General features: G+C 38.1%; 1 long non-coding RNA gene and 1 pseudogene across 1 annotated transcript; one reads left to right on the forward strand and one right to left on the reverse strand.

Annotated features, from left to right (window-relative positions):
- Positions 1-4,689: 4,689 nt before the first annotated feature.
- LOC129637738 (uncharacterized) lies at positions 4,690-106,631 on the reverse strand. The gene is made up of 4 exons (XR_008707562.1): positions 106,528-106,631; positions 19,723-19,778; positions 18,825-18,900; positions 4,690-5,501 (listed from the first exon to the last, which is right to left on the reverse strand). It is a non-coding gene; the product is annotated as an uncharacterized LOC129637738 (long non-coding RNA).
- LOC129637732 (E3 ubiquitin-protein ligase makorin-1-like) lies at positions 11,992-13,568 on the forward strand (annotated as a pseudogene).
- Positions 106,632-144,179: the final 37,548 nt, after the last annotated feature.

The following is a 144,179-nucleotide window of genomic DNA, read 5'->3' on the forward strand; positions in this document are numbered from 1 at the left end:
TTACTAAGAGAAAATCATCTTTGGTTCAACTGTCACCCAAAGTGACAGAAGTGAGAGTATTTTGAAGTGAAACTGGCTCAAAGAAACATAAAAGTGAAAGGAAGAAGAGGAGTTTAACTTTATATTCCATGTCCTAGATACATTCCAGAACATAAAGAGACAAGGAATAATAACAAGAGTCATATGTATTGAGCATTTGCTATAAGCATGAGTCTGTCCTTCATGTGCCTAAATGAAACAAAAGCAAGGCAGATATTAAAATGTTAAGGGAAAGAAAAGAATAAACACAGAGATGTAAGAATCCAATAATAAGAATCCAATAATAAAAATCATTAGAGACAAAGTGCACTGTTTAACTCTATAATATTCCAAACTGAGACTTCACTTCATGGGATACTTAACCAAACTGCCATCCTATGAAGGAATCAGAATTTCTCTCTCTCTCTCTCTCTCTCTATATATATATATATATATATATATATACACAAACACATACACATACACATATATAATGTATGTTTTGTGTTAAATAAGTTTATATAGAAAGATACATAGATATATAAGATATAAAAGAAATCAGTTCAGTTCAGTTCAGTCGCTCAGTCATGTCCGACTCTTTGCAACCCCATGGACTGCAGCACGCCAGGCCTCCCTGTCCATCACCAACTCCCAAAGTTTACTCAAACTCATATCCATTGAGTCAGTGATGCCATCCAACCATCTCATCCTCTGTCGTCCCTTTCTCCTCCCACCTTCAATCTTTTCCAGCATCAGGGTCTTTTCAAATGAATCAGCTCTCCACATCAGGTGGCCAAAGTATTGGAGTGTCAGCTTCAACATCAGTCCTTCCAATGAACATCTAGGACGGATCTCCTTTAGGATGGACTGGTTGGATCTCCTTGCAGTCCAAGGGACTCTCAAGGGTCTTCTCCAACACCACAGTTCAAAAGCATCAATTCTTCAGCATTCAGCTTTCTTTATAGTCCAACTCTCACATCCATACATGACTACTATACATACAAATAAATATGTGCATATTGATATAGCAACAAAGAGATAACCATAGATACCATTCACGTATATATTGCATAGAGACAGATAGACAGAGACAGAAGAGACAAAGAGAAGAAAATAGAATAGTTAAGATTTTGTAAATCTTAAACTCATCCCACAGCTCCATGGCCTGAGTCAGGGGAAAAGAAACTGGGCCACAGTTCCTTTTCATTAAAATTGCATTTGAACTATCATATTTGGCCTAACTGTGATTACCCTCTTTTCTCAAATGAATTTGGTCCTTGTGAAAAAAAATGTGGATTGTCAGTACTGGATCACAAGCTTAAGCCCACCCTGAGCACAATTTTAAAGATATAACATGCTTTCACAAATATAAAAATAAAACAAACAGAGGGGCGGCAAGGCCGGGAATGTGGTGATGTCTCTGTAACATCTAACACTGGGGTTCATCATTAATGAATGTACATAGATTAAAAATGGGGCTATAGGGAACAAGACTGACCAGAGGCATCATGTTTAAGCAAACAAAACCAGGCCCAAGTTACAACAAAATTGCAGAAGCAAAGTTGTATTTTTACTTCCAAATATCTGCATTATATTTTATGATACATTTTAAATCATAGAAACACGTGCATACTCTAAATGCTATGTTAAGGTGCTTTGATTCTAATATTTTTTGTATATTTATAGTTTTATATCTATCAGGAGTGTGTGAGTATGTGTTAGTCGCCCAGTCGTGTCCAGCTCTTCTGCGATCCCATGGACTGTAGCCTGCCAGCCTTCTCTGGTGGGATTCTCCAAGCAAGAATACTGGAGTAGGTGCCAGTTCTTTCTCCAGAGGATCTTCCTGACACAGGGCTCAAACCTGAGTCTCCTGCATTGCAGGCAGATTCTTTATCACTGAGCCACCAGGGAAGCCTGATGTACAATGAAGTAAATCAGCTGTATGTATACATATATCCCCTCTTCATTGGACCTCCCTTCCTCCACCTGATTTTACTCATCTAGGTCATCACAGAGAACCAAGCTGAACTTACTGTACTGAGAACTGATACAGTATGAAGGAAGAACATTCACAATTATTTGAAAGGACTATTAAAATACCTCTCTATATTTCAACTATTAAAAACAAAATATAAACTCATATCAGTCTGACAGAAAACAAGTATAAATGAACTGGAACTCGTTTAATTGTCTGAGTCTTGTAAAAATTAGAAAGTCCTTGAAATAAGAAGAAAAGACATCTCTGACAGATGTTTAAACTAAAGTAGAAGGACCATGAAGACCCACTCAACTCTCATATCCACTAAACCTCTCACTATTACATTGCACCCATAACCGCAGTGAGTCTAATATAATTATTCTGCTCTTCCTGGTTGGTAAAGTAGATATGTAAATCCCCAGCTTGCATGGAATAATTTTAAGCTAAAAATAACTACAGGTATAAAAGTAATTATATGTGTGGTGGTCTAGTGTTCCATTGTAAGTACTTGTGGGGAGATTTTTTTGTTCTATTTTAATATATGTTCAAATTCATCAGAAAATTATAATACTTAAAAAGTTATATTTAAAATCAAATGTATTTACATCCAATAATGTTAATATTTGAGATCAAGAAAAGGTTTAAGGGGAAAACGCACATATCAAAATATAAAAAACCTTACAGGACCACATCCCAAGTAATTTTTCATTTTCATTTGAAATGAGGTAAAAGGAGTCTTTTTTTTAAAGTCTTGCCTCATCATTTGATAGCAAAATCCAGAGATACAAATACACCATGATCAAACAAAGCATAAGGAATTTAGTCCAGGTTTATAGGATGAGGCATAGTTGATAGAGTGCTGTGATATTAATGGTTTAGACAAATAACATTGCACATAAGAGCAAACTCAGGTTGAAGAAATCTTTTTAAATAGTAAAACATTGGAAATGTAGAGAAGTAAAGCTCAATACAAAGAATGACCTTGCCTCCCACTTGAGATAATACTGTTATAATAAACATTTTTAACACTCATTATCAACCAAGACCAATTATTTTAACACCTTAAAATTGTTGAATTCATTTGGGAAGATAAGTTATACTTCAAACAAAAATTATTTGTAAAAACAGAAGAAATATTGATCCAAAATAATGGATTTTGAAAAGTTTAGACAATCTTTTAGTGTCAAATTGTGGGCTATTAGAGATGTTTTCTAAAAGCTAAATTCAGTGACTTATTTTTATAATTTTGCTCTTGTGCCTATCAATAGACTGAAGAAACCATATGTGTAACTCAGTAAACTAATTTGTATCCACTTTACATTACATTATATTAGTACCAACTGTGTCAGGTATTTGAGGTTTCCCTCTGGGATTAAATAATACATGCTGCTGCTGCTAAGTCGCTTCAGTTGTGTCCGACTCTGTGGGACCCCATAGATGGCAGCCCACCAGGCTCCGCCATCCCTGGGATTCTCCAGGCAAGAACACTGGAGTGGGTTGCCATTTCCTTCTCCAAGGTGTGGAAGTGAAAAGTGAAAGTGAAGTCGCTCAGCCTTGTCTGACTAGTAGCGACCCCATGGACGGCAGCCCACCAAGCCCCTCCATCCATGAGATTGTCCAGGCAACAGCACTGGAGTGGCTTGCCATTGCCTCCTCTGAAATAATACATGATACATGTCTAAATATGCAGGAGTTACTATATTGTTTTAAAAGTTGAAATAATAGTTAATATTATGCATCAAGTAGAGCATATCCTTATACGAGTGAAGAGTACAACATACAGTGGAGATGTAACTGTGGTTTATCTATGGGCAGATGACAATAGCAACAAAATACTTCGGGTCAAAATCTCTGGGTATCAAAAGTGACATAGAGAGCTGAATAAAAGAAAATTAATAAGAACCAAAACTAAACACAGTACTCTGGGTAGGGGGAAGCATATTTTCTTTTCAAATATTCATGAAACATTAATCAAATTTTGATCATATATTTGGCCACAAGGAAAAAATTAACTTTTTAAAACGAAAAGCATACAAATGACATTCAATGACTATAAGTCTGATTTTAAAAAGCAATAGAAACTAATTTACAAAACAGACTCAGGTACTGAAAACAAATTTATGGTTACCAAAGAGGAAAGGGTGGAGGGAGACATAAATTAAGAGCTTTGGATTAACAGATATTTTATATATATACATATATATATATATATGTATATATATTACATAAATAATAAGGACCTCCTGATATATGTAACTGTAACACTTTACTGTATACCTGAAAACTAAAACAATAGTATAAATCAACTGCAGTTTAAAAGATCAATAGAAATCAAGGGTAAAAACTGTATCTAGCCCCTCAGATATTTAAAAACACTCTGCTCTACTTCTTTTGAAGCAAGAAGTAAATAAAAATCTCAATTGCTGAAAAAAAAATCACCATGAAAAACCCTTTGTTCCACAATTCATGAAGTGAAATGAAAGTTGCTCCGTCATGTCCAACTTTCTGCGACACCATGGACTATATAGTCCATGGCATTCTCCAGGCCAGAATACTGGAGTGGGAAGCCTTTCCCACTTCTCCAGGGGATCTTCCCAACCCAGGGATCGAACCCAGGTCTCCCACATTGCAGGTGGATTCTTTACCAGCTGAGCCACAAGGGAAGCCCAAGAATATTGGAGTGGTTAGCCTATCCCTTCTCCAAGAGATATTCCTGACCCAGGAATTGAACTGGGGTCTTCTGCATGGCAGGTGGATTCTTTACCAACTGAGCTATCAGGGAAGCAATTCATGGGATGTGATCAAAGAACACTAACTTTAAAGGATAAAATAGAATGAGGGCAACCACTGTTTTGTTTTGTTGTTATCATCATCATTATTTAGGAGAGGTCTTCATGTGCTCAGTCATATCTGACTCTGCTACCCCATGAACTGTAGCCCACCAGGCTCCTCAGTCCATGGGATTTCCTAGGCAAGAATACTGGAGTGGGTTGCCATTTCCTTCTCCAGGGGATCTTCCCAACCCAGGAATTGAATCTGCATCTCCTGTGGCTCCTGCATTGTAAGGAAATATTTTTACCTGCTGAGCCATTGGGGAAGCCCCTTAAGGAGAGCTGTATGTGTGCTTAGTCTGACTCCTTGTGACCTGAAGGACTGTAGCCCACCAGGCCCCTCTGTCCATGGGGATTCTCCAGGCAAGAATACTGGAGTGGGGTTGCCATTTCCTCCTCTAGGAGATCTTCCCAAACCAGGGACTGATCCCAGGTCTCCCACATTGCAGGCAGATTCTTTACCATCTGAATCACCAGGGAAGCTGGGGCAGATGGTCAAGCAGAACCAGTAAGCCAAGCTGACGAAAGACACAGAGAAGTGGTCTAAGAAGACTGGTCATTATGTTGTCACCATTTTAACAGTGATGAGAAGGTGTGCTCTGGACTCAGTGCCTGGAGTCAGATTCTTTCTCTCCGATGTTCTAATTGAGAGACCATGGTCAAATTTCCCCATCCTGCAAAGGGGAAGAATAAATATTTTCATGAGGTTTTCACAAAGAGTAAATAAGTATTCAAGGCTATACTAGTGCCCAGCAAAAAGTGAATTCCCAATAAACATTTGCAAAATTCTAGTGGCAAGAATCCAAAAATAAGAGGGAAAAAACTATCAAATAATATAATACAAAAAGTCAAAGGGCCTAAGAGTTGAGAGGATATCATTAGATTTGACTAGCTAACTGATTGCCATTTGAAATTATAAGAATGCAATTAGAAAAGAGCAAGGAAGTTAAAGGTGATAGACTGCAGGAGCTTATTTTGTGCCCCTGTAACATTTTGGGGAAAAAAATCACCCAGGATGTCCAATATGCATTTCTTAAAGATTTAGTATAGGTGAGTCACTTTGCAAAGATGTTTCAGTATGGAAAGAAACAGATCATCCCATCGGCTTTCTCTCTTGTATCCTCTGCGCGAAACCTAAAACCCCATGGGCGTGACTTAGGCAATGGCAATCACTCCGCATTCTTTGCTTAGGATAATCATTCCTTAATGTGTTTAACTATCTATTGAGCACCCATGACAGTGTCACCATTTATCTTAAAATTGGGAAATCAACACATATCAGTCTTGGAAGGTAAAACTGATTTTTAAAGATGAACCAAAAATTCAAATATTCATATAAAATATTCTTAAGTGTTGGCGTAAAAATACTGAGCAATACAAATCAACAAAACAACAGGTTAATTAGGTTTCATGCTTGATCACTATGACAGTTTAGTTCTTTATTTTCATTTTTTGACAATTTAGTTCTTGATATCCAATCTCTTCATCTATTCTCATTTTTAATCTCTTTCAATGTTTCCTGTAAAATTCATGTCTTTTTTCCTTCCTTTTTGGGGAAAAAAAAGAAGTCTCTGAAGTACAAGAGATTCAGAAATAAAGGAAGTCAGGGAAGAGAACTGCATGCCCCTAGGGAATTTATTTCCTGTCCTTGGGTCATCCCATTTTATTTTCTTCTAGTTCTGAAAACACCATGCTGACCGGATTTTTGATTAAAAGTGGATTTGGGCTGAGCAGAAAGTTAGAGAACTATATATCAACTGACCAAAATCCTTTTCAGAAAAGAAACTAAAGAAATTACACTTTCCTTTTACCTACAATTCTCAGAAAAGTGAAAGTATTTCCTCAGTATTTAGCAATTCCCCAATCTCTTAACTCCAAGAAATCTATCAAAGGCTCTTTTATAATTATGTAATTGAGTAATTATTATATGCCAGGCATTAGGCTAAAGTGAATAACAGCATGAAAAAAGAACTATTATCCGTCTTATTTTCAATTTCGAAATCAGAAACTCAAATATTTACAATAGGTCACATAGTAGCTATAACCAGAGGGGCTGAGATTCAAACCCATAATTATGTGATGTTATGTGATAACATATTCTGTGATATTATAATTATATGATATTATATTCTGTAAGGACCAAAGAAGATAGCTAGATTGCAAACAATAAAAATAAATGTGGAGTAAAGGACAAAAGAGGAAAAGTAGCACATAGAAAGGGAGGCAGTGGGCAATAATAGATATAAAATCCCAAACCTAGTCTGCTTTTACAGAACGCCACTTAGCATTTCACCCTGCACAGGAAACAGGAGAACTTTCAGAAGGTGGCTCTTAATAAGAATGATCTCTCATCCACCAAGCTGACAATAGAATCTAGAGATACTGAAAAACGCCTGACTGCTCCTGTATTTTTTGGTTTTTTTCCCCCCACTCATTGAATAGGAAAAAAAAATGCAGCAGGAAGAAAATGAGAATATGTGTGCCATCTTTTCATCTTTGCTGCAAAACGGGGGAGGGGGGGTGGGGGTGGGGACAGGAGGGAGGGAACATTCATATGTCCATTGCTAACATCCTCATACCTACAAAACAGTTCTGGAATTCTCTTTTTTTGAAGGAATTATAGCATTGTTATTTTTTAATGAAATTCATATTAGAAATCTGTCAGAGAAAAATTTAGACAAAAAGCCGTGTGCCACAGTGAAGGCTGGATGATTAGATAAGGAAATAAGCTACACTATCATTTATGAAAAAGGAATGAAGAGAGATGCTGACTATTTTTGTAATTCTATTTCTTCATATTTGGAAGTAAAGGTATAATCTTTGGATCTTAAAATATAAAAATCAATTAATCAGATTATTTCTTTGGAAATAAATGACATGCTGTGTAAATCAATACCGGAGTTATATGAAAGTCAGGAAATAAAAAGGCCAGAATGGTTCTCTATGGTTTTATTAGGCCACAGCTAGAATATCAATCCATGACTTGCCAAGGTAGTCTAGAATTCATATGAAAATGTTCATAATAATGGAATCAGCTGTGGAAAGAAGAAGTATCTGATATCCACAGTATACCCTGTCAGGTGATTCTGCAAAGGGCAAAATGACTGAGGCAAAGATTTCCTGTTCTGCTGGAAAAAAATGCATCTCCAATCATCACAGGTAAAATAGCAATTCTTATCTTTGGGCTGTAGAATTCATCTACCGCTGAGAAACGACTTTGCCATGTGTTTCTCTATCTTTTGACATTTAGCAATATTATGAAGATTGCCAAATTTACAATATATACTGAATTTCAAAATAAGATTTATTTTAAGTCATGTCTTTGGTGCACAAATGCTATACAGAAAATAATTATGTACCTGACAGCAATAATAGGAGTAAAGGAAATGGCTAACCAATTTTGTTATTTATTTACTTCAATATGGGTAATTTAAGAAAGATTTGTAGTCTAATGCCTTCAAATATAATTTCTAATACATACTGCAGTCACATAGGTATACCAGAATCTGACCAAGTACTGTCAACACAAATGACTTTCAGGGACCAGACAGGTATAGTCAAGAAGTAAAGTGGAGAAAAATTACATGGCCATCTTGGCCTATGTGTTTTTTTTTTATTAATCTTTTGATAGAGATAGAGAGAAGATAAAAATGTATATAAGTGTGATCATGAATAGCAAATGTTCAGTAGTGTCAGAAACGAGAGGAAAGCATTTGGACTGAGGCAAAATGAAGACCCCATATCTCACCAAAGGTGTTCCCAGTCCTATCTTACCATTCCCTTTGAGAATTTAGGTCTAGAGCTGCTCAATATTTTGATTTTTTTATATTTTTGAAATTGTTTCTAAAATATCACATTACCCTGTAGCTCAGATGGTAAATAAATCTGCCTGCAATGCAGGAGACCCACATTTGATCCCTGGCTTAGGAAAATCCTCTGGCGAAGAGAATGGCAATCCACTCCAGTATTCTTGTCTGGAGAATTCAATGGACAAAGGAGCCTGGTGGGCTACAATCCATGGGGCTGCAAAGAGTCGGACACAACTGAGTGACTAACACTTCTATTACTAACACAAACAGAATGCCTCTGTGAACTATGTAAAAGTCTTGAGCCTGGTCTAAGTCTGAGGACGAATAAAGTACAGGTAAGACAAAATCATGTAGTTGTATGTGACTTGGTCGAGTTTGGGCAACACTCCCACTCTGGCTCTATCTTGATGTCTACTTCCTTCCCGAGTCCTTCTAGGTTGTATGCTCAAGGGGGAGGGGGCAGGAAAGAAGAGGCTGCAAGAAGGTATGCAGAACAGGAACACTGCAAGCAACCCTGTACCCTTGGGTACTGGAGTCATTGCTTTTAACTGGCTTTATGACACTTGTCTGACTCATTTAACATCTCTGTACCAGCTTTTCCTCCTTTGAACTGAAGAGAATTAGATTAGATAATGTCTAAAATCTCTTCTACCCAGAAAAATCTAGAAGTAGGCAAACTATTTCACAGCCTCTCTGTGGCAAAGGAAGTTGTTAGTCATATTGTATCAAGCCTATAATTTATCTTTAAATCTTTTTTAATAATACTTTTCACTGAGGTAATTTTCTTTTTCAATGGTTACCTTTATTTTTGTACTTTTACACAGTAAAAAAAAAAAATTCTTTCTATGTGTGTGCTTTAGGAATAGGCTAACAGATTTCATCTTATGTACAAAGTCTAATACCGGAGTAGCTTCCCAGAGGACTGTGTTCAAAAGGATTATGGGAGATCTAGAGGTGGTACATAGCATCATAATTGATTAGCAATGTCTGCATAGGTGAGGGAGAATGATTTCTACTTTTTATCAGAATTAGGTTTAGAAGCATTGATTCTGAATCCTAAGATTTCAAAATCACCTGAACCTTACATTAAACATCCAAGATGCATGGCTACTTATATATATATATATGTCTTGTAGAACTTAAATAAAAATTTTTAGCCAAAGTATCAACCTCCCTTTTATTTTTTTAGGGGAGTGGGGAGGGTAGAGGCTGGCACTTTTTTTCAAATTATAAAATACATTATCAAAAATATCAGTACTTTAAGTTTTATTTCAAAATCTTGGAAATTCATTGGCAAAATATATAAAGTATACCTTGAACTGAAATTTAAATTAATTCTGCATATCTCACCTATATTCTCAGTTGCTTTTTTTTTTACAAATCAGAAGCATAGTTTATCTTATTCTTCACAACTTAGCTAATTTCAAACAGAGGAGTGGTACAAAGTATATTTCTTTTGCAAACTCATGGGACTGTAGGCCACCAGTCCATGGGATTCTCCAAGCAAAAATACTGGAGTGGGTTGCCATTTCCTTATCCAGGGGATCTGCCCAACCCAAGGATGAAATCTGAGTCTCCTATTTGGCAGGCAGATTGTTTACCAGTGGGTTGCCTGGGAAGGAACCTTCCCTGGTGGCTCAGACGGTAAAGCATCTGCCTGCAATGCGGGAGACCCAGGTTCGATTCCTGGGTCGGGAAGATCCCCTGGAGAAGGAAATGGCAATCCACTCCAGCACTCTTGCCTGGAAAATCCCATGGACGGAGGAGCCTGATAGACTACAGTCCATGGGGAAACCCCATGAAGCATATACTAAGCCTGTCGGATTTTAGATTCTCATCAGGTCTTTTATTCAGGCACATGCAACATGGAATCCAATATCACCATCAAGCAAAAAAAGTTGAATGTTTCAGAAATAACAGAATTTTACATGAAAGTAAAATCTTGAAATACTTAAAGAAGGACAGAGACTTATTGCCCAGCAGTTTTAACAGGGACTCACAGCTAAATATTTATTCAAGAAATAATCAAGAAAAGATAATTCTTCCAAATGCTAGGAATTCTAGAAAAACTGAATAAAGTTGCTAAATTTGCTTCATAAAAAATATATATTTCTATGAATAGTATGATGAAATTCTATTTCTCAAGTAGTTTTTTAAAGTTCTGATTTTTAAATACCCATATGTAGAATATTTTAAAATAATTACAGTTTTATTATTTGTGCTTACTCCAAAGTAGGATAGACAAGAACTCCCTAATAGAGATCTTATCACTTCCTAGGTGAAGAAATATTAAAAATATTAAATTTATTCTATTAATTTTAAGTAGGTAAATGTGTGCCAATATAGTTTTAAGATCCTGAACAAAATTATTCTCTAAGATGAAACATTATCCCCACAGTAATCTTCATAAGATAGCATTTTCTAAATTGAAGTAAATTCAAATTACCACTGGCTCTGAATTTCTGAATGAGTAAAGGGTAAATTATCATGCAGTCATCTTACTGCTCAAGATCTTATTACTGACAAATACATTTAAAAGAAATGCAACAATCTGGGGGGAAAGAGACAACCACACTGAAAATCCAGATTCTTAAAAAACTTCCCTCACAAAGTTTGCTCAGATAAACATTACAGATCTCAATTAAATTTCTACCTGATATTCAAACCTGTGTCCTGGGTTTGTTTTTCTCCCAAGAGCCAGGGGCAATGGCTTTTCCAATTACAGCCATATTTGAAAATCCCTAACTCTTTAAATAAAGGTTTCTTTGGATCCCATGGGAAGAATGTCTGTGTGGATTACACAACATTAACTCTGACACAACAGTCAGGTTAAGAGAATTATAATTCAGAGACAAAGACATCCATTTATTTTTCATGTCTGCTCAAGAAAATCGTATTGTTCATGGGGTTCTCAAGGCAAGAATTCTGAAGTGGTTTGCCAGGCCCTTCTCCAGTGGACCACGTTTTGTCAGGCTGTATATTGTCACCCTGCTTATATAACATATATACAGAGTACATCATGCGAAATGCAGGGCCGGATGAAGCACAAGCTGGAATCAAGATTGCCAGGAGAACTGTCAATAACCTCAGATATGTAGATAACAACACCCTTATGGCAGAAAGTAAAGAGGAACTAAAGAGCCTCTTGATGAAAGTGAAAGATGAGAGTGAAAAAGCTGACTTTAAACTCAACATTAGAGGATGATGTTTCAGACACCTAGCCTGCTATTACCTAGGTCCACTGGTGATACTTTCCTATTCCTGGCCTCTAAACCTCATCTCTCAGTTTATCGGCCTGTCATCAGCAAGCAGATAGAGTTTGGACTCTATGGAAAGGAAGGACACTAAGAGGTATTTCATGCATGGGCTTTGGAAGGAGATAACTCACTATTCACACGGCCTCTCTGACAGTCCATATGGTGTAGTGTGCAAGTATTTTCAGTGAGGGTACTCTATTTACAGAGACCGCCACAGATATGAACATAGCAAGCCACTGAAACAGGAAGAAGCAACTGCTACAGACCTAACTGCAAAGTCAGCCCTTGCTGCTTCCACAAGTCATCAGTTGGAATGACTGCTGAAATGAACATGGGTGAGGCTGAGTAAAGAAATTCAACGTTTGCAACTGTAGGCGCCAGTTCAGAAGACCAGGTACATACCATCGAGTGTGTTCTGGGGCAGCCCTACTGTGGCCAGACTGCCCCTTCCTCCGCTGAAGCCCCCTGAAGGGCTCAATGACCCAGGAAGATGCAGAGAAGGAGCCAAGTGCAGTGGAGACCAAGCAGCAGCTCTGCCCCTATGCCGCGGTGGGGGAGTGCCACTATGGGGAGAACTGTGCATGCCTGCACGGAGACACCTGTGCAAAGTGCCAGCTGCAGGTCCTCCATCCCCTGGATGCTGCCCAGAGGTCACAGCATATAAAATCCTGCATCGAGGCCCATGAGAAGGACATGGAGCTCTCGTTCGTGGTGTAGCACAGCAAGGACATGATGTGCGGCATCTGCATGGAGGTGGTCTACAAGAGAGCCAACCCCAGTGAGCGCCATTTCGGGATCCTCTCCAACTGCTGTCTCAAGTGTATTCGCAAGTGGAGGAGTGCTAACCAACTTGAGAGCAAGATCATAAAGTCCTGTCCAGAATGCCTGATCACATCTAACTTTGTCATTCAAAGTGAGTACTGGGTGGAGGAGAAAGAAGAGAAGCAGAAACTCATTCAGAAATACAAGGAGGCAATGAGCAACAAGGTGTGCAGGTATTTTGATGAAGGCCGTGGGAGCCGCCCATTTGGAGGGAACTGTTTTTACAAGCATACGTATCCTGATGGCCGTAGAAGAGCCACAGAACAGAAAGTGGGAACATCAAGCAGATATCTGGCCCAACGAAGGAACCACTTCAGGAAGCTCATTGAGGAACCAGAGAACAGCAACCCTTTTGACGACAAAGAGGAAGTTGTCACCTTTGAGCTGGCCAAGATGTCGCTTATGCTTTTGGCTGCAGGTGGGGACAACGACCTGACAGACTCTGAAGATGAGTGGGACTCCTTTCACGATGAGCTGGAAGATTTTTATGACTTGGATGTATAGCAACTTGGCGGGGCACGTGAACTGTGGTCTGCCAAACCTCAGACGGCAGCAGGCCTCGGGGACGGCAGCCGTACCCCGCAGCTCTCCTAGGCGGGCCTGCAACTCCAGGTGCTGTCCTAATCATTTTTACCCAGGGCCTGTCTTCTCAATCCCTCACCTTTCCCCAAGGAGTATGTTGTTTTCTCTGTTTAAAAAAGTTACCAAAATAAATCTGAAAGTCAGTTTTTCTGTAAAATGAATTTAACTATCAGATAGTTCATGTAGGTTTGTTGCAGTCATGTTTTCCACCAGATCCACACAGTTCGAGGGGAGCGTATCTGGATTTCCAGGCTTCATTTCTGAGGACCCCGGGTTCAGAAGTTACAGCATTGGTCCCTGCTTCGGGGGTGCAGGAATCGGGGTGATGGGAAAAGAATCTGAACTGTAACAAGTAGCAGCCTTCTGCTCTAGACTTGAGCAGTGGGTACTTGGTTTCTGGTAAAATCTGCTTTACACCTCTGTGTTCCATCTGGTCCCTGGCCTGTCATCCCTGCCCTGTGCACTCATCCTGTAGTTTTGGTCTCTCGTTTTACTGTACACAAGTAATACTACTGGGTAACCAGAACCAGGTGTGAATGTATTTGAGATTTTTACCATCTTTAGTGTGATAGGAAAATTGTGAGGGAACACATATAAAAAGATGAGAGTGGAAGAAAATAATGCAGAGTTGGAAGCTGACTCCCCAAGGCTGATGGACTTGGGACGTGTGAGTGTGAGTGTGTGACAAGCTTCCCATCCTTGCATAGACGCAGTGTTAGTAGCCTTAGTGCAAAAACTCCATTTAGTGGTTTCAGCCTCCTGTGGCAAATAGATCTTAAAGGACAAAGCAGTTTATTGGTAGCTGTTAACAGAGCAGTGCTAGCTCTGTCTGTATAAACAGAGAAATGGGCTTAGCCATAGAAGTGCAAACTATCTGGTTATCCCATGTATTAACACAACCTAACTTGGGTCCAGAGTTGCGTTTAACGTTTGATCTCCTGGACTTCTCAGCCCAGGCACTTTCTGACCAACCTTTGTCCTCATTTCAGGCATTTCTTGTCAGGTTTTTGCTTCCTTTTTTGTAGGTATTTGCCTCATTCCATCCCCAAGTTTGCAGTTAGATAGTGTGATTCAAAACTATGTTCTAAGGTGTTTCCTGTAGTGGAGTCATTTTTTGGCAGTATAGTAAGTCAGGCTTTTCCACTAAAGGGGGAAACAGAGGGTGGTAATCCAGAAGATAAGCAAAAAGCTAATGTTAAATTGTTAGAAGAATTCTTCGATCGGAAATTTTAGCGTTGTGTTTTGTTGCTCTATTTCCCGAAAATAACTTGGAGGTGCCCCGAGCGTGTCCATCGACTGCTGTGATGCCGCAGATATCACTCACTTTCAGAAAAAAAAAACAAAAAAAACAAACAGTAATTGTTGCATAGATCTCTGCATTTTTCAGCTGCCCTTTTGTAGGATGCACTTTTCCAAAATAAAACAATTTTTAAACACCCCCCACCGCCCCCCAGCAAAAAAAAAAACACAACAAAACTCAACATTCAAAAAACAAAGATCATGGCATCTGGTCTCATAACTTCATGGCAAATCGATGGGAAAACAATGGAAACAGTGACAGACTATTTCTTGGGCTCCAAAATCACTGTGAATGGTGACTACAGTCATGAAATTAAAAGACGCTTGCTCCCTGGAAGAAAAGCTATGACCAACCTAGACAGCATATTAAAAAGCCGAGACATTACTTTGCTGACAAAGGTCTGTCTAGTCAAAGTTATAGTTTTTCCAGTAGTCAGGTATGGATGTGAGAGTTGGACCATAAAGAAAGCTAAGAGCCAAAGAATTGATGCTTTTCAACTGTGGTGTTAGAGAAGAGTCCCTTGGACCACAAGGAAATCAAACTAGTCAATCCTAAAGGAAATCAGTCCTGAATATACATTGGAAGGACTGATGCTGAAGCTGAAGTTCAAATACTTTGGCCACCTGATGTAAAGAAACGACTCACTGGAAAAGACCTTGTTGCTGGGAAAGATTGAAGGCAGGAGGAGAAGGGGACGACAGAGGATGAGATGGCTGGATGGCATCACTGACTTGATAGACATGAGTTTGAGCAAACTCTGGAAGCTGGTGAAGAACAGGGAAGCCTGGTGTGCTACAGTCCATGTAGCAAAGAGTCACAAAGCGTCAGACAGGACTGAGCAACTGAACTGAACTAAAAGAAAGTCATTCCAGCTATTCTGGGGTGTGGTGGGGAATCATGTTTCATTTCTCATTCTGAGCAATTCCCCATTGAAAATAACAGGTCTTCTACCTTTGAGAATCTTCTCACTAAAATTTCAAATATTTTTCCAATTCCCCAGATTTCTCTAAATTGTCATATGGCCTGAAAAAAAATGCAACCTCTAAAACTTCTCTATGCTAGGAAGTATCAGTATGTTATGCAGGTTTTTTATCACCACAAGGTAATTATTACATTGATGATGGAGAAACACCAAGAACAATACCACAGGACTATAGGATTAGTCTTAGCATTAAAAAAACCGGCATGCCCTGAAGCATGTCCTTAATTATTCAGAAGACCGAGTAATCATCTACATTGAATTTATCAATAATTAATTATGCCTACCTTAATGCACTTTAACTGAACTTCGTTTTTTATAGTGAATCATCCACATTCAACATCATGAAAGTTTAAAGTTTTTAATAAACTTAAACATGATATCAACAGTGAGAGCTCAGGCTCATGCCCTTTTCTATTCTACACTCTCCTTCTGGGTCGGCTAATCCAGTCCTAAATCTCTGAATACCAATTGTGTGCTGCTGTTGTCTCTCAAGTTTATTTCTCAAGGTTGGTGCTCTCCACTGGACTCCATATCCACTCATTCAACTGCTAATTTCATCTTTACACTTGGACAGATATCTAATGAACAGTTTAAACTTCATATTTCCAAAAGTCAATTAATACCTCCAAAAGTCAAATAAACTTCTCTAATAATTTTCCCCCTCAATGGAGTGAAAAAGGGCTACCATCTACTCTATGGCATACATGTAAGAATCCACAAATTGTCCCAGACCCGTTGCCTTCCCTCATTCTCTCCATGCAATCCTTGTACGTCTTACCTATAGAACGTAATTCCAAGGTACATACTTCTCTCCACCCACACTGCTACCATGCTAGTCCAAACCACCATCGTCTCTTGTCCAGCACACTGCAGCAGTCTCTGCAGTAGATCACTGCTTTTATTCTTGCCCCTTCTCCAAACCATTTTCCAAGTAGTTGCCAGAGTAATCTTTTTGAAACAGAGTATCAATTCATGCCACTATGCTGAACAAAACCCTACAGTGACTTCACACTGTATTGAGACTAAAGACCAAACTCTACCTATACTACACTTATCATCTAATCCCTGCCTTATTCTTTGATCTTTTTTTTTTTTTTTTTTTTTTTTGTCAGTCTCTCCTTTGAATACAAATTCCCAAAGAGAAGACTTTTCTGGCCAGTGTACCTTCAACCCATCCCTTAGAATAATGTGCGGTATAGCAGATTCTGAATATATGTTTCTAAAAAGAATGACTCAGGTTTCCCAAATATAAATACAAATGTATACATGCAATATGGGGGAGGGAGAAGCATTGGTCATCATTGTGCTATTTAAATAAGATCATATAAAACATATTTATGTACCTTTTTTCCTCATGCAACAATGATGTGAGGGATTCTTTCTATTCAAATGATAAAGGTTAAAAAATGATAAAGCTCTATTTTCTTTTTGTCAATTGTGTACGATATTGCTCTGAACAACTCAAATATATTTTCAGTCATACCCTTATTAATGGAATTTTTTTTTCACTTTTTGCCACTTTGAGTAATGTTGCTATATTCTTGTATAATATATGTCTGTACCTAAAGATTTATTTATATTTCTATGAGATTGACTCCAACAGTTAGAATAATAGGGTCAAAATTATACATTTTTAATTTAAATAAATATTACCAAGAACAAAAGCTGTAGCTCTTTACATTTCAACAGCAAAACAAGAGTGTATCCTTTTTCCACATCCATTCCCCTACTAAGATTTTAGGAAGTTGTTCTTGTATTTTCTAATTTTTAAAATTTAAGTTTTATTGTTATTTACAATAATATATTTATATATTTTTACAATGAAAATATTTCTATTTTATACATTTAAATACTTTTACCTTTTTTCCTGTTTTTCTTTTCTTTAACATTTTTGCCCTTGATTCAGAAAGTTTTTATACCCTGAGACTGTAGATACAGATATTATCTCCTATCATTCCTGTAAAATTTTTTTTGTTCTATTGTTTAAATTTAAAGTTTTAACCCATATAGAAGCTAGACTTCAACAGTACATGAACGGAGAACTTCCACATGTTCAAGCTGGATTCAGAAAAGACAGAGGAACCAGTGATAAAATTGCCAACATCCGCTGGATCATAGAAAAAGCAAGGGAATTACAGAAAAACATCTACTTCTGCTTCATTGACCACACTAAAGCCTCTCACTTTGTGGATCTCAACAAACCGTGGTAAATTTTTAAAGAGATGGGAATACCAGACCACCTTACTTGCCTCCTGAGAAATCTGTATGCAGTTCAAGAAGCAACAGTTAGAACTGGATGTGGAACAGCAGACAGGTTCAAAATTGGGAAAGGAGTACGTCAAGGTTGTATAGTGTTACCCTGCTTATTTAAATTAAATGCAGATTACATCATGTGAAATTCACAAGCTGGAATCAAGATTGCCGGAAGAAATATCAATAACCTCGAATATGCAGCTGACACCAACCTTACAGCAGAAAGCAAAGAGGAACAAAAGAGCCTCTTGATGAAAGTGAAAGATGAGAGTGAAAAGCTGGCTTAAAACTCAACTTTCAAAAAACAAAGATCATGGCATCCAGTCCCATCACTTCATGGCAAATAGATGTGGAAACAATGGAAACAGTGACAGACTTTATTTTCTTGGACTCCAAAATCACTGCAGATGGTGACTGCAGCAATGAAATTGAAAGACGCTTACTCCCTGGAAGAAAAGCTATAACAAGCCTATACAGCATATTAAAAAACAGAGATGTTACTTTGCCAACAAAGGTCCATCTAGTCAAAGCTATGGTTTTTCCAGTAGTCATGTATGGATGTGAGAGTTGAACTATAAAGAAGGCTGAGCACCAAAGAATTGATGCTTTTCAACTGTGGTTCTGGAGAAGACTCTTAAGAGTCCTCTGGACTGCAAGGAGATCAAACCAATCAATCCTAAAGGAAATTAACCTTGAACATTCATTGGAAGGACTGACGCCAGAGCTGAAACTCCAATAATTTGGCAATCTGATGCAAAGAGATAACTCACTGGAAAAGACCCTGATGCTGGGAAATATTGAAGGCAGGAGGGGAAAGGGAAGACAGAGGATGAGATGGTTGGATTGCATTACTGAACCAATGGACACGAGTTTGAGCAAGCTCTGGGAGATGGTGAAAGACAGGGAAGTCTGGCGTGCTACAGTCCATGGGGTTGCAAAGACTCAAACACAACTTAGTGAACAAACAACAGTAAATATCACTACACACTTACTAAATTGGCTGAAGTTTAAAAGACTGACAGCATCAAATACTGGCAAGGATGTGGAAAAACTGGAACTCATTTACCACTGGAGGAAATATAAAATGGAACAATTGAGTCAGAATAATTTGATAGTTTTTGGAAAAGTGAAACATATGTCTACCCTACAGTCCAGATATTCCAATTCAATCCAAGAGAACTGAAAACATATTCGTGCAAAGTTCAGTTCAGTCACTCAGTCGTGTCCAACTCTGCGACCCCATGGACTGCAGCACGCCAGGCCTCCCCATCTATCACCAACTCCTGGAGTTTATTCAAACTCATGTCTATTTAGTCAGTGATGCCATCCAACCATCTCATCCTCTGCTGTCCCCTTCTCCGTGCAAAGATAGGTATGCCAATGATCACAGCAGTTTTAATTGTTATAGTCAAAAGTGGAAACAAACAATTGTCCATCACAAGATGAAAGTATAAACAAACTATAATACAGGCATACAATGGAATACTACTTAGCAAAATAAAGGAATTAATTCTTGATACATGCAAAAGCATGAAGAAACTGAAAATAATTATGTAGATTTAGAAGAACAGATGAAATGATAAATACTGTATTATTCCACTTATATAATACAGTATTATTCCACTTATATGGGCTCCCCTTGTGGCTCAGCTGGTAAAGAATCTGCCTGCAGTGCGGGAGACCTGGGTTGATCCATGGGTTGGGAAAATCCCCTGGAGAAGGGAAAGGCTACCCACTCCAGTATTCTGGCCTGGAGAATTCCATGGACTATACAGTCCATGGGGTTGAAAAGAGTTGGACATGACTGAGCAACTTTCACTTTCACTTCCCACTTATATAAAATCATAGAAAAAATGAATCTATAAATAAGGAAAGAGGATTAGTGGTTACCTGAATTAAGAGGAGCAGAAGGTAACCTCTTGGAAACCTCTTGTTTCAGTGATTACCTGAAACAAGAGGAGATATATATGTGTGTGTGTGTACATAACAGTCTCAAATTGTGCTCTATAAATAAGTATAGTTTATCATATGTCAATTACACCTCAACAAAGCAGTTTAAAAATTCCTAAAGTTTCTGGTGGTCTGGAAAGTTGTAAAGGATGAGTAAGTTGTAGAAACCAAGACTCAGAGTTTTGTATTCTCAAGTGAGGCTGTCTGTTTGAATCTAGTCTCATCTTTATATCCATGGGACTGTCACACAGATGTCTGCCACAGTTGACAAAATTTTACTGACACATTATGAAACAAGAGAAATAAAAAATATTAGAGCATATATAATACATAAAAATGTGAATTAACTGGCACATATCATTTAATGACAGTAATTCTAAAATACTTGTGCATATGTATCTTTAAATAAATTCAATTAATAAATAGCATTCATCAACACTCATTTCAAACAACCATGTTTAATGATACCCTTAAGAATTAAAAACCTAAATCCTGTCATTAATTTTTAAAGCAGTGTCTATGAATTTGATTAATAAACTCTAGGCACTGATTATGCTATCTACTTGTATATGCATTTGTATAAAAAAATCATTGTAATTCAGAAACATCATTAACTCTGATGGTCATTGCTGAAAATGAGTGTTGTTCATATCATGGCCATTGGCATTAGCACATTAAAGACACTTTTCTTCCTCTCTGCGGAGGAGCCTGGTGGGCTGCAGTCCATGGGGTCACTAAGAGTCGGACACGACTGAGCGACTTCACTTTGACTTTTCACTTTCATGCAGTGGAGAAGGAAATGGCAACCCACTCCAGTGTTCTTGCCTGGAGAATCCCAGGGACGGGGGAGCCTGGTGGGCTGCCGTCTAAGGGGTCGCACAGAGTTGAACACGAGGTGACTTAGCAGCAGCAGCCCAGCTTAAGTGACTTGATTTTGTTTTGACAAAAATGGAAAAGTATTTAAGATGATCTTTGTATGATCATCTTAAAGTGCTGTAAAGCAACAACACTTAAAATAGAAAAGGAAAACCCTTTATTCTCCAAGAGAGGAATATATGAACAAGCCCCAAAATTGTAGAACATAATACAGTTATGAAAAAAATTATGTATATAAGTATGAAAACTTTCCAAGTTACACTGGTAAGTGAGAAAGAAAATTAGAAAATAATCCTATTTTAAGAGATGAACAAAATCACTCTCTAATAAATGTACAGCATTTTTTAATACTAGAAAAGTATGAAAAAGTATTTATAAAACTGTCAACCTTAAACTAGACTGCAAAGGCATGGGCAATTTTTTCTTATTATAAAGCATGTATTTTACTTTTTAATTTTTATAACATCAGTAAAGACATGTTATCTCTAAAAAACAGTTAAAATTTCAAAAGTCCCAGAAAAAGACCTCCCATGAAAGGTAAAAATACTTATATGACATCAGTCATTCAAATTAATAGTTAGTTCAAGGAATTATCATATATTGAGAAGAGACGGGTATGCTCTCTATTTCTTACAATAACACTGCAAGATAAGCATCATAACCCTCAATTTACAGGTGAGGAAATTGAGGTCCAGAGAGGCTAAGATTTATTCCCAAAGCTGTGTAGCTACCATGTAGCATTAGCTAATTTGTACTCAAGTCTGGCTCTAAACCTTGAACTTTTGACTCTATAGTATTACTTTCAGATACTTATAGCCTATTTTAAAACACAGTGCATTCTAACATTGAAAATATTATAAAGGACTAATATAGAGCAAACTCGCTGCCTTTAAAAAACATAATATTTATCTTGAGAAAGAAAAGGAGAAGAAACAACATATGAGTAACAGAGAACTCCACAGTCAATAATGACAAAAGAAGCCACATCTACTTCATTCATCTCTGCTTATAGCAATGCCTTTCATTCAATGGGTATTTAACACACACTTGTTGAATACACGATGTGTTTCATTGTGGAATATAAATGTATTTTAAAAAATCTCTAAATATTCAAATGCATTATATCCAAAGGATATGCAGACTCTGTGTAAATCCAACACTCACGAACAAAGCACAATCCATGAAACATTTCTCTTCACTTAGAGCACTGATACCACTCCAACAACACAATCTTACTTGCTTTCTCTTGCCAAAAAGAGAAAACAACGGCAGGCTGGTTGGGGCGGGGTGGGAGGACACGCTGTCCATGGTCCTGAAACTAGAGCTCTCTGGGTAAATATTTTTAACTGTTTCACATTTCAGACTCCCAGAAGCCATTGCCAATTTAACAAAGCTAAGTGGAGTTTAAAACAGCTCTAAACACAAGTTATTGGACCCTAAAACATACACAAATGAAAAAAATAAATAACTAAATTCAAATGCCTCTCAAGAAATCTTTCATTATCCTTAAAGTAACTGTTACTGTTTTCCAAACAGTAAGAAATGATGTGAGAGTACTCTCACAAGTCAGGTTACTTTCCATATGCCATACTCAGACTCTTACACCAGAATCTACGTGGTTGATAGTTCCATGTTCCTAAGAAAATTATTTTAAAACTTCTTGTTTTCCCAAGCAAGAGGCTCTGCTAAGATTGCATCCAATAAACTATCTCAAACAGGGATGCAAAAAGACAATGTAAAATGAGTTACCAATTACTTCACTCAGTAGGAATGATCCTGTACTTTTCATTTGGTTATTTTATGTGTCTAGTGTTTATATACATATATATATATATACGTACACACATACATTTGCAGCTAAGAAGCAGCAAATTTGGATATACCACAGATCAATTGTCTCTAATTATCTGCTATCAGAATAATCAATATTCATAATTTTTAAATCTATTTTATTTGAATCTACTCTCTCAACCTATGAATTTTAATAAGAATTATGTATAATGTATATAACTCATTCATGTACAAGTAGGAAAGACTACATTCATTCACTCACTCATTCATTCAAACAAGTATTAAAAACCTATGATGTACAAAGCAATGTGCCAGGCAGTGAATTTTTAAAACATTCCAACACCCAGCAATTGTTTAAATATAATTATTTGAAATATAAACTGAAGTAACTACGAATAGTATTTCGATTACTGCACAACAATCTGAAAAATCCATGTTTATAGAAGACTTCAGTATCTTATTCAATATCTATTAAATACTGGATTTACTGTTTTACTGGTCGAATGTACCACTAAATGTTTTTACTTTTCAAAATCATAAATAAATTTTGACAAATGTAAAAGGTCATTAACTGCACTGAAATTCTTAAGACTTGCTATGAAATGTGCTCTCGATGGGATATTAATTTCAAAGACATCCATTTCAGCTGATTACCCTTGAGCAAGACATAAATGTTACAGGACCACTGCTGCTAAAGAGATATCTGGCTTTGAAAATAATGAGGGCTGGAATGACCTCACTTTTCTTTTTCTTGTTTTTTTTTGCCAAAAAAAAAAAAAAGCTATAAGGATACTTTACTTCCAATTTTACTTAAAAATAAAAACAAGATTCGTAAATAATTATGACTCTCTCTGTCTTACAAATTCTTCACCAATTTTTCTTAAGCAATAATTAAGAACTTGCACATAGATGTATAGAAGTGTGTTAGAAACATTGTTTATAATAGTAAAACAACTAGAAAAAAAATCAGAAAATAGATTTAAATATAGTGCATATATGTGTGTCTCTCTATATATTAAATATATACTCTTAACATATATATAATACATTATTATAATATTAATACATATTATGGGCTTCTCCAGTGGCTCAGCAGATAAACTATTCCCCTACAATGCAGGAGCCACAGGAGATGTGGGTTCAATCCCTGGGTTGGGAAGATCTCCTGGAGAAAGAAATGGCAATCCACTCCAGTATTCTGTCCTAGGAAATCCCATGGATAGAGAAGTCAGCTGAGTTACAGTCCATGAGGTTGCAAAGAGTCAGATATGACTGATCGCTGCTTATTTAACTTATATACAGAGTACATCATGCAAAATGTCAAGCTGGATGAAGCACAAGCTGGAATTAAGATTGTCAGGAGAAATATCAATAATCTCAGATGTGGAGATGATATCACCCTTATGATATAAAGTGAAGAGGAACTAAAGAGCTTCTTGATGAAGGGGAAAGAGGAGAGTGGCTGGCTTTTTAAAAGCTGGCTTAAAACTCAACACTCAAAAAACAAAGATCGTGGCATCCAGTCCCATCACTTTATGGCAAATAGATGGGGAAACAATGGAAACAGTGACAGACTATTTTCTTAGACTCCAAAATCACTGCAGATGGTGTGACTGCAGCCACAAAATTCAAAGACACTTGCTCCTTGGAAGAAAAGCTGTGACAAACCTAGACAGTACATTAATAAGCAGAAACGTTACTTTGCCAACAAAGGTCTGTCCAGTCAAAGCTATGCTTTTTCCTGTAGTCATGTGTGGATGTGAGAGTTGCACCATAAAGCATTGAAGAATTGATGCTTTTGAACTGTGGTGTTGGAGAAGACTCTTGAGAGTCTCTTGGACTGCAAAGAGATCAAAGCAGTCAATCTTAAAGGAAATCAGTCCTGAATTTTCAGGACTGATGCTGAAGCTCCAATACTTTGGCCACCTGATGTGAAGAACTGACTCATTTGAAAAGACCCTGATGCTGGAAAAGATTGAAGGAAGGAGAAGAAGGGGATGACAGAGGATGAGATGGCTGGATGGCATCACCAACTTGATGGATATGAGTCTGAGCAAGCCCTGAGAGATGGTGAAGGACAGGGAAGCCTGGCATGCTGCAGTCCATGGGGTCACAAAAAGTCATACACAACTCAGCAACTGAACGACAACAACAAATACATATTATATACTATTGATACAATTCATTAACTGCAACTGTGATAATAATGAGTAAGTATGAGATGCTTATATTTTTTATATTTATGTAATTTTATAAATTTCTGTAATGTCTTTACTGTTTCCCTAATGAAAAAAACATTATTTGAACCAAATTTTTTTTAAATTCAAAAACTTGATTCTGAAGTTTTGTAACTTTTAAGCTTCAAGTATGTGTTTTATTAATTAGTCTTCCATTTTAGGAGCCTTATGAAATATAAAGTTAATCTCACTCACTTGCACAAATTTGTTTACTGGTGTCTATGTTTATGCTTTCCCACCCCTCCCCAACATGCATGCCAATAATGTTTTATGTATACCTTTGAAAAAGTTACTTCTTTCTCTGAATCTCAATCATTCTTCAATGTCAAATAAAGGCATTAGAGTAGATTCTTTTTATATTTTAACTCTTAATATTTTTATGATATTTTAGGAAGCATGTCTAATATGGCCCTCAAAGCCTTGGTTAGTTCAATGTATAAATTCATTCCCATTTAGATGAACTTAATTTTTCATTAATCAAAGAAAGCATAGTCACGAGGCATACATTTTTTCCTTCTGCTGCTGCTGCTAAGTCTCTTCAGTCGCGTCCAACTCTGCGCGACCCCAGAGACAGCAGCCCACCAGGATCCCCCAACCCTGGGATTCTCCAGGCAAGAACACTGGAGTGGGTTGCCATCTCCTTCTCCTTCTCATACCCTCTAAACTTCTTAAAGCTCAGCCCTTGTAATGCATATATATTACCTCAACATCCCTCTTTTAGTGCATGTGATTTTCATGAAACTGTAAAGTCAGTGCGATCATGTGACATGTCTGTCAATCACTATGCTCAACATCATAGGTGTATAGCATGGAAGAAGAGTTCTTAAGAACTGTATTTTCATTGGTAGATACTAAGTTGTAGCTGGGCTTATCTGTCCACCTTTACTAGTAAACATTTTTTTTTATTAAGAAATAAAAAGAATGTTATATGAAATAAATGCATTAAGGCCAAAATGAAACTAGAGCTGTTGGCCACCATTTTCCCTGGCTACATAAAGTCCATTTGGAAAGCACAAAAGGTGGCCATATAGAAGGTATCAAAATTGAGAGATGGAAGACGGAAACAAAAAATGCTAATGACATTATTTAAGCATTTGGACTAAAATGTGAGTAAACCAATCCCAGATAAATGACACAATATATCTATCTTTCTTATTTAAAATAGTCATTGCTGGGTTTCTGGGTCCTGCAATGAAAAGAATTCTGATGTATAAAGTGCAGAAATTATCCATTTATATGTTGGGGGGTTTTTTAATCCTATTTTAAAACTTTCCCAATCGCCTACAATAAATTCTATACTCTGGTATTCTCTGAACTTACTGGCTTAAATCTATGCGAAAATGTTTTCAGTCATTTACTTTTTATCTCCCTCTAAGCAACACATAATGTCTTCTTCATAGTAGTTAAAAGCTTAGTGAATAAATTCTAGAAACAAAGCAGTATATCAATTTGTAATACAAAACTCACATTTCTACTTAGGTGTCAAAGATTAGCAGATACTCTGCTCATGGTAAGTTGACACCAAGACACAGAGAAAGGAAAACTAACTGCTCTTTTCTATAAAATTACTATAAGATCGGAAATTACTATAAGATCAGAAATTACTATAAACTGGAAACGGACATGGTGGGCATTGTTTCAAATATTTTCTGCCTAATCTTTTAATCCAGTCATCATTAGAATCATGGCTCTTGGCCTCCAAACTGGACTGGGACCCTCTCACTTCCTGCCCTAGCTTCTCTAACACCCTAGGTTGGGATGCCTGCAGAACCTGTTCCTTGTTTCAGAAACATAATCAGAAAGTGCAGAGGAATTAACTCCTGAGATTTCTAATTCAGTATATTTGATAATAATCTCTTAACTATTATACTCGCCATGCCTAACCATGCTGAGTTGATAGAAGGCTAATGGTGTGGGCTTCTAAATATCTACTGGAAGAAAACAGTCACTTTAAAAAGTCACCTGACCATTTCTACAAATTGTTAATGGACTTTTTTTCCTTTTCTTGAATTGGCTGACTAATGTGATCCTCTAGAAGCAACCCATTACCCAGTAGTGCAAATTAAACCCTGATGCTTTAATTTTACTTTGCATTTCTCTTCCTAAAAATGTTGACTTGTCATGAAATCAGTAATTAATTAAAATATCATATAAACAAATTATTGTTATATTGTGATAAGTCTTATGAAGGAAAAACAGAGAGTTCTTTAGGAGCTTAAGATAGGAAGACACAGTTTAACCTAGATACCAGGAAAAGATTCCCAGAAAAAACGTCATTCAAAAGTATGAGATTAAGCTAACGTAGTGGGAAAGTTAAGACATCACATTGCCAACAAAAGTCTGTATACTCAAGGCTATGGTGTTTCCAGTAGTCATATACGGATATGTGCTATGCTTAGTCACTCAGTCATGTCTGACTACTCTATGCAGCCCCATGGACTATAGCCCATGAGGCTCCACTGTCCATGGGGATTCTTCAGACAAGAATATGGAGTGGGTTGCCATGTCCTCCTCCAGGGGATCTTCCCAACCCAGGTCTCCCACATTGCAGGCAGATTCTTTACCATCTGAACCACCAGGAAGTTCAAGAATGCTGGAGTGGGTAGTCTATCTCTTCTCCAGGAAATCTTCCTGACCAGGAATCAAACCAGGGTCTCCTGCATTGTAGGCAGATTCTTTATTAGCTGAGCTACCAAGGAAGCCCCTGTATAGATATACAGATATGAGAGCTGGATAATAAAGAAGGTAAAGCATCAACAAATTGATGTTTTTCAACTGTGGGTTCTGAAGAAGACTCTTGAGAATCCCTTGGAAAGCAAGGAGATCAAACCAGTCAATTTTAAAGGAAATCAATCCTGAATACTCTTTAGAAAGACTGATGCTGAAGCTGAAGCTCCTATACCTTGGCCACCTGATAAGAAGAGATGACTCACTGGAAAAGACCCTGCTGCTGGGAAAGATTGAAGGTAGAAAGATAAAAGTATGACAGAGGATGAGATGGTTGGATGGCATCAATGATTCAATGGACATGAACTTGGGCAAACTCTGGGAGATGGTGAGGGACAGGGAAGCCTAGCATGCCGCAGTCCATGGGGTCGCAAAGAGTCAGACACAACTTGGCAACTGAACAACAACAGAAGAGAGAAAGCATCACAGGCATGTGGAAAAACACGGACAAAGCTCTGTGACTGGAGTGAGCATGCGGAGCTGACATGGCTGAAGGACGATCAGTGTGAATGGAATGAGGAAAGTGAGGGAAGCCTTCATCATATGAGATTCAACAGACATTGTTAAAGTTTTCATCTCTACCCTGAGAACAGAGAAAAACAACGAAAGATTTTTAAGCAAAGTCTGGTGTGAAAAGATGTAGGGTTGTAGCAGTTAAGATGTTTTATTGGTCAAAGTCTATCTTCATTTTACCAAGACTTCACTTTATCAAGCGATAAACCCAGGTAACTGTGAAGAGAAATGTTTTCCTATTTTACTGAATGAACAAAGGAACAGTTCCTTCTGAAATATCAATGCATTTACATGCACACAGATATTTAAACTTATAAGTACTCACCCATGATATTTCACACGTGTATATTCTCACCTCTCTGTTTTAGCCCATTTTTTAAAATATGATAATATGCAACCACCTCTATGATCACCATTTCAAAATTTTGCATCAACATTTCCTATTTCACAGTCTTATGACAGACAAACAAAGCGTGTATGGTTTAAGGTCTAAATTAATTAAAGTTCATGCAAAAATAAATTTATTTACAAAACAGAAACAGAATTACAAATGTAGAAAAGAAACTTATGGGTATCAGGGAGTGAGGGGAGGGATAAATTGGAGGATTGGGATTGACATACACACACTACTATATATAAAATAGATAACTAATAAGGACCTACCATACAGCACAGGGAACTCTACTTGATACTCTGTAATGGCCTATATGAAGTAACAACCTTAAAAAAAAAGGTTAATATGTATATATGAACACATTCACTTTGCTATACACATGAAACTAACACAACATTGTAAATCAACTATACCCTTATAAAAATTAAATTAAAAAAATTAAAGTACAATGTTACATGCTACTCTGACATCTGAGAGAAATCAGGAGGGCTTCATCTGGCCTAACGGCAAGTTTCCCTCCTGATTTTTCTCCTGAGGGTAAGGTCCCCTAGCTAACTATCCTTCCTTATCAAGGGAGGATGATCTGCTTATCCCTAAGTAACAGATTTCAGTTCCCTGCCCTCCCAGGCTGTAAATAACAATGTGTGCACACTAAGTCCCTTCAGTCATGTCTGACTCTTTGCAACCCTATGGACTGCAGCCCGCCAGGCTCCTCTGTCTGTGGGATTCTCCAGTCAAGAATACTGGAGTGGGTTGCCATGCCCTCCTCCAGAGGCTCTTCCTGACCCAGGGATCCAATCAGTATCGTTTAAGTCTCCTGCATTGGCAGGCAGGTTCTTTACCATTAGCACCACCTGGGAAGCCTGTAAATAACAATATATGTGACTAATTCACTACTGTCAATCTCATCTGTCCAATGTTGGATGTCATGCGTTCAGCCATCCTCACAATCCCATAGTACAATCTTTCCATCATGAACAAGGATATGATTAAAACAGCATGTAAAAAAAAAACTGTGAAAATGCTGTGAAAGGTATTATTTTAAAATATAAAATCAGGCCTTTAAATTAAGCTAAATCTTATTTTCTACTGTCAAATTGCCCTGTCATTTTACCGATGCAGAAAACTGAGACTACAGAAATAAAGTTGCCTTTCACAAGTTCATATAATTACTAAATTTTATCATTAGATTTAAAACTTTTGGTTGTCTGAATCCAAAGCTCATTTTTCCTATTATGTCATATTGCAACATTTGTCCCCCTTCAAATGGGAAGTATATACAATGAAAATAATTAATATATCTCCCTTTTAAGAAAAATATAAATATCAAATAAGTGATTTTCTTAAAAGGGATAATATTACACCCAGGAAATCCACCCACAATTTTAGGCAAACATCTCATAAAAAAGTTCTCAGCTATCTCTGGTTAATCTATCACTAACATTCTTTGACACACACATATACATAGATACACTTGATAACCACTGCCACCCCCATTGCACATCCTTGCATTTAGTGTTAGCACTTCTATGAAGGAAAGATTTATGTCTGGTCAACCGACACAACCATGGAGAATGTTCCATCATAATGCTTCAACTGTAAAACAACACATTATATCAGTACTGTTACCATATATAATGTCTACATGGCAACACTTACTTGGTAATTTCTAACATGACCAAAAAGTACAGAACAGGATTTGAAGGAGTGCTGTTCAGCCTAGTTCCTTGAGAAGGGATCAATAAACAAACACAATCAGTGTCTACACTTGCATCAGCTCTGAAATGTGCACAATCAACACAGATGGGAATATCCAGAATGCAGTGCTGGAAAAAAAAACTCTTAAAGAAATAAAGAAGTGATATGTTTCCATTTGAATGCAGAGTTCCAGAGAATAGCAAGGACAGCTGAGAAAGCCTTCCTCAGCGATCGATGCAAAGAAATAGAGAAAAACAAGAGAATGGGAAAGACTAGAGATCTCTTCAAGAAAATTAGAGATACCAAGGGAACATTGCATGCAAAGATGGGCACAATAAAGGACAGAAATGGTATGGACCTAACAGAAGCAGAAGAGATTAAGAAGAGGTAGCAAGAATACACAGAAGAACTATACAAAAATGATCTTCACAACCAAGATAATCACGATGGTGTGATCACCAACCTAGAGTCAGACATCCTGGAATGCGAAGTCAAGTGGGCCTTAGGAAGCATCACTACAAACAAAGCTAGTGGAGATTATGGAATTCCAGTTGAGCTATTCCAAATCCTGAAAGATGATGCTGTGAAAGTGTTGCACTCAATATGCCAGCAAATTTGGAAAAATCAGCAGTGGCCACAGGACTGGAAAAAATCAGTTTTCATTTCAGTCCCTAAGAAAGGCAATGCCAAAGAATATTCAAACTACTACACAATTGCACTCATCTCACAGGCTAGTAAAGTAATGCTCAAAATTCTCCAAGCCAGGCTTCAACAGTATGTGAACCCATGAACTTCCAGATGTTCAAGCTGGATTTAGAAAGGGCAGAGGAACTAGAGATCAAATTGCCAACATCCGTTGGATCATTGAAAAAGCAAGAGAGTTCTAGAAAAATATCTATTTCTGCTTTATTGACTATGCCAAAGCCTTTGACTGTGTGGACCACAACAAACTCTGGAAAATTCTTCAAGAGATGGGAATATTAGACCACCTGACCTGCCTCTTGAGAAATCTGTTTGCAGATCACAAAACAACAGTTAGAACTGGACATGGAACAACAGACTGGTTCCGAATTGGGAAAGGAGTATGTCAAGGCTATATACTGTCACCCTTCTTATTTAACTTTTATGCAAAGTACATCATGCGGAATGCTGGGTTGGATGAAGCAAAAGCTGGAATCAAGATTGCCGGGAGAAATATCAATATCCTCAGATATGCAGATGACACCACCCTTATGGCAGAAAGCAAAGAAGAACTACAGAGGCTCTTGATGAAAGGGAAAGAGGAGAGTGAAAAAGTTGGCTTAAAACTCAACATTCATAAAACTAAGATCATGGCATCTGGTCCCATCTTTTCATGGCAAATAGATGGGGAAATGGGGGGCTTTAAAATCACTGCAGATGGTGATTGCAGCCATGAAATTAAAAGACGCTTGCTCCTTGGAAGAAAAGTTATGACCAACCTAGACAGCGTAGTAAAAAGCAGAGACGTTACTTTGCAAACAAAGGTCCAGCTAGTCGAGGCTATGGTTTTTCCAGTAGTCATTTGTGGATGTGATAATTAGACTTAAAGAAAGCTGAGTTCCAACAAATTGATGCTTTGAACTGTGGTGTTGGAGAAAACTCTTGAGAGTCCCTTGGACTGCAAGGAGATCCACCCAGTCCATCCTAAAGGAAATCAGTCCTGAATATTCATTGGAAGGACTGATGCTGAAGCTGAAACTCCAATACTTGGGCCACCTGATGCAAAAAACTGACTCTTTTGAAAAGACCCTGATGCTGGGAAAGACTGAAGGTGGATGAGAAGGGGACGACAGAGAATGAGATGGTTGGATGGCATCACTGACTCAATGGACATGAGTTTGGGTAGGCTCTGGGAGTTGGTAATGGACAGGAAGGCTTGGCGTGCTCTGGTCCCTAGGATCGCAGAGTCAGACAAGATTGAGTGACTGAACTGAACTGAAGTTTCAACCTCTTACAGATAATTATTTCATAAAATCTCTTAATCTCTTAATACAGAGTTTAAGATAGAAATTACTCAACATATAGCATATGTTAGATATTAGGATCCAAAGGAAAACCTGTTGGGGCCTTATGTAGTCTTCAAAGCACAATAACTATTTTGTGTGTTTAACATTACGCAACACTCATGCAATAAAACACTTGCAGACATCTTCCTATTAAATTTATTCTTAAATCAAGTAAATGGATTTCTCACATAAAGTTACTTATGATTAGTCAGAAGTAACAACAAAATTTTAAAAACCCAAATCAGCAAACTAGAGAAGATTTTCATTTTCAAAAGTCAGTTTAGTCTTCTCTATTATTAGAGAAAATACACATACACACATCATATTTAATATGTAATCTAGCTATGTTCCATACATTTTAACATCCTAAATTTTTTTCACTTTGCTCAGGAAAATTTCCACAAGGAAACAGACAGCTGTGGGAAAGGGAGTTGGCATTCAACTAAAGTTTACAAGCATTTACTGAGTGTGTATTTTCTGCCAGGAGCCTGTTATATTTTGAAGATAAATGGTAAATTAAATGCATATACTTAGTCCCTCTTATAGAATTTGGTTGTGGCAAAAAACACAGACTCTTCTACAACACTTTTATTCTGTTTTGCTCATTTGTTCATGGGACTTACTTTTTATTTGTATTTTTCTAGTTGCCTGCTTACTTGTTTGTAATCTGGCTTCTCCAACATCAGCTGATACACCCACAAAGAAAGGACTTGTCTACTTCATTCTTCATGGTAAATCTTGTGCCTAACAGATGTCTGGCATATTAGTTAAGTAATAGACTATGTCTGTGGTCCCAAACCATCCTTAGTTTCAATGATTCACTAGAAGGACTCACAGCATTTAGAAATGCTATGTTCATGGTATTGTTTATTACAGCAAAAGGATAAAGATTGATATCAACAAAGGAAAAAGATGCATGTAGCAGAGTTCAGGAAAGACTAAGCACAAGCTTCTAGTTTTCCTCTCCCAGTGGAGTCATACAAACAGCACTTAATTTTCCTAGCAATGATGTACAACAGGCATTGCATATTTCCAACCAAGTAGCTCGCCTGAGCCTGTTGCCCAGGGTTTATCACTGGAGGTCAATCACATAGGCAGGAAACACTGACATTGGTTACTCAGTCTCCTGCCCCTTTAGAGATCAAGCTAACACAACACTGCTAAAGGGTGCACCATGAATTACATTCTTAGCATAAACTCTGCTGTGGCCCAAGGCCCCAGGTGTGCAAAGATATTCCTATCAGTCAGTATATTCCAATGGCTTAGATATTATCTCTCAGGAGCCAGTCAAGGGCCAGTCCTTTCTTTGAAATGTGCAGGGCTTGAACAACCCAACTCTAATGAGTTAATCCTTTATTGCACATAAATATCTGCTAAAAACTTAGTGAATAAAATATGAGGAACTTTATGAAAATAGAAGGGCAGAGTACCTTAAGAGTATATAGCAAGAGATTTAGCCTTATTTAGGGACAGGAAATGTCTCCCTGAGAAGGCAAGTTTAAACTGTGATCTAGAAGATAAAATGGAAGGGATCAACTCAAAAAATGGGGAATGTGAAAAAGAGAGTGAAAAAGGAAGTGGCAGCTGTAGGGATAACATCGTAGTGGTTGTTGTTTAGTCGCTAAGTCATGTCTGACTTTTGCGATCCTATAGACTGGTGGTAGCCTGCCACTCTCCTCTATCCATGGGATTCTCCCATCAAGAATACTGGAGTGGGTTGCCATTTCCTCCTCCAGGGGATCTTCTAAGCCAGGGACTGAACTCATGTCTCTTCGTCTCCTGTACTGGCAAGCAGTTTCTCTTCCCGGGTGTCAGCAGCAAAGAATCAGCCTGCCAAGCAGGAGACCCAGGTTTGATCCCTGGGTTAGGAAGATCCCCTGGAAAAGGGAATGGCTACCTGCTCCAGTAGTCTTGCCTGGAAAATCCTATGGAAAGAGGAGCCTGGCAGGCTACAGTCCATGGGGTCGCAAAGAATCAGACACGACTTAGCAACTAAACAGCAGCAAATAGCATGTGCCAGGCACTGTTCCAGCTGCTGCAAATATAGGGATAGCAGACCAGAGTGAATAAGTAGCATGGGAAATATCTAGGGACATGTTTATCATTTTTAAACGACTCCATCTGATCTCTATAAAGAACATACATCGATGTTCATAGAGAAGAGAAAACTCTCTGCATAAATTTCTTTCAAATGTATCATTTCAATTTTATACCAAGAACAAACAAACCCTTCCTATGACTTGTATAGTTTAGGCTCCAATCTATCCTTAGTCTTCTCTGGTAGCTCACACACTTTAAAAAAATATTTAGTAACATTTACTATGTACCAAGCATAATGCAGGGCTTTGTCAACATAGCAGCTAACTGCAGTTTTGACCTTAATAAGGAATTTTATCTAAAATGAATTGACATTGTTTTACACTGTGAGAGTGTAACATAAAGGGAAAACTATAAATGGGAATAATGGGTAGAATCAAATTTATGTGATTTACATGTGGGTGGCAAAGACATCCTCTCTAAGGAATCACATTTGAACTGAGACCGAAAAGACAGAGGAGTGAGCCAGGTAAAGTGCAAACAGGATGGAGAACAGGGAATGAAAAGCAGTACCGGAAAAGATCACAGGCCCGTGGGAAGACTCAGAGTGGGAAATAATTTGATGTGGTGTAGAACTCAAAGAAAGGCAGTATTTCTGGGGTGTTATATATAGAACGGAAACTGGTATAAGGAACAGGTGAAGTGAAAAAAAAGAGCCAAATGATGGAAGTCCTTCTTGCCTATCATCAGAGCATGCCTTTACTTTTAAATGCAGGTACAGAGCAGAGTATCTATATATTGCAGAAATTTTAAAACTGTAAAAGAAGTATTCCCTGTTCTTAAGTAGCTTGGAACATAGGAGGGAAGATAAGATGGACAAATTTTCTCAGGTTCAAGCCAGAAATCACAGAAGGATGAAGAAAATAAGATCTTGAGGAGGTAAAATAGAATGAGGTCAGATATGACTTCTTGAAAGGAATATTTTAGCTGCAATCCAACTATATAATAGCTTTAACAACAGCAACCAAAAAAAAAAAAAAAGGTAAGTGTACTATGAAAATCTACAAAAGCTCTTCGGAGATATACATGGGAAGCTAGATGAACTGGTTTATCTTAGCTTCTACTGGTGAAGGCCAAATTTCTGTTTCCTTCCACATGTACTAAGAACAGTTTGACAGTTTCCTTTTCTGTCCTGAGACATATGTACAATACAATATATTTTGTCAGTAAAACATGTGAGCTATGGCTTTAGTGAAAAGTCAGGTGGGGAAACTGCAATGGTATTGAAATATTCAAATCAGATAATGCCAAAAGTGATGGAGATATTTTAACATCTGCCAAACATTCAGCTATGATTTCAAGAAGCCCAAAGAAAGTTTCATGGATCTCATCACAAGAAAGGAAAATTTATACTGAGAGTTCTCTGAATAAAAAATTAACCAGGAATGGTCATCAGAAGGTGCAAATTGCAGGTAGGTAAGTAAATTGTGGTACTTCTTATATCATGCTATTAAAGTGAAAGTGAAAGCTGCTCAGTCATGTCCAACTCTTTGCGACCCCATGGACTGCAGCTTGCCATGCTCCTCTGTCCATGGAATTCTCCAGGCCAGAACACTGGAGTGGGTAGCCATTCCCTTCTCCAGGGGATCTTGCCAAACCAAGGACAGAACCCAGGTCTCCCTCATTGCAGATAGATTCTTTACTGTCTGAGCCACCAGGGAAGCCCCATCATGCTATTAAACTCACCCTAAACAAAACAGACAGGGGACAAGACTTGAGCTCCTTGTCCTCAAAAAGCAAAGCCTTTCAAAATGACATTGTGAGAGGTTAAATTCCTTATGCTCTATTTGAAGGAAAAATAAGAGAGGTCCCTAACAGAGGTAGGTTTGACAATACTAAAGAAACATTAAAAATTCAGTTCCTCTCTTATTTGCAGCAGGATGAGAATTTCTCTCCCTGTCTCAGAATTCCTTTTTTGCATCCCACTCCACTTTCATCCCTCATTGTTGTTGTTTAGTCCTTAAGGCACATCCAACTCTTGCAACCACATGGACTATAGCCTGCCAGGTTCCTCTGGCCATGGAATTTTCCAGGTAAGAATACTGGAGTGGGTTGTCATTCCCTTCTCCAGGAGATCTTCCCAACCCAGGGATCAAACACGTGTCTACTACAGGCAGGTTCTTTACCGCTGAGCCACCAAGGAAGCCCCATCCCTCATTGCTACTGCTGCTGCTAAGTCACTTCAGTCGTGTCCAACTCTGTGTGACCCCATAGACGGAAGCCCACCAGGCTCCCCCGTCCCTGGGATTCTCCAGGCAAGAACACTGGAGTGGGTTGCCATTTCCTTCTCCAATGTATGAAAATGAAAAGTGAAAGTGAAGTCACTCAGTTGTGTCCAACTCTTAGCGATCCCATGGACTGCAGCCTACCAGGCTCCTCCATCCATGGGATTTTCCAGGCAAGAGTACTGGAGTGGGGTGCCATTGCCTTCTCCACCATCCCTCATTAAGTATTGGTAAACAGAGTAAAGGGGTAAAGATTCTTAGAACAATAACATTTTTTATTCATACATTTAACAATTAGTTCCTGAGAACTTACTAAGTACTGATAATGCCATAGTGAGTTAATAAAGTCCTGCCCACATAGCACACATGTTTTACATTCTAGATGATTCATCAAAATTATTTCATGAAAAATTCTTTATTACCCAAAGAAAGGTGTGTTTCTCTTTGTGTTCCACCCTAAAGACTATTAAGAACCCAGTCCTGCAACGCACAGGGGAGGATGGAGGGAAGACTTGGAAGTACCTCCCCAGTATGAAACTCACACACCAGCGAGGTGGAAGAAAACAAAAGGACAAATGAATTGAAAAAAGGGAGGGAGATATCAGACAAAGAAGGGAAAGCCATGGTTCCTCTTCAAGATGGATTGACAAACTATTTAATGGATAAGTCAAGGACTGCTGTGTACCCTTTTCTTTTGGATAATGAATATATAAACAGGGCTTCCCTGGTGGCTCAGATGTAAAGAATCTGCATGCAATGCAGAAGACCCAGGTTCATTCGATCCCTGGGTCAGGAAGATCCCCTGGAGAAGAGAATGGCTTCAGTATTCTTGCCTGGAGAATCCCATGGACAGAGGAGCCTGGCAGGCTACAGTCCACGGGGTCACAAAGAGTCAGATACAACTGAGCAACTAACATTTATATCAACACCCTTTCACATATTATAACCATAATCAGAGTTCATGTTTGAAGAACTCGTTCTTCCCCCTCACCCCTTCCTTGGAGGAAAGTCTTTGCTAGGGTAGAGTTAAAGGATATTTGATATTAGGAAGAGAAATTTCATTTTTATGCTGATGTGTCAATCCAAAACAATGTAAATCCTCCTCAGTTGATACTCAGGATCCTGACCTTTTATGAAAGAAAGTAGATTCAGAGAAAGAACAAGGGGGTGTGGGAAACGAGGGAGGAAACAGAACCCTCTGCTGTGTATCCTTCTGTTCAGTCTATGCAGTGGGAATTACTTTGGGCCCTCAGAAAGATGGAGCCTTGGTCCCTGTCATAAAAGGCCCACACTTTGAGGCAGAATACTGTACACTATGGTTCTGGTCCACTGAAGAGAGCCATAAGGAAGACACAAGTTGCAAAAGGAGAGTTTGCCTTTGTTCTGCCCAAAGGAGAGGGCAAGCTTCATATAAATAGAGATGCAGGAAGAAAGGCATGATGATGTGACAGGAGCTCACACAAAGGTACAGATCTAAAGGATGCCAGACTATGGCAAAGACAGAGCCAGCCTTCAGTCTGCTGCATTAGAAAGCATCAGGAGAATTTTCTGGGAGTCCTACCAGAAGATATCATTGGATTTCAAGGTTTGGAAAAGTGTATGAGGAAAGGAAGCATTTTAAATGCCCAGCAGAGAAGCTGGAAGTCAATTCAGCAGGACATGTGAAATCAACCCAAAGCTTGCTATTTGAACAATGATATCAAAATTAATAATTTGCTGAGAAAGGAGAATCTACTATTTCTAAACTCACTGAGGGTGGGACAGGAGACAAATTAGAGAGCCTAAGAAAAACTTAATAAATTTATATGGGTAATCTGAAAAACAGGGACTTTACACTCATTCAGTTAACTTCCTTTAGAACTAAATTGGAACATGATGGGAAAATGTTACTATGATAAGAAAAAGAAAAGCTTCAAAGTGAGCCATTTAGTGTTTTAATAGGCACCCGAGGCTGTTAATCTGAGAATAAAATTTCCCAAATGAACTAATACCAAGTGCAGCAATCTCTAGCTATACAATTATATTAGATAAATCTAAATTATATAAGAAATTCCTAATATCCAACCCAGCAGGCCAATGAATTCCTCCTTGAAACTTCATCAAGAGCTCTAAGAACATACTCTTTTTGAGTAAGACAGGACTATGCTAGATTTATGACCGTGTGCAAGCTATTTAAACCCTGGTTGCCATTTATTTAGAAGGCAGTTAAATGTTTATTAATAATTGACTGTGGATCAGGCATCATGCAAGCTGTGCTGTGCTTAGTCATTCAGTCGTATCTGCCTCTTTGCAACCCATTGACTAGCCCGCCAGGCTCCTTTGTCCATGGGGATTCTCCAGGTAAGAATACTGGAGTAGGTGGCCATGCCCTTCCCCCAGGGGATCTTACCAACCCAGGGATGTAACCCACATCTCCCACATCACAGGCAGATTCTTTACCATCTGAGCCCCAAGGGAAGCCCAACAACACTGGAGGGGATAGTCTATCCCTTCTCCAGGGGAACCTCCCAACCCAGAAATCGAACTGGGGTCTTCTGCATTGCAGGCAGATTCTTTACCAGATAAGCTACCTGGGAAGCTACTGGAGTATAAGAGAGAAACAGGCAGATGTAAACTCTGGCTTCCTAGGGTTTATATTCACATGGTGATTTTTCAAAACAGGAGTGAACAATGCAGTTTTGTAAAATGCAGATTTTTTATAAGATCTTTGTTATACTTATGTTATAGGTTATCATAAAAATTACACAAAATAGCATATATAAATCCCTTCTCCAGCCTAGTAATAAACACTGAATAAGTCTTATTTATCCTTAATATTATGAGCAATACTGTGGGCTTTAGGAATTTGCTTTTGTAAAAGTAATTTGCAAATGTAACTTTTGTGAAAGTCTAAAAAAGTCAAGAATGATTTCAAAGCAAGCAGATTCTCAGTTTCTAAAAAGATACCATAAGCACAATGAAACTGACACTGTGACAAAAAAAAAGTACTCTGTTATTTTAAAATGACACCTACTTGTGGCAGACATTATTCCTTTTATCTCAGTGCTTCGCCATCCAATCATAGAATCAAGATCTAGTTTAATGGTAACTGGCTTCTTTGCACAAATAAAAGCAAGAGGAAGGCTAACTGCATTTCATGGGGACCAGTGTTCTTGCTTGGAGAATCCCAGGGACGGGGGAGCCTGGTGGGCTGCCATCTGTGGGGTCGCACAGAGTCAGACACAACTGAAGCGACTTAGCAGCAGCAGCAGAACCTTAAAATAACCTAGGGAGCAATTTATTCTAAAGACAAAGAATCCAGACTAGCAACATTTTCACTGACTATGAAAGGCATCCATGGAATGGCACTGTGTTAAAGAAAATTCTAGTAAAATTCACAGGCTCACCTTTCTCAACATTTGCAATCTACAGAAAATATTAAATAAGACAGAGTGGGTAATTTTTTAAACTGTAAAGTTTTCTAAAAAATTGTAAAAGTAGGCTAGAGAAGTTTAAAATGCAAAACCTTCACTAAACTCTGGCGTTCTGGAAGTCAAAACCTAAAATTTCCTCCGGATTCCTTGGTCCAGCATCTGCACATAGCAAGCTTTCAGGAATTACTTGTTGGGTAAACCAACATTTGTGGCCTTGTAAACTCCTCTCTCTGTTTTTAATAATTCAACAGCATAAGCTGAAAACATTGCTTAGTCATTCCTTATGCAAAGGCCTTGCATGTTACACCACAATTTCAATAATGAGCTGAGTATTTCAGCTTTCATGCCATCTGACAGGAAATTAGAATATATTTAACTGTGCCATTTTCTCATAATCTTTCCTGTTCTTTCCTAATCATTTCCCATTATTACCTGTTAACCCTTCAGCCATCACTGAACCTACCCTCTACTGCAACTCCCTATGTTCCACTGTCAAAAGGTGTTTAAAATAATTTGTTTTGATTTTCCAATGCTCTTAGGATCACAAGTGGTTCCATGTGAAAGAGGAGGACTCTTGAAACAATAATGAGTTTGCTGAGTGATGTCACAACAGGAATTGTCACAAAAGGAACTGAACAAGTGATTAACTGCTAGAAGTTTCATAGAACTTTAAATAATAGTTCTAAGTACATGTTCTACCAAATTATTTTCGCACTGAATGTCTACCATGGTCTGAAACATTATCTAAGCTGCCATCAATATTAAGTTGGACAACTGCAATAACCTTTTCTGTGGTTTTACTGCTTCCATCTCTGTTTCTACAAGCTCATTCATCACAGAATGGCCAGAGTTATCATTGTAAAATTTAAATCAGATTTGTTCTGTTCCCTTGTAAAAATCATTCCAATGCTTTCACTGCACTGAGAATTAATCCACGTTTCAAACTATGATCTTTAGGCCTTATACAGGGTTCTGATTCCTGCAGACCTCTCGAATGTCAACTCATGCTTTGCATCCAGGTCCACTGTATGTGAACCACACTGGCCTTTCTACTCCTTGGGTGAAACAAGTGCCTCTTTTCTTTAGAGCCTTTGAATCTGCTTTTTCTCCTAAGAGAATGGCCTGCCCAGAGTTTTTGTAATGAGCACCTTCTTATTCAGCTCAGTTCTTTGCCACATGTTCAAAAGAGGCTTACTATCAACATCCAGTCTAAAGGAGCAGCTACTCCCGAATTCACTCTCAACTCCCTTTCTTCAGTCACACGTTTATCACTGTCTAAAATAATTGTTTTCAAGTATTTGCTTACCTATTGATTAGCCGCCTGTTCAACAAGTCCACCCCTAAGATTTGCAATGCCCATGAATATGGGCATGCTGAAATATTTAAAAGTTTTAAATCAAGCTGAAAAAAACCTGCTAGATAAAATATATTCTATCTTCCTACCTTTCATAAAAAGGGTTTAGTAATGAAAGACCAAGTTCAAATTCAGAACGCTCAGACTGCTTGATGTGCTGTGCAAGTACAGCACAGCATGGAGAGGGGAGCAAACCTGAGCTCACGGCCCTGCCTCCCACCCCTTGACACTGTCCCACCCAGAAAAAGACCTCACATTGACATACAAAGCACACCAGCCCATTCAGCCACGTCTCATCTCCAGGCCCTCCTCCCAGGCAAAGAGCCATGCCCTGGCCACTCCTCACACTTAGAGAAGAGAGCACAACAGTGTCATACTCTGATCTATGAGAAGGGATCCAGGAAATAGGCTTGTGTATTCTCTAGAAGTGGGCTGGGCATGGTGTGGTCAGGAAATTTAGGGCGCTAGTTATCTGGTTTATGATTTCAAAAGAGGAGCATGTCAGCAGCCTCTCTGGGCCATTTGGACACCATGGCCAGTATGGAGGGATGTGCTGGATAGGGCTAAATGTGATTCTCTTACACATAAGGCTCAGGACAGGGACCTGCTTACATGAACTTTAGAGAAGTATTACGTCTAGATCCCACCCCTACCCTATGTATCATCAGAACACAAGTACCACAAAAACAGCTCTATTTTGTGTTTTCATTACTAAACATCTCCAAGCACTTAGTGTGTACTTAATAAATATTCATTGAATAAATAAATAGTTGGTACTTGAATATTTATGAAAATGCATATCATGTTTTAACTTCAAAATATCATTATGAGTGTCTAGATGCTTGTATTTTTATCTTTTAATGCCAAAGCTTCAGTAGAAGTGGGGGAAAAAAGAGAGTCCAAGTTCATATACTGTCAGGACTAAAAATGAGGATTAAAAGGAGCCAGTTATTCAAGAGTGGAGACTCAGTATAGCCACCTGTCAGATTGCAATTATGTGGAATACATTTTTTTAATACTCGACTTTATTTTTAAGAGCAGTTTTAGCTTCACAGCTGAGAGAATATAAAATGTGTCACCCTTCAAGTAATACAGGATAACATGAGAAATTTAAGATTCACACTTCTTCAGCAAAAATGATAAGGGATCAGGACCTTAATCATGTCAAGGTTAGGAGAACAGATGGTATGGAGGCCAACAGACTGACCCCTTGTTCTCCCTGGCAAGGGCACACTGTTCTTTTGGAAAACTCAGAATCCTGAGGTCCTAGAAACAACCTGAGATCTGCTGTTGGGCTCCTTAGAGACTACCAGATGGACCTTTGGTCTGGGTGAAAACTTTCCCTTAAGTATGGCAGTCATCAAAGAATAAGCATATAGAAATCAGAGCTTCCTATCATCATCAAATTCATCTAACCAAAGAAAAGCTACTGGCTCCAACTCCAAAGGAAGAATGTCAATAGTCTGATCATATGGTAAAAGAACCATAGCAATAAGGACAGCAATCATCATGGCTAACGTATATGGAGTTTAGCTTTGCAAAGCCATCAACTTCCTGCCCTCTCCGCCCACCTTTCTCTCTAACAGGCCTTGGAGGGCACTGCCTTGCACAAACATGAACAGACAACAGAGGCCTTGCAGAAGTCAAAGTTTCTAAAAATGGAATTCCAGCACACTGTTTGAGGGGGGAAAAAAAAAAAAGAGTTTAGATACACTGAAGAAGATTGGAAGAAAAGTTCCCCTTTATCCATGTCATGCCTCCCCCAGAGTGACAGAGCTCAGTGTACCAACTGAAACCTGCTAGGTCCATGATTTCTCCCACAAGGAAAACTGAGAGCATGTAGATGAGTATCCAGCTTCCCCAGTTACATGTGATGTTGCCATAAAAGCCCATTTTTCTCTCACTCCATTCTGAATACAAAGTCATGAGCTGCATGACTATGGGAGGGAAAAAGCTGAGAGAGCTGCAGATAAAACTCTCAGAGGACATTAAATGGATATACATCTACCCAACCACATCACAAACTATATCAGGAAGCTCGCCAATGAGACACTGGAGATGTCTCATTTACAAAAACCCACAATTAAGCCATGGGCATCCTTGGTGTCCTGGGTGCCTCACTAACACACATCCCCACCCTGAGGCTGACTCTCTGTGAATACTGAGATGGTGGCAGCAGATCTGGAAGATGGTTAGTGAGCATACAGAGAAAGCTGACCTCGATCTGTGAGCCAGAGAGAGACCATAAATCTGAGCTTAGTCTGGCCCTTGGGAAGGCAATAGGAAGGCTGTCAGCATCTTGCCTGGTGTTTTTCAGGATGGACAGAAACCATACATGCTTAAGAATTCTGACACAAGAGGAAATAAGTGTGGGGCAGGAATATCCATAGAAGGTCTGAGAAAGCCTCATAATTCCTTAGTAGAGCTAATGCAAGGTATTCATTTCCCAGAGGCTATTAGGAAAGATGGGTGGAGGACATGACTAAAATGTAAATAAAAAAAACAACAACAGAATGAGAAAGTAGTATTGAAACATAAACACATCCATATGTAAAACAAAGAGCCAGTGGGAATTTGCTGTATGACGCAGGGAGCTCAACTTGGTCTCTATGATAATCTAGAGGGGTGGGATGGGGCCAGGGATGGGAGGGAGGTTCAAGAGGGAAAAGACATATGTATACCTATGGTTGATTCATGTTGTATGGCAGAAACTAACACAACACTGTAAAGCAATTATCCTCCAATTTTAAAAAAGTTAAAAAAAAGAGACAGTAACAGAAGACTACAAGTAACATGAAAAAAAAATCAAGATAACATGACCACCAAAATATCACAATAATCATCCACTAACCATCCTAAAAGACACAGAGTTAAAAAATTGAAAAGAGTTGTTTGAAGGAAGATCAAAAAGCTATAAGCAACATGGAAAGACATTTTGACAAAATTAGGAAATCAATACATGAACAAAATGAGAAATTTAAGAGACTGAAATCATAAAAAGAACCAAACAATAATTCTGGAGCTGAAGAATACAATGAATGAAATTTTTTTAAAAAATGCAATACACAGAGTCAACAGCAGACTAGATCAAGCTGAAAAGGTGATCTATGAATTACAAGGGAGAACAAGAGATATTCTCTAAACCATGTTAAAATAACCATCAAATATCAGAGACAAAAGAGAGTTTCTTAAAAATAGTAAAAGGAATTGTGATTTACAAGGGAACCTCCCATCAGGCAATCAATGAATCAAGCAAAAATTATTTAGGCCAGGAGAGAGTGGGATAATATATCCAAAGTGCTAAAAGAAAAAAAACTGCCAAACAAGAATACTTTTCCCAGAAAAGCTGTCCTTCTGAAATGAAGAAGAAATAAAGACTTTCCAAACAAACAAAAACTGAAGGGAGTTAATCACCATTCAGTTCAGTTCAGTCGCTCGGTCATGTACCACTCTTTGCTACCCCATAGACTGCAGCATGCCAGGCCTCCCTGATCACCAGCTCCTGGAGTTTACTAAAACTCATGTCCATTGAGTCAGTGATGCCATCCAAGCATCTCATCCTCTCTTGTCCCCTTCTCCTCCTGCCTTCAATCTTTCCCAGCAACAGGGTCTTTTCAAATGAGTCAGTTATTTGCATCAGGTGGCCAAAGTATTGGAGTTTCAGCTTTAGCATCAGTCCGTCCAATGAATATTCAGGACTGATATCCTTTAAGATGGACTAGCTGGATCTCCTTGCCATCCAAAGGACTCTCAAGAGTCTTCTCCAACACCACAGTTCAAAAGCATCCATTCTTTGGTGCTCAGCTTTATTTATAGTCCAACTCTCACATCCATACCTGACTACTAGAAAACCATAGCTTTGACTAGATGGACCTTTGTTGGCAAAGTAATGTCTCTGCTTTTCAATATGCTGTCTAGGTTGGTCATAGCTTTTCTTCCAAGGAGCAAGTGTCTTTTAGTTTCATGGCTGCAGTCAGCATCTGCAGTGATTTTGGAGCCCCCCAAAATAAGTCTGTCACTGTTTCCACTGTTTCCCCATCTATTTGCCATTAAGTGATGGGACCAGATGCCATCCATGATCTTCGTTTTCTGAATGTTGAGTTTTAAGCCAACTTTTTCACTCTCCTCTTTCATCACCATTAAACCTGCCTTATAAGAAATACTGAAAACAATTCTTCACATTGAAGTGAAAGCATATGAAAATATATAACACACCAGTAAAGGTAAATATATAGTCAAATTCAGAATACTATTGCACTGTGATGTTAGACACTTAATTCTAGCACAAAGCTTAAAGGACAATAAGATTCAAAATAACTACAGCTACAATAATTTGTTACTGAACATACAATATAAAAAGAGGAAAATGATGGCATCGAAGACATAAATGGAAAGGAGAATTTTAAAACTTGAGTTTTGATGCAAAAAGTTAACTTGTTATCTTTAAAATCTGTTAAAAATCAATTCAAAAAGAAAGCAGCTGGAGGGAGAAAGGAACAATGGAAGAATTAAAAAGCCAGAAAACAATGAATAAGATGACATTAGTAAGTCTTTATCTATCAAACCCAGGGATTGAACCTGGATCTCCTCATTGCAGTCAGAGTCTTTACTGTCTGAGCCACCAGGGAAGCTTATCTATCAATAATTAATCTTAATGTAAAAAGATTAAATTCACCAAACAAAATGCATAGAGTGGCTGATTGATTTAAAAAACAAGACCCAACTATATACAGCCTGTAAAAGGTTTGCTTCAGATTTAAGGACACACTTAGGCACAAAGTGAAGGAATAGAAAAACATATTCCATGAAAGTGGAAGTCGAAAGAGTAGGCATGGCTATACATGTACCAGGCAAAGTACATTTTAAACCAAAAACTATAATGAGACAAAGAATATCATTATATAATGATACGTCAATTCATCAAGATGATGTAACAATCATAAATAACATATGCACCCAACATCCGAATGTTTCAATATATTAAGCAAATAGTAATATATCTGAAGGGAGACATATACAATAATAAGAGAGGACCTCAATACCCCACCATCAAAAATGAATAGGAAAAGAAAATCAGAAGGAAACTTACAGCATACTTTAAACCAAGTGGACCTAATAGGCATATATGAAACATGGCATCCAACAGCCGCAGAGTACACATTCTTCACAAGCTCACGTGGAGCATTCTTCAGGATATATTATGTGATAGGTAACAAAACAAGTCTTAGCAAATTTAAGAAGACTGAAATCATACTAAGTATGTTTCCCAACCATAATAATACAAAGTTAAAAATCAATAAAAAGGAAAGTTGGAAAATTCACAAATATGTGAAAATTAACACACTTAAGAACCAATGAATAAAAAAATAAGATCAAAAGGAAAATAAAAAAATTATGAAATAAATGAAAATGACAACAAAACATACCAAAATATATGGAATTCTGCAAAGGCAGTGCTAAGAGAGGTTTTAGTAACAAACACCTACAGAAGAAGAAAGATAGATTTCAAATAAACAAACTAACTTAATATCTCAAGGAACTAAAAGAAGAACAAATGAAACCCAAAGTTAGTAGAAGAAAGGAATAACAAAGATCAGAGCAAAAAGAAATGAAGTATAGACTAAAATGACAACAAAAAAGATCAGTGAAACTAATAGCTGGTTTTCTGAAAAAACAAAACCTTTAGCTAGGTTCACCAATAAAGAAAAATGAAAAGAACTAAATAAAATCAGAAATAAAAGGGCATTACAACTAATACCACTGAAATACAAAGAATCATAAGAGACTATACTGTAAACAATTGTACATCAAAACATTTGGAAACCTAGAAAAAATGAATAAATTCCTATAATTGTACAACCTACCATAACTGAATCATGAAGAAATAGAAAATATGAACAGTAAATAATTAGTAAGTATTAAATTGGTAATCAAAAATCTCCCAACAAATTGATGGTTTCCCCAATAAACCAAAGGATGGTTTCCCCAAAAAATTCTACCAAACATTTAAATAAGAAGTAATGTCAGCCAATTCTTCTCAAACTCTTCCAAAACATGAAAGAGAGGGCATTTCCAATCTCATCTTATTTGGCTAGCATTTACTCAATACCAAGCCAGTGATCAGTTCAGTTCAGTTCAGTCACTCAGTCGTGTCTGACTCTTTGGGACCCCATGAATCGCAGCACGCCAGGCCTCCCTGTCTATCACCAACTCCCAGAGTTCACTCAGACTCACATCCATAGAGTCTGTGATGCCATCCAGCCATCTCATCCTCTGTCATCCCCTTCTCCTCCTGCCCCCAATCCCTCCCAGCATCAGAGTCTTTTCCAATGAGTCCACTCTTCGCATCAGGTGGCCAAAGTACTGGAGCTTTAGCCTTAGCATCATTCCTTCCAAAGAACACCCAGGGCTGATCTCCTTTAGGATGGACTGGTTGGATCTCCTTGCAGTCCAAGGGACCCGCCAAGAGTCTTCTCCAACACCACAGTTCAAAAGCATCAATTCTTCAGCGCTCAGCTTTCTTCACAGTCCAACTCTCACATTCATACATGACCACTGGGAAAACCATAGCCTTGACTAGACGGACCTTTGTTGGCAAAGTAGTATCTCTGCTTTTGAATATGCTGTCTAGGTTGGTCATAACTTTCCATCCAAGGAGTAAGCGTCTTTTAATTTCATGGCTGCAGTCACCATCTGCAGTGATTTTGGAGCCCAAAAAAATAAAATCTGACACTGTTTCCACTGTTTCCCCATCTATTTCCCATGAAGTGATGGAACCAGATGCCATCGTCTTCGTTTTCTGAATGTTGAGCTTTAAGCCAACTTTTTCACTCTCCTCTTTCACTTTCATCAAGAGGCTGTATAGTGCTTCTTCAATTTCTGCCATAAGAGTGGTGTCATCTGCATATCTGAGGTTATTGATATTTCTCCCATGATAGAAGGGGGAAAAAAAACTCTAGATCAATATCCCTGATTAACACAGAAGCAAACATTCTCAGCAAAATACCAGCAAATTTAATTCAACATCACATTAAAGAAATAACACAGCATGATCAAGTGGGATTGACTCCAGGGATGCAAGACATGCAGATTAATAAATGTGATATACCACATTAATAGAAACAAATACAAAACTCATATGGTCATCCCAATAGATGATGAAAAAGCATCTGAAAAAACTCAACATCCTTTCATGTTAAAAACCCTCAAGAAAGGGGGTATAAGAGAAATATACCTCAAGGGACTTCTCTGGTGGTCCAGTGGCAAAGATTCTGCCTGACAATGCAGGAGACACAGGTTCCAATCCTTGGTCCAGGAAGATCCCACATGTCACAGGGCAACTAAGCCTATGTGCCACAACTACTGAGCCTGCATTCTGGAGCCTAGGAGCTGCAACTACTGAGCCCATGTGCCACAACATGAAGCCCACACACCGATGCCCCACACAGAGCCCATGCCCCCAAACAAGAGAAGCTACCACAATGAGAAGCCCACATGACACAGCTAGAGTAGCCCCTGCTCACCACAACCAGAGAAAGCTCATGCACAGCAACGAAGAACCAGCATAGCCAAAAACAAATAAGTAAAAAGTTTAAAAAAGAACTATACCTCAATATAATAAAGTGCATACACGACAAACTTACAGCTGATATCACACTCAAAATTTTAGTTGAAAATGTTTTCTCTCAGATTAGGAAAAAGATAAGTATGCCCACTCTCACCATTCTTATTCAACACAGTACTAAAGTCTTCAGCAGAGTAATCAAGAAAGATAAAGAAATAAAAGGCATCCAAAACAGAAAGGAAGAAGTAAAATGTCTGGTTGTTGATGACACAGCATGCAAAATATTCTTAAGAAAGTGTCACTCAGTCGTGTCCAACTCTTTGCAACCCTATAGACTGTAACCTGCCAGGCTCCTCTGTCCATGGGATTTTCCAGGCAAGAATACTGGAGTGGGTTGCCATTCCCTTTTCTAGAGGATCTTCCTGATTCAGGGATCAAACTGGGTCTCCTACATTACAGGCAGATTCTTTATCATTTGAGCCCCCAGGGAACCCCTAAAGACTCCACCAAAAACCTGTTAGATCAAATACATAATTGAGTATAGTTGGATGACAGAAATTCAGTATACAGAATGAGTTGTGTTTCACTATGCATTAACAACAAGATATCTGAAAAAGTAATAAAGGAAACAATTCTATTCACAATAGCATCAAAAATAATAAAATATTTAAAAGTAAATTTAAGCAAAGTTATTACATCTGTAAGAATGGCTATTATCAAAAAGATAAGTAATAATAAGTGTTGGATGTGGAGAAATGGAACATTCATGCACTATTGGTAGAAATGTAAATTGGCACAGCCACTAAGGAAAAAAGTATGAAGGTTCTTCAAAATTTAAACCATATGATCCAGCCATTTCAATTCTGGGTATATATCCAAAGAATATGAAATCACTCTCTCAAAGACATATCTGAACTCCTACATTCATTGCAGTATTGCTACATAGCCAAGATATATAGCTGTATGTTGATAGGATACAATTCTGTTTTAAGAAAGAAAGAGATCATGTTATTTGTGAAAGCATGGATACAACTTGAGGGCATTGTGCTAAGTGAAACAAGTCAGACAGAGAAAGACAAATTCTGTATGATATCATTTGTATGTGGAATCTTAAAAAGCTAAGCTCAAAAAAACAGAAAGAATGATAGTTGCCAGGGAATGGGGGAAGGGCGGGAGAAATGAAAGATATTAGTACAAATTTCCAGTTCCATAACAACTACATTCTGGAATTTAAATATGCAGTATGGTGATTATAATTAGTAATCCTGTACTATATACTTGAAATTTGCTAAGAAAGTAGGTCTAATATTCTCACCACAAAACTGAAATGTTACTTATGCTAAATGATGAAGATGTTAACAAACCCTACTGTTAGTTGGGCTTTGTAATATATACATTTTGTAATATGTAAGTGTATCAAATCATCACATTGTACATCTTAAACTTACACAATGTTATATGTCGATTACATCTCAGTAAAGTTGGTGCAACAAACATTCCTAGGACACATTTGGTGCACAAATATGTCTTAAATAAGGGGAAAGACCGAATAAAGGAATAATTCCTTGTGTGCAAAGAACTGTGTTCTGCATAGCTAACGTTATAAATGAGAAAACTAAAACTTAAGAAGTTGAGTGATTTTCCCAATGTCATTTATTCAATAAATTGATGCTGGATCCAGGAATCAAGCCCCCATTTTCTGATTCAGGGCTGCGATATGCTCAAAAATGCTATGTAATAACATATCTGCAAAGGGTACTTTACCCGACTCCCCATATTTAACTTTTCTTCAATAGCATAACCTCTTTTGGAGATTGAGTTTCAGCAAAAATGAAAATATCCCTAAGTTATTTCTAACACATTTTCAAATAGCAATGTGAGGTCATTCTTTCAAAAACATTCTTTTTATGAAATGGAAAATACATTCAAAATGTATTTATTTATTGCAGATAAATTGAAAATAATGTCAGGTACCTGTGGTGTTACACTAAATTATTCCCTTTTCTTTCCTAAAGCAAATGGTATTATCAACCTCATGCCACACAAGTCTTATACCACGCTGCCCCATGATATTGAATTAACCTTTACCTGACATTTCTAGGTAATCATTTTGGGAGCCATCCAATAAATCATTTAATAAAATGAAAATGGAATAACTTTGTAGAAAGAGTGTGTGCTCATTTTAAGTACTCCTAAATCGAGGCAATTGCACTCAACAACAAAAATAGCTCTTTGCATCACCAAACAAAGGGATCCGCCTTCCACAAAGGCAGCCAGGAAGTATCCGGCCATGAATCAGAATAGGCTTCTTAATGACATCCTCAAACAAGGACTGTGTTTAAGAGACTATGCCTGTGGGGTTTTCTCTCCTGCCCTCTTCCCCATTTGTGGCCACTGAACTTTTGCAATTGATCAAAAAAGCAGATTGCTTTTTGCAAGGACATTGCATCACTGTGTGGTATAAAAACTGCTATCTAAAACTCCTTACCATTTAGCTTAAGCTATCACTTGCCTTTTGGAGAGAGAAGTTGCCATCTATTTTAAAATATGGAAACGGATGGAAAAGTCACCTTGAAGATACTTTTGTTTCTGCAAAAGGCCATTTGAATGACTTAGTTATGCCAATATAAAAAACAGGGAGCCAGTTGTTAACATGCTTGAGTGTCTTAGCAAATCTTAATACCCTCATATTCCATGTTGATTTCTCAGAACAAATAGACTAGCATGCCTAAGGAGGCTAAAACCTGAAGGAAGGAAAGAAGTCATACCTGAAATTCTTATCTTGGAGATCTAAAGTTAGGAAATTAGAGAAATGATCCAGAATAGCTTCAACCAAGGCCCAATCATAAGACAAGGAAATAAAATTCCTTTGAAAAATGAGGCTACCACAAACTAGCAACACTATCTCAACACAAGAGTCTGAGATTGTAAGCGAGGGTAGATTTAATGGGAAAAAACAGCTTATATAGCTGCTACTTACCCTTCGAAATACTTTCTTTATTGTGTTCTCAGATAAAAAAAAATCTACCATCTCACTCATAGGGGATCTTTGAAGACTCACACAGCAAAGACCCTTCTGAGGATTTTAAATGATAACTGGCTTGAGAGAGTAATGCAATTAATGTATCTAACAGTATAAACTGTGGAAAATTCTGAAAGAGATCGGAATACCAGACCACCTGACCTGCCTTCTGAGAAATCTGTATGCAGGTCAGGAAGCAACAGTTAAAACTAGACATGGAACAACAGACTGGTTCCAAATAGGAAAAGGAGTACGTCAAGGCTGTATACTGTCACCCTACTTATTTAATTTACATGCAGAGTACATCATGAGAAAGGCTGGGCTGGAGGAAGCACAAGGTGGAATCAAGATTGCTAGGAGAAATATCAATAACCTCAGATATGCAGATGACACCACCCTTATGGCAGAAAGTGAAGAAAAACTAAAGAGCCTCTTCATCAAAGTGAAAGAGGAGAGTGAAAAAGGTGACTTAAAGCTCAACATTCAGAAAACTAAGATCATGGCATCCAGTCCCATCGCTTCATGGCAAATAGATGGGGAAACAGTGGCTGACTTTATTTTTCTGGGCTCCAAAATCGCTGCCGATGGTGACTGCAGCCATGAAATTAAAAGATGCTTACTCCTTAGAAGGAAAGTTATGACCAACCTAGACAGCGTAATGAAAAGCAGAGACATTACTTTGTCAACAAAGGTCCATCTAGTCAAGGCTATGGTTTTTCCAGGGGTCACGTATGGATGTGAGATTTGGACTATAAAGGAAGCTGACAGCCAAAGAATTGATGCTTTTTAACTGTGGTGTTGGAGAAGACTCTTGAGAGTCCCTTGGACTGCATGGAGATCCAACCAGTCCATCCTAAAGGAGATCAGTCCAGGGTGTTCATTGGAAGGACTGATGTTGAAGCTGAAACTCCAGTACTTTAGCCACCTGATGCGAAGAGCTGACTCATTTGAAAAGACCCTGATGCTGGGAGGGATTGGGGGCAGGAGGAGAAGGGGATAACAGAGGATGAGGTGGCTGTATGGCATCACCACCTCAATGCACATGGGCTTGGGCAGACTCTGAGAGTTGGTGATGGACAGGGAGGCCTGGCATGCTGTGGTTCATGGGGTCGCAAAGAGTCTGACATGACTGAACAACTGAACTGAACCAAACAGTGAGTAAAAAGCAGAGAATAGTGATCAATTAGGAGTTCCACTTTGACAACAATGAAATCAGGATATTCATTACTTTAAAAAGACTGGCATTTGCTTACATTCCAAAAAATGGGAAGTTTTGCATCTCTGGGAAGTGTATGAGGTTTAGTTGCTAAGTTGCGTCTGACTCTTTGTGACCTCCTAGACTGCAGCACCGGAGAAGGCGATGGCACCCCACTCCAGTACTCTTGCCTGGAAAATCCCATGGACGGAGGAGCCTGATAGGCTGCAGTCCATGGGGCTACTAAGAGTCAGACACGACTGAGTGACTTCACTTTCACTTTTCACTTTCATGCATTGGAGAAGGAAATGGCAACCCACTCCAGTGTTCTTGCCTGGAGAATCCCAGGGACGGGGGAGCCTGGTGGGCTGCCATCTATGGGGTCACACAGAGTCGGACACGACTGAAGAAACTTAGCAGCAGAAGACTGCAGCACACCGGGCTTCCCTGTCCTTCACTATCTCCCTTAGTTTGCTCAAACTCATGTCCATTGAGTTGATGATTCCAGTCAGCCATCTCATCCTCTGTTGCCCCCTTCTTCTCCTGCCCTTAATCATTCCCAGCATCAGGGTCTTTTCCCTTAAAGGAAAGTGGATACAAATAGATTGCTGCTGTTGCTGCTAAGTTGCTTCAGTCGTGTCCGACTCTGTGCAACCCCATAGACAGCAGCCCACCAGGCTCCCCCGTCCCTGGGATTCTCCAGGCAAGAACACTGGAGTGGGTTGCCATTGCCTTCTCCAGTGCATGAAAGTGAAAAGTGAAAGTGAAGTCGCTCAGTCGTGTCTGACTCTTTAGCAATCCCATGGACTGCAGCCCACCAGGCTCCTCTGTCCATGGCATTTTCCAGGCAAGAGTACTAGAGTGGGGTGCCATTTAGTGGCTATGAAATAGGGGCGATTGTGCCCTCTCTCATGGAACATTTGGTAATGCCTAGAGAAATTTCTGTTTGTCACAAATGACATTGGTATCTAATGGATAAAGGCCAGAGATGTGCTGAAACATCCTACAATGCAGAGGACAGCCTCCCACTACAAAGAGTTGTCTATCCAACCTATCAGTAGAACTGAGGTTTGGAAAATCTGATATAAATAAAAAAGAATCATCTTAAAGTCACACACAGGAAAAAGAAAAAAAAACACTCAGATCTCTCTACAAACTCCCAAAAAAAGTCAATAAATTTGACAACAGACAAAAACTTCAAAATCCTTCCATTTTCAGATGCCTGATTAAGTTCTTCATTCTATAATATATTCATAGGGTATATTGAAGAAAACTCTTCAGTCATTCTTTCCAGTATAATTCTAAATCTACACTGACATTCTGGAAGTATTGAAGATTGACTCTGAGAATTTTGCTGCTGTTCAGTTGCTAAGTTGTGTCTGAATCTCTGTGACCCCTCTGACTGCAGCACACCAGGCTTCCCTGTCCTTCACTATCTCCCAGAGTTTGCTGAAACTCATGTCCACTGATTCTGTGATGCTATCCAACCATCCCATCTTCTGTTGCCCCCTTCTCTTCCTGCCCTCAGTCTCTCCCAGCATCAGGGTCCTTTCTAATAAGTCAACTTTTCTCATCAGGTGGCCAAAGTATTGGAGCTTCAACTTCAGCATTAGCCCTTCCAATGAATATTCAGGGTTGATTTCCTTTAGGGGACTTCCCTTGTGGCTCAGCTGGTAAAGAATCCATCTGTAATGTGGGAGACCTGGGGTCCGTCCCTGAGTTGGGAAGATCCCCTGGAGAAGGGAAAGGCTACACACTCCAATATTCTGGCCTGGAGAATTCCATGGGCTGTATAGTCTATGGGGTCTCAAAGAGCTGAACACGACTGAGTGACTTTCACTTTCCTTTAAGATTGATTGATTTGGTCTCCTTGCTGTCCAAGGACTTTCAAGAGTCTTCTCCAGCACTACAATTCAAAAGCATCAATTCTTTGGTGCTCAGCCTCTTTATGGTCTATCTCTCACATCCTTATGTGACTATAAGAAAAACCATAGCTTATTTATACCTAAATGGACAAGCAATTTTACTATACAGTACATTATGGGGCATTTTGTGCACTTGGCACTTTAGCAAAAGAAACTGAACCATCAAACAAAATTTCAATAAAAAGCCAGTGTTGTAAAGTATTATGCAGCTTAGGGCCACCTAAGATGAGCTGCTTTCTGATTTGTAATTTAATATTGTGTTAAGTCTGGTCAAACAGAACAAAGTTTGAGTCCCAACTCCATTTTAACAAACTGCTCCATTGTGAATATGAGATCCACACACCTCACCTAAAAATGATTATTATATTTATCTGAGGTGCTAATTAGGAAAGTTAAACTCTGTGGTGCTCAACAAAATATTTAGGACATTAACAGTTTGACACTCAACAAATACAGACAACAGTGACATTTTCCAAGCTAACCCAGTTAAGTATCGCAAAATGAAACTTGATTGAAAGAAGAGAATTTGGGGGGATTTTCTATATGGATAGTGTCTCTTCTTCTAGAAATTATGACTTTCAGTAAAATATCAATTCAAACAACTAAGGTACTGAAAGACAAGGGAAAGCCTACATATTACTTCATGGTGATTCTAAATCAGGGTATTTTGTTAATGTTGACCTAAAGGGAAATTTTATCACATAGAGTAATAGATGGATTATAGTAAGGATTTCCATAGTTTTACTGTGATAGAACTTCAACTGTTGAATGACCCACTTAAATATTCAAAATCTCACCCAAAGAAATAAGTGTAAATATAAAAGACAATGAAAAATGACATAGTTTTGTTGGAAATTATAAATTTATATATTTAAACAAAACATAATAAAACAAAGCAAAAGTTAACATTATTGACAATTTAACATTAACCATATATGAATCAGAGATGAATAACTAACTGAATTCTTAACTTCTCAATGAGAATCTCTTAGGGACATACTGACCTCATCTAATGGAAAACATACTGTCTCTCAGTAATCCCAAAATATCTACCCCAGGGTACCTATCCATGTTACACCATTAACAGCATTTGATTCATAACCCTTTAAGATCAAAACCAACTTCATACGTTGTCCAGTTATGCACTAGTGACCCAATACAAATACATAATTCATTGTTTATTGTTCCAAGTGGGTAGCTAAATCCATAGCCTTCAAATGATTTACACTTTCCTATACTCAATCTGTTACACATGTCACAGTCTTGATATCAGACATATGACTTTAGCCTAGAATTTTGGCCCTCCTGTACACTAATTAAATTAGAACCTATAAAATAAAGCAGCATTGTGATAGAGTTTTCTCAATACACCTTTATGCTGCAATATTCCATTGTCAAATAAACCAAAACACATATGCTTTAAAAAGTTTACTGTTCACCTGAATCTATCACAGAATTGTTAATAAGCCACATTCCAATACAAAATAAAATTATAATTTAAAAAAGCAGTGATTTCTAATTTAAAAAAGCATGAAATTCCCCAGAGGCTCCCATCAAAAGTAAAGGAACAGCAACAACAGGAGTAAGAACGTTATGAGAGATAACCTCAACTAACAAAGTGCGTGGGATACAGTAGGATATAAACAATACTAACTATGTTTAATATTACCAAATGAATTTGAAATATCAACATTTAAATCCACTCATTTTCTATAACCAGAATACAGAGAGCATAATTTACCTCACAAACTTTCAGTCTATACAAATATCTCCAAGAGACTTTTAAATTACTTCATTATGTGGGAATTTTCTATAGCAAATTACTTTACATACTTCTTTAAATATACATTTAAATAAAGGAAACATTAGTTGACAGTTGGATACAGTATATGCAGAATAATTTTATTCTAATTATATGCCTGGAAAGATACGTGTTATTTTATCCATTGTTCATTTCAGTCTTTTGGAAGATTTCTCTCTCTTAGTCCATGTAATTTGGGGAACTGAGATTGAGAACCATTCAGTTAAGTTCAGTTCAGTAACTCAGTCGTGTCCAACTCTTTGCGACACCATGAACTGCAGCATTCCAGGGCTCCCTGTCCATCACCAACTCCCGGAGTTCACTCAGACTCACGTCCATCGAGTCAGTGATGCCATCCAGCCATCTCATCCTCTGTCGTCCCCTTCTCCTCTTGCCCCCAATCCCTCCCAGCATCAGAGTCTTTTCCAATGAGTCAACTCTTCGCATGAGGTGGCCAAAGTACTGCAGTTTCAGCTTCAGCATCAGTCCCTCCAATGAACACCCAGGACTGATCTCCTTTAGAATGGACTGGTTGGATCTCCTTGTAGTCCAAGGGACTCTCAAGAGTCTTCACCAACACCACAGTTTAAAAGCATCAATTCTTCGGCGCTCAGCCTTCTTCACAGTCCAACTCTCACATCCATACATGACCACTGGAAAAACCATAGCCTTGACTAGACGGACCTTTGTTGGCAAAGTAATGTCTCTGCTTTTCAATATGAGAACCGTTAAAATGGTATAAATATGAACTTCATGGAGACCTTTGCCCCACATATGGACAAACTATGCTGAGAAAGGCCGAGGGTATAAAGACATAGGATTCCAAACATAAAGAGATGTAGTCATTACAGTTTCTGATCATTCCTAGGAAGATTTTAGTCTTAAGATTAATGGGAATTCATGAAGCAACTGACAAGAATCAATCAGGAGACAAGCATGGTCATATTAACACATGGCAAGATAACTCGACTATAGTGTGGGACATAGTTTGGATGGAGAATAGAATAAGTGTGTGAAATCCATTTTAGAGGTTGTTTTTAAGATTTAGACAAAAAAACCAAAGCATCTTCTCATCTGAGTCTTCCTTGACCAATATTAAACTGGAAAAAGAGTATCCCCCGCTACTATGTTTTTTAACGACACCTTTTTTTTCATCATATTTACCATAATTTAAATGTGTAACTTGTCTGCTATGTTTTGAATGCATGCTTTTCACTAAACTTCCCAATTAGCTGCAGGGATTGTATTAGTTTTATTCACTTATTTAAACTCCAGTTCATAGAAGAGGACTTAGTTCAGAAGTTAGGCCCAATAAATATTTGTTGAATCAATGAATGACCAACTGAGTAAGACTTGACACTAACCTTTATTGATTTCAAAATATGGTTTCAATAGACATGCTATCTCTGGACATAAATAAAAAGAGATGAACATGAATACATGGAAGAACACTCATTTATTTTAATTTAAACATCTACAAGATTTTTTTCCCATGACTGTCAGTGAACTGTTTTATCTTTCTTTTGTCCAACATTATACATTCTAACAAACAGAAAATTAGCAGAAGTTGCTGGAAATGGAAAAAATGGGAAAGAGTTGGACAATGTATAGGGCAAATCCTTTGACTACTAAGTATAAAAATGTTGCTTACAAACTAAATCTACACTAGCATCGAGATTCTTAACCAAGCCTGAATATCTAATTACTAGTCTGATAGATTTTCATACATTTTCACTTGCCCTCCAGTATATTAGTTTGATAATATAGAAAAAGAGTTCCTTGAAGGTTATTATAGATCAAACTGAATTTTCAGCTCCTTCCCCTCACCACTATAGAAAAGTATACTTTTCATGGTGCTGAAACTCCAAAGATGGATGAGTAAACTTTCTGAAGGTCTAAATACAATCTCAGCTCTTCTTTTTGATGCGTGACCACAGGACCATAAGTTTGTTACTGGATTCATAATGAACCTCTCCCACTGGCTTAGTGAGATAAGGCACATTCTAATTATTTACTTTCAGGTTCTGAAATCACATTGAGTGCAAACCAGCATAGAATCAAATTCTGTTCTGACTGACTAATTTCTCAAGCAATACTGAGTCATACTTTAGGGAAGGTTATATTTTACCTGTACTGTGTAGATTTTCCATAATATGACATTAATAAGCAATTTTTATTGTTCTGTATAATCTGAATCTGTTTAGATTTAAAGAAGAAAATATTTCATCTCTGTATTAGAAAATATATGCTATACTCATACTGTGTGTTTATTTTTAAATTAGTTTGGTGCTACCTAACATTAACATGATGATTTCTTTTAGAATGTCTCCCTTGAATAACACGGTTTAGTCTATATAAAGTCTCAAAGAAAATCACAGCATTACCTGACAAATAGGACATAAAGATTACACATGCATTATGGGAAAGATATAGGAAGCCAAATTTGCTAAGTATATTATTTCCATGTGCCCTATCTAGGTTTTAAGAAGAGTCAGTTTCTGAATTATTTCCAATGGTTAACATGACTATTATTCACCATAAAAGAAAAATAATGTTAGCTTCTTTTTTGTTTAGCTGTTACTTAGCTGCTTTCTTATTATAGAGCTCTAAATTCAGTTAGCAAATGTCCTTTTGAGTTCTGGGTGGAAATTATTTTGGCTAAGTTCCTAAAATCGGGAAGATAAAATAAGTATTTAAATGGATATGACTTGTGCCTTTGAGTAAATATCCTGGGGAAATTAATGTCTTTTAATTAATTCCCTTTCATAGAAGAGATAGACAATTTATTTTTAGTATACAACTTGGGATGTTGTTTATATTGTTCTACAGCTCAATTTAGAGCACAGAGGTGTCACATTAAAATCACACTCCTGAATGAAGGGAAAGACGTGATAACTACTCAACATTTCAATAAGGTTCTCACAACAACCTAGACAGCGTTTGGGAAGAGAGGCTGGAATCCTCTGAAGGTAAGTTAATACCCCCAAAGTTAACCACATTCTGTTCTTGTCCATGTTCTGTGACCACCTGAATTACTTTAAATAATGTCTGAGTACTTTAGGAACTCAATGAATTCTTTAGGACATAGTCAACTCTTTCTAATTTTTATCAATCTTCAAAAAATCCTGTGTTCCTTTAATAAATATCTGATCTTTTTCTATTTTCTGCACTGCATTGAGGCACTTACAAAAGCACCATGAACACATGTTATGTCTCTACAAAGGGTGCTTCACTACATTTCATTTAACCTGTGTAATAATACAGTAAAGTAGCTTTCTGGAAAATAGACCCAAGGGAAGTTGCTACTCCCCATTTGATAATCTACTTAATTTGATATAATGAGGAAATTAAATCATTAGCTCATTTACTATAGAGCATGTGGTAAGGACTGTCTTATTTTGGGCACACAGTCCACTAAAACTTTTAAGAATTATAAAAACTGGACTGATATTATAGAAAGTAGTACACTGAATAATGCTGGTTCTAGCTGAGAAAGGAAAAAAATAAAAAGAGGTTGTTGTTGAGAGAAAAATAAAGCACTTAGTATGAAGGAATCTACATGTTATGAGACTACTTTTTAGCCACTCACAAAGAAATCAGAGCCAATAAATTTTCTATGAAATGAATGTGTTGGATAAGAAATACATTCTGAAACTCATTTCAGCTCTTAAAAATGATGCTACTTTTCCAAAGTTTGATTATTATAAAAAATATTTTGATGGCAAGTAGCAAAACATCTCAGGCTATCTTAAGCTAAACAAATAAATAAGCTTATAAAGGGTGAACCTAACTCAAAACTCAAGAACAGTTGAGAGAAAAAAAATAATTAAGAGATTCTAATACAAAAGAGAAATGATGATAACTTCGACTATTGTTGTCAGCAAAGACGGTTTGAAATGCAAAGGCACAAGCATTTCTGATGGCAGAAACAACAGAACCTTTCGAATTATTGCATATTGCAGGTGAGAAAGAAATACCAAGAAAAGCTTGCTTTTGTTTAGTCGTTTTGTCGTATGAATAACAGGATAGAAGAATTCAGGGTAGTTTTTCTGTGTGTTAGTTGCTCAGTCATGTCTGACTCTTTGTGACCCCAAGGACTGTAGCCCGCCAGGCTACTCTGTCCATGGGTTTCCAGGCAAGAATACTGGAGTGGGTCACCATTTCCTTCTCCAGCTTGGGACATGTTAACTCTAAATACTTACATATAGCCTGAGAAGAAACATTAATACATAAAGTAGTGATATAATTGAACCCATCATTTTTCCCTATAGAATTTTTCCTTTATGAATCAAAAATACATTCCACCCAAGGTTACAAGGGTTCCTTATGTTTCTTCTGTTGGTTTTACAGTTTTAGTTTTATATTTAAATCTTTAATTCACATAGAGTTTGTAAGCTAAAGGGAGAATCAGGTGATACAATTCCTAAAAAAATTTCCCACAGATGAAGGATAACTATGTGTCATGAACTGAGGTGTATGATGATCTCAATACTGAGCATCTGGTGCAATCCTGTAAAGCAACTATCTTTCAATTAAAAGTAATTTTTTTTAAATACATCAGAACAATGTTTCAATAGAGGAATTAATAAATAACTATAAAAATGGTCTACATTTGCACTAGTGGGCTTAAACCATATCTCAGATATTTACACACTGGTGTTGAAAAGAGCCATGGAGATTACCTAGTAGGTCTACTTCTGTTTGAAATGAAGACTACAGAAGCTCAAAAAAAAAAAAAAAAAGTTAGTCAATATAATACAATAAGATGTAAGCAGAGTTAAGACCAGGACCCTATTTTCTGTGTACCCTCATGAGTCTTTCTTGCCCTCTTCCATTTATTAATTCATCAACTATTTTTTCAGCATCTATTATGTGCAAGGCATCTGTTGGGTCCTACAGAGATGGCAGAAGGTCAGTCCCCATGTTCAAAATTCTTAAACTGTACTGACAATACAACAGTATGTACACAAAAACTATAATACAAGAGAGCATATAAGAACCAAACAAGGGGTCAGATATAGATTTTTAGTTCAAAGGAGAAAACAAGTCAGAGTTAGTATTTCTTTTCAAGTGCTTTCTTAAATGTTTCACCAGTCCTCTCTCATTTAATCCTTATAATGCAACTCTATAAAATAGTTATTATTATGCCCACTTTACAGATGCAAACATGTCAATAGTTTTGAGTGACGTGCATAAGATAATACAGCTGCAAAGTGGTCAAACTTAGGCAATGACTCCAACTATTGTACCCCAGTGTGGGAAGGATAACAAAACTTTGGTTAGAATACGAGACGTGCACTAGGACATAAAGCATGCATAGTATTTCCAGTTATTAGAAAGAGAAGGAGTATCATGGACAAAGAGTGAACATATTGTAGGCATCAGGAAAAACAGGACATTGCAGTGACAGCAACGTGCATGAGTCCATGTAAAGCAGAGTTAGAAAATTAAGATGGACCATTAGGAAGGGATCAAAACCAAGGTAAAGTGCTGGGCTTTCTATTGTAGGCAGTGGGAGATAATACAACTGTCTGGGTACAGGAGGAGTAGACACAAAACAGACTTTTACTAATCTTAATCTGGCATGAATATGGAATTTAAAAAGAAAAAAAGAACAGAAAGACCCAAAAAGGAATTGAAATATTTGAAATCCAGAACAGCAGCCTACACTAGAAATAATAACCAGCCAGATTTGTTTAAGGAGTCCTCACCAATAATAACACACCAGACTCGTTTCTTACCAGCTCTGAAAAAAATGCCCTCACTCCCAATGTTTGTTTTTACTCACTGGCACCATTTTCAGTTACAAATATATTCAATAATATTTTGAAAAATTGAAATGTTGACTCTTACTTACTCAAATGTTTTTGTCTTTGTTTAGTCTGAAATTACTGAGGACTGACTCTGGTTACCAAAGAGTCCCTAAGAAAAATAGAATAGTCGGATTATCTATCTAAAATCTGACCTAGATTAAATGTTCCAAATGTTTTCCATTATAAAGGACACGTCTACACACATAAGGTGTTGAGAATTCAGCACACTGCTTATGATAAAGGATACTGTAATCAAGTGCTTGGTAGCCCATTAAAAAAAAAAAGTACATTCTCACATAAGAACCCAATGTCAAAAATCTGCTTCTTTTTAACAAGGCAAAAAACAATATACTGATTGTAAAAGTGACAGGACTAGAAAAGACAGACCTTTCTAAAGAGTCTGCTTTGCTGTCCAAAGAAGCAGAACACCTATTCTGAGATTTTCTCCTCAACTCTATTTTTAGTAGAGTTAGAAAAATCTATTTTCTAACATATTAACATTATGTTAAGAGGCTGGAAATTGACTATGCTTGGAAAATATACACCATGGAAATCGAAAAACACTACAAATGCAGGCATCATTTTTAACAGAATTTATTTGTCAACAAATTTGTCAATTTGTTAACCCTAATTATATATGTTCCAATTCTTTCCTATAGTTTAAACCCTCCCACTTGTATCAAGATGTTTGAGGACTTAGCACTTGAAAGAGAAATTTTAGAGATTTTTGAAATGAAAAATTAGGTATAATTTTGTTTTCTTAAAGAACAGCAGTTTTCTAATATTTATAATTTTCCCTTTGTGTAGCATTTATCTATAATGTTTTCTCCACTCAAGTATTTTCCTTAAATATAATGGTCTAGGTTCAGTTGTTCTCAAATACTGAAGCACATAAAAATCATACAGAGAAATGATTAAAACACAAATTCCTGGTTTGAGAATTACTCTGAGAATTTCTGACTCTGTGGATTTGAGCTGGGGCTTGAGAATTAACATTTCTAACAAGTTCCAGAATGATGCCAATTTCCTAGTTAGGAAAACTATTTGAATCATGGCTCAGTGGTAAAGAAGCTGCCTGTCAATGCATGAGACATGAGGTCAATCTCTGGATTGGGAAGATTCCCTGGAGAAGGAAATGGCTACCACTCCAGTATTCTTGCCTGGGAAATCCCATGAACAGAGGAATCTGGGAGGGGTTACAGTCCATGGGGTCACAGATGAGTTAGACACAACTTAATGACTAAACAATGACAAACTCTAACATTTTGAAAAGTATTAGTCCAGTTTAGTAGATTTTGTTACTAACTAACTAGAAAATTTACCATAATTTTAACCATTTTAACTTTCTGATGAAAAATTTTCTGAAAGAGAGAGGTCTACATTCTTAATTCATAATGCTTAGCAGACATAATTTCAGTTCAGTTCAGTTCAGTTCAGTTGCTCAGTCGTGTCTGACTCTTTGTGACCCCATGAACTGCAGCATGCCAGGCCTCCCTGTCCTTCACCATCTCCCAGAGTTCACCAAAACTCATGTCCATCGAGTCGGTGATGCCATCCAACCATCTCATCCTCTGTCGTCCCCTACACCTCCTGCCCCCAATCCCTCCCAGAATCACAGTCTTTTCCAATGAGTCAACTCTTTGCATGAGGTGGCAAAAGTACTGGAGTTTCAGCTTTAGCATCAGTCCTTCCAATGAACACCCAGGACTGATCTCCTTTAGAATGGACTGGTTGGATCTCCTTGAAGTCCAAGGGACTCTCAGAGTCTTCTCCAACACCACAGTTCAAAAGAATCAATTCTTCGGTGCTCAGCTTTCTTCACAGTCGAACTCTCACATCCATAAATGACCACTGGAAAAACCATAGCCTTGACCAGACGGACCTTTGTTGGCAAAGTAATGTCTCTGCTTTTGAATATGCTATCTAGGTTGGTCATAACTTTCCTTCCAAGGAGTAAGCGTCTTTTAATTTCATGGCTGCAGTCACCATCTGCAGTGATTTTGGAGCCCCAAAAAATAAAGTCTGACAATGTTTCCACTCTTTCCCCATCTATTTCCCATGAAGTGATGGGATTGGATGCCATGATCTTCATTTTCTGAATGTTGAGCTTTAAGTCAACTTTTTCACTCTCCTCTTTTACTTTCATCAAGAGGCTTTTTAGTTCCTCTTCACTTTCTGCAATAAGTGTGGTGTCATCTGCATATCTGAGGTTATTGATATTTCTCCCAGCAATCTTGATTCCAGCTTGTGCTTCTTCCAGCCCAGCGATTCTCATGAGGTACTCTACATATAAGTTAAATAAGCAGGGTGACAATATACAGCCTTGATGTACTCCTTTTCCTATTTGGAACCAGTCTATTGTTCCATGTCCAGTTCTAACTGTTGCTTCCTTACCTGCATATAGGTTTCTCAAGAGGCAGGTCAAGTGGTCTAGTATTCCCTTCTCTTTCAGAATTTTCCACAGTTTATTGTGATCCACACAGTCAAAGGCTTTGGCATAGTCAATAAAGCAGAAATAGATATTTTTCTGGAACTCTCTTGCTTTTTCCATGATCCAGTGGATGTTGCCAATTTGATCTCTGGTTCCTCTGCCTTTTCTAAATCTAGCTTGAACATCTGGAAGATCACGGCTCAGGTATTGCTGAAGCCTGACTTGGAGAATTTTGAGCATTACTAGCGTGTGAGATAAGTGCAATTGTGTGGTAGTTTGAGCATTCTTTGGCATTGCCTTTCTTTGGGATTGGGATGAAAACTGACCTTTTCCAGTCCTGTGGCCACTGCTGAGTTTTCCAAAGTTGCTGGCATGTTGAGTGCAGCACTTTCACAGCATCATCTTTCAGGATTTGGAATAGCTCAACTGGAATTCCATCACCTCCACTAGCTTTGTTCATAGTAATGTTTTCTAAGGCCCACTTGACTTCACATTCCAGGATGTCTGGCTCTAGGTCATTGATCACACCATCGTGATTATCTGGGTCGTGAAGATCTTTTTTGTACAGTTCTTCCATGTATTCTTGCCACCTCTTCTTAATATCTTATGCTTTTGTTAGGTCCATACCATTTCTGTCCTTTATCAAGCCCATCTTTGCATGAAATGTTCCCTTGGTATCTCTAATTTTCTTGAAGGGATCTCTAGTCTTTCCCATTCTCTTTTTTTCCTCTATTTCTTTGCACTTATTGCTGAGGAAGGCTTTCTTATCTCTTCTTGCTATTCTTTGGAACTCTGCATTCAGATGCTTTTATCTTTCCTTTTCTCCTTTGCTTTTCGCTTCTCTTCTTTTCACAGCTATTTTTATGGCCTCCCCAGAAAGCCATTTTGCTTTTTTGCATTTCTTTTCCACGGGGATGGTCTTGATCCCTGTCTACCCTACAATGTCACGAACCTCTGTCCATAATTCATCAGGCACTCTATCTATCAAATCTAGTTCCTTAAATCTATTTCTCACTTCCACTGTATAATCATAAGGAATTTTATTTAGGTCATACCTGGATGGTCTAGTGGTTTTCCCTACTTTCTTCAGTTTATGTCTGAATTTGGCAATAAGGAGTTCATGATCTGAGCCACAGTCAGCTCCCAGTCTTGTTTTTGCTGGCCATTTAGAGCTTCTCCATCTTCAGCTGCAAAGAATATAATCAATCTGACTTTAGTATTGACCAACAGGTGACATCCATGTATAGAGTCTTCTCTTGTGTTGTTGGAAAAGGGTGTTTGCTATGACTAGTGTGTTCTCTTTGCAAAACTCTGTTTTAGCCTTTGCCCTGCTTCATTTTGTTTTCCAAGGTCAAACTTGCCTCTAACTCTAGGTTATCTCTTGACTTCCTACTTCTGCATTCCAGTCCCCTATGATGAAAAGGACATCTTTTTTGAGTGTTAGTTCTAGAAGGTCTTTGAGGTCTTCATAGAACCACTCAACTTCAGCTTCTTCAGCTTTACTGGTTGAGGCACAGACTTGGATTACTGTGATGTTGAATGGTTTGCCTTGGAAACAAACAGAGATCATTCTGTCATTTTTGAGATTGCACCCAAGAACTGCATTTCAGACTCTTTTGTTGACTATGAGGGCTACACCATTTCTTCAAGGGATTCTTGCCAACAGTAGTAGATATAATGGTCATCCTAATTAAATTCACCCATTCCAGTCCACTTTAGTTCACTTATTCCTAAAATGTCAATGTTCGCTCTTGCCATCTCCTGTTCAACCACTTCCAATTTACCTTGATTCATGGGCCTAACATTCCAGGATCCTATGCAATATTGTTCTTTACAGCATCGGACTTTACTTCCATCACCAGTCACATCCACAACTGGGTGTTGTTTTTCCTTTGGCTCCATCTCTTTATTCTTTCTGAAGTTATTTCTCCATTCGTCTCCAGTAGCATATTGGGCACATACCAACTAGAGGAATTCATCTTTCAGTGTCCTATCTGTTTGCCTTTGCATACTGTTCATGGGTATATCAAGGCAAGAATACTGAAGTGGTTTGCCATTTCCTTATCCAGTGGACCATATTTTTTTCAGAAATCTCCAGCATGACCCATCCGTCTCCTGTGGCCCTACACGGCAAGGCTCATTGCTTCACTGAGTTAGACACAGCTGTGGTCCATGTGATTAGATTGGTTAGTTTTCCGTGATTGTGGTTTTCAGTCTATCATCACCAGATGGTCAACACCAAAATCAGACTGATTTTATTCTTTGCAGCCAAAGATGGACAACCTCTATACAGTCAGCAAAAACAAGATCTGGAGCTGACTGTGGCTCAGATCATGAACTCCTTATTCCCAAATTCAGACTGAAATTGAAGAAAGTATGGAAAACCACTAGACCATCTAGGTATGCTGCTGCTACTGCTAAGTCACTTCAGTCGCGTCCGATTCTGTGTGACCCCATAGACGGCAGCCCACCAGGCTCCCCCGTCCCTGAGATTCTCCAGGCAAGAACACTGGAGTGGGTTGCCATTTCCTTCTCCAAGGCATGATAGTGAAAAAGTGAAAGTGAAGTCGCTCAGTCATGTCCGACTCTTAGCGACCCCATGGACTTCAGCCCACCAAGCTCCTCCATCCATGGGATTTTCCAGGCAAGAGTACTGGAGTGGGGTGCCATTTCCTTCTCCCCATCTAGGTATGACCTAAATCAAATCCCTTACGATTATACAGTGGAGGTGAGAAATAGATTCAGGGGATTAGATCTGATAGAGTGCCTGAAGAACTACTGATGAAGGAGGCAGTGATCAAGGCCATCCCCAAGAAAAAGAAATGCAAAAAGGCAAAATGGTTGTCTGAGAAGCCCTTACAAATAGCTGTGAAAAGAAGAGAAGCTAAAGGGAAAGGAGAAAAGGACAGATATACCCATTTGAATGCAGAGCTCCAAAGAATAGCAAGGAAAGATAAGAAAGCCTTTCTCAGTGATCAATGCAAAGAAAGAGGAAAACAATAGAATGGGAAAGACTAGAGATCTCTTCAAGAAAGTCAGAGATACCAAGGGAATATCTCATGCAAAGATGGGCACAATAAAGGACAGAAACGGTATGGACCTGACAGAAGCAGAAGATATTAAGAAGAGGTAGCAAGAATACACAGAAGAACTATACAAAAAGATCTTCAAGACCCAGATAATCAAAATGGTGTGATCACTCACCTAGAGCCAGACATCCTGGAATGTGAAGTCAAGTGAGCCTTAAGAAGCATCACTACGAATAAAGCTAGTACAGGTGATGGAATTCCAGTTGAGCTACTTCAAATCCTAAAAGATGATGCTGTGAAATGGCTGCACTCAATATGCCAGAAAATTTGGAAAATTCAGCAATGGCCACAGGATGAGAAAAGGTCAGTTTTCATTCCAATCCCAAAGAAAGGCAATTCCAGAGATGTTCAAACCACCACACAGTTGCACTCATCTCACATAGTAGCAAAGCAATGCTCAAAATTCTCCAAGCCAAGCTTTTACAGTACATAAACCGTGAATTTCCAGATGTTCAAGCTGGATTTAGAAAAGGCAGACAAACCAGAGATCAAATTGTCATCATCCACTGGATTGTAGAAAAAGCAAGAGTTCCAGAAAAACATCTACTTCTGCTTAATTGACTACATGAAAGCCTTTGACTGTGTGGATCACAACAAACTGTGGAAAATTCTTAAAGAAATGGGAATACCAGACCACCTTACCTGCCTCTTGAGAAACCTGTATGCAGGTCAGGAAGCAACAGTTAGAACTGGACATGGAACAACAGACTGGTTCCAAATCGGGAAATACATCAAGGCTATATATTGTCACCCTGCTTATTTAACTTACATGCAGAATACATCATGCGATATGCCAGGCTGGATGAGCACAAGCTGGAATCAAGATTGCCTGGAGAAATATCAATAACTTCAGATATGCAGATGACACCACCTTTATGGCAGAAAATGAAGAATTAAAGAGCTTCTTGATGAAAGTGAAAGAGGAGAGTGAAAAAGTTGGCTTAAAGCTCAACATTCAGAAAACTAAGATCATGGCATCTGGTCCCATCACTTCATGGCAAATAGAGGGGGAAACAAAGGAAACAGTGAGAGACTTTATTATTTGGGGTCTCCAAAATCACTGCAGATAGTGACTGCAGCCATGAAATTAAAAGACACTTGCTCCTTGGAAGAAAAGCTATGGCCAACCTAGACAGCATATTGAAAAGCAGAGACATTACTTTGCCAACAAAGGTCTGTCTAGTCAAGGCTATAGTTTTCCAGTAGTCATGTATGGATGTGAGATTTGGACTATAAAGAAAGCTGAGAGCCAAAGAATGGATGCTTTTGAACTGTAGTATTGGACAAGATTCTTGACAGTCCCTTGGACTGAAAGGAGATCCAAGCAGTCCATCCTAAAGGAAATCAGTCCTGAATGTTCATTGGAAGGACTGATGCTGAAGCTGAAACTACAATACTTTGGCCACCTGATGGGAAGAACTGACTCATTAGAAAAGACCCTGATGCTGGGAAAGTTGAAAGGAGGAGGAGAAGGGGATGACAGAGGATGAGATGGTTGGAAGGCATCACCAACTCAATGGACATGAGTTTGAGCAAGCTTTGAGAGTTGGTAATGGACAAGGAAGCCTGATGTGCTGCAGTCCATGGGGTAGCAAAGAGTCAGACATGACTGAGTGACTGAACTGCTCCTTCATTTAACTAATATTTATTGAGTACGTACTATACATCAAGGACTATGCACTGGGGATAAAATACTGAACAAAAACAGACATGGAGCCTGCCCTCATGGGTCTTAAGAGTCCACCAGGGAACAAAGTTATGAATGAAATAATCATGTTTATAGTTACATCATTCTAAATTCAAATAATTTATCCAAAGTTTAAGCACATATAATGACAAATGACTGACCTACCTTTGGGAGTCAAGCAAATGGTCCACAAGGAAATGATAGCCTTGTGCTGAGATCTGTAGTATTAATAGGACTTAACTATGTAAAAAGAGAACAGCGTTCCAGAGGGTGGAAGCAGCATACAGGTCCCTAGGCTAAGTAAGAGGATGCTGGAGAGTTGGAGGTTATGAAAGAAAACAGCTTAGGCCTGGTCATGGGAAGAAAGTGTAGCAAGAGACAGAGAGAGTGAGCACATAAGACTGGATAAATCTTGATAATGCCTTTCCATGGCAAGAATTTTAATGAACCTAAGAACATTTAGAAAGGCATAAGTGGGTTACAAGAAGTGAGGAGACACGGGTAGGTTTGCTTAAAAGATTGCTACTCTGATTGCTTTGGATATATTGCATCAAATAAAATATATTATAACATTAATTTTACTTTATTTTACTATTTTAATGTGTCTACTTGAAAATTTAAAAATGTATATGTGGCTGTCATATTTCTCACTGACAGTGCTATTCTAGCACTCCAAAGCTTAGCTCTAATTGTTTTGAGCTAAGCATTGGAGAAAAATCAACTGGTAAGAAATCAGAATGCTTTTTCTTTATCTGATAAATTTTTTTAAAATTCTGCATACTGGGCTTCCCTGATGGCTCAGTGGTAAAGAATCTGCCTGCCAATGCAGGAAACACAGGTTCGATCCCTGGCACAGGAAGATCTCACATGCTGTAAAGCAACTAAGCCCGTGTGCCACAAATATTGACCCCACTCTCTAGAATCTGAGAACCACAGCTACTGAGCCCACACAATGCAGCTACTGAAGCCTGTACACCTTAGAGCCTGTGCTCCACAAGAGAAACCACCACAAAGAGAAGCCCACACACAGCAACTAGAGACTAGCCCCTGCTCCCGCAACTAGAGAAAAGTCTGTGCAGCAATGAAGATGCAGCACAGCCAAAAATAAATACACAAATTATTTTTTAAAAATTCCAAATACTATTAAACAACAAGGGATTGCATATTAAAGATGATAATCAACCAAAAATGAAGATGTTAAAATGTATAATATCAAGGAACTTGACAAATCTGTGATAAAAACCAAAGAACCCTATTCATTAGAATTTGTAGTTCTAGGCAGTACATTTCTCATTACAACAATTATGAATTCACTGAACAATACCTAGTAATGATGTTTACGCCAACACAGGAATACTCAATTAAACCTGACCAACTTTTAAATTGTGACTCACACTATATGAGCTTAGACCCGTAATTCATATCCCATATTCAGATATTTAACCCAAATCAGTAGAAAAAGTAAAATTCTAAGATAGAACTAACCATGAGAAATAGAATGAGAGTAACATATAAAATGTTTACATTTTATATTGGCCCCATTAAAAGCTTTTTTTTAAGTGTAACTACTTTAACATGTTTTATTTAACCCAACATATCCCAAGTCTTACCATTCCAACATTCAGTCAATATAAAATTAATGCAGTATCTTACACTTCTTCTCTAGTACTGTCTTTGAAATCTAGTGTGTATTTCACTCTCATAGCACATCTAAATTCAGTTTTTATACACCCTGTTCAATAGTGACTCACAGCAGGTACAGTTGCTGTATTGTACATCACAGTTATAGGAGGAAGTAGTTTTAGAATCTTGTTCTGACCCCATCACTAAACAACTAGGTAACATTGAAAATGTCAGTTAAACTGTTTCATTTCATCATCTGTGAGATGAGCATAGTATCCATTGTATCTGCCTTGAGAAGTTATAAAAATAAAATAATAACTTTCAAAGTAATTCAATATATATTTCACAATATAAGGAATGACTTTGATCATACTTTACTTTTATGATTTTTATCCTTCCTAAATCAATAATCAATAATAAAAACAAAGCATTCAAAAAGATTACTGTTACTATAACTAATAATATTAGTATTTATACTGTAATAGTTTTAAAATATACAATATGTGATGCTTAATTTTCTCAGAGTGAAATCAGAACTCACATAAATGTCACCTATGAATAGAGTCATTATCCAATATTTCAAAAAGATCATGCACAGGAATTTCAATAAATAGGAAATGTTCAGTGATGCTTATGGGCAAATACTAGCAGATGTCTTACTGCTGGGTACTATAGCATTTCATTATCAGAAAATTGGAAATAGCATACATTATGAAAGAAATTATGAATAGCACATAATTCTAATTAACACTGAAGTACTATAAGTTTAAATTTAAAAAATGACACATAGCAAATAATGTTCCATCAGCAACTCTGCTGCTGCTGCTGCTAAGTCACTTCAGTCGTGTCCAACTCCGTGCGACCCCATAGGCGGCAGCCCTTCAGGCTCCCCTGTTCCTGGGATTCTCCAGTCAAGAACACTGGAGTGGGTTGCCATTTCCTTCTCCAATGCATGAAAGTGAAAAGTGAAAGTGAAGTCGCTCAGTCGTGTCCGACTCTTCGCGACCCCACGGACAGTAGCCCACCAGGCTCCTTTGTCCATGGGATTTTCCAGGCAAGAGTACTGGAGTGGGGTGCCATTGCCTTCTCCGATCAGCAACTCTAGATTTCTATCTTTATACAACTGCAGAAAGGTAAATGAAGTTGAATAGTGTTTGGCACTTAACTTTTTAAAAATCTTAATGTCACCCACTTGATACAAAAGACTTTAATTGCTTAGCTATTATATATATATTATATATATATATATGCAGCATTGTTGTTATTTAGTTACTAAGTTGTATCTGACTCTTTGCGAGCTCACGGACTGGAGCCCACCAAGCTCCTCTGTCCATGGGATTTTCCAAGCAAGAATAATGGAGTGTGTTGCCATTTCCTTCTCCAGGGGACCTTCCTGACCCAGGAATCAAACCCATGTCTCCTGCATTGGCAGGCAGATTCTTTACCACTGAGCCAGCAGGGAAGCCCTATTATGTGCAGTATGAAAGAAAGTGAAAAGTGAAAGTGTTAGTCGCTAAGTTGTGTCTGACTTTTTGCAACCACGTGGACAGTACCCCACCTCTGTCCATGGGATTCTCCAGACAAGAACACTGGAGTGGGCTGCCATTTCCTTCTCCAGGGGCTCTTCACAACCCAGGGATTGAACCCAGGTCTCCTGCACTGCGGGCAGATTCTTTACCATCTGAGCCACCAGGGAAGTCCTTATATGCAATATTTTAAAATATAATAAATGGGGTTTGACTCCTTTCCTACAACTCAAGCTCGTGATTGTAGCTAGTATTTTGTGTGATAAAGGGACTGACTGGGCATCCTGTTGCAGACATTCTTGAACTCAGCTCCAAAATCCACATCCCTGTTCCATACACAGTCTTCTGCTAAGACAGATATAATACCTCATTACAATTTTTAAAATCTGTTATAAATGTCAAAGCCATTTGAAGAAAATTAAATTTTGCAATGATTCACAGTGCTTTAAAAAAAATGTTACTGTCTTTTTAAATCCCCTCTGTTGATACACTGATTGGTTGAATGTCCCCAGTTATTTGCTTTTCTATGCATCCATGCCTATTTTGCTACAAGACTTTGCAACAATAATTATTAATGAGATTGAATCTATTCCCTTATTCCTATTATGTATTTTTAATTGTGATAAAATATACATAGCATAAAATCTACCATCATAGCCATTTTTAAGTGCCCAGTTCAAAGACATTAAGTACATTCACATTGTTGTGGAACTATCATCATCATCTATCTCTAGAGCTTTTTCATCCTTTCGAACTGAAATTCTATACCCATTAAACACTAATTCCACATTTTTCTCTATCTCCAGCACCTGGCAACTACCCATTCTATTTTCTGTTTAAACAAAATTGATGATTCTAGGAAACTCATACAAGTGGAATCTTATAATATTTATCCTTTTTATGACTTATTTCACTTAGCTTAATATGATCAAAGGTCAACCATTTTATAGCATGTGTCAAAATTTCCTTCAAGATAGAATAATGTTTCATTATGTGTGTGTGTGTGTTTTCCACATTTTGTTTATCCACTCATGTATCAGTGGACACTTGACTTGCTTCTGCTTTTGAGCCACTGTGAATAACACTTATGAACATGGGTATAAAAATATCTTTTTGAGGTCCTTTCTTCAATTCTTTTGGATGCAGACTGAGATGTGTAATTTCACATTTAACTTTTGAGGAATGACCATACCCTGTTCTCCAGTGGATACACCATTGTACCTCTCTTCCAGCTATGCACATCCTTGCCAACACTTGTTATCTTTGCCTTTTTGATTAAAGTAAAACTAGTGAGTGTGAAATGGTATCTCACTGTGGTTTTTAATTTATTCCCTTACTCTTGAATCTTGCTAAATTTGGGACCAACTTTGGTCAATGAAATATTAGCACAGCAACTTGATAACAGGCTCTGACTCTTTGTGACTCCCATGGACTGTAGCCCACCAAGTTCCTCTGTCCACAGGATATCCCAGGCAAGAATACTAGAGTAGGTTGCCATTTCCTTCTCCAGGGGATCTTTCCAACCCAGGGATTGAACCCACATCTCCTGAATTGCAGGCAGATTTTTTACCCAGTGAGCCATCAGGAAAACCCCTTACAGTCATACATATATGATACACGATGTTTTTGAATAAACCAAAGGATAAATTATTGTGTGGCAGTCTAACCCTACATAATAAATCAAGGTAGAATTATGAGTGGTAAGAATTATCAGAATTATTAATTATCATAATTATCATTTTGTAAGAAGGTACCAAAACAAAAGATCAATTAATGAGATGTTGCCAGAGGACAGTGGAGCAGAAAATATAAAGCAGTGGGATAGAAAAACTGAATTTTGTTTTTGAGAAAGCATATTTTCCTTTCTCCATCCATTCTGTAAAATGGTGGCCAGTGTACTTGGGTCCAGAAACTTCTTTCTAAGAATCCAAATACTTAGAAAGCAAAGAGCCAAGGGCATCTGTTTGCCCCTATGGAAGACCCAGAAATTTATGAATACAGGCATGACCGTCTTTCTTACAGTTAGGTGTGAAATTCTCACTGGCTGCACAATTTCCTTTCCACTTCACCCCACTCCTTGTGACCTCTGGTCATCCTATTAGCCCTTCCTTTGTTTTGCACCTGGCCTGCTATAGGCTTGTATGCTTCCTGCCCAAACTCAGTAAACATGAGTCAGAACCCTGATCTGGAATTATGATTTCCTTTGATTTCTTCTCATTGTGTTCCCTGGAAATGTAAATTTTCAGAAAACAGACACAAAACATGACTTGGATATTAGGGATGTTGTACCTTGTTTGCTATTAAAGATTGTTTTATTGAAGTATAGAAATTCAAATTCCAAGAACTTTAAACACAGTGTTAAAAACAAGTGTGGTTTTCCACCTTTGGTTTCTTTCTCTACTGCATTTTGGATGGTAGTCTCACAGTTGTCATTATCATCATTATTTTCATTACTCATGAAATGAGCCATGTAGCATGCTCAAGCAGAAGCCAAGTAGCTTGGTGCCAATTTCTGTCCTGTGATCAATTTGAAATGGCTTGCTGTTTTGGTCCTGACTGAGAGAGATTAATAACATCTTAGGGTAAAATGCTATTGATCAAAATCTACTTTCTAAAAATGTCCTATTCTCATAGAAATTTATTTCTGACTCATCAGATTCTTTTATTTAGGTGTTTATCCTAACAACATTATTTTTTTATAAACAGGCACCCTTTCCCAGCAATGTCAGACTATACAAATACCACAGGGATTTTATTAAATGCATTTAACTGAGATGGGCATGCCAAAGAGGCACTTTGTTTCATAGTAATGAAAAAGAAAAAAGAATAAAGTCTGCTTCCAATTTCCCTATTAAATATCATTTCAAGAATAATTTTTCAGTGTTATAACTCATCTAATGAGAAATGCATCAAAACTATTTGATATGTAAGGGGACATCTGATTTATCTTTTCTTAATTTACATAGCAAGACTGTCTAACCTGGAGAACACAGGCCATCAAGGAGACCACAGGTAAAATTTAGGAATTCCATGATGAATAAAATTATATCCTTTGTTCCCCATTAATCTGTATCTGATTTAGCTTTTCCTTCAGTTATGAATGTAGGCAACAAATTCCAGGTCTGTTAACAGAATCTATGGTCCCATAAGAAGGAATCAAGATATTTTTATTTTACATCACAGTTGCTTGAAGTAGTTCAAAATATCATTAATGCTCACTACTACTTCAAAACTACGGTAATGATCAAGGGAAGTTGCTCAGTCATGTCTGACTCTTTGCGACCCCATGGACCGTAGCCAACCAGGCTCCTCTGTCCATGGGGTTTTCCAGGCAAGAGTATTGGAGTGGATTGCCATTTCCTTCTCCAGGGGATCTTCCTGACCCAGGGACTGAACCCAGATCTGCATTGCAGGAAGATGCTTTACCATCTGAGCCACTGGGGAAGCCACTATGGTAATGTTTAGATAATAATAAATTTCATTGTAAGTATGCTGAAGAAGCCTATATATGTCACAGATTAGTTTTTATTCTCTTTTGAGAATTATATTTAAACAAAATAGGCTTTCTTTAACCTCAGGTATTTTATTTTTAACTTTAATGACATTATTCAAAAAAGAGGTCTGCAAGCTTTGCCATGTCCCCTAAGAGGGAACAAATATGCTTAAGAACTTCTGCTGACCATAAATATATTCTCTGGCAGAAAATGCTTTTTGAACTTCTTAAGTTAGAGAAAATAGCATCAACTCAGGAGAATGAAATTTGATGAATCACTGCCTGAAAACTTTGTGTGGGCAGCCTTAAGAAAACTTAAAATAAGCAGTATCTGAGACTATGCCAAAGCCTTTGACTGTGTGCATCACAATAAACTGTGGAAAATTCTGAAAGAGATGGGAATACCAGACCACCTAACCTGACTCTTAAGAAACCTATATGCAGGTCAGGAACAGTTAGAACTGGACATGGAACAACAGACTGGTTCTAAATAGGAAAAGGAGTACGCCAAGCCTGTATATTGTCACCCTGCTTATTTAACTTATATGCAGAGTATGTTATGAGAAACGCTGGGCTGGAACAAGCACAAGCCGGAATCAAGATTGCCAGAAGAAATATCAATAACCTCAGATATGCAGGTGACACCACACTTATGGCAGAAAGTGAAGACTAAAGAGCCTCTTGACAAAAGTGAAAGAGGAGAGTGAAAAAGTGGGCTTAAAGCTCAACATTCAGAAAATTAAGATCATGGCATCTGGTCCCATCACTTCATGGGAAATAGATGGGGAAAGAGTGGAAACAGTGGCTGACTTCATTTTGGGGGCTCCAAAATCAATGCAGATGGTGACTGCAGCCACGAAATTAAAAGACGCTTACTCCTTGGAAGGAAAGTTATGACCATCCTAGACAGTGTATTGAAAAGCAGAGACATTACTTTGTCAACAAAGGTCCATCTAGTCAAGGCTATGGTTTTTCCAGTGGTCATGTATGGATGTGAGAGTTGGACTATAAAGAAAACTGAGCACCAAAGCTGATGCTTTTGAACTGTGTTGTTGGAGAAGACTCTTGAGAGTCCCTTGGACTGCAAGGAGATCCAACCAGTCCATCCTAAAGGAGATCAGTCCTGGGTGTTCTTTGGAAGGACTGATGTTGAAGCTGAAACTCCAATTCTTTGGCCACCTGATGCAAAGGGCTGACTCATTTGAAAAGTCCCTGATGCTGGGAAAGATTGAGGGCAGGAAGAGAAGGGGACAACAGGAGATGAGATGGTTGGATGGCATCACCAACTCAATGGACATGAGTTTGGGTGAACTCCAGGAGTTAGTGATGGACAGGGAGGCCTGGCATGCTGCAGTTCATGGGGTTGCAAAGAGTCGGACACGACTGAGCGACTGAACTGAACTGAGGCAGTCCCCCTGTCTCTGAGCTTGATGTGCTTACTCTGCCTAGGCCTAAGTTACCCAGGACCACCCTGGACAGCAAGCAGTTTTCCCTACATCCTTGGACGTTCTCAAACGTTGAGACTTTTATCAATATTCCATGAAAACCAGGTCTCTGCTACAAACATAAAGCCCTGACAGGTGTTTTAATGTTCAGTGACCTTAGTGGAAAATGATTTGCACTTCAACAGAAGTTTTATGGAGCCAATGTCACAACTGATTACAGAAAATTCTTAAACACGTGGAAGCACGAGAAGACACCATTGACAATCAGGGGTTCATAAGTTCAAGCTTCCCTCAGTTCAGTTCAGTTCAGTCACTCAGTCATGTCCGACTCTGCGACCCCATGAACCGCAGCACTCCAGGCCTCCCTGTCCATCACCAACTCCCGGAGTTCACTCAGACCCACGTCCATCGAGTCAGTGATGCCATCCAGCCATCTCATCCTCTGTCGTCCCCTTCTCCTCCTGCCCTCAATCCCTCCCAGCATCAGAGTCTTTTCCAATGAGTCAACTCTTTATATGAGGTGGCCAAAGTACTGGAGTTTCAGCTTTAGCATCATTACTTCCAAAGAAATCCCAGGGCTGATCTCCTTCAGAATGGACTGGTTGGATCTCCTTGCAGTCCAAGGGACTCTCAGAGTCTTCTCCAACACCACAGTTCAAAAGCATCAATTCTTCGGTGCTCAGCAAGTTTCCCTACTCACGTGTATTTCCAAAAACTCTAGAAAAGGTCAAGTTCACAAACTGGGCTATATGGTAGAGCCAAAATCCCAGGTTTGAGTTAGACTAAGGAAATGAATTCTACTCTTTTCCTGAATTAGGAAATAATAAAAATCACAGCATAGGTTTTTTTTTCCTCACAGCTATGAGAGACCCCCTAAAGCTAAGATAGGTTTGGACCAGTATTCCAAAATCCAGATGTTTTCCAAAGTGCAGCATATTTGTAAGTGTCTTCAACCTAGCTTAGCCTGTCCCATGTCATGCCCTCTTCCTGATCTGAATATCTGAATTACCATATATTCATTTCTGGTAAGATTAACAGCATATGACATGAGTTATCACAAAACAGCATATAATTCAGCCAAGCTTTTTTCCCCTCTTTCTCCATTCCTCTATAATCTAGGGCACCCACTAGATGGGTGGAGGAACATTTTAAGATGAAATTTTAAGTTGAAATCAGATAGTTTTAAACAAAAACTGTATTCACATTTCTCTGCCAACCTCAAGGGAAATGTATAATACTAACTGAAGATCACATGAAAGGGAGGTACATCCAGACATTTCCTGGGTTTTTATATTTAACTTCCTTTAGACTCAAAGCAAAAGCACAAGGAGCCCACCTCCATTTCATAGTCTGTTAGCACGTTTCATAAAAGAGGAAAGATATGATTGAACACTTGAAATTTGCAGCAATTCTAATTATGTGTGATGCTGAATAAGATTAGCAACAATTGAAATGCTGAGGAGCAGACAACATCCTCAGAAACAGACTTAAGAAAAGTCTTGGCATCAGAGATTTAAGTGTGTAGGTCTGTTCCCAACTAAATTATAAGAGAAGATTTAAATTTAGCACATGTACATGTGTGCTAAGTCGCTTCAGTTGTGTCCAATTCTGTGTGACCCTATGGACTGTAGCCAGCCAGGCTCCACTGTCCATGGGACTCTCCAGGCAAAAATACTGGAGTGGGTTTCCATGCCCTCCTCCAGGGGATCTTCCCAACCTAGGGATCGATCCCGTGTCTCTTATGACTCCTGCATTAGCAGGTGAATTGTTTACCATTAGCACCACCTAGGAAGCCCCGAAATTTAGTACATATTGCAGAGCAAACCTGAAGATGGCTGACTCTCTTTGGTCAGGAAATAGTTCTTTAACTTTTTTGAACCGAAGAACTTCAAGCATAAAAAACAAACACCCCTGAAGTATGAGGTTCACATATATTCTAATGCACTTAGCAATTAATCACTGCAGTGTCATCTGTAGAAGCAACACATCATCAGTCCACTTGCTACATCCAGAGCCCCTCTGTGTACAGGTCACATCATGTCATGTTTTGCATACATCTGGGATCAGCATACCATAAAGAAGATATGTTAGGGTAATTATAAACATCATGACAGGTAAATGACAGTATGGACAGTAATACCTTTGAAAAGCACAAATTAGTATGACTTTTTTTTTTTCCATAAGAAAAAAAAATTATTCACTTCATTTGGTACTTTTATACAATTTCTCTTCTTACCTTCCTGAAATATCATTTATCTGCCAAGCTGTATTTATTTAAAAGCTTTTGGACTATTTAAATGAAATTACACTTAAACTACTTGCAAGGTCAGAGGACAAGTCCACAGATTTTGGCACGATCTCTGCCATTTGTTCAATTAACCCACTGATGCTCCGAAAGTAAATCTGGTATTAGAGAGAGTTACATAATGCCCATTTATGAAACAAGCAAGTGAACTGTATTAGCTCTCTCCGAGAAGAGAGAGGACAAAGAGCCAAAGTCATGATCAAACATAAGCTCCCACTTGGGCAAAGGGTGTGGATGGGGATTCAACAATTCAAAATAAGTGCTGGGTTAGCTGAACCTATAGATCAAGCTCAGGGTCATGGCCAAGGGTGCCTCCCTAAATTTTGTACCTTGGTTTCCTTGCATGCTGCACCCAACCTTGGTTTATGATCATTTCAACCACATTTGATACTACGATGCATAGTATAGAGGAAGGCAATATTTTCCTTAGTGTAGTTTACAGTCCTGACTCAGAAGTACTTGCAAAACCTGGTAAAATTGAGATTTTTTTTTTAATACCAAATCTTTAATTTGCTGAGAGAGATGCTCAGAGAATGAAGCCTAGTAATTTTCATTTATAGTCACTTGGGATGATTCTAATGCATTTTAAAATAGGTCCTCAAATACAAAAGAATGAAACTGGACTCCTACTTACATTATACACAAAAATCAACTCAAAATACAATAGAAACATGAATGAAATACCTGAAATCATAAACTTCCTGGAAGAAAATATATGGGGTAAATTCCTTGACATTGGTCTTACCAATGATTTTTTGGATTTGATAACAAAAGCAAAAGCAACAAAAACAAAAAGCAACAAATGAGACTACATCAAACTGAAAAACGTATGCGCAACAAAGGAAACCATCAACAAAATGAAGAGTCAAACTATGGAATGGGAGAAAATATTTTCAAATCATGTACCTGGTAAGGAATTAATAAACCCCAAATATATAAAGAATTCATACAACTCTATAACAAAAAATCCTAATTAAAAATGGGCAGAAGATTTGAATAAACATATTTCCAAAGAAGATATACAAATGTCCAACAGGTACGGGGAAATGTGCTCAACCATCGGGAATCATCAGGGAAATGCAAATTAAAACCACAATAAAATAACATCTCGTATCCTTTAGAATGGCAATTACCAAAAAGATAAGAAATAACAGGCACTGGCAAGGATGTGGAGAAAACAGAACCCTTATGCACTCTTGATGGGAATATAAATTGGTGTGGCCACTATGGACAACAGTATGGAGTTCCTCAAAAGATTAAAAATAGAACTACACATGATCCAGCAATTCCACTTCTGGGAATTTTTCCAAAGAAAATGACAACAGAACATAAAAGAGATCTGCAATGCCATGTTCATTACAACATTATTCACAATAGTCAAGTTATGAAAATGAACTAAATGTATGTCAATGGATGAACAGATAAAGATGTGTACACACACACACACAATGAAATACTATTCTGCCATGAGAAAGCAGGGAATCCTGTTGTATGCAAAAACTTGGATGAACTTTGAGGCATTATGCCAAAGGAAGTAAGTCAGACAGAGAAAGACAAATGCTGATCTCACTTATATGTGGAATCTAAAATAGCCAAACCCACATAAACAAAGAGTACAAAAGTAATTGCCAAGGGCCAGGAAGTAGAGAAAATAGGGAGAAATTGGTAAAAGGGTACAGATTTTCAGCTATACACCAAAAAATTTCTGAGGATTTTATGTAAAACATAGTGACTATAGTTGATGACACTGTGGTATATAATTGATATTTTCTGAGAGAGTAGAAATTAAATATTCAAGGAAGGAAGAAAAGAAGGAAGGGAAGAAGGAAGGAGTGAAGGAAGGGAAGAAGGAAGGAGTGAAGGAAGGTCCTTCAAATACTTGTTATATAACCGAATGATTGATTGAATAAACAGAAGGCAAGTGGAAACTTAAGCAGTGGCTTGGGAGTTATCTGTACTCTTGGTATTTTCTTTGAACAAAAACAAGGCAGAAGGAGGAAAACATTGGCTTGGGAATTTACCCATTCCCAAAATTTACAATATTGCTTTTCCTAAGAGAATATATTCTAACATCTTCAAATAATTTCATGTAAAAATATTAAGCTCCAGGAGTTGGTGATGGACAGGGAAGCCTGGCATGCTGCAGTACATGGGGTTGTAAAGAGTCAGACACAACTGAGCGACTGAATTGAAAAATATTAAATTTAGTCTGAAATATTGTTTTGTACTAGATAATAGCAAATACAGTTATTATCTCAGGTAAGTAAACTGAAAACAAGTGGCAATTGAACTTACATTTTTAAAATTTCTTCAATATTTTACTAGCCTGCTCACCCAGCATGCTATTAAATTAGCAAAATATATATTCCTAAGAATAGGGTACAAGTTTCATACTATCCTACAGAAAGCATAGAATTGTGGTATTTCCCTCTAGGGAAAAAGATTATCTTTTCAGGTTGTTTACAGAAGAAATACTTCCATTTAGGAAACTAGAATAATGATAGGGATTGACATTAGATTTTTGATTGTAGACAATACCTATGACTGTATTTTATAGTTTGACATATTGCTTCTGGAAAAGGAAGTTTTATGTTTTACAATCTTGAATTCATTTTTGGTTTTTATACAATATACAACTCCTGTGGGCCCATCAAATCCTTACTCAATAGATACTCTGTTATGCCATTTATTATAGCAATGATTATGATATGAAGACTTATTTTGGTGCCAACAAAGCCATATTGTAGGCTCAATAGCTAAAGTGGCAGAGCAGAATGGCCCACCAAGGTACAGTTTTTGAGAAAATATTGCTGAAGAACGTTCAGCTAGGGAAAAAGATATTGTTTCTGTGTGCTAGTTGAATATAGATTATAGTACTTTGGGGGATTTCTGGACGGTGTTTTAGAATCTGGGGCTTCCGTGAATGCACCAAAAGCCTTTTTCTGTTTTCTAGGAACAAATGCCTAAAGCACAGTAACCAGGGTAACAGATTCTAAGAAAAGGTGAATCTTCATCCTTTTCCACCCAGTCACTAGCTCCAACACCGTTTGATCAGCTTTGGCCCTTCTCCCATAGGTAGAAAGAGAAGACAAATGAAGTGCTCCACACCTAGACTCATGTGATAAAGAACCGGGAGAGTCAGACAAATATTGCACGATATTACATATGCATAGAATTTAAAAAATAATACAAATGAATACATATGCTAAAGCGAAACAGACTCACAGACATAGAAAACTAAACTTGCGGTTACCAAAGGGAAGAGGGAAGTGAGGAGGGACAAATTAGAATTATGAGATTAACATATAACAAACTCCTCTGTATAAAATAGATAAATGACAAGGATGTAACTGTATAACACAGGGAAGTATAGCCATTATTTTGTATTAGTCTATAATGGAGTATAATCTGCAAAAATACTGAATTGCTATGCTGCACACCTGAAACTAATAAACATAATAAATTTCAAGCAATGAAAATATGAGTTTAATGTATATGAGCAATAAGCAAGTATCAGGGGGTGTTACAAAAAAGGGTCTCTGATTCTTTTGGGGTGTTTTTATAGGTAGCCTTTGACTAAGGTTGAAGTATAAAAGAATGTTTTCCAAAGTGGAGCCTTGGACCACCTGCACAAAATCACTTGGAGAACTTGTTTACAGGGATGTAGTCTGAAGTATGTTCCTCTCTGTCTCCCAAGTATGCTTTCCTGGGTTGGCATCATCTTCAGGTATTCTCTCTCCTACGATGCCACAGACTGCTCCAAAAGTCCTTGCTCTGTACAGGTAGCAAAACAGAAGCTCCTCTGTCTCAGCCTTTCCTAGATTACATCCAATTAGTCCAACTTATGTCACACTGATGATTCCTGAACCCATTGGTGTGGGAGGGGATGATATATGGCCAGACTTGGGTTGTCTGTCTAACTACAGTGCCAAGACAGGGGGTCAGTCTCATCCAAATCTTAGACTGTGGGAGGGGTGGCTAATCCTCAAAATCAGGCTACAGCTACTAAAAGACAGAAAACTAGATACTGGCCTGGCAAAAACAAGAAATACCTTTTATGAGGCAGTTTATATATGTTCATTTAGTTACTTTTTAGATATTTATGTATTTATTGGTACCATTTCTGACCTAAGAAGGATTTAAGATCAAACATCTGCTATTTTAAAACCCACACACAATGGAAAGAGATGAGTTCTCCCCAACAGAGTCAACATTTTTTTCATCTTGGTAGGCAGAAGTGAAACCTGTTTTCTTTTTTAGCCATTTTATGAAGGTATGATTGACATGTGAAAATCTCTACATATTTAATGTATACAACTCTATGGGTTTGGGAATAAGTATACATCCATGAAACCATCACCACCAAGGCCACAGACATATCTATCACCTCCCAAACTTTCTGTTCACTACCTTTGCTATTATTTTTATTTTCCATGCCTGGTAAGAACATGTAACATAAGATCTACATGGATAGTCCTGGAGGACATTGTGCTAGGTGAAATGAGTTAGACACAAAGATAAATACTACATAATATTACTTATATATGGGATCTAAAATAGTCAACAATAAGGAAGCTGTGGCATATATACAGAATGAAATATTACTCAGTCATAAAAAGGAATGCATTTGAGTCCGTTCTAATGAAGTGGATGAACCCAGAACCTATTATACAGAGTGAAGTAAGTCAGAAAGAGAAAGTTAAATATTGCATTCTAACACATATATACAGAATCTAGAAAAATGGCCCTTTAGAATTTATTTACAGCCCTGCAATGGAGAAACAGACATCGAGAATAGACTTATGGACAAGGGGAGAGAGGAGGAGAGGGTAAGATGTATGGAAAGAGTAACATGGAAACTTACATTACCATATGTAAAATAGACAGCCAACGGGAATTCGCTGATGGCTCAGGAAACTCAAACAGGGGCTCTGTATCAACCTAGAGGGGTGGGATGGGGAGGGAGATGGGAGGGAGGTTCAAAAGGGAGGGAATATATGTATACCTATGTCTTATTGATGTTGAGGTTGACAAAAAAACAACAAAATTCTGTAAAGCAATCATCCTTCAATTAAAAATGAATAAAATGTTTTTAAAAGAAAAAAAAAAGAAAAGAAAAGAATCAAATTCATAGAAGCAGAGAATATAACTGTGGTTGCCAGTGGCTAAGAGGAAGGGACGGAGAAGGCAATGGCACCCCACTCCAGTACTCTTGCCTGGAAAATCCCATGGATGGAGGAGCCTGGTAGGCTGCAGTCCATGGGATCGCTAAAAATCGGACACGACTGAGAGGCTTCACTTTCACTTTTCACTTTCATCCATTGGAGAAGGAAATGGCAACCCGCTCCAGTGTTCTTGCCTGGAGAATCCCATGGACGGAGAAGCCTGGTAGGCTGCAGTCCATGGGGTCGCACAGAGTCGGACACGACTGAAACGACTTAGCAGCAGCAGCAGCAAGAGGAAGGGAAATTAGATGACGCAGATTTAACACCTGATACCAGGGTTGCTCATATGTTATTATATTAATCAAAGTAGAAGTTCCCTGAGGGTACTTTTAAAATTATTTATTGTACTTATAGCTTCTGGCCTTGCTCCACATTTCTTTGTCTCCTTTACTTCCACATCACACTCTCATCCTTGCTCTCTGTAGTTTCGCTTTCTCACCATCTTCCAATGAGCTTAAAATGGTGTAGTGGAAAGCAGACTAAGAACATACAACGAACTAATAAGAGCATCAAGTGAATTTGGAATTGTATTCAGCTGCTAGAACAGAACTGAAATAACAGTTGTTTAAGCCAGATAAAGTTTTATTTTTCTCTTAATATGGAAGTCCAGAAGAATTAAGCCAACCAGGGCTGATGAGAAAGATAGACAATGCTCTCAATGCCCTACACCTCTTCCATCATACTGCTGCATTGTCTTTAGCATGTGGCTTTCATTCTCAAGTTTGTCTCAATCAAAACTGAGCAGATGCAGCTTCAACCATCAGGGGAGGCTGGAATAAGGTAAATGAGGGAAGGAAAGACAGCATCCATTTCCCCACCAAGTTGCTCCCTTTACAAATTTTTCCTGGAGTCTCAACCCAATGACTTCTGCTGGAGTCTGATTTTTTTTTTTTTTTTCCTTATTGAGCAGGGCACAGTGCTTCTCTTCCTTATCTCCACAATTCACTGAAACATTACTAATGAAAAAAGAAAAAGTAAATACTAAATAGAAGACTTACAGTCTTCACCACAAGTGAGTATCCATGGGTTCCTGAGACTCCGCAAAGTGAAAACTCAAACTCATGAGCAACTAACTGTTTCTTTAAGAAACTCTCCAGGACAAATCTTGATAAAGCCTCCCACAAATTAAAATGAAAATCAATTTGATTTTAATTTCATCCAGTTTGATTAGACAATAAACATTAAGGAGTAATTTAATGAATAAAAGTGCCCATATTTTAGAAGATAATGGTACCATAAAGTAGAACCACTACAGTATAAATGGGTAATTATGCATTCCCAATTTATCCAAGGGGAAAGGTTTATTAACACAAATCCCAGACAGAGATAACACTGTCTTGTTATTGAGCACTCAGTCATTTAGTTCTCTGCTATTAGATGAGAAATCTAAGGAAGCCTTTCATTTATACAGTAACATGGGTACCTCAGTTCCCTGACTTGCTATTAATCTCACTTCATTGGAGCTCAGGGCATATTCTTCACCTGAGCCCACCAGATTTTGTCTGTGTTTTCCTGGCCAACAGAGGCAAGATAACTTATTATTAATTTAAGAGAACAGTAGTGCATAATAAAATATGGTGAAACAACCATTCCCTTGGTATAAATATCCATTTAATGAAGAACAAACTGTAGACTTAGTCATTTAATTCTAAGAATATCTCTAGTTGCGACTGCTATATTCACTAATGCTTTCCAGACTAATCACAGTTGCTGTACTTTTGCCTCCTATGCAAACTATTTTAATTGGAAAGTTACTAACGTCACCCATTTTTAATATTGTAAATGGGTTGTCCACAGAAATTATATCATTTTAAAAGTAGAGAAGCAAAAGAGTCTGTTAGGCATGCATCCCCACAATTAATGCTGTGCCAATATATTTTCATAATTTGTTTTGCTTGTAGTTTATTGCTGTCCCAGCATCAATTCCCTTTTTGTCACAGGACCCTAATTTTTCTTTGAATATAAATATAGTGGGAAAATAGATCAAGGCCCCCTCAACTCCTGGCCAAGGATGGGCAGGAGGCCAGATGCTCTTTTCCTGGAACTTGAATTTTAAACAGAAAAACCCCACAGATTAAAAAGTTCAAGTTCAAGTAAACGAAGATGGCAGAGTAGGTGGACATGGAGTACATCTCTCTCCACGGATACATCAGGAACACACCTATAGACACAGAAGTGCATGCAGAACACCAGCTTAGAGTACACAGGAGTACCTGACCAGCGAAAAAGAATATATAGAACCATGCAAAACTCAGTAGGAGGAAGGAACTAGGGGGAAAAACAGGAGTGTTAGTAGGACTGGACCTGCCGTCAGTGGGTGGGGGAACTGAAGCAGGGATCCAATCCCCACATTGGGGAAACTGTCTGAGTCAGAGGAGAAACATTTAAGGCTAAGCATGAAACAGCTGATCTGTGGCAGCCTAAATGGAATGAGAATCAGACAGTCCTTGCCGCAGCCATATGTATCCCAGACAGGGACACAGGTCCCCCGGAAGGTGCAGCAGCTGGGAGCTGGAGTTAAGAGATATTGGAAGAATCCCAGGTCGAGGGCTGTTGTTGACTGCAGAGAGATGTATAGAGGCGATGTGAGGGAGGAGATTGTGGTGGGAAATGCCTGTGGAGGAAAGCTGGGCAGCCATGGAAGCAAGGCGATAACTGCTGAGTCAGCGTAGCAGGTGGAGCCATCACCATAGCCTCTCTCTCTCCCAACACGCCAGCATTGGCAGCTGAACAATAGAGAGGCTGGCCCATCAAATACCTGATGCACTAACTAGAGAGTAGGACCCCAGCCAGGGTGCCCCTTTAAGTGCCTGATGTGCCGATCTAGAGAGTAGGACCCCAGCTGGGGAGGGGGCCCTCAATATGCCTGACTCAATGAACAACAGAGAAGGACCCCAGGCAAGGGAGCCCTCTAAGTGCCTGAACAGGTGGAATTACAGAAAAAGAATGGCCAGAGGTCTTCTGATCGCCAGCTACAAGAGGCTCAAAAAAAGACCGATAGGGTCATAACCCCTGAGGCAGAGGCAGTCCGTGTCCCTGAACACTTGGCACCACCAGGGTCCCCGCAAGCCAAGCAGCTGCGCCACCTTCACACTCAACTCTCACTGGGGCAGAGCTGCCACAAGCCAAAAAAAAAGTCTTGCATCTATACACACAGGGTTGCTTCAACCATGTCCAGCTCTTTGTGACGCTGTAGACTGTGGCCTGCCAGGCTTCTCTGTCAGGGGAGTTCTCCAGGCAAGAATACTGGAGCATATTGGCCAATACTGGTTGCCATACCCTTCTAGAGCACTGTATTTCTTGTTGCCCTAGCCATAAATTCCCCTGAGTACCTGGTGCTGCCAGAACCCCTGCAACCCAAGCAGCTGTACCATCTCCATACCTGACCCTCACAGGGGCAAACCCAAGTTCCTCCAGGGCAGGCTCAGGAGCAAACCCCAGTAGACGACCCACATGCAAAGGCGGAAACAAAACCACAACAGAAACCCAGGGGCAGTGTGACTTAGGAAGAAGACCCAAAACCTTCCCAGCATCTGTACAAGCTGAAGATTAAATCCACACAATCAACTAGGCGGACTCTGTATCTATGGAATATATAAAAGAATATTGAGAGCTCCCACAAAAGAAAACACACTAGTTCTGATAGCAATGAACATTGGAGGCAAGAACACACAGGAGTAGGACCAGATTAGAATCTGAGCTGCCCCTAGCTGTCCAGAGATCAGTACAGTGTTGGAGGGCATCCTAGGGAGGTGAGGTGGACTGTGACTCCCAGGGAGGGAAAGAACTCTGACAGCAATGACTCAAGAAAAACATTTATTATTCTTATGTTTTGACTTGTTGTGTAGATTCTTTGGGATTTTTTTTCCTTTTTTCCTCACCCTCTGTTGTAGTTGTCAATTTTATTGGCACTATGAAATCCAATTAAGCTTTTAAGCTTTTTTTTTCTCCTCAGTCACTTTTTTTACCATTGTTATAAACCGCTGCCTCTACGTTGGCCTTTTGCAGTTCTATGAAGTTTTCCTTTTCTTTTTTTTTTTTCTTTTCTCTTTTTTTTAATTTTTTAAACCTATTATTAGTTTTTCTACATTTATTCCTTTGTTTGCTTTTCCTACTGCCTTTCCTTCCCCTTGGAGTTAATCTTTAATGTATATAAATAGTCTTCATCTAACTTTATTTAACTTTGCATATCTATTCTTTCTTTCTTTTCTTTCTTTCCTTTCCTCTCAACATGTTTGTTAATTTTGTTTTCATTGCTTAATTCCACCCTTGGCACCTTGCTTTAGTTTTGTTTTCCAGTTTGTGCTTTAATTAGTTTCGTTCTTAACTTGTAAATATAATTTTTGGTTTCCTTTGTTCACCAGGTCAATCTACTGTACTTTATTTTTGTTGGACTGTTTTGACTTTGCTCATGGGTGTATATGTATATGGAGAAGGCAATGGCACCCCACTCCAGTACTCTTGCCTGGAAAATCCCATGGATGGAGGAGCCTGGTAGGCTGCAGTCCATGGGGTCGCTAAGAGTCGGATACGACTGAGCGACTTCACTTTCACTTTTCACTTTCATGCATTGGAGAAAGAAATGGCAACCCACTCCAGTGTTCTTGCCTGAAGAATCCCAGGGACGGGGGAGCCTGGTGGGCTGCCGTCTATGCAGTCACACAGAGTCGGACACGACTGAAGTGACTTAGCAGTATATGTATATGTGTATATTCCATTATTTTAATTATTATTTACCTGATTTTGTAACTGTCATTTGTCTGGGGTTCATCTTTGGTTTCTCATGCTCTCAATTAATGCCATAACAAACCATTTGTGGAATATATCTTCCTGACTAAAGATCAAGCCCTGAGTCTTTGGGGTGGGAGCACTGACTATAAGACCCTAGACTATCAGAGAACTAACCAAAGGGAGTATCAAATAAGTGAGAACTCACACGAAGGAAACTACTTGCATACAAGACCCAGCAACACCCCTCAACCGCACCCTGTGTAGGACGCCTCATCGAAACAACAAACAAAACAATAATACAAATCCAAACATCAGCAGACAGGCTTACCACCTCACTCAGTCTTGCCAATCAGAGGAAAAACAAACAAACAAACAAACAAAACTCAGCACAAATCTCACCCTATACAAAGCTTATAAAAACCACTAGACCAAACTTAGGAGGGCAGAAACCAAAAGGAAGAAAGAATTCAACCTTGAAATCTGGGAAAGGAGACCTCAAGCACAATAAGCTAAACAAATAATAATAAAAAGGCAGAGAAATACTACACAAATGAAGGAACACACTAGAAACACAGAAGTCCAAATAAATGAAGAGGAAATAGGCAAACTATCTGAAAAAGAATATACAGAATAATAATAGTCAAAATGATCAAAAACCTTGAAAGTAGAATGGAGAAAATGCAAGAATCAATTAACAAAAACCTAGAAGAATTAAAGAATAAACATACAGAGACAGACAACACAACTACTGAAATTAAAAATACTCTAGAAGGAATCAATAGCAGAATATCTGAAGCAGAAGAACGAATCAGTGAGCTGGAAGATAAAATGGTGGAAATAACTTCCAAAGAGCAGAATAAACTAAAAAGAATAAAAAGAGCTGAGGATAGTCTCAGAGACTTCTGAGACAATATCAAACACACCAATATTTGAATTATAGGGGTCCCAGAAAAAGAAGAGAAAAAGAAAGGGTATGAGAAAATTTATGAAGAGATTATAGTTGAAAATGTCCACAACCTGGAAAAGGAAATAGCCAATCAAGTCCAAGAGACACAAGGAGTCCCATACAGGATAAATCTAAGGAGAAACATGCCAAGACACATACTAATCAAAGTGACAAAGACTAAACACAAAAAAAGAATATTAAAAGCAGCAAGGGACAAGCAACAAATAACACACAAGGGAAACCCCATACACTTAACAGCTGATCTTTCAGCAGAAATTCTGCAGACTCAAAAGGAATAGCAGGATATATTTAAAGTACTGAAAGGGGAAAATCTACAAGCAAGATTATTGTACCCAGCAAGGATCTCATTCAAAATTGATGATGAAATAAATAGCTTTTCAGACAAGCAAAAGAGAATTCAGTACCATCAAACCAGCTTTACAACAAATGTTAAAGTGAATTATACAGACAAGACATACAAGAGAAGAAAAAAGATTTACAAAATCAACCCCAAACATTCAAGAAAATGGCAATAGGAACATATATATCAATAATTAATTTAAATGTAAATGGATTAAATGCTCAAACCAAAAGACACAGACTGGCTGAATGGAAACAAAAACAAGACCAATATATATGCTAAAAAACCTACTTTAGACCTCAAGACACATATAGACTGAAAGTGAGAGGATAGAAATATATTCCATGCAAATGAGAAGCAAAAGAAAGCTGGAGTAGCAATCCTCATATCAGACAAAATTCACCTTAAAATAAATAAGCTTACAAGAGATAAGGAAGGACACTACATAATTACCAAGGGATCAATCCAAGAGGAAGACATAACAATTGTAAATATGCACCCAACATAGGAGCACCTCAATACATAAGACAAACACTAACAGACATAAAAGGAGAAACTGACAGTAACACAATAACAGAAGGAGACTTTAACACCCCACTCACACTAATGGGCAGACCATCAAAACAGATTTAAGAAGGAAACACAAGTCTTAAATGATACATTAGATGAGATGGATCTCATCGATATCTTCATGTCACTCAATCCAACAATGCATAAGAATACACCTTCTTCTCAAGTGCACATGGAACATTCTCCAGGATAGACCATATCTTGGGTCACAAATCAAATCTCAGTAAATTTAAGAAAACTGAAATCATATCGAGCATCTTGTCTGACCACAACACTATGAGACTAGATATCAATTACAAGAAAAAACTGTAAAAAACACAAACACATGGAGATTAAACAACACGTTTCTAAATAACAGGTTACTGAAGAAATCAAAAGGGAAATCAAAAAATTTCTAGAAACAAATAATGAAAACACAACAACTCAAAACCTATGGGATGCAGCAAAAACATTTCTAAGAAGGAAGTTACAGCAATACAATCCTACCTCAAGAAACAAGAAAAACATTGAATAGACAACCTAACTTTACACCTAAAAGAACTGGTAAAAGAAGAACCAGAAAAGAAATCATAAAATATCTGAGCAAAAATAAATAAAAAAGATTTGAAAGAAACAATAGTAAAGATTAACAAAACTAAAAGCTGGTTCTTTGAGGAGATACACAGAATTGAGAAACCCTTAGCCAGACTCACCAAGAAAAAAAGAGAGAAAAATCAAATCAACAAAATTAGAAGTGAAAAAGGAGAAGTTACAACAGATAATGCAGAAACAGAAAGGGTTATAAGAGACTCTTAAGGACAACTATATGAAGCAGAGACATTACTTTGTCAACAAAGGTCCATCTAGTCAATGCTAGGGTTTTTCCAGTAGTCATGTATGGATGTGAGAGTTGGACTATAAAGAAAACTGAGTGCAGAAGAATTGATGCTTTTGAACTGTGGTGTTGGAGAAGATTCTTGAGAGTCCCTTGGACTGCACGGAGATCCAACCAGTCCATCCTAAAAGAGATCAGTCCTGGGTGTTCATTGGAAAGACTGATGTTGAAGCTGAAACTCCAATATTTTGGCCACCTGATGCAAAGAGCTGACTCATCTGAAAAGACCCTGATGTTGGGAAAGGTTGAAGGCAGGAGGAGAAGGGGATGACAGAGGATGAGATGGTTGGATGGCATCACTGACTCAATGGACATGAGTTTGGGTAAACTCTGGGAGATGGTGATGGACAGGGAGTGTTGTGGTTCATGGGGTCGCAAAGAGTTGGACACAACTGAGTGACTGAACTGAACTGATATGGCAATAAAATGAATAACCTGGAAGAAATGGACAGATTCCTAGAAAAGTTCAATCTTCCAAGACTGAACGAGAAAGAAATACAAATTATGAACAACCCAACTACAAGCACTGAAATTGAAGTTGTGACCAAAAATCTTCCAAAAAATAAAAGCCCAGGACCATATGGCTTCACAGCAGAATTCCATCAAACATTTAGAGAAGAGCTAATGCCTGTCCTTCTAAAACTTGTTCAAAAAATTGCAGAGAAAGGAACACTTCCTAACCCATTCTATGATGCCACCATCACCCAGACACCAAAACCAGAAAAAGACAACACAAAAAAATAAAATTACAGGCCAAGATCACTGATGAACATAGATAAAAAAAATCCTCAACAAAATTTTAGCAAACAGAATCTAACAACATATTAAAAAGTTCATACACCATGATCAAGTTGGGTTTATTCCAGGATGCAAGGATTCTTCAATATCCACAAATCAATCAATGTGATACACCATATGAACAAACTGAAAGATAAAAACCATATGATAATCTCAATATAGGCAGAAAAAGCCTTTGACAAAATTCAGCAGCCATTTATGATTAAACTTCTTCAAAAAATGGGCATAGAAGGAACCTATCTCAACATAGTAAAGGCCATATATGATAAGCCTTCAGCAGACATTATTCTCAATGGTGAAAAACTGAAAGCATCCCCCTTAAGATCAGGAACAAGTGTGTCCACTTTCACTATTATTATTCAACATAGTTCTGGAAGTCCTAGTTACAGCAATCAGAGAAGAAAAAGAAATAAAAGGAATCCAAATCAGAAAAGAAGAAGTAAAGCTTTGTTTGCAAATGACATGATACTGTACATAGAAAACCCTAAAGATAGTATCAGAAAATTATGAAGCTAATCAGTGAATTAAACAAAGTTGAACGATACAAAATCAATACACAGAAATCACTTGCATTTCGTTATACTAAAAATGAAAAATCAGAAAGAGAAATTAAGGAATCAATCCGATTCACCATTGCAACAAAAAGAATAAACTAGGAATAAACTTACCTAAGGAGGAAAAAAGAACTGTATACAGAAAATTATAACATACTGATGAAAGAAATCAAAGACAACATAAATAAATGGAGAGATATTCTATGTTCTTGTGTAGGAAGAATCAATACTGTGAAAATGACTGTACTACCAAATGCAAGCTACAGATTCAATACAATCCCTACCAAATTACCAGTGTCATTTTTCACAGAACTAGAACAAAAATTTCACAATTCATACCCTGAATAGCCAAAGCACTCTTGAGAAGGAAGAATGGAGCTGAAGGAATCAACCTTCCTGACTTCAGATTATACTATAAAGCTACAGTCATCAAGACAGTATGGTACTGGCACAAAAACATAAATATAGACCAATGGAACAAAATAAAAAGCCCAGAAATAAACCCATGCACCTATGGGTACCTTATTTTTGACAAAAGAGGCAAGAATATACAATGGGACAAAGAGCCTCTTCGATAAGTGGTGCTGGGAAAACTGGACAGCTACATGTAAAAGAATGAAATTAGAAAAATTCCTAACGTCATCAGTTCAGTTCAGTTCAGTCACTCAGTCGTGTCCGACTCTTTGTGACCCCATGGACTGCAGCACGCCAGGCCTCCCTGTCCATCACTAACTCCCAGGATCTGCTCAAACACATCTCCATTGAGTCATTGATACCATGCAACCATCTCATCCTCTGCTGTCCCCTTCTCCTCCTGCCTTCAATCTTTCCCAGCATCAGGGTCTTTTCAGATGAGTAAGCTCTTCACATCAGGTGGCCAAAGTATTGGGAGTTTCAGCTTCAGCATCAGTCCTTCCAATGAATATTCAGGGGTGATTTCCTTTAGGATGGACTGGTTACATCCCCTTTCAGTCCAAGGGACTCTCAAGAGTCTTCTCCAACGCCACAGTTCAAAAGCATCAATTCTTCGGCACTCAGTCTTCTTTATAGTTTAACTCTCATATCCATACGTGACTACTGGAAAAACCATAGCCTTGACGAGATGGACCTTTGTTGGCAAAGTAATGTCTGACAAAGATAAATTACAAATGGATTAAAGACCTAAATGTAAGACCAGAAACTATAAAACTCTTAGAAGAAAACATAGGCAGAACACTTGATGCCATAAATCAAAGCAATATCCTCTATGACCCACTTCCTAGAATAACAAAAATAAAATGAAAAGTAAAGTGGGACCTGATTAAACTTAAAAGCTTTTGCACAGCAAAGGAAACTATAAGTAAGGTGAAAAGACAGCCCTCAGATTGGGAGAAAATAATAGCAAATGAACTGACAAAGGATTAATTTCCAAATCAGCTCATAAAACTCAATACCAGAAAAACAAACAACCCAATCAAAAAGTGGAGAAACAGACATGTCTCCAAAGAAGACATACAGCTGACTGATAAACACATGAAAACATGCTCAACATCGATCATTATTCAGTTCAGTTCAGTTCAGTCGCTCAGTCATGTCTGACTCTTTGCGACCCCATGAATCGCAGCACACCAGGCCTCCCTGTCCATCACCAACTCCCAGAGTTCACTCAAACTCACATCAATCGAGTCAGTGATGCCATCCAGCCATCTCATCCTCTGTTGTTCCCTTTTCCTCCTGCTCCCAATCCCTCCCAGCATCAGAGTCTTTTCCAATGAGTCAACTCTTCACATGAGGGGACCAAAGTACTAGATGCTTTAGCATCATTCCTTCCAAAGAACACCCAGGGCTGATCTCCTTTAGAATGGACTGGTTGGATCTCCTTGAAGTCCAAGGGAGTCTCAAGAGGCTTCTCCAACACCACCACCATTATTAGACAGATGCAAATCAAAACTACTACAATTAGATACAATCTCACACCACTCAGAATGGCCCTCATTAAAAAGTCTACAAACAATAAGTGCTGGAGAGGGTGTGCATAAAAGGGAACACTCTTGTACTGTTGGTCAGAATGTAAATTTATACAGCCACTGTGGAAGATGGTATGGATATTCCTTAAAAACTAGGAATAAAACCACCATATGATCAGCAATCCCACTCCTAAGGATATACACTGAGGAAACCAAAATTGAAAAAGACACATGTATCCCATTGTTCATTGCAGCACTATTTACAATAGCTAGAACATGGAAGAAACCTAGATGTTCATCAACGCATAAATGGATAAATAAAAGTGGTACATATACACAATGGAATATTGCTCATCCATAAAAAGAACACATTTCGGTCCGTTCTAATGAGGGGAATGAACCTAGAACCTATTATAAACAGTGAAGTAAGTCAGAAAAAGAAAGACAAATATCATATTCTAACACATATATATGAAATCTAGAAAAATGGTACTGAAGAATTTACTTAGAGGCAAGCAAAGCAATTGAGAAACAGATATTATTGTGATCCACACAGTCAAAAGCTTTGGAATAGTCAATAAAGCAGAAATAGATGTTTTTATGGAATTCTCTTCCTTTTTCCATGATCCAGCGGATGTTGGCAATTTGATCTCTGGTTCCTCTGCCTTTTCTAAAACCAGCTTGAACATCTGGAAGTTCATGATTCACATATTGCTGAAGCCTGGCTTGGAGAATTTTGAGCAATACTTTACTAGTGTGTGAGATGAGTACAATTGTGCGTACATTACCATATGTAAAATAGATAGCCAACAGGAATTTGCTGTATGGCTCAGGAAACTCAAACAGGGACTCTGTATCCACCTGGAGGGGTGAAATGGGGAGGGAGATGGGAGGGAGGTTCAAAAGTGAGGGGTTATATGTATACCTATGGCTGATTCATGTTGAGGTTTGACAGAAAACAGCAAAATTCTGTAAAGCAATTATCCTCCAATAAAAAAATAAATGAACTACTTTTTATTTTCAAATCAGGATTCTTTTTATTTCTTTTTTTTTCCTCTGACTGCTGTGGCTAAAACTTCCAAAACTATGTGGCATTGTAGTGGTGAGTGGGCACCCTTGTCTTCTCCCTGACTTTAGAGGAAATGCTGTCAATTTTTTGCCATGGAGGATAATGTTTGCTGTGGGTTTACCATATATGGTCTTTTATTATGGTGAGGTATGTTTCTTCTATGCCTGCTTTCTGGAGAGTTTTGATCATAAATGGGTGTTGAATTTTCTCAAAGGCTTTCTCTGCATCAATTGAGATAATCATATGGTCTTTATCTTTCAATTTGTTAATGTGGTGTTATCACATTGATTCACTTGTGACTACTGAAGAATCCTTGCATCCTTGGGATAAAGCCCAGTTGGTCATGATGTACAATCTTTTTAATATGTTCTTGGATTCTGTTTGCTAAAATTTTGTTGAGGGTTTTTGCATCTATGTTCATCAGTGAGACCAGTTCATCAGTGGGACCAGATTGCCAACATCCACTGGATCATCAAAAAAGCAAGAGAGTTCCAGCAAAATATCTATTTCTGCTTTACTGACTATGCCAAAGCCTTTGACTGTGTGGATCACAAAAAGCCGTGGAAAATTCTGAAAGAGATGGGAATACCAGACCACCTGACCTGCCTCTTGAGAAATCTGTATGCAGGTCAGGAGACAACAGTTAGAACTGGGCATGGAACAACAGACTGGCTCCAAATAGGAAAAGGAATACGTCAAGGCTGTATACTGTCACTCTGCTTATTTAACTTATATGTAGAGTACATCATGCGAAACACTGGGCTGGAAGAAGCACAAGCTGGAATCAAGATTTCCAGGAGAAATATCAATAACCTCAGATATGCAGATGATACCACCCTTATGGCAGAAAATGAAGAGGAACTAAAAAGCCTCTTGATGAAAGTTAAAGAGGAGAGTGAAAAAGTTGGCTTAAAGCTCAACATTCAGAAAACTAAGATCATGGCATCTGGTCCCATCACTTCATGGCAAACAGATGGAGAAACAGTGGAAACAGTGTCAAACTTTATTTTTTGGCGGGGGGGTGGGGGGGTGGGCTCCAAAATCACTGCAGATGGTGACTGCAGCCATGAAATTAAAAGACGCTTACTCCTTGGAAGGAAAGTTATGACCAACCTAGACAGCATATTCAAAAGCATAGACATTACTTTGCCAACAAAGGTCTGTCTAGTCAAGGCTATGGTTTTTCCTGTGTTCATGTATGGATGTGAGAGTTGGACTGTGCAGAAAGCTGAGCACCAAAGAATTGATGCTTTTGAACTGTGGTGTTGGAGAAGACTCTTCAGAGTCCCTCGGACTGCAAGGAGATCCAACCAGTCCATTCTAAAGGAGATCAGCCCTGGGATTTCTTTGGAAGGAATGATGCTAAAGCTGACTCCAGTACTTTGGCCACCTCATGCGAAGAGTTGACTCAATGGAAAAGACTCTGATGCTGGAAGGGATTGGGGGCAGGAGGAGAAGGGGACGACAGAGGATGAGGTGGTTGGATGGCATCACCGACTCGTTAGATGTGAGTCTCAGTGAACTCTGGGAGTTGGTGATGGACAGGGAGGCCTGGTGTGCTGCGATTCATAGGGTCGCAAAGAGTTGGACATGACTGAGCGACTGAACTGAACTGAACTGATGAGACCAGATGCCATGATCTTTATTTTTTGAATGTAGAGTTTTAAGCCAGCTTTATCACTCTCCTCTTTCAGTTTCATCAAGCGGCTCTTGAGTTCTTCTTCACTTTCTGCCATAAGGGTGGTGTCATCTGCATATCTGAGGTTACTGATATTTCTCCTGGAAATCTTGATTCCAGCTTGTGCTTCCTCCAGCCCAGCATTTCTCATGATGTACTCTGCATATAAGTTAAATAAGCAGGGTGACAATACACAGCCTTGACCTACTCCTTTTCCTATTTGGAACCAGTCTGTTGTTCCATGTCCAGTTCCAACTGCTGTTTCCTGACCTGCATACAGGTTTCTCAAGAGGCAAGTTAAGTGGTCTGGTATTCCCATCTCTTTCAGAATTTTCCACAGTTTATTGTGATGCACAGAAAGGCTTTGACATAGCCAAAAAAGCAGAAATAGATGTTTTTCTGAAACTCTCTTGCTTTTTTGATGATCCACTGGATGTTGGCAATTTGATCTCTGGTTCCTCTGCCTTTTCTAAAACCAGCTTGAACATCTGGAAGTTTATGGTTCATGTATTGCTGAAGCCTGGCTTGGAGAATTTTGAGCATTACTTTACTAGCATGTGAGATGAGTGCAATTGTGTGGCATTCTTGGGCATTGCCTTTCTTTGGGATTGGAATGAAAACTGACCTTTTCCAGTCCTGTGGCCACTGCTGAGTTTTCCAAATTTGCTGACATATTGAGTGCAGCACTTTCACAGCATCATCTTTTAGGATTTTAAATAGCTCAACTGAAATTCCATCACAGAACGACAGAATGTGGCCCACTAGAGAAGGGAATGGAAAACCACTTCAGTATTTTTGCCTTGAGGACCTCATGAACAGTATAAAAAGCCAAAAAGGTAGGACACTGAAAGATGAACTCCACAGGTCAGTAGGTGCCCAATATGCTACTGGAGACCAGTGGAGAAATAACTCCAGAAAGAATGAAGGGCTGCAGCCAAAGCAAAAACAACACCCAGTTGTGGATGGGACTGGTGATAGAAGCAACGTCCGATGCTGGAAAGAGGAATATTGCATAGAAACCTGGAATGTCAGGTCCATGAATCAAGGCAAATTGGAAGTGGTCATACAGGAGACGGCAAGAGTGAACATCGACATTCTAGGAATCAGCGAACTAAGATGGACGGGAATGGGTAAACTTAAGTCAGATAACCATTATATCTACTGCTGTGGGCAAGAATCCCTTAGAAGAAATGGAGTAGCCATCATAGTCAACAAAAAAGTCTGAAATGCAGTACTTGGATCCAATCTCAAAAATGACAGAATGATCTCTGTTCATTTCGAAGGCAAACCATTCAACATCACAGTAATCCAAGTCTATGCCCCAACAGTAATGCTGAAGAAGCTGAAGTTGAACGGTTCTATGAAGACCTACAAGACCTTCTAGAACTAACACCCAAAAAAGATGTCCTTTTCATTGTAGGGGACTGGAATGCAAAAGTAGGAAGTCAAGAAACACCGGGAGTAACAGGCAAATTTGGCCTTGGAGTACAGAATGAAGCAGGGCAAAGGCTAATAGAGTTCTTCCAGGAGAACGCACTGGTCATAGCAAATACCCTCTTCCAACAACCCAAGATAAGACTCTACAGATGGACATCACCAGATGGTCAACACCAAAATCAGACTGAATATATTCTTTTCAGCCAAAGATGGGGAAGCTCTATACAGTCAGCAAAAACAAGACCGGGAGTGGACTGTGGCTCAGATCATGAACTCCTTTATTGCCAAATTCTGACTTAAATTGAAGAAAGTGGGTAAAACCACTAGACCATTCAGGTACGACCTAAATCATACTTGTTAGCATTTGCCTTATGTATTGAGGTACTCCTATGTTGGGTACATATGGATTTATAATCATTATATCTTCTTCTTGGATTGATCCTTTGATCATTATATAGTGTCCTTCTTTGTCTCTTTTCACAGTATTTATTTCAAGTCTATTTTATCTGATATGAGCATAGCTACTCCTGCTTTCTTTTGGTCTCTATTTGCATAAAATATCTTTTCCAGCCATTCACATTCAGTTTGTATGTGTCCCTTGGTTTGAGGTGGGTCTCTTGTAAACAGCATATATAGGGGTCTTGTTTTTGCATTCATTCAGCCAGTCTTTGTCTTGGTTGGGGCATTCAACTCATTTACATTTAAGGTAATTATTGATAAGTATGATCGCATTGCCATTTAGTTTGTTGTTTTGGGTTCGAGTCTATAAACCTTTTCTGTGTTTCCTGTCCAGAGAAGAGACTTTAGCATTTATTGAAGACCTGGCTTGGTGGTGCTGAATTCTCTCAGCTTTTGCTTACCTGTAAAGCTTTTGATTTCTCCTTCATATTTGAATGAGATCCTTGCTGGTTATAGTAATCAGGGTTGTAGGTTTTTCTCTTTCATCACTTTAAGTATGTCCTGCCATTCTCTTCTGGCCTGAAGAGTTTCTATTGAAAGATCAGCTGTCATCCTTATGGGAATCCCCTTGTGTGTTATTTGTTGCTTTTCCCTTGCTGCTTTTAATATTCGCTCTTTGTGTTTGATCTTTGCTAGTTTGATTAATATGTGTCTTGGGATGTTTCACCCTGGGTTTATCCTGTTTGGGACTCTCTGGGTTTCTTGGACTTGGGTGGCTATTTCCTTCCCCATTTTAGGGAAGTTTTCAATTATTATCTCCTTAAGTACCTTTTCATGCCCTTTCTTTTTGTCTTCTTCTTCTTCTGGGACTTCTATGACTCGATGTTGGGGTGTTTAACATTTTACCAGAGGTCTCTGAGGTTGTCTTCACTTCTTTTAATTCTTTTTGCTTTTTTCCCCTCTGCTTCACTTATTCCCACCATTCTACCTTCCATCTCACTTTTCCTAGCTTCTGCGTCAGTTATTCTACTATTGATTCCCTCCAGAGTGCATTATTCATTATTGATAGACTCTTACTGATCATGACAGATGACATGATCCTCTACACAGAAAACCTTTAAGACACCACCAGAAAATTACTAGAGCTAATCAATGAATATAGTAAAGTTGCAGGATATAAAATTAACACACAGAAATCTCTTGCATTCCTATACACTAACAATGAGAAAACAGAAGGAGAAATTAAGGAAACAATCCCATTCACCATTGCAACAAAAAGAATAAAATAGGAATAAATCTAGCTAAAGAAACAAAAGACCTATATATGGAAAACTATAAAACATGGATGAACGAAATCAAAGATGTCAAAAATAGATGTAGAAATATACCATGTTCATGGATCGGAAGAATCAATATAATGAAAAGAAGTATGCCACCGAAAGCAACCTATGGATTCAATGCAATCCCTATCAAGCTACCAATGGTATTTTTCACAGAACTAGAACAAATAGTTTCACAATCTGTATGGAAATACAAAAAAAACTCAAATAGCCAAAGCAATCTTAAGAAAGAAGAACAGAACTGGAGGAATCATCCTGCCTGACTTCAGACGATACTACAAAGCTTCCATCATGAAGACAGTATGCTACTGTCACAAAGACAGAAATATAGATCAATGGTACAAAATAGAAAGCCCAGAGACAAATCCACGTACCTATGCACACCTTATCTTTGGACAAAGGAGGTAAAAATATACAATGGAGAAAAGACAATCTTTTTAATAAGTGGTGCTGGGAAACCTGGTCAATCACCTGTAAAAGAATGAAACTAGAACACTTTCTAATACCATACATAAAAAAAAAACTCAAAATGAATTAAAGATCTAAATGTAAGACCAGAAACTATATACTCATAGAGGAAAGCATACGCAAAACACTCTCTGACATAAATCACAGCAAGATCCTCTATGACCCACTCCCCACAGAGTAATGGAAATAAAAGCAAAAATAAACAAATGAGACCTAAATAAACTTAAAAGCTTTTGCACAATGAAGGAAACTATAAGCAAGGTGAAACTACAGCCTTCAGAAAGGGAGAAAATAATAGCAAATGAAACAACTGACAAAGAATTAATCTCAAAAATATACACGCAGCTCATGCAGCTCAATACCAGAAAAATAAACGACCCAATCAAAAAATGGGCCAAAGAACTAAACAGACATTTCTCCAAAGAAGACATACAGATGGCTAACAAACACATGAAAAGATGTTCAACATCACTCATTATCAGAGAAATGCAAATCAAAACCACAATGAGGTACCATCTCATGCTGGTCAGAATGGCTGCTATCAAAGTCTACAAGCAATAAATGCTGAAGAGAGTGTGGAAGAAAAGGAACCCTCTTACACTGTTGGTGGGAATGCAAACTAGTACAGCCACTATGGAAAACAGTGTGGCGATTCCTTAAAAAACTGGAAACAGAGCTGCTATACAACCCAGCAATCCCACTACTGGGCATACATTCCAAAGAAACCAGAATTAAAAGAGACATGTGTACCCCAAGGTTCATCACAGCACTGTTTACAATAGTTAGGACATGGAAGCAATCTAGATGTCCATTGGCAGACAAATGGATAAGAAAGTTGTGGTACATATACATAATGGAATATTACTCAGCTATTAAAAAGAACGCATTTGAATCAATTCTAATGAGGTGGATGAAAATCGAGTCTATTATACAGAGTGAAGTAAATCAGAAAGAAAAACACCAATACAGTATATTAACGCATATATATGGACTTTAGAAAGATGGCAACAACAACCCTATATGCAAGACAGCAAAACAGACACAGATATAAAGAATAGACTTTTGGACTCTATGGGAGAAGACGAGGGTGGGACAATTTGAGAGAATAGCATTGAAACATGTGAATTAGCATATGTGAAATAGATGAGCAGTCCAAGTTCAATGCATGAAACAGGGGACTCAAAACTGGCACGCTGGGACAACCCAGAGGGATGGTATGGGGAGGCAAGTGGGAGGGGTGTTCATGATGGGGGACACATGTATACCCATGGCTGATTTATGTCAATGTATGGCAAAACCCCCCACAGTATTGTAAAATAATTAGCCTACAATTAAAATAAATCAATTTTTAAAATTAGAAAATGTTAATTAACTAGTTAATTTTTTTTTAAAGTTCAAGTTCATTCATCCAACAGAAGCCCCAACATAAGGACCATCCATACTTGCTCCCTGAATTTTCAGAGCAACTGTGGTCATTTATAAAGTTTATATCTCTACACTATTGTTCAACTCTTCTCTGAACTACTCTATATTCTTTCAACAAGCACCTATTTTGCTTAGGCTTATGGGAGTTCATTTGCTTTTGATTATAAAGAACCATAATTGATATGAAGAGCAAAGACCAACTGCGATAAGAGCACAAGCCCCCAAAATCCCTTTACATCCCTGAGTACTGTGCTTCTAAAGTAAATGGGGTGAATATAATCCTTCCCAATTCTTGAAAGAAAAATATAAGTTAACTCTACAGAAAAAGTGCTACAAAGTTCTTAAAGCTTGACTTATAATTCAGAACTTCTGTACTTCACGACCATGTTTGCCAAACAGATATTTTAAATAATTTAATTCTAATTATCTAATGCACACAGGAAATGTAATGATTTGAACCAGCATACCACTGTTTTTAAACTGCAGCATTGTTGTATTTTTAAGTATTTAGTTTTTAAAGAATTATATGTTCTGACCTGAACCACAATAAGAGGGAAAAAGACACACAGTAAAAGGAACTTTGTTCCTAGAACCCAGCTAGCTTTAATCTTTAACTCTCTTTATATTACATGTGGCACCTTACAAGGAAACAGAAAAATAAACCTTTCACCTAAATGCTCCTTATCTTTGGGCTTCTTCCTGTATTAACTATAAATTGCAATTACTGGGAAACTAAAAGATGCATTAGTTGAAGGTCACTACTTTTGAATATGTGGATCAGAAGTTCTTTCTTACTTCATTGATCAAAACGCTTGAGCCGTATTATCAAAGAATAAGGAGCCAGCCATGAATAAAAGAGAAGAATATTTAGGAAAAAAAATAGAAAACTATGCACATAAATTCCTATTATTTTCCTTTACTACACATCTCCCAACCTTCAATTTCATCCACTTCTAAGAGTTTTTTCTAGTTTATCTCTATAGAAAAAAATAAAAGCTCAAAATATTCTTTACAGATTGCCACTTATAAAAATTCTGAAGGGCTTTCAAAGCATCTAACAAGAAAAAAACGTTTCGTTGATAAAAAAAAGTCCACAATGGTATTTAAGTATAACAATTTACATTTTACTTAGCTGCACATTCGATCACCCACATCCAAACATGAAATTGGTATTTCTTTCACCAAATTATAAAGGTTTTAAACGGGATATAAAATGATAAATGAGGAATAAACTGCTTTTGTATGAAAGAATTTTAGGACTATTTAAAGTAAAAAATAAATAGAATCAATTTGAATTGTACTACTGTGGGAAAATGACTGCTTTCTGTTTGCACTGTGGAAGTATGGCATTGTGCTATATTTATGTTTTATTTATTTTTCAACTGTGAACTATTTCATACTTAGAAAATAACACACACAATGTTTAATTTTTCTTTAGATGTATGGTTTCAATAATCACAAAAACAACATCTAGCACCCAGAACCCAGCTTAAGGAAGATAACCGTATGGATATTCTTAAGATCTCTGAATGTTCCTTCCTAAACAGAGGTACTTCATAAACCCTGAGAGGTAACAGCTGAACTAAATTTCTTTTCATTATCATTTGGTTTTTCTCAGGCTTGTCCAACAAACAGATATGGCCAAGTTGAAAGGCTTGCTTACACATGTTTAATGTTTAGACAGATATTCCCACAATGTTTATTTATCTATTTATTGATCAGCATTGTGTTTTTGAAATCCATCTGTGTTTTATTACTGAATAGGAAACCACTGTACGCACAAGCCCAATTTGGTTATCCACTGTTTTAAATGATGGAATTTGGATTGTTCCCTGTATTAAGAAAAAGCTGTGACAAATACACATACCTTCTCACTCAGATATGTTGTAAGAGTTTTTTCAAGGTGCGCCTGGGTATACAATTGCTTGTTCTTAGGGTACACATATCTGTTTTTCTGCTAGATAATACTAACTTGCTTCACATAAGATTATACAGTTGACCCTTGAACAACCAGGGTCCACTTATTCAGGGATTTTTTTTTAAAATAAATGCACTAAAAAATTTTTGGAGATTTGCAACAATTTGAAAAAACCCACAAATGAACCGGGTAGCCTAGAAATATCAAAAAATAATAAGAAGAAAAAGTTAGGTACACCATAAATGCATAAAATATATGTAGATACTAGTCTATTTTATCATTTACCCCTATAAATTACACAGAAATATATTATCACAAGTTAAAATTTATCACAACTTATGCACACAAACTGTGCATAGGGCCATTCACAGTCAAGAGAAATGTAAACAAAGGTAAACATGCAGAATTAAGTCATAACTGCAAAAAATTAATGGTAGTGCATACCATGCTGCTGCTACTGCTGCTAAGTTGCTTCATTCGTGTCCGACTCCGTGTGACCCCATAGACGGCAGCCCACTAGGCTCCTCTGTCCCTGGGATTCTCCAGGCAAAAATACTGGAGTGGGTTGCCATTTCCTTCTCCAATGCATGAAAGTGAAAAGTGAAGGTCAAGTCTCTCAGTCGTGTCCGACTCTTAGCGACCCCATGGACTGCAGCCCACCAGGCTCCTCCGTCCATGGGATTTTCCAGGCAAGAGTACTGGAGTGGGGTGCCATTGCCTTCTCCGAGTGCATACCATAGTCTTGTGGTAATGCTGTAGCCGCTTCTTGTTGCTACTGCGGAGAGATTGGGTGTTGTGAGCCTCAGCTTCAAAGGCTGAAGACGCCAATCATCCTCAGGTTACCAGGTGTCGCTCCAGTAAATCTTGCATCATGGGAACATGATCTCTCGCAGTTCTCGTGATCTCTCGCGGTTCTCGTCTAATTTCCATCATTAATGAAGTACCTTAAACCTCGAATAACACTATGGAACCCATATACAAAGTGCCACTAGTGATGCTGGGTGTGCTCCCAAGAAGCAGAGAAAAATAATGCTATTAAAAGAAAAAAGATTAATTGCTTGATATGTATCATAGATTGCAACCGGCAATTGTGATTGCTGCCATTTCAAGAAAAGTGAATCCTGTGTAAGGACCATTGTGAAAAAAAAAAAAAAAAAAAAGTAGTGCAAATTTGTGAAGCCATCCCTGCAGCCTCACCAGCAGGTACAAAAACCTTGCACTTTTTGCAAAATACCTTTTAATCTCATATTGTCGATGATTCAGCTTTTATGTGGGTGCAGGATTGTTACAAGAAATGGTACCTATAAAACTCTACTATGATTGAAGAAAAAGTGAAGTCAATATATGACAGTGTAAAGCAAAAAGGATATAAAGCTGGAGAATTTGATTCCAGCAAAGGATTGGGGCCATATTAGAAAACTTAAATTAAAAAGTCAGACCGAAATTACAGTGTCTATCTATAAAGAGCATCCTGTGTGCCTGCCCCTCTTGTCAACCCTTTCACATCCTCCACCTCTTCTGCTTCTGCCATCCCTAAGTCAGCAAAAACAACCTTGCCTTCTCCTCCTCCTTATCCTACTCAACAAAGAGAAAAAGGATGAAGACCTTTATGATGATCCATTTCTACTTAATGTAGTAAATAATCATCATATTGTACAGTTAATAAACCCATCTGTTGTTTGTCTTTCCAAATCTAATAACTATATGGAAAGAACTGTTTAAGATGTTTTTTTTGTCATCATCAGCTAAGCATTCAATATTAGAATATCATTTGCAAGACAGTCTGGATATTAATCCTATGACATTCATAAGTATTGTAAATAAACCATAGTTTTTAGTTTGCATTTTCATGATTTATAGTCTTTTGATAAATGTAAGGTCTTACGTTTTGTAAAGTTATTGTATTGTCTCCTGTATAATTTGAGGTTTTGTGTCATATTTCATATAATAAAGAATATGTTTCTCTAAAAATATAAAATTACATCTTTTATAGTTAATGTCACCAGGAATTGATTTTTATGTGTGGGTCTGTGGACTTTGTGAAGTGGGATTCAATTTTGTGTTTTCCATATAAACATGAGTGTCAAAAACATTTTTATTGCTAAACCTACCTTTTCTCCCATTATCTGTACAGTACTTCTATTAATATAATATCATGTTTTCATATATAAACATTAGATATTTGGATATATGGATTTTTTCCAATATTTCTAACTTTCCGTTGATTAATTTATCTGTTAGCATTTTTTGCCCATGCTGTTGCTTCTTCCTGGAAAGCATCTCCAGTGGGTCTCTTCCTTGCTTAATATTTTCTCCATTTAAGTCTTTTCTCAAAGAGTACTTTTCTGATATTTTAATGTAAAACAGTCCCCAGTCTCTCATTTTTTCCCGACATCATATTGTATTCATTATATCCTTTACCACAGCTTTATATTTATATTATTTGTCTGTTTATTACCTGCATCTTACATTAGAATGTGTTAATAGAACCATGAGAACTGAGACCTTGTCTGTCTTGGTCATTTACGCTTCTTCAGTGTTTTTGAAATACTTGGAAGATAGTAGATATTTAATGAAATGTTTTTCAAGGAATAAATGAAATAGGTACAAAATTTGCTGTCATTTATGAGATGACAAATCTTGAACAAGTTACTTATTAATTCTAAATGGCACTTCTAAATGTCAATATTATTTCCTTATTTTCAGGCTAATGCTTAGGGATTTTTAAAATGTGCCCACCATGGTGCCTGGCACACAGAAAGTGCTTTGTAAATAGTATATAATATTATATATCATCCACTGATAAGAAACAAGATGTAGCTTACCATCAAGAGAACCCCAAATGTAAAGCTATGAAATATCAAAAGAGAATTTTGGAATCTTATTTGATTATAAAAAGTAAAATATTTTTAGAAAGAACTCTCTCAAACTACTTTAAATAAAAGAGGGACTCCATTAGGAATTTATGGTGGTATCCCATGGAACACAAGGAACCCTCCTCTCTCTCTCTCGCTCGCTCGCTCTCGCTCTTGCTCTCATTGCTGCTTTCCTCTGCAATTAATTTAATATCTTATTCATTACAACTAGTTTTATGTTTCTTAGTTTATTTGGCAGCCACAGTCTACTGGGTTTGTATGTTACAAATTCAACCAATCAAAAGAAAGCTGATTTTTTCAATCCCAATTCCAAATTTTCATGGAAAGGGTTGATTTGACAGCTTTGGTTCATACACACACCATTCAACAAACCAGTTGTGGTTAGAGAGCAAGGTCATATTACACAAACACAGCAGCTCCCTCTGATCCATGTGGGTGGAGAAAGCATGACCTGCTCACCACAAGGAAGATCACAAATAAGCACCCATCCACTCTCTCTATACTTTTTAAAATGTTGATCCCATCTGATCTTAAAGCATCGGCTCAAAAAAGAACAACAATAAAAGGCACTGTATAATGAAAAGACTGCTACTGTGAAAGTGAAAAGACTTGGTTTCCAGTTTCTAGTTAACCAGCTGGAAAATTAAGAGAAGTCACTGTACAGTAGAAGCATTAAATAGTACTATTTTTGTTGATTTATATTTTTATAATTAGATCTTTTCAATGATGGGCTAAATCCCAGGATATGTTGATGGCTATAAATAACATTTGTTTTTCTCCAAAGTTAAAGAATGATAGATACTGAGACTGACTCTCCTATCATGAAACTCTTATTTTACCTGACATACTGAATGGCTCCAAAAGGGCAAGGCACTGAGAAGGATATATTTTCCTTCCCTCATTTGACCAAACATTCCTCTGGAGGGGTCACTCCCACGGTGACAGCTTCTGGCAAATTTGACAGTACCATCACCAATTAAAGTACCTATTTTCCTGACAGCCAGTACCCATTTTATTCTAGATGTGCAATTTGGCCTCTTTCTGTCATAAATCTTCTCTCCTGGATGGCAGTTTGAAGAAATAGATACCACTGCTTGATTTCTCTCATGCCATGGGAAGCGTCAGCCCACTGAAACCTCATCCACTTGGCAACTAATTAGTTTTCCCTTTATAGTCCTCAGACTCAAAAAGCACTATCCACAGGTCCATGGGGCAAAAGACCAAGTAGATAATAGTTTGCAAATGAGTTAGACAGCAAGGCCTTTAATGTAATATGAATCGTGTGTTAAAACTACTACAGTAATGCAGGCCAGATTCATACGTGGGAAAGGATGACTAGAGAAGCTAATGCTTCTTTTTCTGTGCAACTACCCAACACCAGGTATTAAGCTAAGATGTTTAAATAGGTTATCTCATTTAATCCTGTCATAAAATCTCCATTCTCAAAATGAGGAAAAGGATGCTTGAAAATGAGTTTCCCAAATGACACAGAAAAAAAAGGGTGGGGGGGCATTGTTGAGAGCAAATTTCACAAACTCAGATGCTCAAAGGAGCCAAGCAGGCAAAACAAATGAATAAATTAGGTGTGAAAATGTTAGTCACTGAGTCATGTATGACTCTTTGTGAGCCCATGGACTATAGCCTACCAGGCTCCTCTGTCCATGGAATTCTCCAGGCAAGAATACTGAACTGGGTTGCCATGTTCTTCTCCAGTGGATATTCCTGACCCAGGAATCGAAACTTCATCTCCTGCATCTCCTGCGTTGCAGACAGATTCTTTACTGTGGCACTTGCATATGAAACAAGAAAGATTTTCTTTGCCTCTGCAGTTAAGAACACACTCTCTCCCAACAACTTTCAAGTATACAATACAGTAATATCAACCATAATTTTAAATGTTTTCACCACAGAAAAATAAAGGGCGCTTATCTGATGGGCTTCTCAGGTGGCAGTAGTGGTAAAGAATCCACATGCCAGTGCAGGAGATGCAAGAGATGTAGGTTTGATCCCTGGGTTGGGAAGATCCCCCAGGAGTTGTTGTTGTTCAGTCACTCTGTCATATCTTACTCTTTGTGACCCTATGGAATGCAGCCTGCCAGGCTTCCCGGTCCTTCCCTATCTCCCAGAACTTGCTCAAACTCATGTCCATTCAGTCGGTGATGCCATCCAACCATCTCATCCTCTGCCATCCCCTTCTCCTCTTGCCCTTAATCTGTCCCAGCATCAGAGTCTTGTCCAATGAGTCAGCTCTTGGCATCAGGTGGCCAAAGATTGGAGCTTCAGCTTCAGCATCAATCCTTCCAGTGAATATTCAGGATTAATTTCCTTTAGGATGGACTGGTTGGCTCTCCTTGCAGTCCAAGGGACTCTCAAGAGTCTTCTCCAACAATACAGTTTTCACAGGCATTAATTCTTTGGCATTCAGCCTTCTTTATGCTCCAACTCTCACATCCATACATGGCTACTGGATACATACATACATGCATACATGGCTTTGACTAGATGGACCTTTGTTGGCAAAGTAATGTTTTTGGTCTTTAATATGCTGTCTAGGTTTGTCATAGCTTCTCTTCCAAGGAGCCAGTATCATTTAACTTCATGGTTGCAGTTACCATTTGCAGTGATTTTGGAGCCCAAGAAAATAAAGTTTTTTTCACTATTTTCATTGTTTCCCCATCTATTTGCCACGAAGTGATGGGACCAAATGCCATGATCTTTATATTTTGAATGTTGAGTTTTAAGCCAGCTTTATCACTCTCTTCTTTCACTTTCATCAAGAGGCTCTTTAGTTCTTCACTTTCTGCCATAAGGGTGGTGTCATCTGCATATCTGAGGTTGTTGATATTTCTCCCGGCAATCTTGATTCCGGCTTGTGCTTCATCCAGCCCAGCATTTTGCATGATGTACTCTGTATACAAATTAGGAAATGGCAACCCACTCCCATATTCTTGCCTGGAAATTCCCATGGACAGAGGAGCCTGGCAGGCTTCTTAAACTTAGACAATGTTACACATCAGTTATATCTCAATAAATCTGGAAGAAATAAAAAGAGAACACTGTCTCCTTTTCCTTGAAAATCTCCACCCTCTATATCCAGTCTTTATTTTCAAAGGTACATTTTCTCTATTATAAGAAAAGCAACAATGTGAAATGCTTATTGTCCCAGCTTTGAAGTCAGGACAAAATATAGAAGGATAGAAACGAAACTATGGCAAACTCTAGAGGGCATGTCTTGACTAAATGGAGGAGACAGAGTAACGCTCCAGTTGATTGTTCCCCTAGGATATAAACACATTTTTTAAGGAAAAATGAAAGTCTGGATTTTTACATAAAATCCTCCAATTTTTAAATGATGGCTCAAACAACTTAAAAATATAATATATAGGTCAAATAAAATACCTACAGATAAGTAAAAATGAAGATTCTCCACACTTGGAACTTAACTATGCCAGTAACAACTATGTCCTTAGCATTTCTAATCTGTTTTCTCACTTGTAAAATAAAGATTAAAAATAGGATCTGTAATACAATCATTTAAAGGATTACATTTAAAGAAAAGCACTCAGTACTTAGTAAATGGTCAATAAATGCTATGTAATCTTTATGCTTTCTTCACAGTCCAACTCTCACATCCATACATGACCACTGGAAAAACCATAGCCTTGATTAGACGGACCTTTGTTGGCAAAATAATGTCTCTGCTTTACAATATGCTATCTAGGTTGGTGATAACTTTCCTTCCAAGGAGTAAGCATCTTTTAATTTCATGGCTGCAATCAATATCTGCAGTGATTTTGGAGCCCAAAAAAATAAACTCTGACACTGTTTCCTCATCTATTTGCCATGAAGTGATAGGACCAGATGCCATGATCTTCATTTTCTGAATGTTGAGCTTTAAGCCAACTTTTTCACTCTCCACTGTCACTTTCATCAAGAGGCTTTTGAGTTCCTCTTCACTCTCTGCCATAAGGGTGATGTCATCTGCATATCTGAGGTTATTGATATTTCTCCCGGCAATCTTGATTCCAGCTTGTGCTTCTTCCAGCTTTATGAAGAAAGCCTAGCGCTGAAGAATTGATGCTTTTGAACTGTGGTATTGGAGAAGACTCTTGAGAGTCCCTTGGACTGTAAGGAGATCCAACCAGTCCATTCTGAAGGAGATCAGGCCTGGGATTTCTTTGGAAGGAATGATGCTAAAGCTGAAACTCCAGTACTTTGGCCACCTCATGAGAAGAGTTGACTCATTGGAAAAGACTGTGATGCTGGGAGGGATTGGGGGCAGGAGGAGAAGGGGACGACAGAGGATGAGATGGCTGGATGGCATCACTGACTCGATGGACATGAGTCTGAGTGAACTCTGGGAGTTGGTGATGGACAGGGAGGCCTGGCATGCTACGATTCATGGGGTCGCAAAGAGTCGGATATGACTGAGCGACTGAACTGAACTGAACTGAATCTTTATGCTAAGTAATTGAGTAAGGATTTAAACTAAAGTTTACCTTCCTCGGAAACTCATGCTTTTCCCATTGTATTGCCACTCATTTAGCCAACTGAGTATTCTTCATGATGATCTCTCCTCATTTTATTGTATCATGTAGTTGTTTTCTCTCCATATAACTGTGATTAATCCCATGAATTTCTTTAGCTGGAACACTTAGAATGCTAAACATTGGCTTTGGTCTCCAATAAAAGAAATATCTAAAAAGTTTAGGCTCAATTGCATCACAAAAGTCGTGTGTGTGTGTGTGTATGTGTGTGTTCCACATTTCACTCTGCATGCTAAGATATTTACATATTCCTAAAACTAGCATATTTTGTGATTCCCAATATAGCTGCTAATACATATCCATCACTTTCTCATTCATATGTAGCAGGAAAAGAGAATATTACTCCTGAATTCTCAGCAAAACCCTGAATTTCACTCCTATTAGAACTAAGGAGACATGAGAACCAAAACAGAACCAAAGAATACAACCAATGAAATGAACTGATCTAACTGGCTTTGTCTACTTAGGATTTTGCCTTCACCTACAAAAGAAACCGCCAATTGTTTTAAAAAGGGATTGAGGAGAGGGTAATCAAAGAAGCTATCATAAAATGTCCACTAAACTGGTTCTAATATCTTGTTTGTTTAAAGAATTGAAGGGTAAAATAGCAGCGGTGGTGGTGGTGATGTGGTTTAGTTGTTGTCATGTCCAATTTCTTGGGACTGCATGGACTGCAGCCTGCTAGTTCTTCTGTTCATGGGATTTTCCAGGCAAGAATACTGGAGTGGGTTGCCATTTCCTTTCCTGTAATCCATATCTCTCTACTCAGAGACTTTATTTTTTTGGACTCCAAAATCACTGCAGATGGTGACTGCAGCCATGAAATTAAAAGACACTGGCTCCTTGGATGAACAGCTAAGACTAACTTAGACAGCATATTAAAAAGCAGAGGCATTACTTTACCAAAAAAGGTCCGTCTAGTCAAAGCTATGGTTTTTCCAGTAGCCCTGTAAGGATGTGAGAGTTGGACTATAAAGAAAGCTGAGTGCTAAAGAACTGATGTTTTTGAACTGTGGTGTTGGATAAGACTCTTGAGAGTCCCTTGGACTGCAAGATCCAACCAGTCCATCCTAAAGGGAATCAGTCCTGAATATTCTTTGGAAGGACAGATGCTGAAGCTGAAACTCCAATACTTTGGCCACCTGATTGGAAAAGACCCTGATGCTGACAAAGATTGAAGGCACAAGGAGAAGGGGACAACAGAGGATAAGATGGTTGGATGGCATCACTGATGCAATGGACATGAGTTTGAATAGGCTCTGGGAGTTGGTGATGGACAGGGAGGCCTGGCGTGCTGCTGTCCATGGGGTCACAAAGAGTCGGACACAACTAAGTGACTGAACTGAACTGAGCTTCAAAAAATGATACAAAACAAACCTCAAATTGTATAGAGAAAATTTAGACTGATATAACACAGAGTCATTTTTAAACTAGACTTGCATTCTCTAACTACTCCTAAGAGAAGACAACTGATGGATCCCTGCTTGAGGGAGGAAATAGATATTAGTCTGTACATCTGCCTGGACATATGCTATGATTCCACATAGCTATGTCATCTGGCTTGATATATTTTCAAGTTCTTCAGCCTATAATATATGAAAAGAGAAATGAGAAGAAGAAACAGGAAAGGGGATGAAAAGGGAAGAGAATGAATGAGAAAGAAATAACTAATTACTAGATGTCATATTTTGTCAAAGGCAAATCTTTCAAGGTTTTCTGACTTTTAAAAAAATGTTATATTGTTTTGGATTCTATTTCTGCCAACATCAACAGCAGAATATTTCCAGAAGTAATAATCTATGCAATATTAAATCAATGCAATATGAAACCATACCATGCCATGATATGCAATGATTAATGTATACGTATACACAAACATCATCGTATATATCATGATCATCAAAAAAGCAAGAGATCATAGAAAAAGCAAGAGAGTCCAGAAAAACATCTACTTCTACTTTATTGACTACACCAAAGTCTTTGACTGTGAATCACAATATATTGTGGGAAATTCTTAAAAGAGATGGGAGTACCAGACTGCCTCATCTGTCTCCTGAGAAATCTGTATGCAGGTCAAGAAGCAACACTTAAAACTGGGCATGGAAAAATGGACTGGTTCCACTTTGGGAAAGGAGTATGTCAAGGCTGTATATTGTCACCCTGCTTATTTAGCTTATATGCAGAGTACATCATGCAAAATGCCAGGCTAGATAAAGCACAAGCTGGAATCAAAATTGCCAGGAGAAATATAAATAACCTCAGATAGGCAGATGACATCACCTTTATGGCAGAAAGTGAAGAAGAACTAAAGAGCCTCTTGATGAAAGAGTAAGAGGAGAGTGAAAAAGGTGGCTTAAAACTCAACTTTTAGAAAACTAAGATCATGGCATTCGGTCCCATTATTTCATGGCATGTAGGTGGGGAAACAGTGGAAACAGTGACAGACTTTATTTTTGGGGACTCCAAAATCACTGCAGGCGGTGACTGCAGCCATGAAATCAAAAGATGCTTGCTCTGGAAGAAAAGTTATGACCAATCTAGACAGCATATTAAAAAGCAGAGACAGAGGGGAGGAGCTAAGATGGCAGAGGAGTAGGACGGGGAGAACACTTTCTCCCCCACAAATTCATCAAAAGAATATTTAAACGCCAAGTAAATTCCACAAAACAATTTCTGAATGCCGGCAGAAGACATCAGGCACCCAGAAAAGCAACCCAAGTCTTCGAAAGGAGAGAGAAGAAATGCAGCTCCACCCACCAGAACACCGACACAAGCTTCCCTAACCAAGAAACTTTGACAAGCCACCTGTACAAACCCACACAGAGCGAGGAAACGCCACAATAAAGAGAACTCCACAAACTGCCAGAATACAGAAAGGACACCCCAAACTCAGCAATTTAAACAAGATGAAGAGACAGAGGAATACCCAGCAGATAAAGGAACAGGATAAAAGCCCACCAAACCAAACAAAAGAGGAAGAGATAGGGAATCTACCTGATAAAGAATTCCGAATAATGATAGTGAAATTGATCCAAAATCTTGAAATCAAAATGGAATCACAGATAAATAGCTTGGAGACAAAGATTGAGAAGATGTAAGAAAGGTTTAACAAGGACCTAGAAGAAATAAAAGAGAGTCAATATATAATGAATAATGCAATAAATGAAATTAAAAACACTCTGGAGGCAACAAATAGTAGAATAACAGAGGCAGAAGATAGGATTAGTGCATTAGAAGATAGAATGGTAGAAATAAATGAATCAGAGAGGATAAAAGAAAAACGAATTAAAAGAAATGAGGACAATCTCAGAGACCTCCAGGACAATATTAAACGCTACAACATTCAAATCATAGGGGTCCCAGAAGAAGAAGACAAAAAGAAAGACCATGAGAAAATACTTGAAGAGATAATAGTTGAAAACTTCCCTAAAATGGGGAAGGAAATAATCACCCAAGTCCAAGAAATCCAGAGAGTCCCAAACAGGATAAACCCAAGGCGAAACACCCCAAGACACATATTAATCAAATTAACAAAGATCAAACACAAAGAACAAATATTAAAAGCAGCAAGGGAAAAACAACAAATAACACACAAGGGAATTCCCATAAGGATAACAGCTGATCTTTCAATAGAAACTCTTCAAGCCAGGAGGGAATGGCAAGACATACTTAAAGTGATGAAAGAAAATAACCTACAGCCCAGATTAGTGTACGCAGCAAGGATCTCATTCAAATATGAAGGAGAAATCAAAAGCTTTTCAGACAAGCAAAAGCTGAGAGAATTCTGCACCACCAAACCAGCTCTCCAACAAATACTAAAAGATATTCTCTAGACAGGAAACACAAAAACGGTGTATAAAATCGAACCCAAAACAATAAAGTAAATGGCAATGGGATCATACTTATCAGTGATTACCTTAAACGTAAATGGGCTGAATGCCCCAACCAAAAGACAAAGACTGGCTGAATGGATACAAAAACAAGACCCCTACATATGTTGTCTACAAGAGACCCTCCTCAAAACAGGGGACACATACAGACTGAAAGTGAAGGGCTGGAAAAAGATCTTCCATGCAAATAGGGACCAAAAGAAAGCAAGAGTAGCAATACTTATATCAGATAAAATAGACTTTAAAACATAGGCTGTGAAAAGAGACAAAGATGGTCACTACATAATGATCAAAGGATCAATCCAAGAAGAAGATATAACAATTATAAATATATATGCACCCAACATGGGAGTGCCGCAATATGTAAGACAAACGCTAACAAGTATGAAAGGAGAAATTAACAAAGCACAATAATAGTGGGAGACTTTAATACCCCACTCACACCTATGGATAGATCAACTAAACAGAAAATTAACAAGGAAACACAAACTTTAAATGATACAATAGACCAGTTAGACCTAATTGATATCTATAGGACATTTCATCCCAAAACAAAGAATTTCACCTTTTTCTCAAGCACACATGGAACCTTCTCCAGGATAGATCACACCCTGGGCCATAAATCTAGCCTTGGTAAATTCAAAAAAATAGAAATCATTCCAAGCATATTTTCTGACCACAATGCAGTAAGATTAGATCTCAATTACAGAAGAAAAACTATTAAAAATTCCAACATATGGAGGCTGAACAACACGCTGCTGAATAACCAACAAATCACAGAAGAAATCAAAAAAGAAATCAAAATTTGCATAGAAATGAATGAAAATGAAAACACAACACCCCAAAACCTGTGGGACACTGTAAAAGCAGTCCTAAGGGGAAAGTTCATAGCAATACAGGCATACCTCAAGAAACAAGAAAAAAGTCAAATAAATAACCTAACCCTACACCTAAAGCAACTAGAAAAGGAAGAAATGAAGAACCCCAGGGTTAGTAGAAGGAAAGAAATCTTAAAAATTAGGGCAGAAATAAATGCAAAAGAAACAAAAGAGACCATAGCAAAAATCAACAAAGCCAAAAGCTGGTTCTTTGAAAGGATAAATAAAATTGACAAACCATTAGCAAGACTCATCAAGAAACAAAGGGAGAAAAATCAAATCAATAAAATTAGAAATGAAAATGGAGAGATCACAACAGACAACACAGAAATACAAAGGATCATAAGAGACTACTATCAACAATTATATGCCAATAAAATGGACAACATGGAAGAAATGGACAAATTCTTAGAAAAGTACAACTTTCCAAAACTGGACCAGGAAGAAATAGAAAATCTTAACAGACCCATCACAAGCACGGAAATTGAAACTGTAATCAAAAATCTTCCAGCAAACAAAAGCCCAGGTCCAGATGGCTTCACAGCTGAATTCTACCAAAAATTTAGAGAAGAGCTAACACCTATCCTTCTCAAACTCTTCCAGAAAATTGCAGAGGAAGGTAAACTTCCAAACTCATTCTATGAGGCCACCATCACCCTAATACCAAAACCTGACAAAGATCCCACAAAAAAAGAAAACTACAGGCCAATATCACTGATGAACATAGATGCAAAAATCCTTAACAAAATTCTAGCAATCAGAATCCAACAGCACATTAAAAAGATCATACACCAGGACCAAGTGGGCTTTATCCCAGGGATGCAAGGATTCTTCAATATCTGCAAATCAGTCAATGTAATACACCACATTAACAAATTGAAAAACAAAAACCATATGATTATCTCAATAGATGCAGAGAAAGCCTTTGACAAAATTCAACATCCATTTATGATCAAAACTCTCCAGAAAGCAGGAATAGAAGGAACATACCTCAACATAATGAAAGCTATATATGACAAACCCACAGCAAACATTATCCTCAATGGTGAAAAATTGAAAGCGTTTCCTCTGAAGTCAGGAACAAGACAAGGGTGCCCACTTTCACCATTACTATTCAACATAGTTTTGGAAGTTTTGGCCACAGCAATCAGAGCAGAAAAAGAAATAAAAGGAATCCAAATTGGAAAAGAAGAAGTAAAACTCTCACTATTTGCAGATGACATGATCCTCTACATAGAAAACCCTAAAGACTCCACCAGAAAATTACTAGAACTAATCAATGACTATAGTAAAGTTGCAGGATATAAAATCAACACACAGAAATCCCTTGCTTTCCTATACACTAATAATGAGAAAACAGAAAGAGAAATTAAGGAAACAATTCCATTCACCATTGCAACGGAAAGAATAAAATACTTAGGAATATATCTACCTAAAGAAACTAAAGACCTATATATGGAAAACTATAAAACACTGGTGAAAGAAATCAAAGAGGACACTAATAGATGGAGAAATATACCATGTTCATGGATTGGAAGAATCAATATAGTGAAAATGAGTATACTACCCAAAGCAATGTATAGATTCAATGCAATCCCTATCAAGCTACCAACCGTATTCTTCACAGAACTAGAACAAATAATTTCACAATTTGTATGGAAATAGAAAAAACCTCGAATAGCTAAAGCTATCTTGAGAAAGAAGAATGGAACTGGAGGAATCAACCTACCTGACTTCAGGCTCTACTACAAAGCCACAGTGATCAAGACAGTATGGTACTGGCACAAAGACAGAAATATAGATCAATGGAACAAAATAGAAAGCCCAGAGATAAATCCACACACATATGGACACCTTATCTTTGACAAAGGAGGCAAGAATATACAATGGATTAAAGACAATCTCTTTAACAAGTGGTGCTGGGAAATCTGGTCAACCACTTGTAAAAGAATGAAACTAGAACACTTTCTAACACTATACACAAAAATAAACTCAAAATGGATTAAAGATCTCAACATAAGACCAGAAACTATAAAACTCCTAGAGGAGAACATAGGCAACACTCTCCGACATACATCACAGCAGGATCCTCTATGACCCACCTCCCAGAATATTGGAAATAAAAGCAAAAATAAACAAATGGGACCTAATTAAACTTAAAAGCTTCTGCACAACAAAGGAAACTATGAGCAAGGTGAAAAGGCAGCCTTCAGAATGGGAGAAAATAATAGCAAATGAAGCAACTGACAAACAACTAATCTCAAAAATATACAAGCAACTCCTACAGCTCAACTCCAGAAAAATAAATGACCCAATCAAAAAATGGGCCAAAGAACTAAATAGACATTTCTCCAAAGAAGACATACAGATGGCTAACAAACACATGAAAAGATGCTCAACATCACTCATTATCAGAGAAATGCAAATCAAAACCACTATGAGGTACCATTTCACGCCAGTCAGAATGGTTGTGATCCAAAAGTCTACAAGCAATAAATGCTGGAGAGGGTGTGGAGAAAAGGGAACCCTCTTACACTGTTGGTGGGAATGCAAACTAGTATAGCCACTATGGAGAACAGTGTGGAGATTCCTTAAAAAACTGGAAATAGAACTGCTTTATGATCCAGCAATCCCACTGCTGGGCATACACACTGAGGAAACCAGAAGGGAAAGAGACACGTGTACCCCAATGTTCATCACAGCACTGTTTTTAATAGCCAGGACATGGAAGCAACCTAGATGCCCATCAGCAGATGAATGGATAAGAAAGCAGTGGTACATATACACAATGGAGTATTACTCAGCCATTAAAAAGAATACATTTGAATCAGTTCTAATGAGGTGGATGAAACTGGAGCCTATTATACAGAGTGAAGTAAGCCAGAAAGAAAAACACCAATACAGTATACTAACGCATATGTATGGAATTTAGAAAGATGGTAACAATAACCCTGTGTACAAGACAGCAAAAGAGACACTGATATATAGATCAGTCTTATGGACTCTGTGGGAGAGGGAGAGGGTGGGGAGATTTGGGAGAATGGCATTGAAACATGTATAATATCATGTATGAAACGAGTCGCCAGTCCAGGTTCGATGCACGATACTGGATGCTTGGGGCTGGTGCACTGGGACGACACAGAGGGAGGGTATGGGGAGGAAGGAGGGAAGAGGGTTGAGGATGGGAAACACAGGTATACCTGTGGCAGATTCATTTCGATATTTGGCAAAACTAATACAATATTGTAAAGTTTAAAGATAAAATAAAAAAAAATAGGACAGCAAAAAAAAAAATAAATAAATAAATAAAAAGCAGAGACATTCCTTTGTCGACAAAGGTCCGTCTAGTCAAACCTATGGTTTCTCCAATAGTCATGTATGGATCTGAGAGTTGGACCATAGAGAAAGCTGAGCACTGAAGACTTGATGCTTTTGAACTGTGGTGTTGAAGACTCTTGAAAGTCCCTTGGACTGCAAGGAGTCAAACTAGTCCATCCTAATAGAAATCAGCCCTGAATATTCATTGGAAGGACTGATGCTAAAGCTGAAGCTCTAATACTTTGCCCTTCTGATTCCGAAGAGCTGACTCATTAGAAAAGAACCTTATGCTAGGAAAGATTGAAGGCAGTTGGAGAAGAGGACAGAGGATCAGATGGTTGGATGTCATCGCCAACTTGATGGACATGAGTTTGAGCAAGCTCCAGGAGTTGGTGATCATCAGGGAAGTCTGGCATGCTGCAGTCCATGGGGTAGCAAAGAGTTGGATATGACTAAACAACTGAACTAACTGATAAATACACAAATATATATGCATATATGTGTGTGTGTGTGTGTTCTTCACTTAATAGGGAAAACAAATCCATTATAAAATCTACATCTTTACAAGTTTTTTGGTTTATTTAGGGATAACAATAGTGGTATGAATAACCTGTGCTCTGTACTCCTAACTTGAAAGTTAAAACATTGTGTTTTTATAGCTTTCAAAGATATTCCACAATTGTACTCTCTAAAAAGTAAAGAATCTATGCATATCCACAGCAAGAAGAAAAATGAGCAAAGATTTTGTAATGATTTTTCCCAAAGCATATATTTCTCAATCTAACTATTCTTACTGGCATTTTTCTCATATAAAAGTATGATTTATAGCCTCAACTTTAATGGACTCATGATTCTAATGTTAAGTGTAACTGTGGTCTGGATGGAACTGCTGTGTCAATTAACAGAACATGTTGAAAAATGCCAATTTGGGGTTTTAAAGTAAAGATTAAATTTTTTTTTTCATTTCTCTAGAAATAATAGCCTTATTGGACTATGTGACTATCATTAGTTGTCCCTAAGTGAAGTGAAGTGAAGTGAAGTAGTCACTTAGTCGTGTCCGACTCTGTGACCCCATTGACTGTAGCCTACCAGGCTCTTATGTCCATGGGATTTTCCAGGCAAGAATACTGGAGTGGGTTGCCATTTCCTTCTCCAGATCTTCCTGACCCAGGGATTGAACCCAGGTCTCCCTCATTGTAGGCAGACGCTTTACCATCTGAGCCACCAGTTGTCCCTAAGTCACTGGTAAATGGAGATTTAGAGTTTATATGTGGCTGCCAGCAAATAATCTTTCAACCTCTTTACCACTAGTTCAACCAGTTTATTGGATGTTATTCATCAATGTATCACTTCAGGTAAAAAGTTCTTTGAGCAGTGTGCAAATTACTTCTTTAATACATGGCAGCAGATTTCTTTTTGCAGAAGGAAACAACTTTGTGTAGGAAATGCGTTGATAAGAAACTGAGTTTGGGAAAAGTGCAAGTGGTGATAGGTTGGCAAAAACCAGGACAATAGAAGAAATATTTAAAATTCTCTGCACTAAAAAAAAAAGAAGAAATAAAGTATCCTTTTGTGCTTGCCTTTAATGACCTGTTGTATACACTGAGAATCAACAGTAGGGAAGGGAGGAGAACAGAGAAGAGAGGAGGAGGGGCAAAGAGGATCAGGACACCCAACCAGGGAGTCTGGAGCTCAACTTCTGGAAATAGCTACAGGACTTCTAAAAACAGGTATGTCTTACAGTGAATTTTAAATTGCATGTATTTTTACAGGGTAAAATTTTCCATATACTCGAAAATTCAGGAAAACCTGGACACAAAGTCCTTTCAATAAGTGGTTTGGTGAAAAATGAGGGGAAAGGCTAAATTCTGCTTCTGGGTCCATGAGGTGTGAAATAGACACAGAGGCAGAATGGACAGACCATCCTCTAACTGACCTTATTCATTAGAAAATTACAACTTTATTCATCCCTCATCTCAAGGATGTTAGACAGTGTCTGGGGTATAGTAGGTGCTGAATAAATATTTGTTGGTTGAAGAAATGGATGCATGAATGAATCAGTTGAAGAATCTGAAAAGCAACAGTGATTCTGAGAAAGTAAGCCCCTAGGGAACCATGCAAATCTTGGAGAGATGGTCATACTGTTACATATAAAACAAAATTTTTAGTAATCTTATCAAAATCTTATAGATCAATAAAAGCCTGGTTAACATCCAGTTTACATCTAAGACTTTAAAAGTGACTATTTCAAAAATAAATATGGCTTCCATGGTGGCTCAGATGGTAAAGAATGTGCCTGCAATGCCAGAAACCTGGGTTCGATCCCTGGGTTGGAAAGATTCCCTGAAGAAGGAAATAGCAACCCGCTCCAGTACTCTTGCCTAGAGAATACCATGGACAGAGGATCCTGGCAGGCTATAGTCCATGGGGTTGCAAAGCATTGGACACGACTGAATGACCAACACTTTCACAAAATTTGTTTTTTAAAACCTTGTAGTATCTTCTTTTGGAGAAGGCAATGGCACCCCACTCCAGTACTCTTGCTTGGAAAACCCCATGGATGGAGGAGCCTGGCAGGCAGCAGTCCATGAGGTTGCTAAGAGTTGGACATAATTGAGCAACTTCACTTTCACTTTTCGCTTTCATGCATTGGAGAAGGAAATAGCAACCCATTCCAGTGTTCTTGCCTGGAGAAGCCCAAGGACGGGGGAGCCTGGTGGGCTGCTGTCTATGGGGTCGCACAGAGTCGGACACGACTGAAGCAACTTAGCACAGCAGAAGCAGCAGTATCTTCTGCTTGCCTTTAATTATCTGTTGTATAGAGAATCAAAAGTTTTTTAAAGTCACTACTGAAAAATAGTAGTGACAGGAGAAGGAGGTGACAGAGGATGAGATGGTAGGATGGCATCACCCACTCAATGGACATGAGTTTGAGCAAACTCCAGGAGATAGTGAAGGACAGGGAATCCTGTCATGCTTCAGTCTGTGGAATTGCAAAGAGTCAGACACAACTTAATGACTGAACAACAACAACTGAAAAATAATGTTCAGAGCCTTTTACAACTACTGGAAGAAAAATATCCTGAAATGTATCTTTAAAGACACTTCAATTAAACCAAAAGTTTCTCCATCATGCTGATTTCAAAGTATTAAAGAGTTACGCCTAACAAATTACCTTGAAACTTAGTGGGTTAAAGCAGCAAAAAAAATATGTTATTACCTACCAGTTTCTATCTATTGAAATGTAAGAGCTATTTAGCCCAATAATCCTGGGTTACTGTGTCACAGAAGGCTGCAGCCATGATGTTGGCCAGGATTCAGTTTTCTGAAGGTTTAAATAAGACTGGAGGATTTCCTTCCAAGGTGGTTTATTCAGGTAGCTGGCAACTCAGTGCTGTTTCCTGGCAGAAGGCCTCAGTTCCTCATTACAGTGATCTCTCCTGAGGACTGCTTCAGTGTCTTCACAACTAGGCAGCCAGATTCCACCCAAACAAATGACCCTAAAGACAGGAAGACAGAAGCTTCAATGTCCTTTAAAACCACCCTTGAAAGTGACAAAGCATGACTCTGACCACATTTGATTCATTAGAGGAAAGTCAACAGTCAGTTCAGTTCAGTTCAGAAGCTCAGTCCTGTCCAACTCCTTGCAACACCATGGACTGCAGAACACCAGGCTTCCCTGTCCATCACCACTCCCAAGGTTTACTCAAACTCGTGTCCATTGAGTCAGTGGTGTCATCCAACCATCTATTCCTCTGTCATCCCTTTTCCTCACACCTTCAATCTTTCCCAGCATCAGAGTGTTTTCAAATGAGTCAGTTCTCCCCATCAGGTGGCCAAAGTATTGTAGTTTCAGCTTCAGCATAGGTCCTTTCAATGAATAATCAGGACTGATTTCCTTTAGGATGGACTGGTTAGATCCCCTTTCAGTTCAAGGGACTCTCAAGAGTCTTCTCCAACACCAAGTTCAAAACCATCAATTCGTTGGCACTCAGCTTTCTTTATAGTCCAACTCTCACAGCCATACATGACCACTGGAAAAACCATAGCCTTGACTAGACAGATCTTTGTTGGCAAAGTAATGTCTGCTTTTTAATATTCTGTCTAGGTTGGTCATAACTTTCCTCCCAAGGAGTAAGTGTCTTTCAATTTCATGGCTGCAATCACCATCTGCAGTGATTTTGGAGCCCCCCAAAATAAAGTCTCTCATTGTTTCCCCATCTATTTGCCATGAAGTGATGGGACCGGATGCCATGATCTTAGCTTTCTGAATGTTGAGCTTTAGGTCAACTCTTTCACTCTCCTCTTTCACTTTCATCAAGAGGCTCTTTAGTTCTTCACTTTCTGCCATAAGGTGGTGTCATCTGCATATCTGAGGTTATTGATATTTCTCCCCACAATCTTGATTCCAGCTTGTGCTTCATCCAACCAGGATTTCTCATGATGTACTCTGTATATAAGTTAAATTAGCAGGATGACAATATACAGCCTTGACGTACTCTTTTTCCTATTTGGAACCAGTCTGTTGTTCCATGTCCAGTTCTAACTGTTGCTTCCTGACCTGCATACAGATTTCTTAAGAGGCAGGTCAGATGGTCTGGTATTCCCATCTCTTGAAGAATTTTCCACAGTTTATTGTGATCCACACAGTCAAAGGCCTTGGCATAGTCATTAAAGCAGAAATGGATGTTTTTCTGGAACTCTCTTGTTTTTTCCGTGATCCAGCGATTGTTGGCAGTTTGATCTCGGGTTCCTCTGCCTTTTCTAAATCCAGCTTGAGCATCTGGAGGTTCACAGTTCATGTATTGTTGAAGCCTGGCTTGGAGAATTTTGAGCATTATTTTACTAGTGTGTGAGATGAGTGCAATTGTGCAGTAGTTTGAGCATTCTTTGGCATTGCCTTTCTTTGGGATTGGAATGAAAACTGACCTTTTCCAGTCCTGTGGCCATTGCTGAGTTTTCCAAATTTGCTGGCATGTTGAGTGCAGCACATTCACAGCATCCTCTTTTAGGATTTGAAATAGCTCAACTGGAATTCCATCACCTCCACTAGCTTTGTTCATAGTGATGCTTCCTAAGGCCACTTGACTTCGCATTCCAGGATGTCTGGCTCCAGGAGAGTGATCACACCATCATGATTATCTGGATTGTGAAGATCTTTTTTGTATAATTCTTCTGTGTATTCTTGCCATCTGTTCTTAATACCTTCTACTTCTGTTAGGTCCCTACCATTTCTGTCCTTTATCGAGCCCATCTTTGCATGAAATGTTCCCTTGATATCTCTAATTTCCCTGAAGAGATCTCTAGTCTTTCCCATCCTATTCTTTTCCTCTATTTCTTTGCATTGATCACTGAGGAACGCTTTCTTATCTCTACTTGCTATTCTTTGGAACTCTGCATTCATATGGGTATATCTTTCCTTTTCTCCTTTGCTTTTTGCTTCTTTTCTTTTCTCAGCTATTTGTAAGGCCTTCTCAGACAGCCATTTCACTTTTTGCATTTCTTTTTCTTGGAGATGGTCTTGATCCCTGTCTCCTGTACAATGTCACGAATCTCCTTCCACAGTTCATCAGGCACTCTGTCTATCAGATCTAGTCCTGTAAATCTATTTCTCACTTCCACTGTATAGTCATAAGGGATTTGATTTAAGTCATACCTGAATGGTCTAGTGGTTTTCCCTATTTTCTTCAATTTAAGTCTGATTTTGACAATAAGGAGTTCATGATCTGAGCCACAGTTAGCTCCTGGTCTTGTTTTTGCTGACTGTATAGAGCTTATCCATCTTGGGCTGCAAAGAATATAATCTAATCTGATATCAGTGTTGGCCATCTGGTGATGTCCATGTGTAGAGTCTTCTCTTGTTTTGTTGGAAGAGGGTGTTTGCTATGACCAGTGCGTTCTCTTGGAAAAACTCTATTAGCCTTTGCCCTGCTTCATTCTGTACTCCAAGGTCAAATTTGCCTGTTACTCCAGGTGTTTCTTGACATCCTACTTTTGCATTCCAGTCTCCTATAATGAAAAGGACATCTTTTTTGAGTGTTAGTTCTAGGTCTTATAGGCCTTCACAGAACTGGTCAACTTCAGCTTCTTCAGCCCATAGTCAAGAGGAGGGAAATTAGACTCCACCTTTTGTTGAAATGCTTGTCAAAGATTTGGAGGATGTAGTTTAAAACCACCACAATGACTGTAATCAAAGAATTTTAAGTATTCAGTAAAATGCTTTGTTTTAAACATATATTGTACTTCAATAATACAATGCCATTTAACAATGTTGTGACCTATTTTTAATGTTACTGTCATAAGTCACTCTTGGACCTAGTCAAGGGTGTTTTCTTAAAGAAGGAGTTTGAGGAGGAGGTGGGGGGGGGTAGAATATCCTCCTACAGAATAAGTTCCTTATATATTTTCATATCAGCTCTAACAGGAACAAGTACCCTTCCTGACTGGGGCCAAGGGAATGTGCTGTCTGGACAGACCTGAGACACATATCCATTTCTGGAGTCCAGGATTATGTCAGTACCTTAGAAGCATATGGAATGCAAGTGGAAAAGTAATGGTATAACTTTGGGGAGTCAGAAGCATAGTTATCTAAGGAAAAAAGAGATTCTGGGCCCTGGTGGCTCAGTGGTAAAGAATCCGCCTGTAATGCAGGAGACATGGGTTTGATCCCTGTGTCGGAAAGATCCCCTGGAGAAAGAAAAGGCAACCCACTCCAGTGTTCTTGCCTGGAGGATCCCATAGACAGAGAAGCCTGGCTGGCTATAGTCCATGGGGTTGCAAGAGTCAAAACGACTTGGTGACTAAACCACCCCCACCACCAGACAATAAATATTGACTGACAGACATCATTTAATTTTTTCTTTTTTCAGATAGGTCAGTATTTCTATTTTAACAACTTTTTTGCAACTTAATGGGTGCTTAAATGATTTTAATACTACTAAGAATCTCACTCAAAAACTTTTAAATTTTCTACATCATGGCAGCAGTTCTGAAAATAGGGAGATATATCATAGAATGGGAGATGCTAATGAAAACACTCTGAGTTATTTTAAAATTAAACAGCAGGATTATTTCCACATTTCACTGACTGTTATCTTAGCAAATTAGAAATGCATTATTTAGCAAATTCGAAGTAAAGCAGTCAGAAAAGAATATTTCTTTATTGTGTCACACTATTAAAGAATGTTGTTAAAATTAGACTTAAATACAATTCTTTTAATGCCAAATCAACTAGATCTGCCAGGTTGGTGCATTTTTATCCTATTTCTCCATCTTTATTCATCATCCCTATCATTTTTATTTAATTAAAAGTTGGCCATCTCCAATTGAAACAAAATAGTTTTTAAAGACATCAGTGTTTTCCATTCTAACAAAAGACAATGTTTATGAAGTTTCACTCATGCATTCCCAGAAACTATGTAGGTATTTGTGGGCATTTTAGTGTGTCAGAATGAAATTGATAAAATCACTTTAGGGAATTCCCTGGTGGTCCAGTGGTTGGGAGTCCATCTGCCAATGCAGGGGACACAGTTTGATCCCTGGTCTGGGAATTAAGATCCCACAAACCATGGGGCAACTAATCGCATTTGCCACAACTACTGAGCCCACATGCAATAACTACTGATGCCATTGTGACTTACAGCCTGTGCTCTGCAAGAAGAGAATCCACCGCAATGAGAAGACCACGCATCATGACTAGCAGTAGCCCCGCTCGCTGCAACTAGAGAAAGCCTGTGTGTAGCAACAAAGACCCTGAGCACTGCAATGAATACCTAGAGCAACCATAAATAAATTACTTTTAAAAAATCACTTTAAAGAGCTGCTTTTGGCCATTGGGTTTGAAGATGAACTTCTAGCTCACCACATTTCCTTTCAGATGAATTACTTTAAGAACACAAGTTATTTTAACCTTACATCACAACAAGAAATTTTAAAATGTCATAATAGAAACATTCAGTTGAAGAATTTCTGTCCTTAGGCAACACAGAGGATGTTACCACCAGGTTTTTTAAAACATTAAACATTTGATATCTTTGGACTAAAGCATTTTTATGAATGAGAATCTTAGATCTTAAGACTCTTATGCCTATTTGTGCTTTTGATTAATCACTTTTTAACTTACATAAAAAATAATAGAGATTGTTGACATATAAAAAAAGAAAATTAACATTAAATATTAGAGCTTTTTTCCTGAATAATGCATTGTTTGAATAATCGGACTTGTTTTAATTAACATTTTCCATTTTATGTTTAGCTATAACAGACAAGGGAATAATTCATGTACAGACTACTGAGCCAATTTTCTACAAAAGTTAAGAGAATTTTTTTTTTAATTTAAAAGTTTAGAGGAACAATTGACCTAAATTGACTGGATATGGAAAAACATGCTAGCTAACGATAATGATATTTTAATCTGAAATTATGAGTGAAAGTTATAATATTTGTCTCCCTACTTCACTTAAAAACTTGTTATGCTATTTTCCCATGTGTAATCCCCTCAAGGAACTTCTAATGTCAGTGAGGAATTAGACTAGTATACATAGAAGCATCCCAGAATCCAGTTTAAGGCAGTATATGAAGAAGTACTGGGTTTTAATGATTATATATCAGAGGTCACGGGCTTCCCAGGTGGCACTAGTGGTAAAGAACCTGCTTGCCAATGCAGAACCTGGGTTCTGGGTTTGATCCCTGGGTGGGGAAGATTCTTGGAGAAGGAAATGGTGACCCACTCCAGTACTCTTGTCTAGAGAATCCCATGGACAGAGGAGCATGATGGGCTACAATCCATAGGGTCCCAAAGAGTCAGACACAACTGAAGTGACTTAGCACACATGCAGAGGTCACACAATTCCAACACTTAAAGCACCTCTAGCATATATGCATATATATTATTGTCCCTCGAGCTGAGATCCTATGAATTACATGATTCCTATTAGAAAAGGAAGTTGTCAACAGATCTTTCAAAGGGCCTGAAGGCAAAGTTATGACCAACCTAGATAGCATATTCAAAAGCAGAGACATTACTTTGCCAACAAAGGTCCGTCTAGTCAAGGCTATGGTTTTTCCTATGGTCATGTATGGATGTGAGAGTTGGACTGTAAAGAAGGCTGAGCACCAAAGAATTGATGCTTTTGAACTGTGGTGTTGGAGAAGACTCTTGAGAGTCCCTTGGACTGCAAGGAGATCCAACCAGTCCATTCTGAAGGAGATCAGCCCTGGGATCTGATTTGGAGGGAATGATGCTGAAGCTGAAACTCCAGTACTTTGGCCACCCATGCAAAGAGTTGACTCATTGGAAAAGACTCTGATGCTGGGAGGGATTGGGGGCAGGAGGAGAAGGGGACGACAGAGGATGAGATGGCTGGATGGTATCACTGACTCGATGGATGTGAGTCTGAGTGAACTCTGGGAGTTGGTGATGGACAGGGAGGCCTGGCGTGCCGTGGTTCATGGGGTCGCAAAGAGTTGGACACGATTGAGCGACTGAACTGAACTGAAGGTAAACACAGGAAATAATATCATCCAATATCTAGATAACCCTATTTTGCCCCAAGCATTAGTCCCCATGTGACATACTTTGTATTTACTTGTTTATTTTCTGTCTCCATTCCCACTCCAAATAAAAATATCTGCGAGGTTAAGGACTTTATTTTGCCACTGCCATATCCGTAGTAACTAGATGGTGACTGTTTCATAGTCTATGCTTAATAGGTTTCCATTAAATGAATTAATAAGGGGAAAAGATTTCAAACTGTTGCCAGATGCTTCCAGGTTACCTTCCCGAAATGTTGCAGCAAGCATTACTACTCTGCAATATGTAAGAATGCCTGTAACTGTTTTCCCACACTTTTACCAACACCAGACATTATCAATCTGTTTACTATTTATTTATTATCAAAAGGATAAGTGTAGCTTCTATCAAATGAACAGTCAAATGAAATTTATAATCAGAAGTATATATTTAATTTTTGTTCATATTGCTATGTTTCTGTGTAACACACTATACTGAATGCAAACAGAAACAATGCAGATAAAGTTTCAGAGTTAATATCCTCAAATTAAGGATAGTCCATGCTCATGCTTTTTAAGTCTAGGCATCAAAATACAAACAAAATACATTCTTCAAGGGAACCTGACTAAGGCAGTAATCCTTGCATTTCAAGACAGCATCTATAGCCCCAACATCCGTCTGTGAAATAAGCAGTTTCTCTGGCAGGCCTGAAAGAAAGAATGAGAAAAATGAGAGGATCGCTCATTATAACTGCCCTCCTGGAATCCTTTCAAGAATTTGCTTCCCCAATGATAAACAGAATTCAGAGGTTAAGAGGCACTCTGCTAAGATTTACATGAGGCTTTGGCTTAGATCCACATGAAAGATAATACAAATGTGCAAAGGGAAGACGGATGTGGTCACGATGAAGACATTCTTCATGTGACATGGAAGACCCCAAGGAGAGGAGATTCTGGGGCTACAAATTCAGCCTGTTGAGAAGTTCTCAAGAACGGCAGCTTTAAAAGAACATAAAGCAACTGGAAGACCTATAGGGAAATTAGCTTAGAATCCGAAACCAGACAGTCTGCATGATAAAGTTTCCAAGGCAAAGATTATCTTTAAAGCATCTCAGTGTTCAGAGATCACTACCATTCCCAATGTAGATAATACAAAGATGGGCCATTCTTTGGATAGTTCTGAATTAATAAAAATAATAGCATAAACCAAAATTAAAACAACATTCTGCCATTCTTTTCAAGTTACTCTTTTCTTTCATATTTAATAGGATTTGAAAAAGTAAAATAGATGTCTTTTCAAATTGCAAGACGCGTTTCAGTCACTAAGTCATGTCCAACTCTTTGTGACCCCATGGACTGTAGCCTGCCAGGCTCCTTTGCCCAATGGGTTTCCCAGGCAAGGATACTGAAGTGGGTTGCCAATTCCTTCTCCAAGATGTCCAAAAAACTGAAAATATTTAGGTATACTTCAAATATTAGCCAAATTCCCCCACTTTGAGAGATAAAACTAAAGTAAGAGTTAAAATTTTTTTAAAAAATTAATACTGCAGATAACAGATAACTTGGATCATTTCAATGATGTTGCCAACAGATGGTAAACTCAGAGCAATGGAAGATAATGCTAGAATAATTATTTCTCAAGCCAGGATCCAAGCTAGTGTGTGCTCTCTGAGAAACAATGATTCTGCTCACTGCTCAGGGAAAAAAAAATACACATACAAATATTAGGAGAAAAATAATCAAGTCTATATTAATTAAGGATGAGAGCTAAGGTTAAAAATATTCTAGTAGAGGGAAAGGAAAAGGGGAAGGAATATTTTAGACATGCCACTTAAATCAAATTAAAATGCTGACCTCCTTAAAGTGGAATGTGTATAGATCATGTCCTTTTAAAAGTAATTCTCATTCAACCCATGGGAATACTATGACCTTGATGTTATTATTACCCACATTTTACAGATCATGAAACTGAGGGATAAACAAGTTAAATAACTTTCTCAAGCTCACACAATTAATGATGATAGAGCCAAGATTCATTGTTAGACATTCTGATCCCAGAGACACTACCCTTGGACATTATACCACTATGTGTGGATCACATCAAACTGGAAAATTCTTCAAGAGATGGGAATACAGGACCGCCTGACCTGCCTGCCTCTTGAGATATCTGTATGTAGGTCAAGAAGCAACAGTTAGAACTGGACATGGAAAAACAGACTAATTCCAAATCGGGAAAGGAGTACGTCAAGGCTGTATATTGTCACCCTGTTTATTTAACTTATATGCAGAGTACATCATGCGAAATGCCAGGGTGGATGAAGCACAAGCTGGGATCAAGATTGCCGGGAGAAATATCAATAACCTCAGATATGCAGATGACACCACCCTTATGGCAGAAAGTGAAGAAGAACTAAAGAGCCTCTTAATGAAAGTGAAAGAGGAGAGTGAAAACATTAGCTTAAAACTCAACATTCAGAAAGCTAACATCATGGCATCCGGTCCCATCACTTCATGGCAAATAGATGGGGAACCAGTGGAAACAGTGTCAGACTTTATTTTTCTGGGCTCCAAAATCACTGCAGATGGTGACTGCAGCCATGAAATTAAAAGACACTTGCTCCTTGGGAGAAAGCTATGACCAACCTAAATAGCATATTAAAAAGCAGGGACATTCCTTTGCCGACAAAGCTCCGTCTAGTCAAAGCTATCTGTGATTTTGCCAGTTCATTTCAGTCACTCAGTCGTATCTGACTCTTTGCGACCCCATGAACTGCAGCACACCAGGCCACCCTGTCTGTCACCAACTCCCAGAATCCACCCAAACCCGTGTCCATTGAGTCGATGATGCCATCCAACCATCTCATCCTCTGTCATCCCCTTTTCCTCCTGCCCTCAATCTTTCCCAGCATCAGGGTCTTTTCCAATGAGTCAGTTCTTCTCATCAGGTGGCCAAAGTATTGGAGTTTCAGCCTCAACATCATGTATGGATCAGAGAGTTGGACTCTAAAGAAAGCTGAGTGACAAAAAACTGATGCTTTTTAACTGTGGTGTAGAAGAAGATTTTTGAGAGTCCCTTGGACTGCAAGGCGATCCAACCAGTCAATCCTAAAGGAAATCAGTCCTGAATATTCATTGGAAGGACTGATGATGAAGCTAAAACTCCAATACTTTGGCTACCTGATGTAGAGAACTGACTCATTGGAGAAGACCATGATGTTGGGAAAGATCAAAGGCAAGAGGAGAAGGAGACAACAGAGGATGAAATGGTTGGATGGCATCACTGACTCAATGGACATGAGTTTGAGCAAGCTCCGGGAGTTGGTGTTGAACATGGAAGCCTGGCATGCTGCAATCCATGGGGTCACAAAGAGTCGGACATGACTGAGTTACTGAACTGAAATATTGTGTGTTAACACCTAAAAGACAGCTTAACTTTCTGTTTGAAGGCAACCCACTTATATAAGCCTGGTTCACTATGACAGTGTTGTTCTGCTCACATAAAACTCAAAGTTTCATTGATTCAAACATTTAATTAGCACTATATAACACTGGGCTGGAGAAAGCACAAGCTGGAATCAAGATTGCTGGGAGAAATATCAATAACTTCAGATATGCAGATGACACCACCCTTATGGCAGAAAGGGAAGAGGAACTAAAAAGCCTTTTGATGAAAGTGAAAGAGGAGAGTGGAAAAGTTGGCTTAAAGCTCAACATTCAGAAAACGAAGATCACAGCATCTGGTCCCATCACTTCATGGCAAATAGATGGGGAAACAGTGGAAACAGTGTCAGACTTTATTTTTCTGGGCTCCAAAATCACTGCAGATGGTGACTGCAACCATGAAATTAAAAGACGCTTACTCCTTGGAAGGAAAGTTATGACCAACCTAGATAGCATATTCAAAAGCAGAGACATTACTTTGCCAACAAAGGTCCGTCTAGTCAAGGCTATGGTTTTTCCAGTGGTCATGTATGGATATGAGAGTTGGACTGTGAAGAAAGCCGAGTGCTGAAAAATTGATGCTTTTGAACTGTGGTGTTGGAGAAGACTCTTGAGAGTCTCTTGGACTACAAGGAGATCCAACCAGTCCATTTTAAAAGAGATCAGTCCTGGGTGCTCACTGGAAGGACTGATGTTAAAGCTCAAACTCCAATACTTTGGCCACTTCATGCAAAGAGTTGACTCACTGGAAAAGACCCTGATGCTGGGAGGGATTGGGGGCAGGAGGAGAAGGAGACGGTAGAGGATGAGATGGCTGGATGGCATCACTGACTCGATGGACGTGAGTCTGAGTGAACTCCGGGAGTTGGTGATGGACAGGGAGGCCTGGTGTGCTGCGATTCATGGGGTCGCAAAGAGTCGGACACGACTGAGTGACTGAACTCAGCTGAAATGAACACAAATATCACATCAGGCACTGGAGAGATGACAATTTATTTTCAGCTCAAAAATAGCATATAGCCAGACAGGAAATAAGACAGATATGTAAACAAATAATCATAATGCATACAGGAAATGACATTCTATGATGTACATTTAAAATATCAAAATTACAGATTTATCAAAACATTACTGCATTTTTTTCTCAGGCCAGCAGGGGGAAATTACAAGAAAGAAAAGGATAAGAAAGAAAGAATGGCTGAAAACTTCCCAAATATGAGGAGATATTTGGATACTCAAGGAGCATGCTACAATTTCAATTCAAAATGATCTTCTTCAAGATACATAATAAAAGTGCCTAAAATCAAAGTCAAAGATAGAGTTTAAAAAGCAGTAAAATATATAAAATTTCTTTCATACAAGGAAATCTCCATAAGGTTACTAACAGATTTCTCAGCAGAGCTCTTACAGATCTAGAAAGAATGGGGAGATACATTCAAAGTGGTGAAAGAAAAAAAAAAATGCCATTCAAAGTATACCCAGCAAAGTTGTCCTTTAGGAATGAGAGTGAGATAAAGAATTTCCCATGAAATTTGCCTTGTAAGTAATCCTGAAAGCAATTCTTCAGAATGAAGTGAAAGCATACCAATAGTAACATGAAAACAAATGAAAATAAATAACACGCTAGTAAAGGCAATACATAGTAAAATTCAGAACATGCTAATGCTAGAATATAGTATTATATTATCCACTTAACTCTGGTATAAATGTTTAAGAAAAGAATAATAAAAATAACTATAGTTACAATAACTTGTTAATGGATACACAATATAAAAAGATGTAAAGTGCAACATCAAAAATATAAAATGTGGAAGGGGAAATAAAACAGTAGTTTTCATATGTGATTGAAGTTAAACTGTTATCAGCTTAAAACAGTCTGTTATATTTCAAGTAAGCCTCAGGGTAATCACAAAGCAAAAACCTCTAGTAAATACATACAAAATAGAGAAAGAAAAATATATCCCTGAAAAATAATTAATTCACAAAGGAAGACAGCAAGAGAGGAACAAAGAAATAAATGAATTACAAAATGCCAAGAAAACAATTAATGAAATGGCTACAGTAAGTGCTTACCTATTAATAATTAGTTTAAATGTAAATGGATTAAATAATCAGAAGACATAGTGGCTGAATAGGTACAAAACAAGATCTAACCATATGCTGTCCAGGAGAGACTCTCTTCAGCTTCAAGGACACGTACAAGCTCAAAATGAAGGGATAGAAAAAGTTATCCCAGACAAATGGATACAAAAAAACAGCAGGGGGGGTAGCTATACTTAGACAAAATTAATAGACTTCAAGTAAAAAATGGTAACTAAAGACAAAGAAGGTCATTATATAATGATAAGGGGTCAATTTATTAAGATAATATAACCATAATTAATAGATGCTCCCTGGTGGTCTAGTGGTTAGGATTTGGCACTCTCACTGCAGCAGCCAGGGTTAAATTCCCGGTCAGGGAAGCCTTTCTTCATCCTCTCTGCCTGCCACCTACCAACCTCCCCCTTGTGACCATACCACCCGTTTGGGCTTCCCTGGTGTCTCAGATAGTAAAGAATGCTCCTTCAATGCGTGAAACCTGAGTTTGATCCCTGGGTTGGGAAGATCCCCTAGAGAAGGGAACAGCTACCCACTCCCATATTCTGGCCTGGAGAATTCCATGCACTACATAGTCCATGGGGTCCCAAAGAGTGCAAAATTGATGCTTTTGAACTGTAGTGTTGGAGAAGACTCTTGAGAGTCCCTTGGACTACAAGGAGATCAAACCAGTCCATCCTATAGGAAATCAGTCCTGAATATTCATTGGAAGGACTGATACTGAAGCTGAAGCTCCAATACTTTGGCCACCTAATGCAAAGAGCTGACTCATTAGAACAGGCCTTGATGCTGGGAAAAATCAAAGGCAGGAGGGGAAGGGGATGACAGAGAATGAGATGATTGGATGGCATCACTGACTTAATGGACGGTAGTTTGAACAAGCTCCGAGAGATGGTGAAGGACAGGGAAGCCTGGCATGCTGAAGTCCATGGGGTCACAAAGAGTCAGACAAGACTGAGCAACTGAACAACAACAAATAATTAAAAATATAACATAATAATATAACAACTGCAAGTATATATGCACCCAATATCAGAGCACCTAGGTATATTAAGCAAATATTAACAGATCTGAAGGAGTCATAAACAATAATATAATGATAATAGTAGACAACTTTAATATCCCACTTCAAAAATGGATAGATTAAAGCAGACAGAATATCAACAAGGAAATATTGGATCTGAACTATAGACAAGCTGGACCTGACAAACGTATACAGACATTCTGTCCAACAGTAGCAGAATACACAGTGTCCTCAAACACACATGGCATATTATCCAGGATCAGTCATATATTAGGTAACAAAGCAAATATCAAAAAATTTTAAAAGGCTGACATTATACCAAATATATTTTCTGGCCACAGTGGAATGAAACTAGAAACCAATAATGGGGGGGGGAACTGGAAAATTCATAAAAATGTGGAAATTAAATAAAATGTTATTGAACAGCCAATGGATCACAGAAGAAATCAAAAGGAAAATCAAAAAAATACCTCAAAACAAACAAAAATGAAAAAGTATACTAAAACTTATGACATGTAGCAAAAGCAGTGCTAAGAGGGAAGTTAATAGTAATAAACGCCTACATTAAGAAAAAAGAAAACTCTCAAACAACCTACCTTTACACTTTAAGAAACTAGAAAAAGAATAAGCCCAAAGTTAGCAGTGAAGTGAAAGTCACTCACTTGTGTCTGACTCTGCGACCTCATGGACTATACAGTCCATGGAATTCTCTAGGCCAGAACACTGGAGTGGGTAGCCTTTCCCTTTTTCAGGGGATCTTCCCAACCCAGGGATCAAACTCAAGTATCCTGCATTGCAAGTGAATTCTTTACGACCTGAGCCTTAGCAGAAGGGAGGACATAAAAAAAAGACAGGAACAATGGCACCCAACTCCAGCACTCTTGCCTGGAAAATCCATGGATGGAAGAGCCTGGTAGGCTGCAGTCCATGGGGTCGCAAGGAGTCAGACACGACTGAGTGACTTCACTTTCACTTTCATGCATTGGAGAAGGAAATGGCAACCCACTCCAGTGTTCTTGCCTGGAGAATGCCAGGGACAGGGGAGCCTGGTGGGCTGCCGTCTATGGGGTCACACACAGTTGGACACGACTGAAGCGACTTAGCAGCAGCAGCAGCAGAGAAAGAAAAACAAAAGATCAATTAAACTAAGAGATGATTCTTTGAAAAGATAAACAAATTTGAAAAACCTTTAGCTATTCTCACCACAAAAACAAAATCATTAATTATAAAAGTGACATCACAACTGATAAAACACAAAGGATCATAAGTCTAATGTGAATGACTATATGCCAACAAATTCTACAATCTAGAAGAAATTGATTAAATTTTTAGAAACATACAACTAAGTCTGAATCATGAGGAAATAGAAAATCTGACAGACCAGTAACCATAAAGAGACTGAAGCAGTATATAAAATCTTCAACAAGGAAAATCCCAAGACCAGATAGTTTCCCTGATAAATTCTACCAAATAATTAAATAAGAATGAATGCCAATCATCAAACTCTTCCAGAAATTGAAGAGAAGGCAACATTTCCAATCTCATTTTCTTAGGCTAACATTACTTGATATCAAAGATAGATTATGTTATAACAACAATAACAATAAAATAAAAATACAGGCCAATATCCTTGATGAATATAGATGCCAAAATTCTTAAAAAAAAAAAATACTAGGTAACCAAATTCAGCATTACATTAAAATAATTTTATGCCATGATCAAGCAGGATTTATTTCTGAGATGAAAAGATGACTCAACAAATGAAAATCAATCACTGTGATATACCACATTAATAAAATGAAAGATTAACATCATATGATAATTTCAATAGATGTAGAGAAAACATTTGACAAAACTCAGTATCATTACATGATAAAAACTCTCAGCAAATTGGGTATAGAAGGAATGTTCTTCAACATAATAAAGGTCATTTATGAAAAGCCCACAACTAACATCATACTCAATAGGGAAAATTGGAAAGGTTGAAAGCTTTTCCTCTAATATCAGGAGCAATACACGGGTGCCTACTCTCACTAGGTGAATAGGAGGGCGCCACTCCTATTCAACAGTACAGAAAGTCCTAGCCAGAGCAATTTAGCAAGAAAATGAATAAAACACATCCATATTAGAAAGGAAGAATAAATTTTCTTAGTTTTCTAATGACATGATCTTGTATATAGACAATCCTAAAGAAGTTACAAGGACTTCCTTGGCAGTCCAGTGGTTAAGACTCCGTGCTTCCAATGCAGGGGGCACAGGTCTGATCTCTGGTTGGGGAACTAAGATTCCACATGCCATGTGGTATGGCCACAGAAAAGGAAGCTGCCAAAACACTGTGAGATCTGAGAATCCAAGTCAGACAATGTTTCAGGATAGAAAATCAACATACAAAAATAATTTGCATTCTTACACATTAACAGTGAACTGTCTGAAAAAAGATAAAACAATCCCGTTTACAACAAAATCAAAAACAATGAAACACTTAGCGTTAAATTTCAGCAAGGAAATGAAAAATCTATACACTGAAAACTATAATACACTGATGAAAGAAATTGAGGAAGCCACAAATAAATGGAGAGATGTCCTGTTTTTGTGGCTCAGAAGAGCTAATATTGTTAAAATATCTATACTACCCAAAGCAATCTACAGATTCAGTGTAATCCCTAACAAATTTCCAATGGCAGTTTTCATAGTTCTAGGAGAAAACAAATCTAAAATTCTATGTAGCCACAAAAGACTCTGTAGAACCAAAGCAATCCTGAGAAAAAAACAAAGCTACAAGCAAGATACTTCCTAATTTCAAACTATATTATACAACTATAGTAATCAAAACACTATGATCAGTCAGTCAGCTCAGTCACTCAGTCGTATCCAACTGTTTGTAACCCCACGGACTGCGGCACACCAGGCTTCCCTGTCCTTCACCAATTCCCCACATGCTCAAACTCATGTCCATTGAATCAGTGATGCCATCCAACCATCTCAGCCTCTCTCGTCTCCTTCTCCTCCTCCCTTCGATCTTTCCCAGCATCAGGATCTTTTCCAATGAGTCGGTTCTTCCCATCAGGTGGCCAAAGTATTGGAGCTTCACCTTCAGCATCAGTCCTTCCAATGAATATTCAGGACTGATTTCCTATAGGATGGACTGGTTTGATCTCCTTGCAGTCCAAGGGACTCTCAAGAGTCTTCTCCAATACCACAGTTCAAAAGCAACAATTCTTCGGTGCTCAGCTTTCTTTATGGTCCAACTCTCACATCCATATATGACTACTGGAAAAACCATAGCTTTGACTAGATGGACCTTTGTTGGCAAAGTAATGTCTCTGCTTTTTAATATGCTGTCTAGGTTGGTCATAGCTTTTCTTCCAAGAAGCAAGCGCCTTTTTAATTCCAAGGCTGCAGTCACCATTTGCAGTGATTTTGGAGCCCAAGAAAATAAAGTCTGTTACTGTAACCATTGTTTCCCCATCTATTTGCCATGAAGTGATGGGATTGGTTGCTATGATCTTAGTTTTTTGAATGCTGAGTTTTAAGCTAGTTTTTTCACTGTGATACTGGCATATAAAATAGACACATAGACAAAAGGGATAGAATCAAAGGTGCAGATATAAACCCTTGCATATGTGTTCAACTAACTTTTGACAAAGGAGGCAAGAATACTCAATGTGGAAAGAATAGTCTCTTCAATAAATGATGTTTGGGGAAAAAATGAATAGTCACATGCAATAGAATGAAACTGGACCATGATATTATACCACTCACAAAGATGCAATGTATTAAAGACTTAAATGTAAGATACAAACCAATAAAACTCCAAAAAGAACATATAGAAGAAAAATTCCTTGCAATTGGTCTTGGGCAATGATTTTTTATGGATATGAAACCAAAAACATAAACAAAGAAAGCAAAATCACCAAGCGGGATTACATCAAATTAAACAGCTTCTGCACAGCAAAAGAAACAACAAAATGAAAAGGCAATCTCTGAAATGGATTTATGTAAACCATATAGTTGATCAGGAGTTAAATACAAAATATATAAGGAATTCATACAACTCAATAGAAGAAAAATCTAATTTTAAAAAGGGCAGAAGACTTGAATAGGCATATTTCCCAAGAGGACATACAAATAGCCAACAGGTACATGAAAAGGTTCTCAATATCATTAATCAACAGGAAAGTATAAAAACAAAAAACACAATGAAATATTACCTCATATCCGCTAAAATGACCATTATCAAAAAGACAAGGATGTGGGAAAAAAGGAGCCCTTATGCTCCTTTTTCAAAAGGGTGAAATCTTGCCATTTGCAACAACATGGACAGAACTTGAGTGTATTATGAGTGTATGTTAGTGGGAATGTAAATTCGTATAGCCTCAATGGAAAACAGTATGGAGGTTCTTGAAAACATTAAAAAATATTTTAACTACCGTGTGATCCAAAAATTCCACTCTTGGGTACTTAACTGAAGAAAATAAAAACACTAATTCAAAAAAATATATGCACCTCTATGTTCACTGCAGTATATTTTTGCAATAGCCAAGACATAAAACAACCTAAGCATCCATCAACAAATGAATGGATAAAGAAGACATGATTATACACACACACACACATACACACACAATGGAATGCTATTCAGTCAGAAAAAAAGAATGATCTTGCCATTTGCAACAACATGGATATAACTTGTGTGCATTATGCCAAGTGAAATGTCAGAACAGAGAAAGACAAACACCATATGATATTACTTGCATGTGAAATTTTTAAAAACAATAAACAAACAAAAAATCTAGTTCACAGATATAGAAAATAGATTGGTGGTTACCAGGGGTAAGGAGTAGGAGAAAGAAAAAGGGTAAAGTGTTAAAAAAGCACAAACTTTCAGTTATAAAATAAATTTCATGGGGATGTAATGTACAGCATGATGAATAAAGTTAATAATACTGTGTTGCATAGTTGGAAATTGCTAAGAGAGTAGGTCTTAAAAGTCCTATCATTGGCGGGGGGCGGGGGGTGGGTGGGAGGGAGGCTCTAGAGGGAGAGGATATAGTATACTACTTATGCCTGATACACATTGTTGTATGGCAGAAACCAATACTACAGTGTAAAGCAATTATCCTTCAATTAAAAATAAATTTTTAAAAAGTCCTATCACAAGAAAAAAATTTGTAACTATGTATGGTGATGGTGATGGTGAAAATGATTTGCTATTTTAGTTGTATCAAGAATGTATCAATGTTGGTCCATCAGTTGGGCTAAATGTATTATGTATATGTTAATAATAGAGGAAACCAAGTATGAGGTATTATAGGAACTCTGTACTATCTTCACAACTTTGGTATAAATCTAAAACTATTGCAAAATTTAAGTCTGTGAAACAGAAATAGCCATCACAAGAAATAAAAAGAATTTAAAGAATGTAGGAATCAAAATTGAATATTTTTACATTTATGAATTTTTTAAAAAGAAAAATATCATCCTGTGAAGATGTACCTCCAAATATTAAGTGGTTAAGTGCCTTAAAAACTTGTACATGGAAAAGAAGGACACTTTTCTCAATATATAATGATAGTACAAGAATAGAGGAACTTCTTAGCAAATACCAAGAAGTAGGACTTTTGGAAAAAATGAAGAACTCAAGTAAAGAGTTTCAGGACAAACTAATTTGATCTTTCTGAAGTGGATGGAAGTGGTATTATTAAAGAATATGATTGTCTCCATGAATGACTCTCTGTCAATTCCTAGGAAGACTTCTTTCTTATTTTTCTTACCAAAACTTTCAAAAAGATGAGCTTGAAATGCACTGCCAAGGACTGAATGGACTGTGGTCAATTTTCAAAACAATTGAACAGAACAGGATCACCGACTCTCAGAGCTGGGAAAATCACCAGGGTCAACCCCTTATTTTTTATGTGAGAGGCAGAGATGCAGAGAAATAAGGTGTCGCGTCCTACAAAACAAGTGTAGCTGGTAACTAAGGATTCGAGAACCAAGCTCCCTCTACCTCCAGGGCCATGCTTTTCCCAGTGTCTAACACTAGTGATAGCAAAGGGCTGCTACCTATTACTTTTTATAGCCACTTACTTCCCCAGGACACTCTCTTTCCCTCCCTCTCGTGGGCTAGACAAATGTTTGTCCCAATACACATACTCACTGAGCAAACTCAAAGATGCAAATAGTTCTTTATGTTGTACCCAATACATCCTCTACCCAGGATAAGAATTGACACATGAGTAAACTTCCACTCCATCCCTGAAAGACAAGAAATTTTACTAATATAAAGCAGCTATACCCTAAGGTGACAAGTTAATACTGGAGCTGTACTGAATGGCCTCCTATCATAATCAGCCCCAAAACTTCATTAAAGTAATGTTTGCTTATTAAAGTGAAACCAATCAAAAGTAATCAACAAAAAAGTGATCCACTTCTTCTACTACATTAATTTAATTTGTATGAGAATAAGCTATACCTCAAATAATCCTTACAATGGAAGCTGGTTAAAATCGTTAGGTTTCCTAGCCTATCAATTTTAAAACTAAAATAGAGAAAAACACAAAAGCAGTTCAATTTAAATAAAAGTACTTTGAAGCTTTGAAATTCAAAATAATCAAATATTGAGCAGACACAGCTATTTTTCCAACTTAGGTTCTAATTAGTTTTCTTTGGTCTGAGGCTGATATGCATCCAATAAACTTGCAAATTTAGCAATTATCTGTAAAAATCTTTTCCTTTAAATAACTTGAGAGTTGTCTCTTGGGACTAAAAATATGAGCAACAGATAGAGAAATGTTTAAAAATGAAAA

The sequence above is a fragment of the Bubalus kerabau genome, chromosome 1 (assembly GCF_029407905.1).
Source record: "Bubalus kerabau isolate K-KA32 ecotype Philippines breed swamp buffalo chromosome 1, PCC_UOA_SB_1v2, whole genome shotgun sequence".
Classification (NCBI taxonomy): domain Eukaryota; kingdom Metazoa; phylum Chordata; class Mammalia; order Artiodactyla; family Bovidae; genus Bubalus; species Bubalus kerabau.